The sequence below is a fragment of the Falco cherrug genome, chromosome 4 (assembly GCF_023634085.1).
Source record: "Falco cherrug isolate bFalChe1 chromosome 4, bFalChe1.pri, whole genome shotgun sequence".
Lineage (NCBI taxonomy): Eukaryota > Metazoa > Chordata > Aves > Falconiformes > Falconidae > Falco > Falco cherrug.
The window spans coordinates 98694320-98815823 of NC_073700.1; the positions used below are offsets into that span (position 1 = coordinate 98694320).

The 121504-nt window shown below is 44.0% G+C and overlaps 6 protein-coding genes and 1 long non-coding RNA gene across 15 annotated transcripts; 3 read left to right on the top strand and 4 right to left on the bottom strand.

The window, feature by feature from the left end:
- Positions 1-1886: 1886 nt before the first annotated feature.
- SLC25A38 (solute carrier family 25 member 38) lies at positions 1887-13436 on the bottom strand. Of its 3 annotated transcripts, none has more exons than XM_055707347.1 (7): positions 11918-13436; positions 10509-10630; positions 9200-9284; positions 8491-8670; positions 7865-8033; positions 7066-7232; positions 1887-5652 (listed from the first exon to the last, which is right to left on the bottom strand). In XM_055707347.1, the coding sequence occupies exons 1-7, from the start codon at positions 11987-11989 to the stop codon at positions 5530-5532; spliced, it is 918 nt and encodes a 305-aa protein (XP_055563322.1). In that variant the 5' UTR covers positions 11990-13436; the 3' UTR covers positions 1887-5529. The 3 variants fall into 3 exon arrangements, with proteins under 3 accessions (XP_055563322.1, XP_055563323.1, XP_055563324.1); XM_055707348.1 differs by lacking the exon at positions 11918-13436 and adding an exon at positions 11542-11623; XM_055707349.1 differs by lacking the exon at positions 11918-13436 and adding an exon at positions 11367-11447.
- A 3879-nt stretch (positions 13437-17315) lies between these two features.
- Positions 17316-21415, top strand: LOC102059260 (C-C chemokine receptor type 8-like). The gene is made up of 3 exons (XM_055710199.1): positions 17316-17467; positions 17553-17621; positions 18844-21415. The coding sequence occupies exons 2-3, from the start codon at positions 17568-17570 to the stop codon at positions 19918-19920; spliced, it is 1131 nt and encodes a 376-aa protein (XP_055566174.1). The 5' UTR covers positions 17316-17467; positions 17553-17567; the 3' UTR covers positions 19921-21415.
- Positions 21416-28433: 7018 nt separating this feature from the next.
- On the top strand, positions 28434-40633 carry CX3CR1 (C-X3-C motif chemokine receptor 1). 4 transcript variants are annotated; one of them, XM_027814825.2, is made up of 3 exons: positions 28434-28659; positions 29607-29660; positions 38978-40633. In XM_027814825.2, exon 3 carries the CDS (start codon positions 38992-38994, stop codon positions 40054-40056), a length of 1065 nt encoding a protein of 354 aa, XP_027670626.1. In that variant the 5' UTR covers positions 28434-28659; positions 29607-29660; positions 38978-38991; the 3' UTR covers positions 40057-40633. The 4 variants fall into 4 exon arrangements, with proteins under 4 accessions (XP_027670626.1, XP_055566178.1, XP_027670623.1 ...); XM_055710203.1 differs by lacking the exon at positions 29607-29660 and adding an exon at positions 31068-31304 and having other exon boundaries at positions 28435-28659; XM_027814822.2 differs by lacking the exon at positions 29607-29660 and adding an exon at positions 35050-35232 and having other exon boundaries at positions 28435-28659.
- On the bottom strand, positions 31311-53795 carry LOC129736069 (uncharacterized). The gene is made up of 3 exons (XR_008732246.1): positions 51335-53795; positions 48618-48711; positions 31311-32387 (listed from the first exon to the last, which is right to left on the bottom strand). It is a non-coding gene; the product is annotated as an uncharacterized LOC129736069 (long non-coding RNA).
- Positions 51084-57068, top strand: LOC102058923 (C-C chemokine receptor type 4). Of its 3 annotated transcripts, none has more exons than XM_055710200.1 (3): positions 51084-51355; positions 54287-54405; positions 55585-57068. In XM_055710200.1, exon 3 carries the CDS (start codon positions 55600-55602, stop codon positions 56674-56676), a length of 1077 nt encoding a protein of 358 aa, XP_055566175.1. In that variant the 5' UTR covers positions 51084-51355; positions 54287-54405; positions 55585-55599; the 3' UTR covers positions 56677-57068. The 3 variants fall into 3 exon arrangements, with proteins under 3 accessions (XP_055566175.1, XP_055566177.1, XP_055566176.1); XM_055710202.1 differs by lacking the exon at positions 51084-51355 and adding an exon at positions 53982-54006; XM_055710201.1 differs by lacking the exon at positions 51084-51355 and adding an exon at positions 53986-54034.
- A 15172-nt stretch (positions 57069-72240) lies between these two features.
- On the bottom strand, positions 72241-118826 carry GLB1 (galactosidase beta 1). The gene is made up of 16 exons (XM_055710196.1): positions 118692-118826; positions 107195-107364; positions 99122-99272; positions 98773-98833; positions 97849-97943; positions 96384-96564; positions 95160-95218; positions 94175-94296; positions 94058-94098; positions 93499-93611; positions 90476-90550; positions 87163-87252; positions 84419-84532; positions 83167-83298; positions 77798-78121; positions 72241-73743 (listed from the first exon to the last, which is right to left on the bottom strand). Exons 1-16 carry the CDS (start codon positions 118743-118745, stop codon positions 73483-73485), a joined length of 2043 nt encoding a protein of 680 aa, XP_055566171.1. The 5' UTR covers positions 118746-118826; the 3' UTR covers positions 72241-73482.
- On the bottom strand, positions 111549-118813 carry TMPPE (transmembrane protein with metallophosphoesterase domain). Of its 2 annotated transcripts, none has more exons than XM_055710197.1 (2): positions 118692-118813; positions 111549-116125 (listed from the first exon to the last, which is right to left on the bottom strand). In XM_055710197.1, exon 2 carries the CDS (start codon positions 116034-116036, stop codon positions 114720-114722), a length of 1317 nt encoding a protein of 438 aa, XP_055566172.1. In that variant the 5' UTR covers positions 116037-116125; positions 118692-118813; the 3' UTR covers positions 111549-114719. The 2 variants fall into 2 exon arrangements, with proteins under 2 accessions (XP_055566172.1, XP_055566173.1); XM_055710198.1 differs by lacking the exon at positions 118692-118813 and adding an exon at positions 116946-118259.
- Positions 118827-121504: the final 2678 nt, after the last annotated feature.

The window sequence follows — 121504 nt, forward strand, 5'->3', positions numbered from 1 at the left end:
CAAGTGCAGGGAGAAGCATCACGGAGTTGCTACCAGCCTTTGGATGGTGCATTGAGAACCTTGAGCAGGTTCCTGGTCACAAAGCCCCAGAGAGAGGATTCTACTGACAGCCAGCCCAAGAGAAGCCTCTGAGTAGGGGCTGTAACAGGACCCCCGCAGTGGTGGGACAGCACTACTGGGCTGCTGTGGAGGTGTCCTCGGCTGCCAGGACAGGTCCCGTGATGAATGGATTGGACAGTGCCTCTTGGAAAGCAGCTCAGGCAGAAAGGTGTTTGGGCAATATCTTCCCCACCAAATGTGCCAACAGGTGTTGTCCAAGAGATGACATGGCACCCCTGGAGCTGGACCCTCCAGAAGACAAAAAGGAACCCATGGAGATCGACACATCTCCAGTGAAGCTGCACAATACCGTGCTTCTTTGTCAATCCCATCTTGGCTTGTGTTTTAAAGGTTTGGTATTCTTTCATGTTTTGGGACAACAAATTCTGGCAAATTTATTCCCTTCTTGTTTCTAGTTCTACAAAGCTAGAATTGCCTAATACAAAATCTATGGAGGTCTTATTTTAACCTCTTACTGTTGGGGTTTTTTTGTCATTTTTACTGAAATTCTTTAATGCATTACAATAAAATCTCCCAAAGCGTTTTATAGTGACAATAAAAGAGAGTGCAATGTGGAAAACCAGCTTGATACTATGAAGCCAGAAGCAATGCCAGAAGGGATAAGCATATTCAAGGACTCCACACTGAGTTTGCAAAAGTGCACATACATAACATGTGTGAGATGAGAAATACTTTCTGCTCAGTTCTGGTGTCACTGATTATGCATGACATAATGTATCAAAATCAAAAAGGCAAGCAAAGCGTTTGCCATTTTTAGGTGAAAGGAAAATCCATAATTCAATGTTTTATTACAAGGACAGTACCTTTAAACTGTTCCAACTTTCCCACCCTCCACTACCCAAGAGTAGTAGCTCGGGAGCTTGTCTGCTATCTCTTATCACAGCTAGGCAGCTGTCAGCAGTACGAGCAGAAACACCCTCTACACCAGAAGTGGTTCTCCAAGGCAGGAGGAGAGCTCTGGGGAGCCCTGCATGTAAGAGCAGGCACTACTGCCGGCCTAACTTGCTATCAGGTACCTGCACAAGCAGCTCAGGTCCAGCTGGCGCAAGGCTGCACACCAGGACTGCCTGGCAAGTCTGTTACACACAGGTAACTCTCTGAAAACTGCTTCATGTAAGAATGTATCATACAGGCAACATCTGAAAGTTGAAGAGGTTTGGGACCTTCATCTTTGGAAGGCGTACATCTCTGTAACAGCAACAATGTTTTGCTTAGCATAACCTGCCTGCTGCTGGATCCCAGGACCACGCTGTGACAGCAAGAGGAGATCCCAGCAACCCTGCGTCACCTTGCACTGCGCCTTGCAGCAGAGGATCACGTCCCAGGCACAATTTCTGGTCCCCTGCTGAGATCAGACTGCCAACTGACTTGGTTGGCAGGAGATTAAAGTCTCACCCCAGAGTGCTCAAACCCCACTGTCCTAAAGGCAGATATTTCATGAGCTAGTATGGAGATTCGATTTCCATCAGGCTTTACCACAGCAGGCAGAGGAAGCTGTGAAAAAGGCAAGATTCTCCACTGCTACATGTTTTTTCCATTTAAGTAAAGCTGATTTAGGTTGTACTAGCACAGCCTGTGTACATTATACCCCATAGAAAAAGAGAATATGCATTGCCTTGTATGGGCTCTGAACTCATCCAACAGTCCTGTTCTCTTGGGAAACTTCATCTGCTCTCTTTAGCCTCTATTCTCTCCCATCCCTTGCAGGTTTGATTGGTTCAGGGGGGGTTGCTTTTTTTCCAAGAAACACTGAAGAGATGACAAGGTTCATTTTGGCAACCAGTTTTTAATAGAAACATAGAATACACCTTCTTAAATAAATATTTTATATAGACACATAAACACTCAAAATACTCAAACCTATTTAATGTTCCAAAGCTCCAGTTCTGTTTAAACAGTACAGGGTGGAAATCATCAGCACAGGAAAAAAAGAAACATGAAATTTCTAAAATCATAAATAATCAGACTATTTCTCTTGTGGTCTTACAACTCAAATACTGCCTGCCTCAACATGTTAACCAGTTGTGTTCTTACACCACAGCTGCAGGGGCAAGCAGAGAGAATGCACATTTGCTAACTGTATTGCCAGCGACAGAGGTCATTCTGAGAGGGAACTGATTGCAACCCTGCCATATACAGAAGGGACTGCACCATCTTCTCTGGAATCTAAGCTAAAATGGCTTTGAAGATGATAATCTGATAGGATCGGTAGTGTTGGATTGCCAGCATGATGCAGGTAGGTGATTAAGCAGCTGTGTCCAGATCTTTAATTTACTTTGCATTTAGGTTGTACAGTGACCATTTGTTGTTAATTAGAAGCATACAGCCTCAAGGGCAATATATCTAAACTTCAAGTCTGCACACTTCTTGACTTGCTATAGCTATCAAGAAGTAACTTCAATAAATCACTTTAGAAACAGAATGTTTTTGAAAAGGGGAAAAGGGTGAAGGATGGTAAGGATCACAGCTGAGAAGAGTCTTATGCCTGCCTATGTGATACAGCTTTCAGCAGACAGTGAAACAGAACTTCAGGCTTTCCCTTCCCCCATATATGACACCTGACAAGAGAAATAGAAATAATAAAAGAAAAACAAACAACAGAATTGCACTACAAAACTCACTCTGCCCAGCTCACATACAGAGAGGTTTTTGGATTTGCAGCACCAAGGGTTGATAAAACACAGTGCAGTTTAGATTCTCTATTTCTTAAATTCAAAGGAGCCTAGGCTAATTCACAAGTCAAAAGCATACACTTTTTCACTCTACTGCAAAGGACTTTCCCAAAGGAAAAGTTAATACTGCTTTATGCCTGAATCCAGATATAAAACAAAACAAAAAAACCCCACCAATAGACTTTAAAACACCAGCACACCAGAATAAATTCTGTAGTTCCTCCTTTGTTACTTGACCAGGCAGGAGCATAGCGCATAAAAGCCACTGAAGTGTTCCTGCATTTCAGGTTTCTGATAAGGACATTACTCAAGTCAAGATTTACCACCTGACATTCTTTGCTTGCCTCATTTTTAAAAGCCTAAGTTTCTGTCCGCACAAGTTGCACACTGCTTTGCCATTGCTAAATCAGGAACTAAAACATTCATGAAGCACTTTGCAGGTGTCACCATACACAGCCCTTGACTGCCATAGCCCAGGATGATCAACATATCCAGCTCACACACCAGACTAAGCAAGCCCCAGATAACTCATTTGTCTTATTTCCCCTATGCATGGGATCAAACCAACATGGTACTGGTAAGCCTGAATTTAAGTCATGTAACTGCCACCTTACTCTGTCAGGTCAGCACCCCTAGACTTGGTTCTCCAGCTCTCTGTGCTAGTAGTGCTTAGGATAACAAACAGCAGGATGTGCAGTTACCACTGTTTCATTCTCGCATGAGTTCAGGTCACTAAGGGTAAGAGGGGCAGCAAAAGGAACAGTTCTTCATGTTTAGGATTTGGCAAATCATGAGTCCACATGCCTCATAGTGAGAAGCAGCAGAGGGAATCTAACAGCTTGTCAGTCACAACGTGGAATGATTTGATACAGTGCTCTATGTGCACCTGGGACCTTCAACCACCATTCTTGGAGACTCCCGCACTGTGTAGTGCCCATCTCCCCTCACAAACGGGCTGAAGCTAAAAACAGGCAGCACCTTCCAAGCCTCCAACCCTGTTCCCTTACATTTTACTCAGACTTAACTCTCTCATCGGTTATCAAACCTTCTTGGAGTTGGAATCTGGTACAGAACATCTTTTACAACCCACATCCCCTCTACTCTTGTGTTCAGGCGGTTGCCAGGGTAGGCAGTGATTTTGCAGATTATACTCTAAGTTTTATGAGCCACAGGTAGGTAGTACTGGTTGCTCATAAGCTACAGTGTCATGTCTTCATATTTAGAGACATCTGCTCTTTTTCTAAAGTGAACTGCGATATCCCTAGATACTTAAAAAATAAAAGCCAAAGCTATGTTTTCTGCAAGGCACGCTACAGAACAGGATGTACATTTCCACAACCAGCTTTTGTGGCAACGCCGACAGAGCTGCAAGTCCCGACCCAGCCAGCCACTACAGAGGCACAAGTGAAGAGGGGAGCAGGCTGTACCTAAGTTTGGACAGCACATGCTATGAGGTCTGTGTAACAGAGTAGGAATGAGGAAGAAGGCACAGTGGATGAAAAAAGTGTATTTATCTTTAAGCCTAAACTCAGGAATTCTGCAATACAGACTACCTGCTAAGAGAAAATGATCAGCCAAGACACTGTGAAGGATCTGTGTGGAGCCCAAAGAGAATACAAGTCCCCAACCGAACACTCACAGGTCTTAAACTTTGGAGAAAACTTACAGAAAAGAGCAGTCTTGTCTTTCCAAATCCAAAGATACACCACATGTGATCAGCAGCAGCTTTTAAGGGAAATTTGAAGTGTATCTGTATCTGCTTCCATTATACATTTATACATTATGTACGAGCTATGACCCTAAAAGCTACATCTAAGGACAAGCTCACACTGAGGCTGTTGATGAGGGATTAACAAATGAATAATAGAGAGCAAATAACGCTTTAGTACAACAGAATTAGAAAACCAAACCAAACAACCTTGAGAACTCGAATGTTCCTGATATAGTCAGACCAGCAGGTAAAATGTTTTTCAGAGAACAAGTAGAACTTTGGTAGCAATCAACTCTAAAGTGCCTTATGCTTCTTAATTCCTGTGCAAACAGTGCTGTGGAGGCAGAAGCACGTTTCAAGAGTGTTAAGATGCTCAATTACATAGTAACACATGACACAGCAAGGAGATTCCAGTTACCTTCTCTGCTATCATGCACAGTACAAAGCTGATGACAGAGACTGTGTTCCTAGCTTTCCTTCAGTACTTCAATTTCTCTGCCACCCACTCCTGCAATATAAGCATTAAGAGACACATCCAGCCTCCCACTGTGGTCTGCAACGTTCCCCTGTAAGAACAAAGCATATGAAGGAGGAGGATCTACATCACACAGTGGGTCCTTGCAGCTTTCCTAGCCAGACCAGCAAGGAACAGGCTGGCAGTTCTGCAATCACTGTTTTTCTTGAATACATTTGCTCAGCAATGTCTCATTGCATAAAGGTGGTGAGCACAGCACTATTTTAAAAAAGGGGCTTCTTAGCATCGTTGTCACCAGTCTGTGGAAACCCTGGCATTTCCCGTGGCAGTCTGCAAGTGCAGTCCTTCTGGAATGCATTGATCAAATGATGCAAAGATCCAATCCCTCCTTTCCTCTACTTGCCGAAAGGCCTAATTCCCTGTCGCAGAAAGGCTTTTTTCCTCCTGCCTGAGCAAGGCTTATTCCTCTGTGGAACTGGGAACCTCCTAGTGCCAGTTGATCACAGCAAGCAGGAAAAGGAGTGAAGCTGGTCATTTCTTGTGCAAGCCAGTCAGGATTTCAAGCCCATTTTTTCCATCATCTGTTCATACACCGTCCATGCCATTGCTGCCATCAGAGTGCGCCTGAGGGCACGGGGCACACCACCTCGGAAAAAGCCAACCAACCCAAAGTCCTGCAACAGGAGATAAACAGAAGTCCATCACATTCTGCCTCTACTGTTTTAATTTCTCATCATCTATTACATGGAACAACACAGGATATATTTCAGCTCAGACCCAGATCAGTTTCTGAAAGATCTAGGCTTAAATAGCATTTAATGTTTAGGAAGAACCTGTAGTACTGCGCAATTGCAGGGCTACCCAAGAAAGCAGGAAGAGCAGTGAGTGCAGAAGAGAATGCCAGGATGGGGACAATGGATGGAGAAAGCCACACTCAAGCCCAACAAAGAGAAGGCGAGGATGTAACAGTTTCAAGACACTTCAGGAACATGCCCTTTGTAAAGACCTTTGTTGTTTACAAAAGTCACTTAAGCTATTCTGTAAAAACTGAAATTTGTAAGTACTGAAGTAAAAAAATCATTCTGATTTGAGAAAAATGTACCATGCACAAAAAAATCCATGCATAAATAAACAGATTCCTGTTTAGGAATAGATTTCAATATGGAAACGAAGCAAACCTGACAAGATCTGCCCTTCTGAGGGCCGGAAGAGAAAGAAGGGCTTTGAGTACATTCTCCATCCCATTTGTGGGATACCGATCTGGGCATTTATTTCTTTTTTAGTGTCCAAAGGGCAATTGTTTTGTAGCTGGTTTGTATCTGAAACTGGCATTTCACAGCATATACTAAAGAAACCCTTTGCCTCATTAGTGGTCATCACAGATGCACCTACGCTGACAAACCAGAGGCAGCAACACCTGTAAGCACAGCCCCTCCAAGCCCCTACATACTAAACTGAAATGAAGTTAAGATGAAATAAGCTAAGCACTTTCCATCACTACCAGTGTAAGAATCAATATGCACCAGACAAAACTCAAGTAAAATCATTCACCAGCCTGAAACACGATACAGGTCTGTGTGGAGAGGCGCTTGCTGGAATATGCCCACCTTTGTGCTCCAGTACTCTGAGCTCGCTCTCCAACTCCCCATCATCCGTAATTTTGTGAGAACAGAGGACCAAGGAATGGCAAGAACAATCAGGGAGCAAGTTCACTGCCTTGTAATCCATTCAAGAGGAGCCAGAAACACATCTGAGTAATGACAATGGCCCCTCTGATTACCAGGAAAAGCAAGGAATGGACTGAAGCTTCCAACTGCTTTCAGACCATCAACCAAAGTACTTCCCAGTTACTACTGAACAGGTCTGCACAGTGACAAGAGATTCAGCCTTACTCTCCCACAGCATGACCCACTTCAGCTTCTGAAAATGCTGACACTGATTAGCTTGACTGCAAGAGCGTATCAAGCAGTCACGTTTGATCACCTCCTTTAAAAGGCAACAACTTTCTTAGCATAGCTGTGCTTTGTTCGGGCAAGGAAATCTGAAGTAAGGCTGTGATCGCATGTATTAGAAAGGATTCACCTCACCTTGTAGATGAAGGCAATGGCCTGGCTTGTCCTGTGGTACTTTTGGGGCGATAGCTGCATGTGTGTTTTGACGACATCAGCAGGCTGCGTTGCTAGTGAGGCCAAGATTCCCGCAAAGATCCCACAGCCAAAATTCAGCAAGGGCATGAGCATTGGATCCAGCTGGTCTGCAAGAGAGCAAAGGGACACTTAGACACAAAACAGGCCAGGAACATTCACGCTGCGTGACAAAGTGAAAAGCTACTGAATTATTAAATCAACATCGAAGTCTAGAAGAAGTTAAAACCCATGCAGGGTAAGAAACCTTTCAAGGGAAAAAGCGGCTATTAGTCAAAAGTTAGCACTTATAAAAAGCCTCACTTGCTGGTGAACTGAATTTGACAGGAACTCAGAAAAGGAAAGACTGTGCAAGTGTTGCCTGTGCCAGTTCTAAGATCAGAGAAATGCTGGTTTAGGGGAAGCTGATCAGTATACAAGACAGCCAGCAGCAGAAAGCACTGCTGAAGACATCCTCTCTTTCAGCTGGTCACTAATCCACCTTATGCATCAGTCTTCATGAAGACAATTAATCAATTTAGGACCAATTTCCATTTCTACACTGACCTGAGCTATAGGTCTACAGTTTTCCACAGGAAAATGTCAATGTCCCACATAAAGCCCTACAAAGACTTTTTTTAAAAGAGACTAATTTAACTACTGAGGTAGAAGGCAAGAAGCAGAGCATGCAGGCAGTCAATTGCAGGGCAAGATGTGAGATGAGAAACAGTCTTCGATTACCGCCTCTGATGTTCAGCCTTACCCTGAGGCACGAGTTTTTTGGTCTGTGTGTAGAACATCAGGTAGATGCCAGAGAAGGGTGCGTCCCGCAGCAGTGTTGCTGTGAGCCCGCTGAACATGCCACGAGTCCCTTCCGTCTGATAGATACTCTTCAGAGCTCCATATACACTCCCATAGCCAAATCTCCCACTCTGCAAGGGTAGACAACAGTCAGTCACCCATGTGCCAGGCACAGACAAAGCCGCCCTACACATACCCTGAGGCCATAGCGTGCAAAGAAACGGTAGCATGCCCAATGTGATGCCCAAGATGACAGCACAGAGAACAGCTCAAGGCAAAAAGCGAGTTTCACCTACATCAGCCTTTAATACAGTCCTTCAGAAAGGTAAAATATGAAAGATGCTACACAAACGTTGCATACAACAAACTTAAAAATCTCAGGATGAATTCTGTTTCACCTTATACTTCTTGCCTAAATATTAGTGCATGATATTTCCTGCACAATGCATGAACCTGGATGAAATCAGGACCACGTCCCTGGCTGTACGCAAGTGTCAGAAACCTTCTCCAGACAGAAGAATTTATTTTTCATCACGAGGAAGGCATGTGACATCATTAACAAGGAACTAATTAGAAAGTCATACTCACCTCGTATCGGGTCTTCACTACAGTCACTGGCAACATGCAAATCCCAGAAACTGCGCGGGCAGTGGCACCCAGAAAGACAGACTCCAGGGCCGTGGGTGAACGGTCCACTAGAAACTTTTGCTTCATCATGTACAAAGTGCTGAAGTAAATCCCAACCCCAGGAATACATCTTGCAAAGGACTTCAAAAGAAACAGAGGCAGATGAAGAAAGAAAAAGCATATATAAGACAAAATGCACTGCAGAACATTTCAGAGACTACTAAACTTGAAAGGAAGCTTTGTAGAAAACAAGCAAAATAAATAAATCACTAAAGCTAATGTGCTGAGCAAAGACAAGGTAGAAATCATATACAGCCCTGAGAGACCATCGATTCAAATGATGCCAGGATTTAACGCATTCCTCAATGGCAGTTTTCTAGGAACAAGACATTCCACAACAAAATTAAGTTGGTGCAGCAGCCACACCACATTTGCAAAAGTATTAAAGTGTTCAGCTGCTCAGGACTGGAAAGCCACAGGGACTGCCATGACCAAATCAGTGGAATTCACAACATTAACTCCTTAAAATAGGACTTAATCTAAATCACATGGTTTCATTAACAATTGTACAAGAGTTGGCTATTTAAATCCAAGCAGCCATAGTTATTAATAAACAATAGGTTTATTTATCTACTTATTTTTAGAAGTCAGGGTTAAAACAGCCACTTACTGGAGAGACACCTTTCCAGAGCCCCAGAAGACTCTCAGTACGAACAACCCTGAAGAGCAGCGTTACCATCCCAGCACGACCAGGCCTGAAAGGAAGACAAGACAGTAACTGAAGAGATGACCTGCTCCCGCTCTCTGGCAGATGTACTCGACGACCATCCCCTTTCACTAATATCTCTGTGCATTACCCCAGCACCTCTGAAGTATTCTTTCTCGACTCAGCCTGCTCTTCTTGGTGTATGGGGTCTGGCTGAGCCCCATAGCAGCCCTCCCAGTGCTGTGCTTGTATCGGTACCTAGAAAGGTGGCGATAACACACCAGTGTTTTGACTACTGCTGATCAGTGCTCACACAGCATCAAGGATGTCTCTCCAGTAGGTTGGTGGTGAGCAAGATTTTGGGAGGGGACACAGCTAGGACAGCTGACCCAAAGCGACCAACAGGATATTCCATACCATGTAATGTCTGTTCAGATATAAAAGCTAAGAGAAAGGAGGAGGAAGGTGGGGGGTGTTTGTTATTTACAATGTTTTGACTTCTGGAGCAACTGCTTCACATACTGAAGCCCTGCTTCGCAGGAAGTAGCCAAACATTGCCTGCTGATGGGAAGTAGAGAATAACATCTTTTGGTTTTCCTCCGCTTACGCATGCCAAGTTATTTGCTGCTGTTTCATTAAGATGCCTTTATCTCGACCCACAATTTTTTTTCCCCATCTTATTTTCTCCCCCTGTTCTGATGAGGAGAGGAATGAGAGAGCGGCTTGGTGGGCACATGGCATCCAGCCAAGGTCAACCCACCATGCTAGGTGACTTTCCAGGGCTTCCGCATCACCTTCTGCTTTCCCATCACTGCAGCACATGTTAGAAGCCTCTTTCATTAGCACTTTTAGTTGCTCACTCCCTTTTTTAGCAGCAGCAGATGTCATGGTTGACTACACTGAGCAAACCAGAGCAGTTGAACACATGGAAAAGTTACTCCACCACTACACAGGATTTTTCAGGCAGAGGACACCCCATGAAACTGCACAGCAGCCACTCCAGCAAGCACCAGTCTCAGATGAGTACAGACAAATGCTTAAGTTGCATGTTATTAAAGCAGTGTTCACAAGAACAGCCATTTTCTCTCTTCTGGAGCAAAATATCAATCCTTCTCCACGCTATAAAAACACATCTCCTATTTCAGAATCCGAATTATATATTTTGGTATCCAAATTACAACTCTGAACTCCAAGCCCCAGCCTGCAAATCAGGCAGAAGCCTATAGTGCAGCACCTCCACACCGCCCATGCATACACATCCCCAGTCTCTCACCCATTCACAGCAGGCTGCAGAGTTTGCAGGCGGGTTTTCAGCAGGTCAAGGGGTTGGAAAAGGAGCGTGGAGCAAGTCCCACTGATGGAACCACACACAAAGGCCTTTAGGACTGGATGCATCTGGAAGAGGAAAAAGAGGACTTTAAATGGCCATTTAATTAAGAATGGCACAAGAGGAAATACAGCAGCTGGTATGTCGCATGTTACAGGAAAGGAAGACAAGCTGACCCCAGACACTAAGGACTACTGCTCAGGGCACAGAAAACTTTTCCAGACATTTTCAGAGCCTGATCAAGTTTTATTTGCCGGTTTTGGTCCCTCTGGCTTTGCTGGGAGATTGTTCAGAATCTCTTTGCAATTAGGTGGTTAGAAAGTGTTTTCTGAACATCAAATTTATTAGCAGCCGTCTGGTAACCATTTGCAATGTCAAAGGAAACGAGTGCTCCCGTCCCACCTGCCCCGCCACGGGCACTAGCAGGGCTCTCCTGGAGACTACCTGCCGCCAAACCTGCCCCAAACACACCCAAGGCACCGCACGGCCTGCTCAGCCAAGGCCCGCGCCGGCTGCCACCTCCTGCACTTCTCAAGCGATAAAGCAGGAGGCACAAACCACACAGCACGGTGGAACGGTTTTGTTGGTCTTTTTGGTTTTGTTTTTAAACATTAGCGGTGCTTTGTTAAATGACGAACGAGTTTCCACGCCACTTGGCGCAGAAGCACGGCAGAGATTCCTGCAGCACGGCGCGCTTCGGAGAGCACGCAGCGAGCTGCACACGGCTGCCCTCCGCCGCCGGCTGCCCGGCCCCTCACCAAACCCGTTACGATCCCCGGCCCCCTGCACCGAGCCCGGGCCTACCGCTACGGGGCACGACCCGCGCGCCCCCCGCCCCTCAGGCTGCCCTGGGGCCCGCCTCCCCAGCAGCCGCGGGACACGGTGGGGGAGAGCCGGAGTGGCAGCCAGCCCCCCGCCGCCCCGCTCCCGGCCGCCGCCCCCGGGCTCCCCTCAGCGGCACCCCTCAGCCCACCCCTACCTCCGCCTCTCGCCCCGGCATCCCCGCGCCGCCGCGCACCCGCCCCGCGCGGCAGGCGGCAGTGACGTGCCTCCCCCGCCGGCCAATCCGAGCCGCCAGCGCCGACCCGCCCTGGGGAGGGGGAGGGGAGCGCGGGCCCGGCCGGCGCAGGCGCCTCCCCCTGACCCCCGGCGCGCCGGGCGCGGGCACCGTGGGGCCGCCTCCACGTCGCCCCGCTCGGTGTCTGTCGCCCCGCTCGGTGTCTGTCACCCCGCTGGGCTGCTGGCTGCCCGGCCGCGCGCCGCCGGCGGCGGGAAGGGGCGGTCTGCGCGGGCAGCCCCTCGCGCGCTCCCTCAGCCCGCCGCCCCGGCCGCGGCGTCCCCCGGCGCGTTGTTACCTCTGGCCGGTGCCTCCGCCTGGGCGCCGCGTCCCGGGCCGGCAGCGGCGGAGGGCTGGGCTCCCAGGGCATGAAGCGGTGAGGGGCCGCGCCTCCGCTCCCCACCGGCACCGGCCGCTGCGCCGGGGTCCCCGCAGGGCCGCTGTCGGGGACGGGGCGGGGCGGGGCGCCCCGGTACACCGCGCCCCAGCCGAGGCGGGCCGTGCCCGGCAGGAACGTCCCGGGGGCAGCGGCAGCCGCACGCACACACCGGTCCGTTTGGCCGCTTTGCCGCCGCAGCCCCGCGGGCAGGGAATGGAGCTCTCCGGGGCGAATGTAAAGCACGGGCCGGCAAAAGCTCCTCGACAGCGGCTCCCCTGCTCCCTCCTGCGCGCTCCCAGCTGTTCCCTCCTCGGGGGTGACTCGGTTGCGTGGGATTAACTGGCTGCCCGCTCAGGGAACCGGCTCACCCCCGTCCCTCCCGGCGAGCCGCTCCGCAGCGCACCCCGCGCCCCGCTGTGCGCCCCCGCGGGGCTCTGCCCGCCCCGCCGTGGCTCCCCATGGGCCGCCGGGGAGCGGCTGCTGCGGCGCCGAGACCCCCCTGCCCCTCCTGCCCCGGCCCGGGGCTGCAGGGCCGCCGCCCCCATCTACTCCCACTCCTCTCGCACAGCTGCTGTCGTGCACCTTTCTCACATGTGTCCCCACAGAGGTGCTGGCGGTGTCGCTGATGGGCTCAGCTTTGGTCAGCAGTGGGTCTGTTTTGGAGCTGGCTTTGACCAGCATGGGGGCAGCAGCTCACAGAAGCCACCTCTGCAGCCCCCTGCTACCAAAACCTTGCCATGTAAACCCAATATATCATCATGGGTTATATAAGGAAGCGGGGGGGGAGGTATATGTAATTTCGAAAAAGCTCCTTTGGCCCGTTTCCTTTGGCATGTTTCTGGTGGGATGGGCAGGTACCCGAGCGCTTGGGGGATGTTTTGTTCTCAGAACTAATTCTGACTTCAACCATCGCAGTTTGCATCTTGTTTGACTTCCGCTTTGAAGACACAATAAAAACATGTTACAATGATTTCTCAGAGGAGTGAGTGTAACAGCTCTAACAAGGCTGACAAACCCAAGTGATGTGTTTGACATGTTTCTGTGTGGAGCTGAGCTTTTGTATGGAGCAGAGAGCGTGGTGCGGCTGGATCCTCTCCCTCCGTGTCTTGGGTGGAGCTGCAACGGACACTTTGTTCTCCACAGCAAAGCAGGGATAGCAACAGCAGTGGCTAAATGGCTTGCATCCCAAGAAAGAGCTCTTTCAGCATGAAACCCAGGCAGCAACAGCAGTCGCCAGGTTCTTGGCTTGCTGTGGACCTGGAAGAGTTTTTCAGGCTTTAAATAAGCCTCATGATGAACGAGGTGAAGCAGCACCACTGATCACACGCATCTCTGCAGGGATGATTTCTGTGCCTCACTTCTGCAGGAAAACCCAGCAGAGGGAGCCTCATCCCTTCATGTCCCTGCCCTGGAGACGCGCAAGGAGACAACCCAGGTCTCCTTTCCAGCCACCAGTGGGACACATTTTTTCTTCATTAAAAAGCTAGGGAGGCAAAAATTACCTACATGATCTGTATCCAGATTGGTCCCTGCTCAGGGCGTGGCTGCAGCTGGAGTACCCAGGCAGAGTTGGCTTTAGGTGTAGGATGACCCTGTCTGAAGTCCCTTCTGCCCCTGTGCTGAGAACTATGGTCTCATCACGGTCCCAGATTTTCCAGTTGCTGAGAGACAGGAACTGACAGGCAAAATGTTGCTGGCTCTGCTGAAAGACACAAGCCTCTTGGCAGAGCCACCCCCACCTCCCCACCTCACCCCCTGCAAGATCATTGCCAGTGACAACACTGGTCAGCCAGCCCACCACCATGTCAGAGCCAACAGGGCTGGGGACGTGGAGTGGACACCTCTCCACAGCAGGTCCAAATGGCAGTCTGGTGGGCATCACACCCAGGGTGATGCCAACACAATCAGTCTTGCTGTGACCAGGGAGGTACACCACATGTGCTGCATGTGTCGTGCCGTGAGGACATCTTCCACAGGAGGATCTCACAGGGCTGTACAGGGAACTGCAGGTCACTGTGGCCACGCTGCAGTAGGGATCAGCCTCACCCCATTACAAACAGGGAGACCCCAGCACACTGCGCCCATGCGCTTGCATGTGGTGGAGGCTTGGATGTGGCTCGTGGTGCACAGTGATATGGGCACACCAGAGTACATGGGCAAGGTAATGTCCTGACGTAAGTTGGGCAGATTAGCAAATGGCCTTGACATCTGTCCTGGTTTCAGCTGGGATAGAGTTAATTTTCTTCTTAGTAGCTGGTACAGTGCTGCATTTTGGATGTAGTATGAGAATAATGTTGATAACACGCTGATGGTTTAGTTGTTGCTGAGTAGTGCTTGCTTCAAATCACGGACTTTTCCAGTTTCCCAAGCTCTGCCAGTGAGCAGGTGCTCAACATGCCAGGAGGGAGCGTGGCCAGGACAGCTCACCCAGACTAGCCAAAGGAGTATTCCATACCAAAGAACATTACACTCAGTATATAAACTGGTCGGGAGGTGCTGACTGCTGCTCAGAGACTGGCTGGGCATCGGTCAGTGGGGGGTGAGCACCTGTATTGTGCATCACTTCGTTTTTTTCCTTTGGGTTTTATTCCTCTCCCTCTCCACTCTTCATTATTATTATTACCATTGTTGTTATTACTACTATTTTTACTTTATTTCAATTATTAAACTGTTATTATCTCAACCTATGAGTTTTACCTTTTCCTGATTCTCCTCCCCACCCCACCAGGGAGGGTGAGGGGAGAGTGACTGAGCAGCTGTGTGGTACTTAGCTGCTGACTGTGGTTAAGCCACCACAACATCACCGCAGGGAAGGTGCTGCTGTCGAGCTTCAAGAGGCAAAGCTGAAGCTGGCGGGTGTGTTTGCACCCAGCACCACCTCTCTGCACCGCTGCGGCCGAGCACCCCTTGGGTGCTGAAGGTGCCAAATTTGTGGTTATGAGTTAAGAAAGGCATTTTCCAGCTCTCAGCCTAAGGCAAAAGGATCCCCAGGGGCCATGTACGGCCCTGCTGTAACCGGGAGGGTTTTGTTCTGCAGTGCCTGCAGACCCTTTCAGCTGAGGGTCTGTCCAGAAGCAGCAGGTTATGTTTATCTCATGCCGCTACTCACCTGCTCACATTTTCCCTCCGCCATAACGGCATAAGAGCACCTGCGAGGCCGAGGAGTGAGCAGGCAAAGTGGGGCATCCCCTCCAGGCTGGGGCATGCTGCCAGCAGGAGCGGCACCAGCACCCAGGCACTGTCCTGCCTGCAGTGTGGCTACCCAGGGGCAGCTGCAGCCCTCTGCTCCCCGTGGGCTCCTGCCTTCTCCTCCTCCTGCTCCTCCTCCTCTCCCACTGACACCACTCCTCCAAAGAGGGGGACACTGGCCACCTTCCCACCAGGGCTGGTGGAACATTGGCACGGCTCCTGGGCTCCCCTCAGGCAGGGCTTCCCGCTGTCCCGCAGGACACGGCCAGTGCTGTGACAGACTGCTGACACCACCAGTGTCCCCTGACAGTGGCATTTGGCCTTGTCCCTCTCCTGGCACCTCAGCAGCCTGTGCTGCTGCTGTCATCGGTGCCCACTGACATCTCGTCTCCTCAGGCCAGTGCTTCCCCTCTACGGAGAGCCTGGTGTGGAGCTCGGGGCGCTGCCAGCAGAGGTGCCCTGTGGCTGGGGACAAACCTGACCCCACGAGAGCTTGCGAAGCCACCCGTGCCATGGGTGCAGGGGGCCGTGGTGGCTCCGAGGGGCTTTGTGCTGCTGTGTGCACCAGCCAGCGCAGGCAGCAGGGGATGTGCTGCCACGGGCTCTATGCAAACACCATGGGCAGCCCGCTCTGTTCTCGCTCGGGCTGGCTGAAATGCCTGGCCTGAGCATGGCGGCTGCGGTGTGAGCATCCCCGGTGCCACCCGCAGTCCCAGCTACCACGCAGGGTGGCCTGTGGGCCTCTGCCCCTGTGCTTTGGGAGATGCCTGGGCACTTCACAGCTCCGTGGCAGTCTCAGTGCTGCTGGGGCTGCTTGTGCCTTGTGCTCGGGCAGCCTGCCGTCTCTAGGAGATGAGGGGTACAGAACTGCCCAAGGGGCCAAATGCCTGTTTGGTTGCCACTTCTTTCCACATTGTGTAATTCCTGGGTATCTTCTCTGCCACCAACAGTGACAAAGGTGTGAGTGCTTTTTAAACCTGAAAATGCATAACGGAGAGCCCACTTCAACACTGCCAGTAACTCCTATGACAAAGGAATTTGCTTCTGGTTTTGGTTTCTTGTTTCAGCTCTTGCAGCAGTTAATACCCAGCAGACCTTGGGTATTATCATATACATATAGCTTGACTCTGACCCAGTATCACACCATGCACCACAGCCAAAGAAAGCCACCCACTGCCGCATGTGGAATAGTTGCAGATTTTCTCCATCCATAGAGATTTTTCCCTCTGCCTTTGGAGCGATGGTGAATGAAGGTGAGCATTCAGAGGGTTTGAGGGAGACGACAGACCATTCCACATGGGAATCTCTAGAGCACATGTATGGACTGACGCCCAGTGAGGTACTGTTTGCTCAAAAAGAAAAACAAAACCAAGGTGATGTGACTTGCCTGAATTACAGCGTAGCACCAGGCTATAGTGAGGAGCAGCAGTATTTAAGGAGATAACACACACTTCAAATGCTGCCCATTGCTCAGTAGTGCTGCTCTTTGCCATATATCTGTCTGAAGGCAGCTGTGGGATGAAAGCCTTGTTGGGTCAGGTTGAGGCCCCAGCAGGTACTTGGCAGAGTTGGTAGAAATCCAGTCCTGTTCAGGGTTCTACTTCAGTGTTAAAGTCTGCAAGAGTGTTGTGCAGGGTGCATGTTTGGGGAAGTAAGGGTGATACGGACTTGACAGTGCTGGGTTTATGGCTGGACTTGATGACCTTAAAGGTCTTTTCCAACCTAAATGATTCTACAATCAGTTCCCTTGGGTGCTTCTTTCCAGGCATGGGTGTGGAGGGAGGCACCTTCCAAAGGAAAATGTTAAAGGTGGTACCCTTTGCCATTGCTGGCTATGTGCTGGGCCATCCCCTACAGGCATCTTCACCAAAACTCCTTGGTGCAGAGGAGAGGCAGCACTGCTTTCTCTCTCCCAGCCATGGGGGCTGCAGAGGAGGGGTAGTAGGTGGGATGGGGGCACCGAGGTGAGGGATGGGGGCACTTCACGTATGCATGGGGAAAATCACAGAATCACGGAATTGTTTGGGTTGGATTGCAAATTTCTTCCACTGACGTTCATCTAAATGCTCAAAGTGAAAAAAAAAAAAAAATGACTGATTATTCAGAAGATAAACCTGACATGTTTCCGTTTCTCTGTCAAGTACAGAGGCTGGAACTCATACGCTTGGGGTTTTAGACACCTTTAATGTAACATACCACACAGAGGAAAAGGTATTTTGGGACTGTACACTACTACGGTGAGGACCTTGCCTGTGACTTGGCATTGCAACATAAACTAAGGTAAATACTGCCAGCATACACGTGCGAAGGTATGCCTGCTTCTTAAAAGCCTGTGATATAAAGACATTTTTTGGCACTCTTTCAGACCCAGTGTTGGATTATGGAGGGGAACCTGACACACCTGCCGGGCAGAGGTGGCTCCGAGGATGTGTTGGTGAGTGATTCCCTGCTGGGCTGCTGCCTTCCAAGCCAAGGCCAGTAGCACACCTGAGGGCTCTGGTTTCGCCTACAGGGGCACACGGTACGGGTAGGGATGACAGGGGTTTAGAAGAGATCAGTGTGATTTTTGTTCTCTGAAAAAAACCCATTGAGTGACAATATCTTTGGCTGCTGAGACTGCTTGTGGAAGAATGCTGTCCTTGAGCGTAGGGGTAGTGTCTGTGGAGGACATCCTGACTGGGAACTGTGCTGCCACTCATCTTCTTTAGCTATTTGCTGTCACAGGTGTCACCCAGGGATGCGGTGATTGCTGCTGGGGGGCTGCGAGGGGCCAGGGAGCAGGGAAGGGGCACATCGCCACTGCTGGTGCATCCTGACAGGTGCCAGGAGAGCAGAGCTGCTGGTGTTGAAAAGAAAATCAGCCACCTCTGTTAGCAGAGTAAAGTCTTGGTGGGCACGGGCTGCTGGCAGCAGCAGTTTGTGCTGGTACAGACCAAGAGGGCAAAGCTCCTGCTGGGGAGGGAGGAAGGGGCAGAAAGCCATGTCTGCTCTTTGGGAAGTCACCTCTTGGGCCAGAGCTGCCACCACCAATCTCATCTGGAGTGGAGAGAGCGTGCTGGTGACCTGTACGTGCTGGTGCCTTTACAGCTGAAAACTTGCTTGAACTGTGCAGGAATCCTCTGCAAAAGTACCTTGTTTCATGAAGGGCTATTTCTGCCACCCAGCTAACTGGAAATGCAGCTTTTAGATGAGCCATGCCAGTTCCTCCCTGAGCCCCACCACCTTTCTCCTTTCTGAAGGAAATGTGGAATAGGGCCGCAAAACCTATGCCGGTGGCTCTCAGCCCTTGGCCATGCCCATTTAGTTGCTGGTTTGGGGGTGCTCCCTGTCTCTGGCCTTGGTGCCCTGCCTGGGCTGCAGGCATGGGGCTGGGCACCCGACCTGGAGCTGGGAGGGGGATGCCAGTAACCTCTGTTTTACCACCATAGCTGCATGTTCCTTCATCTCCTCTGCCCCTCTGGTACAAGAACCTCATCCCAGATCTTGCAGGGTAGGATTGGTCACTCATGCTCCTTCCTCCTTGGCATCCTCCAAGACAGCTGAGGCATGGCTGTTTTGTCCTCATGCAGCTTGGTGTGAGTTGACTTGTGCCTAATGTATTTACTAAGAGGGTAATTTGCGATCTGGGCTTTATGAACTTCATTGCCTTTGAACAGGTGGATTACATGTCACCAACATCCAACTCCTCTGCAGACTATGAATATCCCTTCTTCTACACAGAACTGGACATCAGCTGTGATCTCGAAAATATTCCAGCATTTGCATCTACCTTTTTTCCAGTGCTGTACTCCCTACTGTTTGTGACTGGCCTCGTGGGAAATGCTTTGGTCGTTTTGGTCCTAACAGTCTTCAAGAAAGTCAGGGCCATGACTGATGTGTATCTGCTGAACCTCGCCATCTCTGACCTCCTCTTTGTTTTCTCCCTCCCCTTCTTGGTTCAGTACTCCATCGTGGGCCAGTGGACTTTTGGAAATGCAATGTGTAAAATCATCAGCTCAGCTTACTTCATTGGTTTCTACAGCAGTGCCTTCTTAATAACTATCATGAGTGTTGACAGGTACTTGGCCATTGTCCAGTCTGTCTACGCTCTGCGGGTTCGAACAACTGTCCATGGGGTTATCACCAGCCTGGCCCTTTGGGTAGTTGCCATTTTAGCGTCAATGCCAGACCTAATTTTTTTCCAGGAAATAAATGACGATAACCAGACTAAGTGCACCCCTCACTATCCCGACAGCAACGTCTGGAAGACTGTCAGTAATTTTGAAGTCAATGTACTGGGGTGGCTGATCCCTGCTTGTGTCCTCATTTTCTGCTACTACAACATCTTGAAAAACCTGCAGAAGTGCCATACTCAGAACAAGTACAAAGCAATGAAACTGGTTTTTATCGTCGTCATTGTGTTCTTCCTCTTCTGGACCCCCATCAACATTGTGCTTTTTCTGGACTCTCTGAGATACATGTACATCATCGATGACTGCCAGACAAGCCAAAGGCTAGACCTAGCCATGGAGCTGGCTGAGGCCCTCTCCTTCGTCCACTGCTGCCTCAACCCAGTCATCTATGCTTTTGTGGGTGAGAAATTCAAGAAGCACCTCCACGAAGCTTTCGGAAAATATGCACGTTTTCTGTTGATCTGCAAAGACTACAGTGCCGTCGATGGGCGCAGGCCAGACAAGCAGTCCTCTCTGCACATGACATCTTCAAAGTCATCTTCTGTTGCCACTGTCCTGTAGAGCTATAAGTCAAAAACTTTCATCCTGAACAGGTGACCTGAAGTTGAGAAGTCCTCCCAGCCGGGCATCCACAGGGATGCAGTGTTTGGGCAGCCTTTTAGGACAGGAAAAATGGGAACAGCTGCTTGAGCTTGCTTTGATCATAGTTGCCTCTGGGGTTTTTAACTTTTTAGTGTCGTTTTTTAGCATCTTCCTCCCTTTCCCTTGGCATGTCCTGCTCTGCCTGCTTTGTGAAAGAGAGGCCAAAATCACCAGCAGACTCCTGCACTGCCTGAGCAGCGTGGAGGGGTGCCTTAGAAACATTCCTCCCCACCCCCCCAGCCCCTCACCCCCCACCCCCCCAGTCAGTGCTGAAAGGAACTGATTTTGTTTCCAAAGTCGGGACACTTGACTTCTCCTTCCCTCATTTCAGCAGAGTGGATTGGCTTTGTAGGCAGGGACCAGGCTCTCAGCAGGAGTGGGAACCCACTCTTCGGAGTGAAACGGTGCCCAAGTTTGAGGCATCATGCCAGGGCATGGCTCCCGGCTGACAGGTCTGAACAAGGCTTCTAGCCCAGCGAGAGCTTAGTGAGTGAACAATTAGATAAGCAACACAGAAATAAATGCTGTGCATGTGTTTTGTTGAAGTCAATGTGGAGGGATATCTAGGTATTATCCTATCTTCTCATCTGCTACCAGAGCCTGTGCCTCCTGGGCTGGAAGGGTTTGGAAGTGGTAGCCTAGAAATGACACTGTGGGTGTCAAGGAAATACCCTTAGGGGAATGAACGAGTGCCCTAGGTATGAGTGTAGAAATAGTTACTAGGAAAAAAAGGCTGAAGAATGGAAAAAGTACTGAGTGTGAGCTGAGAGTGCGGTAAGTCCTATGTCAAAGCTTCTTGCTGGCTGGTTAGCCACCGGCCAGGGTGGTGGCTGCTCTCAGCAAAGCCCTGACCTGCTGGCCAAGGGGCTAGTTTTTCTGTGGAAGCCCTAAAAACAGGGGTAATACACCAAGCATCCTGTAACTCAGGTGGTATCTAAAGTGGATGGCACCGGCTGGTTTGAGGCCAGAGGCTCCAGAGATGCCTAAAACCCAGATGACACTCACACTTCCCCATGAGGGAACTTTTTACACACTTTTAGCAACCAATGTGCCAGTATAGTCGCTGCTCTTGAGCGTACGGCTGGGGTTGACCTCCCAGTTACTGTTCCAACTCGGTAAGTGTGAATGATTGATTTATATATGAATGGTTACCCATGCATATATGTATAGATGTACACATAAATACATGTATATACATGGACATGTGTGTATATATACACAAATATATACACAAGCATGTATGTGCATCTATATTTTTTTCATATATATACACATATACATATACATATATATACACAAAAATATTGATAGATAAATGCAATGGTGTTCTAAAGCTTTTACTCCTGATCTATTTCTCCCTACAAGTTATCATTATGTCTGAAGTTTTATAATAAAGTTACTGCATGCAGTGTAATTGGACAATCCTTGCACCTGAGGAACCTATTTAATCGTTGATTCTTCCAGCTTGTGCATTTTCTTCTGTCCTGGGCAGTTCTACAACTGTGCAGGCGTAGAACAGGGCAGGACAACCCCTCCAGCTGCCTCTTCTCTCCCTCTTCTCCCCCCCTCCCTCTTATTCCTCCCCTGGGAAAATAAAGCGGAGAGTAGATTATCTTTTTATTCTAGGAATTTAATTTCCTGTAAAAGTCTGCCCTTGTAGAGTTTCAACACATACTGAGTAGCCTTGGATTTACTTCCTAGAGTACAGCAGAACAAAACACAAAATACAATTCTTTTAAACCAATGATCTTCTTGAGCTAGGATTTACAATTTTAATGTGCACTCATACTTGCAATCTGCAAGGTACAATCTTTTGCAAGAACAGGCCAGTAACAGAAGGTGTGTAAGACAGACATGCTGCCTCATATGGGCCATGATACATGTTCTCCAGGTTGTAAAGCAAAGACTGTGACCAGAGGAGAACGTTCAGCTGCTGCCTAGGTCCTGCAGCAGGATCAGAGCCAGGCACAGCAGCACAGCTCCTGCCCTTCAGGTGCCTTACCACCCTTGGGTCACCAGGCTTTTTTTGTATATGCACTCAGGTGCTCTATAAGGGTATTCACAAAAATTCAGGACTAAGCCAAAGGGTGCTGGGCGAGGGGACAGCACTAGCTATCTCCTCTGCAGAGTCACAGCGTGAGCCCTCTGTAATCAGACCTCGCTCAGCTGAGGTCCAAGAGATGGGAATGATTTCTGCAGCCCCACAGCCCCATCCTGCAGCCCTTGTGTGCAATGCTTTGGGACAGGTGCTGGAGCCCATTTGCCCAAGCTGGCAGGAGGATGGCCTTCCCTGGTGCTGCTGAGCATCTCTGCTAGGGGATAGCTCCCTCTTTTCAGAGGTCTCATAGCTTGGCATTACGTAGCTGTGGAGTGAGGCTGTGACCCAGGACTTCCCCACAAGGGCTGCAACCCTGTGGCACGAGGGCAGCATAAACGTGCAGAGCCTTCTGTGCAAAGTCTTTCACTTCTCTAGTTCTCACTAGAGTCTAAAGGGCATCTTCTCCCTCCTTGCTGCCTCAGCACCTCTTGCAAACCCTTCCAGCAGGGAGACAGGAGATGCTTTCTGCAGCTCAAAGGATTTGCTGCCAGAGGCAGCTGTCTTCCTCCATCACAGCAGTAACATCAGGAGCCCCAAGGTGGACCTGACCTCAACTTCTTCTCATGGGCCAACTGCTCTGAGCTGTTACTGCTGCCTTCCTGTGCAAAGCAAGAAGGTGAAACCCACATCCGGAGGATCACAGCTGGCAGGACCTGTCCTGTGTCGCTGTGGGTGGCTAGGAGCATCCCTGCAGGTCTCAGAGCTCCTCTCCTTTCTGAAGGGACAAGCCTGGGTGCAATCTGCTGCCTTGCCACTGTCTGTGAAGGCACTGAGAGTACAGGAGAGCAGGAGGCATCTTCCTGTGTCTGTGAAAGCTGCCAGGCAGCTTGAAGGTAACGCCAAATTTTAGGGTCAACCCAAGAGCTGGGAGCAAAAGAAGCACCCAGCTGCTAAGGCTAGACCATTCTGCAGAGGCTCCGTGCCTGCTCACTTGCTTGCATAAAAAGTACCCACCACAGCTGTTATATCGGTCCTGCTCATATCTGCACTTAGCCTTATATCCTGATCTTGATTTTTCTTTTTGCTGAGACGATGCAGGTTAAAGAGGACTCAGGATGATGTTGGCACATTAAATAGTCAGATACTCTCTTGTTCTGGCTTGAGCGTGACATCTTAAAACAGAGACCAGAGTAACAGTTACCCACATTTAAAGTTAAACCTAAAATACATGTTTCCTTTTGGTTTATTAGTGCTGTTTGCACCAGAAGGTGCCTTCTACAGAGGGTCTCTGTTAGAAAGATGGAGTCTTTTTCTGATGCCAGGCATGATGCCCTGCACGTTTGGATGGAAAGGTTTTGACAGGCTGGAGCGTTGCAGTGGCATCAATGGGGCTCTTCTTGCACAAATGTCACGCTGCACTGTGCAAACCTGTGCAGCACTTGTAGAGAGCAAAAAGGTATGTTTAAGGACACACACTGTTGAACTACACCAGAAGAAAGTGGGATATATGAGGACATGTTAGCTCACAGTGTTGCTAGATCCCTTGGGAAACAGTGTAAAGTGGGACCTGGCGGATTCTTCTACATGTCTCAGCTCTGAGCTGCAGGACTGCCACTTTAGCACAGGGAATGAGTGTCTCAGCATCTTGTTCCAAAATGGGATCAAGGAGTATGAAACTAGTCCGTGTCTGGCTTTTTCTGGCATTATACTGAAGCCTCCTTCCCAAGGCAATGCTAATTAAATCTTCGGCAGAATCTCTGGCTTTCAAATCACTCATGCAGTCTGGGGATGAGGATGGGAGCTTCTGACTTGATCCTTGATCCCAACCAGCAGCACAGCTCTGGCTCTTTCTGCTGTGGTAACATCTGGCTACGCCTGGAGATCAGAACCAGTCAAAAGTTTTAGGGGTGGGGGGGTGGGGGAAGAAAGGTTAATGAAGGGTATTTGTGTGCCATTCCTCTCTTAGCTGGAAGCTGTGCAGGGATGGGCCTGAATTAGCACGCACAAAACTCCTCAAACCACTAGTAACTGTATTGTGTCCAGGATAATCCTGTTTTATTTTCAGCCTCTTGAAAACACTGATTTAGTATACCAGTAATGAAGTCCCATGGGAATTACTGACTCTGCCAGGAGAGGATCCAGAAAGGATCATGACAGAAAAAAATAATCATTACTTCAGGTCTGTCCAGATGTAAAAGAAGTTTGCGAAATTGAAAGAGAATTATATCCTTAGTCCGAATACACCAATTTCGACTGTAACATCTGGGCTGGCATGCATTTTTGGTTAATATTAGTACCTCAAAGGCACTGAGTAATGCTGTGCAATGCAAAGCTCCTTCTGTACTACACCAGTTTTGCTGCATGGCTTCTGAACAGTGTGCTTCTGTGTGTCTGTGCGCTTCTGCATAAATCTGTATTTCTGCTGAGTTGGCTGAAATGTCAAAATGTACAGAGCCAGGGCACAGAAATCCCCACCTCAGAATAGCAGTAGTGTGATTTGGGTTCCCACAGCCTCTGCTGACAAGTGCATCTGCTGGGGCCTCATCCTGACCCAACGCCACGCTTGTCTCATGGCTGGCTGGGACCGTCCATCAGGTCCTGTGTGCTTTCCAGCAGCCAGTGCAGCCAGTGTAACCCTGGCACCAGCAGCGGGGTCAGACTTACTGTGAAGGAGGAGATATATGCAAGAGAAGAGTATTACCAAGATAACAGCAATGTCTGCTGTGTTACCCCAGTAAACACTGGTTTTCCTCACTGTACTCTGGTATCCAGGCCAACTAACTAATGTTTCCCACTAACATTAACGAACGCGTGACATATGCATGCACACCTGCATCACCAAGATGTTTATCCCTTTCTTCACCTGGCACTCCCTGAGGATGTTCAGCCTCCATAAACCTCCATATGCTTGGGTTTAGAGAAGGTAAAGCACACAAGTTTTGAAAGAAAGGGTATTCAAGCATCGTAACCAGCTGAGGTCTTCGCATCACATCTGTCCACCATTAGCCACACGGATAACCCTGTCTGCCCTAGAGGATCCTGCTGCACAGGTTCAGGAGCGACTTGAGAACAAGGCTACCATGCCTTCAGCAGTCCATTTTTTCTCCTTTTCTACAGAAAAAAACCCACCCAAACCAGGCTGTTAATTGATGAAGTGCAGCAAAGCAATCATTCCTCAAAGCCTAACTGAGCCATACTTGGAGATAAATGTGATCTTTCCAGAAAATGTGAGCATAGTGCCCAGGGCGGTGTTGCACATGTGAAATGATCTGCAGGAGTAAAGCCTTGCCAAGCTTCAGCTCTGCCAAAGGGAGCAAGCACACCAAGAAACAGTGGACCAGAGCATCCCTGCCCATCTCTCCATTTCTAACAATAAAAAGAAAAGGGGTTTTTCCCCCTCTTTACCCACTATATCCCTGCACAGCACATCCTTTACTCTTGATTTTCTCCTCTGAAACCCTCCTGTGCCTTGCAGTTGGGAAGGCAGCAAACTCTACCTAGCCCTTCCCAGGAAAAGTCTCTGGTTACAAGGGGTGAAATGTCTCTTTCTTTTTAGCTTGAAGAAACCAAAAGATGCTTTTACTCCTCATTTATGGACGAGAATGGAAGTCTTTTCACTGCTGAAGGTCACTTCCTCAGCTTCCTTGCCCCTGAGCTGTCCCCGAATACCAGAGCGTGAACAGAAGTCAAAGATGGAAAGCAGAGAAATTTCTTCATGTTGCAATTGTCTTTCAGGCAGTGTTCCTTTCATACTACAAGGGCACACCATGCTAATGAGCAGCACTCTTATTTAGGGTTACTGCTAACAGCAGAGTACAACAGAAAGCCTTTTCTGTCTCCCGGGGAGACGTGTTGAGGATGTCTGTGAGTCAGCCTGACTTGATTTCTCTTTATTTGAAGTCCTCCAGTTAAAAACAGCATGGGTACTCCTTTGGCAATCCTCATTTCTTCATGAGGGCGACGGCCTGCTCTGTGTTTGGTTCTGGCTGAATTCTGGGCAGCGCAGGAGGGACAGGGTTGATGGCTGCCTTCAGGGAAACTCCGCTGTAAGGAGGTTCTTTCTACCCAGAGGCAAGCAGTGGCTGGGGACTGCCTCTACTGCTGTTACATGGGCAGTCCTGGCCCTTATTTGCAAGGTTTTTGATGGCAGAGGAACACCAGAGGTGCTGAGGATTGGTGACCCAGGGGCAGGTGCCCGGCGGCACAAGGGTGGCCACGTCTGCCTGGGCTCCGGCAACACATGTTTTACACATCAGCAGCAAACCAGCCTGGCGTGTGCAGGTCTCCAGTGGGAAGATCCTACTAGATTATCCACACATTTTAGGGCTGGGGAGGATGCAGTCCTTCATCACCCCCATGAGGACATGGGAGACAGGTTTAGATTTGGGTGTCCTCTGAACCACAGCACACCTTCTGCAGGACCCGCGGCCAGGGCAGTGCTGCAGGGATAACGTCAGACTATCGCTGGCATGGAGGAAGCTTTCATTTGCTTTTCTGAATCTTACAGTTCTCACACAATGAGAATGTTTCCTTAGTGCCATATACCAGACATTACCTTTCTGAAAGCTGAAACTTCGTAATTTTGGCAGTCATAGCTTCTACTTTCAGTGTGTGGGGAGAACCTGGCCATCAGCCTTTTGATGTTTTTCTGAAAAAAGTGCAGGGTTCTTTACATTTGCTTTAAAAAAAGAGGTAGGATGGGGCTGTAGCACTTGTCAGAGAAAAAGGCAAGTTTTGAAAACTTGCTGCTCTGGCCCTTTACTGTTCCCTAACCTTCAAACTTTATTTTCAGCAGTGCATCTTTGTGGTTCCTGGCTAACACCTAACCAGGTATCAGCCCCCTGATTATTTCCATGGGTGCTTGTCCTGGCCCACGTGGCTGACATTGCTTGCATAATTCAGCTAATCCTGGAGACCCACAGTTTGACCCTTGCTATATTGCTGCGCAGCTGTTGGGGATGTAACCTTTGCTAGATAGAGCTAATGTCACAAAAAAACATGCAATTGGCACAAATACCAGAACAAAACTTACACAAGAATATTTGCCTGGCAGCTGGCCACATCAAATAATGAACAACAGCTCAGATAACCTGGAGGATGCTCTCCACCCCAAAAACCCCATCCAGCTCAGCCTGCATGAAGCCAGCACAACTCTGAAGTTGTGCCTGAGAAGGGGTTTTAATTTCCCTTGGCATCTGAAGCAGGGACAGCACCTGGAGATGTTTCCATGACTGTATTCCTGTGTGTGCCAGAGGACCTTGGTACTGGTACAGCTCCCATCCAGGTGCGGTGTCTCGGATCCCTACAACAATGCACCCCATTGCACAGCCTCCTGCCTGGTTTCACCCCAGATGAACTGCTTTGCATGCCCCAGTGGTGCCTGAAAATGTGCTATGCAGCATCCTAGTTGTGGGTGCACTCGTAACACTACCCTGAGCATGAAACTCGGGGCAGGGGCCAAGAAGGCTCCTTGATTAATAAACATGCCAGTGCTTTAAACCCTCAGACAGGTCCACTGGCAGCCCCGGGCAGCAGAGAGATGTTATGCTCAAAATCTTGTTTACAGGCAAAGAAGGCACAACCTATGTATCAGTAAAGCCAAGAATTTATTGTTAGTGCAATGGCAATCTCAAGGTTCCAATCTTATCACTATAGTACTGCTGGTGGCAGAAAAAAAAATACTACTAATGAGGTTAAAATTTTTTTGCACATCCATAGTTTCTAGCCCTTTTCCTGGTGGTATGCTCACCCTTCCCCTGCTCCTTTGGGTCCTAAGGCTGGTGGCTTCACCCAGGTGGTGGTGGTGGTGTGGTGTGTTAGAGCAAGCTGTCAGCACCTCCAGCCCTTCCCTTGGACAAATGCCACGTTCATGGTGATGTTTTGTTCTGCCTCCCTCTAGGATGTGCTTGGGGTCATTTATATATTTTCTAACATGCTTCTATACTTTCTTCTGTCTTCACTGATCTTCAGCCTCATGTTATACCAAATTTACTGTGTACAGTGTCCTTCATGTATGTTAGATACTATTTGTTCTGTCTGTTACCTTTATCGCAGTTTTGCCAGCTCTAGGTCTGTATTTTTTTTAACTGACCTTCAGTGAGTTGTGTATAGCTGTGGAGGTCCCCAGTGCCAGCCTGTGCCCCATCTTTTACCATCTCATTCCTGTACTCCTCTGTGCTGCATCCCACATCCCCACAGCTCAAGGCCCCTGCTATCATACCAGACATATTTCTATACACTGTACCATTGTGTCTGAGTCAATAATATTCGATTCTGTGTAAGACAGGGGGAAACAAATGGGGTGAGAGCTTTTACACGCTGAGTATGAAGCTTCCTCAGGCATTTCTGTCTCCCTGTGCAAATCCTGCTTTCTGTAAGCACTTCTGCCCCACTGAGTGGCTGCATCCTGCTTCACAGTTTCACAAGGCGCCAGAGGGACCAGAGCAGAACACATTAATACTTTGTCAGCTCAGCCCTGAAGCTCAGCCCAGGAAGCTGCCCTGCCAAAGTTCACGTTTCACAGGGTAGGCACAAGCATTAGAGAAGAGGAAATATACATTTAAACCCAAACAGGCTCAGCTTGAAGAAAAAGTTGGTTTTCAACACAGCTATGATTTAAGGTAAGAGACAATTACATTTTACCTACAGTTTGACAGAACAGGATGACAAGAATAGTGTGTCCAGAACTTAAGGAAACTGTTAACTGCTTAGTGCTTGGAACTAAAATTATACTTAATTTGGGTAAAGATGATGTGGGTAATATTTTAAAATTATAAAAGTAGAAAGGGGACTTTGATTATCAATCAAAGTGGATGAGGGCAGAGAAATTTTACTTGGTGACTATTTGTGGCATCTTGTGGCAAGAGAAATATTCACCCTGGCTAGAAGTCCTCAAGGGTAAAGCAAAATGCTGATAGATGACTAGTGTGCAGCATTAACCCAGAAGAACAGACCAAGAAAAGATACAAGCCCTTCTACTTCATTAGAGGTTTTTGTTAGATGTTTGCAGGGATTTCACAACTCATGAGCACTGCTTTGCTTTTAGTTTTGGTCAGTGAACCATTATCAAAAACATCACTGACACTGAAAGACAGACCAATACAGAAAATTTGGTACAGACCATAGAAAGTGTCTGATGCAGAAAAAAACAGCAAAAGATGGCAGAAATTCAAAAAGTGTGAAAACCCAACTATGATCATATTACATAATTTCCCTATGACTCGGCTTTCTATAGGAAAGATGCTGCACAAAGAAGTCTGCTGGTCTGGGTGAGACATTTGGGTAATACAGTGGTGGGCAGCCCCTTAAGTACCTGTATGATATAAACACAGATCCAGAAAAGGTGGTTCCCAAAATCGGGTCTGTTGGGGCAAACCCTGCATGGAGGCAGTGCAGCCGGAGGCAGTGAACTGGGTGACAGGATAAAAGACAGCAACAGCAATGAACTACAAGGGTTCGGGCAGCATAGAAGAAGTCCAAAAGGGAGAGCAGAAGGCTGAAGTTTGACAAAGGACAACACACAGTAGTAAACTACGAGTAAATGACATAGTAAATGTGATCTTCCCAGGAAGGGGCTGGCAACTCCAGAACTTCAATCTCATCTGAACACAGTCAAGAAAGGGTATGTAATATGTGCTGATCTGTAAACCAACAGAGAAGTTTATTTAAGAGATCTCCAATTTCTAGAAAGCCTTCTCAGATTTCTTGAGGATGCCAAGGCAATGTGAGCTTGTTAATAACAAAAAAGGAGGGGCAGGAAGTAAATAGGCACTATGATACAGGTGCTGAGAGGACAGAGTGAATGGTAATCATAAACAAGTACAAACAATGTACATAGCTAAATAATCCATTTCTACTATCCCTTTAACAGAAAATACAAAAGAAATTTGAATTCCACTTAAGAAGGGAAGGTCTGAGAAAAAGAAATACTGAGGAAAAGCATGTAAAACACTGGCAAAATGCTCAGCTGTACATACAACAAAATATACAGTGTCACGAGCAACTGTGCAAGCAGAAGGGGCAAACAGGGCAACTAACAGCCTAGAGGAAATACCTGTGAAACAAATTTTCCGAGAAAATCCTGATCCTGGCAATCACCATGCAGTCAGATGAGACCCCCGAACACCCAGTGCCCTGCAGGCAGCTCTTGGGAGGGCACCTGGTCCCTCCCCAGCTCTGCCACGGCCCCCCTGGCAGCTGAGTTAAAGCGCTCCCCAGGCTCCCTGAGGGCAAAACCAAATACTGCTCTTCAACAGGATTCTCACACCATTTACCTCATTTCCCATCCCCTGGCCAGGCCCTGGGGTCAGGACACTGTGTGGAAAGCATCTCAGGTTGCCGAGGCTCTGCAGAGGACCCTTGGATCTGGTCATAGTACTGAGACCACAAAATCATGACCCTCAGGGTCACAGATGAAAATTTCAGGACCATTTCAGTGGGTTTTGAACCTCAATTTTAAGATCCAGGGGAGATGCAGGAATCTGAATCATAGCGTCAGGTCATATTTCCTAAATGTGTAAGTCATTTCTGAAATAGATGTTTAAGGCTCTGACCTCCTTAAGGCCAGATTTCTAAAGGTACTCTGCCAGAGGTTCAGACCATAGCCTTGCAGGATTTTTCAGAAGCCCTCCAGTGCTTAGCTCCCATTCAGAAGAATGATTGAATCAACAAATGGAAATTGCTGGAAATTCCCCTGACATGACTATCTGCATCTCTACTTCCTTAACAGCCTTGGTCATGCCCTGCTCCCGAGAGTCTACTCCTTGCTCCATTAAGGAGCAGGTGGGACCCCCAGTGTGCAGGCACCAAGTCTCCTGCATCACGCTGTCAGCCTCAGAGGGGCTTTGTCCTCACCAGTTTAAGGAAGGAGCTGACACCACTGAAAGCTTCAGCTTACAGCTTTTGCTATAAATACATCAGCAACCACAGGGGTGAGCTGCCAGGGGCTTGGCAGGGTTTGCCGTGGCCCCAGCAAACCACACACTGCTGCTGTCCCTTCTGCATGGCTCACAGCAAGTCTTCCTGGCAGGGCAACAACACCAGCAAGGGAAGGGTTGTCACGTGGGGCAGGATTCGCCCACAGCATCTGGTTTCAGTCCCCTGTGCCCGCTTTGATGTGACGGTAGCACAACCAGTATGAGTGAGGGCACTGGCCTGCCCAGCTGGACCATGCATTTGCGGGGCAAGAGCAAGATCTTGTTCAAAATACCATGGTGGCTGCTCTGAAGCACAGACGGTGAAGACTTCACTGCTGACAAAAACTGTAGTAAGTCCATGTTTTCTTTGTAAATCAGAGTACACCTAATTTTGATGTGATGAGTTACGCTGAAACTTGTGCCCTGGCTACTTGCTGCCCTGCAGTTACCTCCAGGTTTGCATAGAGCATCTTTGAGAAAGCACTTTCCAATGTTATAAAGCCTTAGATGAAGGTGATCCTGGGGATTCTGGACTCCATACTACCCCTCCTGCCCTCCATGATCCAAGCCTAGTCTTTTCAACTGTATTTTTTTACACAAAACTTTTGGTTTAAGTTTTTAGATTTACATGCTGCTCATCTCCAGCTAGTGGTGTCTACTTCTAATTTAGTTTGTGATGTTGATGTAAAAACTGCAGAACTGGTTCAGGGAAAGGGCATTTTTTTTCATCACTTTGACCTAAATGCCTTTGTAAAGGGATCGCAGGCTTCTGCAGTATTCAGGCTTGTATTTATCTTAATCAGCAGTGATTTGATCGGCTTCCATTTCTGGGTCCTTTATTTAGGACACCTTAAATGCCCTAATTTTTTGAAAGCTTCAGCATCATGCTTCTGCTCCTTGAACTCCATCTTGAGCTGGAAAATCCACTAATGAAGCTCCCCAGATCACTACTTGCTTTTAAAAAACTTATCCTCTAAGTCTTGGGGGGAGCCTCCATAAATTAAATGACCCAAATTGACAAGCAATTATTAAGCTTGTTGAACATTGCTGGGCCACAGAAATGGCCCAGCTGATCTGAGAATAAATGACAGAAGGAAGAAGAAACACCAAAGAAAGGAATCTCCTCACCTTAAAGTCATCAGGGAAGGACCGGGGGACCAGGGAGCAAGGATGCATCTGGGGAATTACACCACAGCCACTCGGAAGTGATGGAGGAATCATAAAAGAACTGCTTAGCAGTAGGGAAAACATTCAGGGTTTAACAAAGGCAGTACAGACTGGCTGTTTGGTAACAACATCCCCAAACTCTGCTGCTTTCTTCCTGACTCCCCTTTAATCCAAACCCAGCAGCTGTTCCATGCTCTTCACAGGACTCCACTTCCTTCCAGGGGATCCCATCCCAGGATTTGGGCTAGCTGGTGCTGGTGAAGTACCTGGGGAGAGGACAGTTTAGCTTTTAGCTTTTTCAGTCATTTATTACCAAAACAGAGCCATGGTTGTTAAGAGGAGCGTGCCCCACTCGCCCGTTTGCTCTGCCTCCCTGCCTGCCAGGGGCTGTAGAGTTTTACCCAGCGCCCCCCGGCTGAGCCTCTCCACTGTGTCTGGCCTAAACCAGTTTCCCAGGCTGATGTCTTCTCTTGATGTGGAGACGCTCAGACATGCAAAAATCTCCATTTCCTAATTGAAGTTTGTTCCAGTCATTAGCCTTTCACTGTTAAAAATGTGTATCTGATTTCTAGCTTGCATGTTTCTGGTTTGAATTTCCACACATTGGTTTATAGTATGACTAATTGCAGTAAATTAGCAAGATTGTTAACATGAGCAAAAGTGAAATCAAGTGTTATCAAAGTATGCCTACAGTATCATGCTCTGCAATGGTAAAGTCTTCCTGCTTTTGTTCCTTCCCGTTTATCACCTCTTTAAACACCCGAGGGTTGCATCAGCTTTTCTTATTGCAACATCTGGCTGGGAGCTCAGTTTCAGAGTCTGCCCGTACCGTACCAGCAGCCAGGGTTCCCAGCAGATGGGCGCCCACTCTTGAGACATGGCCTGTATTGTTTAACTCCCAAGCGTGTCTCTTCGGCTGCATTAAAGTCAATGTGAATCATCCCAAAAGCCCCAGATGACTCAAGATTTGTCTGAATCACTATCCAATTCTCCAAGTCTTTTATCACTTCCCCCTGCCAATCTCCAATCTGCTTTCAGACCAGTGATGAAAATACTGAAGAGTTTTTTGGCTTTCAACTTGTCATTCCCACAGACCTTTTACAAACAATATTCCTAGTGTGGTCCTTCACAGACCTTAGCTTCCTCCATGGATGGCTGCCTTTTGAGATCTGACTGCTAACCAGCCCAAATCTCATTGTAATACTTTGTTGGGCTTGTGTTGCTTTGGGCTGGAGAGATGCGTCAATCAAATAAGCAGGCAGTGCAAGCCAAAGCGCCACCTCTTCTGAGCAGTACCCTTTATCAACCTTGCAATCTCATCAGATGTTCAAACTAAAACTTTTCTTCTGTAAACCCATGCAGACTGGCATCAGCTACGCTCCTCCCTTTACTGTTTAAATTGCATGCTGCCGAGGTTAAAGGTTAGCTTACACGAGCTGTTTCACATTGCTTCCCGCTTTTGAGGGTCGGCATTGTGTCAGCTGCTTCCAGCATCTCTAGAGATGGAATGGGGGGAACATCTCCCCACTTCAGAATTGAATAAAAGACTAAGATTTAAGATTTATAGTAACTGCACCTGCTGGGCTGGGCCTGCTTTTGACCCCCAGTACCTAACATGATCCCTAACAACTGCAGAGACGGCACCCTAAGAATAGAGCCACCCCACTCTGAAAGATAAGCTAAGTGAATCACAGGAACGAGTTGGTTGTAGGACTAAAAACTGGCTGGTGTATAGACCATAAGTCTTAAGTTTTGTTTTAGGTATCATCCAAACTGTGGTTACAGGTGTCCACGGCAGTCTGGCGATTGCACAGTAGCTGCCTGGCACGAGGCTGGTTAAGAGTTTCACCCAGAGTGCTATTAAAACTTGCATCTCTCCTGCTAATTTCCACCCAGTTCTGGTTAATTCCATTAAACGTCTTTTTCGGTGTGTTAGAAGTGCCATCAGCGGCTATGACTTTTCATTTGCAGGTACCCGAGGACATCCCTGCAGTCTTGCCAAGAATCACCAGCCAGCAAGATTCAGATGGGTGTAGTCACAAATACGCAAAAGCAATGGCATATATATTTGGGTAGGGTGGTGGCAGCTCAGATCTAATGGTGAGAAAGGCATATGCACCTGTAGGGTTTCACAGGGATTCCCACAAAGCCTACAGCTTCCCTGGGCCAGCTGAATTGTTGGCTTGCAGCTCCAGACCACTCAGCGTGCATGGAAAACTTAATTTGCTTGCATGAGAAAATTGTGTAAGTCAGCCTCACCCAGAAATGCTGACTAAGGTGTGAAGATCTTTCTGAGGTTTAAATACTTTTATCAGCATGTTGTGCAAATCTGAAGTGTGACCCTCTGGCAGAGGTCTGGGTTTATTTTTTTTTTACTTCTTTTCATTCGGTGATGGCAAAGGCATCACAGAGAGGCGAAGTGCTTGCAGACCCCTCTTCTTGGCAGTAAAGCTTGCAATGTTGCACTTGGCTGAAGTGCCAGGGGTGATAACTGGGAGGATCAGATGCATAAACAGGATTTAGCTCTTGTGTCACCCAGCCTGATGCTAGTGGTATTCGAAGGCTGAAATGCAATTTCTGTTGCTTAGAGGAGTTTGTGGATCTCTCATAATTTCACTTCCCTATGTATTACACGTACCGCACATGCTGGGAATAGCTGTGCTGAGAAGCAGGGGTTTTGGTCCTGCAGACTACTGTCTTTGAGATAGCAATAAATGTGATTAAGGGCAGAAGTTTGTGGGGAGAAGGGTGTAAAACTGCTGGAGAACTCTGGAGAGAGAGCAAAGCGGTTGAGCAGTTCCATGAGAAGCAGAAGTGAATCTACTATTTCCTGCACTCAGCAAGGGAAAACAGCTAGTGGAGGGACCTCACAGCCCTGCGGTCCTTCTTCAGTGCCCTCTATTGTCTTCAGTTCGCTTTGTCCCTTAGGTGAACATTCATTGTAAGCACAAGAGAGAAAACTGGGTTGAAGCAGACAGTGAGAAGAGCATGTGTTGCAGTGGCCTTTGCGAAGCTGACGGAGAATACCTGGCAGGGAAGGATGGAGGATGGGCAGAGCCAAGTTCCTTCACTTTAGAGTACAATAACATTTCATCATATTATGCATATCTGGTAAGGGCTGGGTTTGGGTTTCCCTTTGGAGTTTGTAGTCCAGCTGTTGAGTAACATCAGCTTAAACTGAGTGAAGTGGTATCAGAGGAGCTAAATATTCAATCAGAACTAAGAGCATTGCATATGCAGGATGAGAAGCGGTGGGAGGATAAGAGGATGTGGCTGGTGAAATATGAAATCCAGGAGCTAGAGAGTGAACAAGCCACAGACTGTGCCAGCAGTTTCAGATGCCAATGTCATTTTGGTAAGTGCAGTTCTTGCTTGCCCCTGGACATGCTATGCAGCATCACACCCTTCCCGTTGGTGTAGGTACCACAGGCATTGCAACCACCCATCCAGGGGCAAAGGAAATAATTTGCTACTGCAGAAATAAATTATCCCTATCAGTGAGCTAGAGGAGATTACCTGATTGAAAAGGTACTTCAGAAAAAATCCCAGCCTGACTGATGCTCCTTTTTACTTCAGAGCACAGCGGTTTGTACAGACATATAGAAACTCTCCAGAGGAACAAGCTGCCTTTCCAGACATGAACTGAGTGAGCGAGCATGGGAAAGACCAGCACAACTAGAGGCTTTCAGAGAAGGGAGTAAACCAATGTGTGCTCCCTCTCTCCAGATCAGGGATTTCACACAGCGCATACAGTCTAGATAAGCACCACTCAGCAGCCCTCTCTGGATGCCTGCGCAGTTAGCAAAGATGCTAATGGGATATGAGCAGGCATCAATCATTTTTTTCCTCTGTGGATGATGGGAATTCTGCCTGTCACACCAAGAAAGACATATCAGAAACAGGAGCTTACAGGGCAGAGAAGCTGGGGCACTTTGCAGAGACATCATGGACTCTGTCCAGCTTTGTCAGTCATGAAGTTAAGGATGCAACTTCAGGAGGTCTCTTGTCCAAACTCATGCTCAGAGGAAGGCCAACCAACTTTCAAGTATCTCCATGGACGGAGATCCCACAACCTCCCTGAAGCCCTGTCCTGGTGTCTGACCACCCTCACAGTGACTTTTTTTTCCATACAATGAGTAACAATTTCCCACGGCCATTGCCTTATTCCTCTGAGGAAAGTCATCTGCTTCACCTTTACACCTTCTCACTAGATGCCCCCTGAGATGTCTCTTGTTGAGGCTGATCAAACCCAGTTCTCAGCATCTTTGCACACAGCAGGTGCTCCAGCCCCAATCATTGTGGTAGCCCTCAGCTACCACACAGCAGTGCATTGGTGAAGAACCAGCTGTGGAGCACATCAGCTCACAGTCAGACAGAGGTCCTGGTACTGTGCAGATGGGTGCAGTAACAGCTCAGTGGCAAGGATCTGGGTGGGCAGTGTAGTGACTCATATTCAGCGCAAGAGACTTGATGTATCATGACCCTTCTTTTCATTTTTAAGGCACCTGCTGCTTACATTTTGTATCAGAGAGGAGAAAGAAAACGTCAGGATGGGAAGACAGAAAATGGCAGGCTATGGGGATTAGTACGATGTCTCCTGCTTATTTCTGTATTCCTCAACAGGGTAGATATAGTAAAGAGATGAGGAACCAGTCACATATCTCTGTAGGCAACTCCAGTTATCTCATCAGTAGAAAATCAGTATCTTGTTTGCAACCACTGTCAGCTTCTGCCCCAGCACCTTGCCATTTCCTATTCGTCCGCTTTAATTTTGCTGGTGTCAGATACCCTGTCTCCAGAAGCTGGAGGATTAAACCGGGCTGGAAGCAAGGGGCTGCACAGATTCTGCAGGCAGTCTCAGCTCCCAGTTCAAGTGGAAAGGCACTGCAAGAGCTGCTCAGCCCATGCGTGTGCCCACCTGCAGCAAACAGCCTTCCCCGTGCTGTGCCCATGCCTTGGAACTACCAGCACTGAGCTGGTCTTCTTCTAGACCTTCTTCTAGCCCACTTTTCCTGTGCAAAACCACAGACTGTTTTCTAATGACTGTGGGCACTTTTTATTTAAATGTTTTGGGGGCAACTAGGCTTTGAACGTTCAGAACAAGAAGGTATTTTAAAACAGAGAGCCTGCATTTCCAACTAGCACACAAAAACCCAACTCTTTGAGAAATGACTACAAAATAAGAGGGCAGAACTTCATGGCCCACACCACAAACAGCACTGAAGCAATAAGGCATTAGGAGAAAATGTCAATATGATCACGGTAGCCACCTATGGAGGAGTTTATTGTAGTTACCACTACGTCATATGAAACTTCTTGGGTAAGGACTGACTCACACCTCAGGACATCTTTATTTCATGCTTACTCTTGCAAGGCTTATTTTAAACAAAGTCTATACAAACTATTGCCATCAGTGAAACGCTGACATGTAGGCTGGGATTCCAACCCCTCCACTCTGAGAGTCAGGAGTGGGAATAGCTATATATCACTGGCATCTACCACTGAGTAGTGTGCCCATGCTCTCCTTCTAGTCAAAAGGAGTTTCATCAACGTGGTCAGCAGAGTCTAGAAAGCAGTCTGTCTTGTCTTAAAGCAGATTTGGCCTGCCCTGCGCCAGCTCAGTTGCATTGCTCTTCATTGGCTCTATTGACTACATGTCCCACTAACACGAGATGCAAACATCTGTGTTAGAGACAGCCAAGACCCTTCTTTAGAGTCAGCGGGGGCTCCCGTATGAAGATTGTGACACTGTGACCAAGGGGTAGTGATTATTTGCAGTTTTATTATCACTGACCTTTCCTTTCAGTCTCAGCTTTAACAGGTTAGTTTGGACATGTCATCTCCCTGGGCTTCCGCACAGCCTGTCACACTCAATTTCCTTCATTTCCTACAGTGAGAGCAAGTAACAGATACTTACAAGCTCTTTACCCCAACCAGGGAGCAGACTGAATGCAGTAACACCTGCAACCCCTCTAGGATTTTTAGTTCCCTGCAAATGGAAATCTTTGTGGAGACTTGAATGCCACATCCTAAGGAAGTGTGGATGAACTGATGGGTACCCCGAGTTATTCGATGTGCAGACCAGTGAGCCCAGAGGTCACACACCTGCACCCCACACTCTCTTTGGATGCAGCCTCCAAGCTAGCAAGCCCAGGCTCCAACCTGACTGCCTCACAGCCAAGGCAGGAGCAGTCACGAGACACTTTGGTGCTTGAGGAAAAGGGTCAGTATAGTTTCCCTCTTCTTTTGACCTTAGCGATTAAAAAAAACCCACAAAACACCTCATCAAAGATATGCTTGCTCCCAGAGGATGTCCCACTGTAGACTTTGCTCCTTCCATGTCAGCAAGCATCAGCTCAGACCTGGTCAAACTGGGCGTCTTACTACACTTCCAGCCTGGGGTTAAGGTGTGGGGCCAGGCTGGGCTCTTGGTGGTGTTGACAGGCACCACACACTGATCAGCAGTGACACGTGAGGTATCGTTTCCTGCCCAGCACTGCCCAGCAGACTGGGGGAACGCCTGCATTTCTCACATTGCGACGCACCACCTGCAGAGCTCAGGCAATGTTGGCTTGCTGCCGCTTCTGCTGCCCCTCTGATAAGCTTATGCAACTGCCTTTGAAATTCTCATTTGTTCTTATCCTAAAGAGCTAACATACAGTGACGTACATGTAACGGCAGAGTCTGGGCTTTTGTTAGTAACTGCCATCACCGCTGCAGTAATACAGCTTTCGCTAACCCAAACAGTGACAAAACCCCAAAGTGTGTGTTAGTGAGGTCTCTCAGTATTTGACCATAGCAGATACTGGATGTCTCTCTAACATTATTCTCTTTTCCCTTTTCATGTTGTCTTTAGCCAGGAAGTTCAGCATGACGGAAGCATTCACAGAAACGACAGCTGAATATGCTTATGACGAACATGCTTTTTCCTGCAATAAGACTGACATCCAAGAATTTGGGAAAATATTTCTGCCAATATTTTACATTGCAGTGTTTGCTCTTGGCCTCACAGGCAATCTAATGGTGCTTTTTGCCATTGTGAAAAAAGGCAGTAAAAAAAGCATCACTGACATGTATCTCCTGAACTTGGCTATCTCAGACCTTCTCTTTGTGGTCTCCCTCCCCTTCTGGGCTTCCAACACAGTGCGTGGATGGACCCTCGGGACTATTTCATGCACAGCTATTTCCTCGCTGTATTACATTGGTTTCTTTGGGGGCATGTTCTTTATCACTGTTATCAGTATCGACAGATACTTGGCCATTGTCCGGGCAACATATTCTCTGAAATCCAGAACAGTGAAACACGGCTTTCTTATAACCTGCGGAGTATGGGCAATAGCGGTTTTATTTTCAGTGCCGCATTTTGTGTTCTCCCAGCTGGTAGAAAATGACTGCATGTCTGTCTTCCCCCAGGAGCTGGAGAACATCTGGCCGGTGTTCTGCAATGTGGAGCTGAACACCATTGGCTTTTTCATCCCAGTCTGTATAATATGCTATTGCTACTGTGGGATCATCAAAACCCTGCTGTCCTGCAAAAATCAGAAAAAAACACGAGCCATAAAACTGGTCTTGGCTGTGGTAGTCGTGTTTTTTCTGTTTTGGTCCCCCTACAATGTACTGATTTTTCTCGAGACTTTAAAGCACTATGAGTTATTCACAAGTTGTGATCAAATTAAATCACTGGACTACGCAATGCATCTGACCGAAACCATTGCATTCAGTCACTGTTGTCTCAATCCTCTTATCTACGCTTTTGCTGGGGAAAAATTCAGGAAATACCTTCACCATATCTGCTTAAAGTATTGTCCATTCCTGTGTTTCTGTGGTCCCTGCAGTCACTACCAGGTCACCTCTTCAGCTAGCTACACAGAAAGCGTCATGCACAGCAACATGACCCTGAACACCAGTGACCAGGATGGTTCTGTCTTCGTCTAAAAGGCTCTGTGAAGAAGAAATGTATGTAAATATGACTTCTGTGAGGCTAGCCACCACCAAGATTGCCATTGCCCACATGAAGAGACTTAACGGCTGCACTGAGTTACTGACATGCCTCTTGTTAAGCATAAGGTATTCTGAAATGGTAAAGATTTTTAAAATAAAAGCAGTACAGTATGTCAGGTCTGGATGCAGAATTGAATCAAGAGGGAAGAAGAGGGAAAGTAGAAGCAAAAGCAGTGCTCTGTGCCTAGAACAGGAGATGGAGAAGAATTCAAGGACAGAGAAGTCATTAAAGTTTCATCATTGAAACTTGTGTGTGTGTCAGTGTATGCACACGTAGTACAAATGTACATAGACATAAACTCATTTTTTAAGGGAAGAGAGATCTCTAACGAATGGTAGCTGACTTTGCAAAGGGCAATATTTTTGATAGTAAAAGGGTATATTTTTGATGCTATATATCAGCCCTATGGAAGTGATTTGGGGGTTACTGATGGCAACAAATGTTTTACTTGTGCTTTCGAACCTAATAAAATCCTACTGTTAATAAAAAAGATTGTCATTTAAAAAAATATTTCTGAATATGTGTTTAGTGCCAACAGTGCACTCAGTGTTTACAGCATACAAAAATCAGAGCAAGGACCATCCTTAAAGATTTGGGACCTGACTTGGAGCTGACCCAAGCCAGTAGGTGTATCTCCTGATTTCCACGGGCTGTGGCCTGAGCTAAAGGCCCGAGTTTGGTGGAGCCCTTCAGGCAGTACATCCCCATGCGCACTGCTGAGCGAGGGGCTGCCAGCTCCATCAACAGACACCAGCACACACTTGGGACAATGGGAACGGGAGATACAGGTTTGGGTATCCCCGTGCTTGGTCTAAATATGGCACAACCAAGCTGGGAATTCCTTGCAGAGCATGGTAAGTATGTGATTCACACCTGTGCTCTGCTTGCTACACTTTGTAAACACCAACTGTATCCACACCATCATAGACAATGGCTTTTGGGACAAAATAACCACTTGCCCATGCTGCTTAACGCAACCCTTCCCAACCTTTGTGGCCTCCCCTACCACAGCGGATTTCATCAGGGAAACCTGTAGGTGTACCGATATTTAACGTGCCCTGGAGGACACATTTACCATGTGCACTCCACAGCCTCCAAATAGCCTTTTTACTCTTGCAATGACAACGCACTGTGGGTGGAAAACATCAGACAATTGAGTCGCTCCCCAGGGCCCTCCCTGGGAAGTTCCTGCCGTCATCTGCTGCAAGAGCAAAAGATATTTTTGTTGGCACTGTGGATGACAGTTAGGTGAATGGAAAAAGGACTGTTGCCATCTATGAAGCTGAGATCAGCTTACAAGGGAAAAACAAGGACCAATCTTACAAAACTACTCCACGCCAGTGGGACCCTATTTCTATGCATTGATGGAACTGGCAATATGTCAAAACTGAAGAAGCACTCTCACTTTCCAACTAACACAGAAGAGTTGTTCTAGAGTATCAGTGGGAGGAGTAGGCCCTTTCTTTGTGGACCTTAGTACCCCCTTGTTTCTAAGAAAGCCTGGAGGAGAGCCCCTCCATTGAGCAGTTTTCCATATGCAATAATTCCACAAATACTAAATATTCCATTTTTTGCTGCTGAACATTCAGCACAATTTACAGTATAATAGCCTTTTCATAAAATGGCTTGTATTTGGGTATAAATATATTCTATATTCTCAACTTTTAAATTTTCAGCTATAAGTGGACTTCCAGACTCTAAATACCTAAGTTTAAGTGTAGTATGAGTGTCACTCAAAATTAAATTACTTTTCAAAATTCAGTCTGCCTAAGCAAGTGAGATAAGACAGCTCGCTTTGTCCCCACCCCCAAGCAAGTGGTATTTTTAAGAAATGGTGTTTTTACAATGTTTTTTTAAAGAAATGCTAAGATGTGCAGAAAGAAAGAGGAAGATACGGTGAGACTAAACAAGAAGTCATCTGCATGAAACTGGTCTGAAGAGGGTGGATTGCCAGGCTGAGCAATGTAATCTCACTTGGTTCATTTAACTTCCCTTTTATTTTTCAGATAATGGTGCGATACTGAGTAGGGAAGAGTAAAAGATGCTTTTAAATATAACCCATGTGCTGTCTCCAGAATGAAAGGTGCAAGCCCAGAGCCTTCTGTCAGCTTTCTAGGAAAAAAGAGCATTTTCCTGCCTACCCCAGTGGTTTCCCAGGAACCCTACCCATCACCAGCACAGTGCATCACAGCACACACCCCTTCCAGATGCATCTCCCTCTGGCAGTGCAGACTTGCTACTGTGAGTCAAACTGCCTTAACAGGCCTGTGTCCTCTGCAAGCTGAAATGTGTGAAACTGCACCTGCAAAAATCCGTCACTTCCACAGGTCAAGGGCCCCTCCTGACAACCTGCACTTTTTCTGTCTTCTTTGCCACACTGTGCAATGGAAGACTTCAAGGTTTGTCAGCATAATATTTTCAGTGTTTATGCCACGAATTTGCAAGTTATTACATAGAATTTGCTATTTATGTGCAAGGTCTTATTGCTCAATATTTGAGCATTTGTACGAAATTAAAAGCTTCAGGCGTTTCTAGGCATGGGGCTCCGTAACAAATAGCTAGTTTATGCAGATGCCTCCTCATAGCAGAAGTGGTAAATCTTTGAAAACCAAAATCAACATTTTTGTTTTGTTTTGCATTAGCAGGAAGAATTTTGTTGCAATTGTCCTTAAAAAACTTCAGCCTCCATGAAACATACAGTGCTCTGAGGACAACTGGTAACAAACTTTACCAAGACTGGGTTCAACTGCAGCTGAGACAGGCATTGCTGCTCTTCACTGTACTGCACCATGTCAGCATGCATGGAGAGCTGCAGCCCCGCAGCTTCTGCCCACTCCATGCCTCTGTTGTGACTTGTGACACCTAATATTGTGTAGCTTCCTGGGTTTCTGCTGATTTTATACATTACACTCCTTGAGGTATCCTTTGCCTGACTGAAAGCCCACTGATGTCTCTTTAAGTCCCTCCACTGGACTTTCAGTTAATCATAGCCTTTATCTGAAGATACTACTTCTCTTTCAAAACCTCTGCAGCAGGAAACTGGTGCTTTCTAACTGCCCAGCTAGTTTACAACATACGCTTTTCTATGTACAGCAGTAATAATGCATACATCCTTAGCCTGGATCAACACATCCCTGAGGACCAGCAACATCCAGTCCCTACCCATTACACCTAAGAAAGTAAATCAGTCTCTCAGCATGGGATAAAACCTTTTCTTCTGCCATAAATTAAGGACAGACTCTTGCTAACATGAAAATGCACGCGCACGCACGCATGCATACACACACACTCTCTCTCTCTCTCTCGTTAAATCTATCTATTGAATAGTACTTGGTTGTGAAAAAAGGAGGTCAAGAGATCTCTGGGTTTGGTGGGGGGACTGGGCTTTGGGGTTTTCAGAGGTGGTGAGCTATCTTTGCATCTTGTTTTTTCATCATGAAACCTTTTTTCCTGTTTGAGAATCACTCTGACACTTAACATAAATCTTTTCCCAGCTGGGCTATGTTTTGAGGAACTAATAAAACCTGAATCCAAATTTTCTCTGCAGGCTCACTACTATATTTCATGTTCAATTTATAAATAGAATGAACAAGACACATATTTAGCCAAACTGCTTGTAGTGAGATACGTGGAAATCAGTATCTTTTTTAGGTGCTACAGCAAATCCCTCTCATTCAAATATCACATCACAGTCCCAAAATCATAGAATTGATGTTTCTTCATTTTTAAGTTGAGCATGGTCACTTTGAATTCTTTTCATTGACTCTTGTAGTTTTTAACTTGTACAGAAAATTTAGAAATGCAGCCAGTCAGAGCATCATATTGACCTAGGAAATCGCTCAGTGGTGAAAGCCACTATTTTCACTAGTGGCATCAGAAGGAGTCACTACCCACGTATTTCCTTTGGGTTTAGAATTTGGTGGGAGTGGATCTGAAGTCCTGGTCCAGGGTAGTTCAAAGTTTTAAGGCTGTATTTCACAGAGAACAACTTATAAACACACTGGGTACGGGTTCAGTCCTGTCATTTTCATTTTGTCTCTACCACCTTTGCAAGTCCCTCACTGAGATCTCATAGGTAATACAAAAGTGTTGTCCTAGAAGGACACCCTGTTGTCAATGAGGGGACAAGACCCAACCGTGCAAGTCCCACATCCTGCTTTCACTAAAAAACAGAGGAGAGTTTTCCAAATAAAATCTTACTTATAAGCTTTATTCTCCCCACATCTGAATTCTAGAAGTTGCACTAATTCTACCCACCGCTGCTTTTGCAGCTCCTAGTAGGTAGCATTTTTCCTCTGTAGCTACTGCCCAAGCATAGCGCAGTGCTTTGCCAATGGCCATTTACACACCACTTCTAAAATGGCTACGTTTTAGTAGTGAATTAAATATTTTCTGTGTTAAGGACTTACCCAGTCCTGCTCAAAGATTTACTGTTTGCGCTTCAGCTTCTTAACTCTGTAAGACATCAGGAACTCTAACGAAAACCTGTGAATTCCAGAGTTCCTATTTGGAAATTTAAATCTGGTAATTGAAGATAAAATTGAGAACAATTTGTAAGTATTAAAGGATGTTTTTTGACACTTGTCACATACATACAGCTTCTGTTGAAGCTGGTAATAATTCTGTTGCCATTGTTAATAAGAACTTCCTAATTCAATCGCTAACTACTGCAAGAGCTTGGTTTTCAACATATACACACCCAAACCTCAAGCCCTGGGTTTTGCAGTGTCAGTGTTGACACGTTGGTTTCAACGCAGAAAAGAATACACACCAACTGTTTCTGTATAATTATGTTTGTTACACTAATATTCAATACACAAATGTCTGTAGTTAATATGTTGCATTTGTCATTCCCCTTCTAAAAGAAATACTGTAAAATAGCTCCCATTGGACATGGGGGAAATGGTTTGCTTGTGAAGAACAGTTTGCATTTACCAAACTTCCAAGTGTGAGCACATTAACTTTATATCGCTGAAGGCAGAGGTTAGTGAATGGGACAGAGAATGCAAGCAAAGACTCTGCCACAGCTTTTTCACTATACAGGGTATATTATCTACTTACCAACTGAAGCTGTAACTAGGACAGTCTGTTCTCCGCCCCACTCAGATTTTAAGTCTCTGATAAGTTATACTCATTTGTCACTGCTCCATATTCAGCTGCAGCCCAACAGTTCAGCTGTATATAGGTCCATATGCTGGGATAATGCAGACAACAGAAAGAAGCTGCATTTCTCCCACAAGAAGTTTGCATGTAGCCCATAAATGTTGCAATTGCTACATTAAAGTTAAACCCAGCAGCATGTGTAGTGGATTTGCATGGCAAGGTTTTGGTAGCAATGGGCTCCAGGGGTGGCTTCTGTGAGACAATGCCAGAAGCTACCCCCACAACCACAGAGCCAGTGCCAGCTGCTCCAAGGTGGACCCACCGCTGGCCAAAGCTGAGCCCAGCAGTGACAGTGGTAGTGCCTCTGAGAGAACATATTTAAGAAGCGGGGTCGGGGAATCTGTGAAAAAAAACCTGCAGCTGTGTAAAAGGAGTGAGAATGCATGAGAGCAGCATCCTTGCAGACCCCCAGGTCAGTGCAGGGGGCGGCAGGAGGGGCTCCAGGTGCCAGAGCAGAGGTTCCCCTGCAGCCCGTGGTGAAGCCCATGGTGAGGCAGGCTGTGCCCTGCAGCCCATGGAGGTCCATGGCGGAGCAGGTATCCACCTGCAGCCCGTGGAGGAACCCATGATAGAACAGGGGCATGCCCAAAGGGGGCTGTGATCTGTGCAAAGCCTGTGCTGCAGCAGGCTCCTGGCAGGACCTGTGGAGAGAGGAGCCCAGGCTGGAGCAGGGTTGCTGGCCGGGCTTGTGACCTGTGGGGGACCCACGCTGGAGCAGCCTGCGCCTGAGGGGCTGCACCCCGTGGGAGGGACCCACGCTGGAGCAGGGGAAGAGTGTGAGGAGGAAGAAGTGGCAGAAACAACATGTGTTGTAACCTCCATTCCTGGTCCTCCATTCCCAGTCCCCCTGTGCCACTCGGGGGGAGGAGGTAGAGAAATCAGGAATTAAGTTAAGCCCAGGAAGAAGAGAGGGGTGGGGGGAAAGTGTTTTTTTTGTCATTTTGATAGTAATAAATTAAGCTAACTTTCCCCAAGTCAAGTCTGTTTTGCCTGTGACTGTAACTGCTGAGTGATCTCCCTGTCCTTATCTCGACCCACAAGACTTTCGTTATATTTTTTCTCCCGTCCGTTGAGGAGGAGAGTGATAGGGCAGCTTTGGTGGGCACCAGCCCACCACACTATGTCACAAAGAAACAGCAGCACAGTTTGCAATGGCCATGATTTGCAGGGCACATTCAAAGACAATGAGGAAGCTGAGGAAGCAGAACAGTAGCTCGTTCTACACATCTGCTGACAAGACAGTTCCCTCTAGTGCCAGACATGTGCTGCTATTTCTATGTGCAATTTCCTACACACTTAACCAGCACAGTTCCTTACATGTAAGGACTGCTTGAAACTCTGAGCTGCAGCTTCAATTATTTTTCCAGGTTCTAACCAGGTAGGAGCAAACTAGAAGGACATGGTATGTCTAAAAGGCACCTGGAGCAGGTTGTTGCACCACTCTTGTCCCCAGCCCACTGACATCTCGTTTGTCCAGAGCAATTGCTGAGCAATATAGACCCTAACTTGGCTATAGCAGGAGCACACAGCAACAGGGAGCATTTCCCACTGGGAGGGCCTCAAGCATTAGTGCTAATGGCCTAAAAACACTCAGGGGTAGGGAACTGGCTAAGCATGCACAGGAATTGCTCTTCCAGCCCTTCCTAGGGACATCTCCCTAGGACATCTCTAGGGACATGACGGAAAGACAGGCCAGGTAGACGAGAGAGCAGTGGATGTTGTCTACTTGACCTCAGCAAGGCTTCTGACATTATCTCCCATAACATCCTCATAGGTAAGCTCAGAAGTGTGGGTTAGATGAGCGGACAACGAGGTGGACTGAGAGCTGACTGATGGCAGAGCTCTGAGGGTTGTGATCAATGGCACGGAGTCCAGCTGGGGGCCTGTAGCTAATGGTGTTCCCCAGGGGTCAGTACTGGGTCCAGTCCTGGTCAACTTGACTCATCAGTGACCTGGATGAAGGGATGGAGTGTGCCCTCAGCAAGTTTGCGGGTGATACAGAACTGGGAGGAGGGGCTGATTCACCAGAGGCTGCACTGCCATTCAGTGAGACCTGGACAGGCTGGAGCTGGGTGGAGAAGAAGCTAATGAAGATCAATAAAGGCAAATGTAGGGTCCTGCACCTGGGGAGGAACAAGCCCACACACCAGTGCAGGCTGGGACAGACTTGCCAGAGGGCAGCCCTGCAGAGAAGGACCTGGGAGTGCTGGTGGATGGCAGGTTGCCCATGGGCCAGCAGCGAGCCCTGTGGCCAACGGGGTCCTGGGCTGCATCAGGAGCACGGCCAGCAGGTCGAGGGAGGGGATCCTCCCCCTCTGCCCTGCCCTGGTGAGGCACATCTGGGGTGCTGTGTCCAGTGCTGGGCTCACCAGTTCCAGAGAGACAGAGAACTACTGGAGAGGGTCCAGTGGAGGGCTACAAAGAGGATGAGGGGACTGGAGCATCTCCCCAGTGAGGAAAGGCTGAGGGAGCTGGGCCTGTTCAGCCTGGAGAAGAGAGGACTGACGGGGGATCCTACTGATGCATACAAATATCTTAGGGGCAGGTGTCAAGACGACGGGGCCGGGCTCTTTTCAGTGCTGCCCAGCGACAGCAAAGGGGCAACGGGCACAAACTGCAACACAGGCAGCTCCTTCTGAATGTGAGCAAAACCCTCTGCACTCTGAGGGTGACAGAGCCCTGGCACAGGCTGCCCAGAGAGGTTGTGGAGTCTCCTTCGCTGGAGACATTCAGAACCTGCCTGGACGTGATTCTGTGCAGCCTGCTCTAGGACAGGGGTCCTCAAACTACGGCCCGTGGGCCGGATACAGCCCCCCAGGGTCCTCAATCCGGCCCCCGGTATTTACAGACCCCCCAGCTGGGGGCTGGGGGGGGAAACCAAGCAGCCGCAGATGACTGCCTGCCACTTCATCCGCGCGCCGGCCCCCTGGTTAAAAAGTTTGAGGACCCCTGCTCTAGAAGAACCTGCTTTAGCAGGGGCTTGGACTAGATGATCTCCAGAGATCCCTTCCAGCCCTGAGCATTCTGTGAGTCTCACCAGACCTTCTAGTAAGATGAAAGACCTTCACCAGCACATTTTCTTTAGCCTGGAAGGAAGGGGTCTGAGGCAGCTCAAAGCTGGGTTTGTCTATTTTGTAAATGGTAGTATTAAAGCTGACTAAAATTTGACCAGGTTATCACCCCTGAGTGGTTCAGAGCCCCTCTTCAGTGAGTCTTTGCTTTGTTGTAGCCCCTCTCCTCCTTATGGTCCTGTCTTAGAAAATATGTACCCTTGTACTGCTGTTAGCCGATTTTTTCTAAGGGAACTCTCATTTGAATCATTAAGGCTCACCACCACTTGGTCTCTTGTTAAGTTCCTTCTTCTTGGTCTCATTGCTGGTCCCTGCTCTCCAGATCCTCCAGGTAGCTCAGGTTTCAGAAGGCTTCTGTGCAAGGGATGGACAAAATACCAGATACCATAAAGACAGTGAATGCACAGGCCAGAGTTTAAGGTAAGTCAGATCCAGAAAAGGCAGCTATAGGCAGTGGCATACATCTTTTTACACAAGGCTAACAGCACCTGGAGCCAAGTATTTCCAGAGTCACCATAACCTCTCACTACCCCTGTAATAACCCTTGCTCATGCAGGACCCTCTGTCCTAAGCTTGCTCTGCCATTGCTTCTGCCCTTCTTTAGTGTCAATGGTTTCTTTGCATTTCCACCAGAGGGTGGTATTATTAAACACTGGGCTATTTAAAAAGTCATTTAAGGAGGACACCCCAGGCCAGCAACTGGAGTCACTGATGAACAAACACAGTGCGAACATATGTTTATGGAAAGTAAGAAGAAATTAGTCACTACATTCTGCTGCTGGAAGAAATATCAATTTCTCTTGAGTTTTTTTTTTTTTAAATTTGCCTGCTATAGAGCAAATCTAATATCCACAGAGTCTGTGGATGTTACATTTGCTACAAGCAGTTTCATCAATGATTCACAGAACACATCAGAATATCTTGCAAATCGCAAGACGAGAGAGAAATTCCAATGAAAACCTTTTATTGTTGCTATCACAGTTTTATTTCAGTGCCCTGAATGGTATCCCTTGCTACTAAAAGCGAAATGAGTACTATGGAAGTTGGCTGTACAGCTTGTCTTGAAGAGGACTTGCAGCAAAACGGCTTTTACTGTGTGATGGCAGTTCCTGGGTCTCAGCAAACATAGAAAGAAGACTAACTTATAAGAGCAATTATTGGTTCTTTCTCAGTCTTGATCCTCTGCAAATACTTTGTTTTTTCTAACCAGCTTGCATTGTGTTACAACTGCTGTGTAAGGACCATGGCAGGAGAGACTGCAAAGATACTTGTTGTGCAAATGTTTAGGATAAGGCCAGTCATTTAATAAGCTTTTTAAGACGACCAACAACTACAGTGTTAGAGACCACCACAAAGCAAACAGAAACCAAAGCCTGTATGCCAGAATGCCATCATTCCTCTGTATCTAAACTCACTGCAATAAGCACCAAACAGACTGGCCTGAGCAGACCTCTGTTACTCACTGCTGCCCTGTCTTTTTTTTTTTTTTTTTTCCTTAGGAGAGACCAGCCTTTAACGGGGACAACGTAGTGATGGTTAGATACTAGCTGAGATGTTTAAAAAAGAAAAAAAAATTATTTCAGGTATCAACTGCTCCTCAGAGTGGAAACAGCCCAAATCTCTCATCTTACTATAGAAACATCTTGGGAATATTTGATAGATCACTGAACAAGACAAAGACAGTTCCTCATGGTCTCATTTCACACTTAGGAAGAATACAACTCATGTTTTTTGCAGCAGTGATTCTGTAAAAAAAACAAAACACAACAAAGTAAAATTCAGCGTTTGTAAAATACAAATTGTTTCTGTGATGTTTGAGGTTTGAAGTTTCAGTTCTTTTTTATGAGGAATTCTGAATACAGCAGCTTTATGAGCACAGCACATGGAAAAAAAGCAAATCACATTGAGGAAAACCACGGCAAATACCATTCACAGAATTGCCAGTGGACACAAACAACGGAATTCCTAGGACTGGACCACTGAACGAAAAAAACGCAGGGAATTGCAACTTAACAGTATTGAGAAAGGAAAAGACATTTTGGGTTTAAATCTCTCACTTGTCAGCACAAACAGCTGTCTCAGCCAAAGGGAATTTGTATGTTCAAAAAGATTTGAGGTAAATTATGAGTGAATCACCTGGGACAACGTGTAGACAGGAAATTAATTCATTTTCCTTTTTTTTTTTAGTTCTCTCTCAGATTGCTGCAGTTTTAGTCATGCACAGGAAATATGGAATAAAGCAAAGATTACAAAGAAAGGAACTGCACAACGAAGAGGTGGCACAAACACTTTGCTAATGAGCAAGGGTGGGAACTACACATATGCAAACTGTGATTCAAATTCACTGGAATTGCAAAAGAACTGCACAAACCCTGACCACACAAGAAGGGGTTGGCCACCTGACGAAGACAACAGTTTATTGAGAAAGGTAATTGTTTATCCAGCTGTGACTCTGGTGGCCTGGATCCTGCGCCGATCCACACAATCAGTCAAAATACTGATTCATGCAATAGTTGGCTATCTTTAGTTACCATCACCTGCTTCTCTCCTGAGGCAGTTTCTTCTGGATGAGAACTTCTCTAATAAACACTTCCGAACCCTCATCTATGGCCAACACTGATATCAGAGGGAATGGATGGTGCACTGGCGTATCAGTGGTATCTTACAGCCTAACTAGCAGATTAGATAAACATCCATCTCTAGTTCTTCCCTGGGCAAGACTCTTAAGCATCCTGTAAAATGGCAAGTTAATGCTAAGACTTTCCGTAAAAGTGGGAGTGGCTGAAATATCTTTTGTTGAGAAGCAAGGTTTTCATGGTGTGGGTTGTTCTGCTTTTGCTTTTATTAAGTTCCCTTCTGTTGGTTTTAACGTGCCTCTCTCCATCCCATAAAAAAGGTTAATCTCCTCCCAGTCAGGCAAATCAGGTTTGGTCCACTTCTCCACACTCTCATGATTTATTTGGTCAGTGCCACATACCTGATACCATCTAGCAAAGAGGTAAGACGACTTCTTTCTTCTCACCTTCCCCTGCCAATCTGTCAGTTTTACAGCAACATCCTCTACATCTCACCGAGATCCTTTTCCCCCTTTCCTCATAGCCTTGCTGCCTCCTGCTATTCCCCCTTTGTTAGTCTGTGCCAGGTTCTTCTTCACCAAATAGGAGATGAAAAAAAGACATGCTGCCACGTTAGAAGGGAACTCAGAGCTCCTCTACTATGGACTACAGTTATGCTTAGTCCCTTTCACTCCTCTTTCTCTCCAAGCCATTGCAGGATCTTCACTCACAACACCTCTCATCCATTTTCTGCATCATCTCATTTGCTTAGAGATTTCCTTTATGTTTGTCTTCTCTGTAGTTTTCCTCACGGGCTCTCCCAGGGGCTCTTTTCATCTGTAAACTATCAGGTGTTTCAGGCTTCATTTTTATCTTCTTGATTTGCATGACTAGCAGGTATTTTTTTAGCTTCATTTTCTGGAGTTCACACATCCGAAGTTTTCACCATCTGTAGCCACAACCATTCTCCTCTTTTTGTGGCAGAGCATTCCTCTTTCTGCAGACACCCCCTCTTGCCGAGTCTCCTTACAAAGACAGACCTTCTCATTTGCTTATGCAGGATGAAATGCATTGGTATGGCAGGCTTCTCCAACACAGCCGCTGCTTTGCAAGACAGTGTGGTCCAGCCATTCGTCTCCACCTCACCACAGTCGCACAGGTGTGCGAGAAGGAGCCTTTGTTGCCCTACTCCTCCGGTGGTAGCAGCCCAGCTTTCACCACAAGGCAGCAAGCAGATACAAAGAGCTGCTTAGAAAGCATTCTCTGCTGGGAATTCTAGTACTAAGCAAAAGGCAGTATGTCAGATAGGTCCTTTCTTCAGGCCACTGTCGTATGAATAGTGCCAAACTGGCATTCATAAGGATGCAGACTTTGGTCCCTGCTACCAGTATGACTGAAAGATCAGAAGCATATCTGAAGTATGGCATGTGTGCTATGGACAGGTCACCAGATCTCAAGAGGTAGCTGATGATGGGAAATCATCCCTTAACTAAGAAGTGTTCTTACAGGCTAGAAAAGAGATCGTATCTGGATTCACTTATATTCACTACTTCATCTGGAAATCAAGAAAAAACTACCATTGATGAAATTCAAAGGAGATGCCTAGTTTGATGGAGTAGAAAATACTGAGCGGGACAAGATAAGCACACAGATGCATAGTGGTTTACCGAGCCAAAAACATTACAGCACAAACTAAGAAAGAACAATGCCTGCAGAGCAAAAGGTGGTTTTTTTCCTGAAAAGCAGATGCTTAAAGAAAGATTTGGTCATTGTAATTGTGGGTGAAGAGCTGAACTTGTGCCCCTAGTACGAGAACACATCAAAGAAGAGATTAGTGAGGCCCCTGGACAGACACAACAGCAGCAACAGGAACAGCTTCTAGTTTCTCTGAGCAGAGCTGATGAAAATGGTACCACAGCATTGCCTGCTCACGCGATGTTGACATCTTTAAAGGTCTGCCAGCAAACTGAAGAGAAGACATATATGATCTGCAGAGCAATACCCTGCAGTGGAGGAACATCTCGCAGCGACAGACTTAAATACAGATACAACCTGTGAAAGATGACTGAGAAGCTACTTCCCATACAATTGTTTTATTCTGGTGAAACATGAAACCAATATGTCCCACATCTCATGCTGTCCTTACATCAAGCTTTTCTGGAAGAAACACTTCAGCCAAATGGAAGTCATTGGGCAGAGTAACAACGTCAGAGGCATACGGAATAGCAACACAGCATAACTGAACAAAAGCTATACCCGTGTGCAGAGTAACACCGGAGGTCAAACTACAAGACATACAGCCTCTCCCGGACTGAGATCTATGATGCTTTCTACCCTCCCAGCCACCTCCTGTAGCTTTCATGTTTCTGCTTCTCATTGTGTCTCTTCAGGTTCCCCTGTGAACAAGCAAGCAGCCTCCCCTGTTGAGAAATGGCTTTTACTTCCTCTTGACTGGCCTCTACTGTAACATAAAGGAGAGCAGCACTTGCCAGCTACTAGCACAGCTGTTCTGCTGGCAGGACCCTAAATCATCCCATTTCGCTAGCACATGTCCTCTGTGCTCCCTTCTCGTTTTCCAGGATCCCCCAAAAGACAGACAGGGCCCACTGCACTTTCAGGAGAAGTTCATAAAAGCTGCTGAGCTTCCCCCTGTGACAAGCACTATGGCAAACCTCAGCACCCTCTGCCCTTACACTGTCATGCACACACATGCTATTTCTTATATGGTATTCTGACCACTACGACCATTTGTGCCAGGCCAGCGATAGGAAGTACATTTGCTGTACATAAAACCTGCTACAGGAGACATCAAGCAAAAAGTTAGCATGAATTTAACATGCCTTCATTTCTTTTTTTAGCAAGGTAAATAGGAGTTAGGAAAATCAAACAACAATGAATAAAAGGAGCCTTCCCTACTAAATCTATACAGCTCATTTCTTCTACAGGTACACAGCATAATTTGCAAAATCAGTTATCTGAAGGAGGGGGACTAGAAACACCCCTTCCACATACGCACAAAGTGCCTTCCTCCTCTTGCTCACTACAGGTAATTGCAGAATAGAATAATCAAACGTCAAGATGCATTTTACAACCCGTAAGAAAGAATAAGGCTTCTGGGGAATGTGAGCTGCTTAGTGACATCTATTTTAACGATTATTGCATACAATGAAGCTGTTTTAACTCAGTAATCAGGCTCTCAGTGGGAACTTCGCATTTTCTTACACATTAAGACGTATTTAAATTTATTTCTGAATTTAAGGGACCAGCTCTTATGAGCACTGGGGAGAAAAGCACTTGTGATACAATCTGTAAGGAAGTACAAAGTTTCCGTTAAGAGAGACAGGCAGCTATTTAGTGACATCTGCTTTTTGCAGCTGCTGGATATCACTGTGTGGGCAGCACCTGCCTCTCAGAGCTACCCGGTGAGAAGCAAATGATTCTGCACACTTAGAGCAAAGAAGCTTCTTCACATCATCTGAGAAGGAAGGAAAAGGTAAAATTAAAAAACTGCAGTTGCTGAAACAGTTGTGTATCGTATACTCATCATGTGCGTGAATGTAATGCTTTTTCATTTACCTTTTGCTGCTGCTAAGGTAACCAGTTTTAAAGAATCCTGCATCATCAGAAGTGGGTGTATGTGTGTTCTGTGAGCATGTTTTCAGTTTTAAATATTTAAGTATATTATGCTGAATCTAGATTAAATTCAGGTATGTCTAGGTGCAGCTGTTGGGAAACTGTCATGTCTAGACCATTGGTGTCAAACAGTTTTGACCCTGTGACTCGTAATTCAGATAAAATTCTTCTCTGTGTATAACAGAACGGAACTGGAGGCCAGAGAGGTGTCATGCCTGGAACTACCTACACACAGAAGGGGTCAGGTTAATGATAGTTAATGTTTGTTACAACATACGGCGCAAAGACAACTAAAGCGACTATACTCAACTCTTCTGTTTTCTATTAAAAAAAATAAAGGGGAAGAACATAACTCAGACTTAGAAAAATTTTGGTACAGTAGGCTAAAAAAAATGACGCTGTTATGGGAATAACACACAGAGTAATACATAAGCAATATAGTCGCACTGTGTCCAAGTTAGTTACTTCAAACTAACATCACTTAAAACTCTGTCTCTGCCTATTAGAAAAGTACATATGAAAATGACACATTTCTGTTAGCCACAGAAAACAGCACTGACTGAAAACTCACATCAGCTTTCAGTAAGCTTAATTTCATTAGAAGGGTCAACTTATGAAGACAAACTTCTTACAGTGATGTTTGTCTGATTAGGAAAGCGGGTGAAATCCTGAACTGCTGTGAATAGTGCCTTTGCTTTTTACTTTATCCCACAAAGGATTCCTCCCTCTCTGATTTGATATCTGTGGCCTGTACCTTTCCTTATTATTTGCTTTCCTCTCCACCACTTGAACAGTGTGCTCTGTGTGCTTGACATCCAAGTTGCAGTGTTCCAAGGACTATGCACATGCACGTTAAGGACAGTATATTTTGCAAGTGTGCCTATGCATCCCATAATGCTTAAATAGCATTTGAGAACCTGTAATGAGAAGCGTGCTGGAACTGGCAGTCAGTCTCTGCTAGTGATGCAGGCTTGCAGAGTAAGCACACGGTCTTCAGGCACTGAAAGTCACTAGCATTTTTATATTCTTTCTTTCTCAGGACCTGGGGGAAAACATGAGTTCTTCAAGTACAGAGTCCTTTGAAGTTGAAATCTCAACCTTCTATGACTACTACGATAATTACAATGATGCTCCAAAACCATGCAGTAAGGAAAGCGTCAAGAGGTTTGCAGCCTCCTTCCTACCTGTTCTGTATACCCTAGTATTCCTGGTCGGGCTCACAGGAAACGTTCTGGTCATTGTGGTCCTCTTCAAATACAAGAGGCTGAAGAGCATGACTGACGTGTACCTGCTAAACCTTGCCATCTCCGATTTGCTCTTTGTTTTATCCTTGCCCTTCTGGTCTTATTTCACGATAGACCAATGGGTTTTTGGAACTCCCTGGTGTAAAATCATTTCATGGATCTACCTGGTTGGGTTTTACAGTGGGATATTTTTTATTACGCTTATGAGCATAGACAGATACCTAGCAATTGTTCGTGCAGTGTTTTCTTTGAAAGCAAGGACTGCTTTCCATGGCTTGATTACTAGCCTTGTTGTATGGCTAGTAGCTCTTTCGGCCTCAGTTCCAGAACTTGTATTTAGAGAATCTTTTAATGAACACAATTATACTACCTGCAAGCTGAGATATCCAGGTAATTTCACAACGTGGAAACTTTTTTCCACTTTGGAAATCAACATTCTAGGGCTCCTAATCCCTTTTATAGTTATGACATTCTGCTACTCCATGATTATTAAAACATTAGTTCACTGTAAAAATGAGAAAAAGAATAAGGCTGTGAAGATGATCTTTGCTGTCATGATCATGTTCTTCTTCTTTTGGACCCCTTACAACATTGTTATTTTTTTACAAGTGCTGGAAACTGTGGGAGTCATTAGAGACTGTCAAGCGAGCAGGAATCTGGACTATGCTTTCCAGGTAACAGAAATCCTCGGCCTTTTTCACTGTTGCCTCAATCCGGTCATCTACTTCTTCATGGGAGAAAAATTTAAGAAGTACCTGAAGATGCTCTTTAAGAACTGGCGGTTACCTGGAGTTATTTGCAAGTGGTGCGGAGTTCACATCACTTACCACACTGAATCTACTAATTCATTCCACACGCAATCTACAGGGGATCAAGATGCTCTGTAATGTGTTTCAGATCAGCCACTGAACTCACCACCAAACAAACTGACAAAAGCAGGAACTTTGAAAAGCTAAACAAATGCACATGCATTTCACAATAAGCTACTGCCAGATAATTAATTACTTCAGCTTTGATTTCTGCTTCTAGATTTTCTGAATGTTATGACAGAAGGTGTCCTAGATGTGCAATGTGGGAGATAGACATGCAGGTTTTATCTGCTGCAATTACAGATCACTGCTCAGACGTAACAGCAGCCTCAGCTTTCAGCAAAGCACTATATGCTGTGCTGCTTCTTCACAAGCATCAAGACAGAGATTGGCCTACACAGAGGGGCAGAGGAGAGAGAGCTGCTTGTTATCAGTATGTGCATTTGGAAAATATATTTGTTTGAATAGGATGGTTATTACCATATCTTTATTCTACAGTTGATTTGTGTAGGACTTGTTCGCTCTGACTATTAGCAAGCTATTAACAATACCTCTTACCATTAAACGTTTCATCTCAGGGGAGGATACACCCTCAATCATTAAGAAAAAGGACAGAAAAATTCTTTATGTGCACAAAGACGCAAAGCAAATGCATTACATAGTCTTATAGACACGTTTTCTCTTAGGTGTCCAAGTCACCACATATGCCTATGTGTACGTGTATATATGGGCATTCTGAATTACTTTATCACTGTAATTAAAATACAGAATTGCTATCCAAAATTAACATAGAAAATGTGTAACATTTTTGAATAAAAAAGCATTAAAAAAATTATTTTCCAGCATGTGTGAGTAAGTTGGAAGCATCTAGGTTAAAAGTGTTTCTTTTAAAGTCAATGTTCTTTGTTCCAAAAGTACTTAACCCCAAGACTCAATCTTCATTCACTGGTTTTGTAGAAATCGTCTGTCATAACTTAGAAAACACACAATGAATCCTAGCGTTTGATAACAGCAAAAGGTTTAGAGCGTGACGCCCCAAGCAGCCACTCACAGATCTACATGACATTCATCAGAGATCTGGAACAGGAAGGAAACTCACATAACAATGTTTAGATTTTGGCACAAAAATAATTAAGAGTAATGTGGTAGCAGACAAAGTAAGAGCTGAAAAACAGGTATCTCAAGATATTTCTAGTGTGTCTTTTTGCTGGACAACCACCATTCAGCAGGAAGCCTTATTTTTCTTAGGCTATCAATAACAAAGCACTCAGCTATGGCTGCAAAGACCAGACAAGACATTCAAATGCATCAGGAAAGGGCTGGAGAAGAAAAGTAAAAATGTTGCAGTGCCACTGTTCTCATCACCCTAATAAGAAATGTAAGTGGAAGCTCACCTTCATGTGACCTCACTCATGACACAAGACTGAAAATAAAAAGCAGCACACTTAAATACTCATGCACACACACACATCCATCATAATTAAGTTTGGGAATGCATTGCCATTAGCAGTTCTTCACTGACAAGTAAAGATCTGCATTAATGCAGATAATGAGAATAGCCGTGGAACATGTTCCTTGTGGCAAGAAGTGTCTTCCCAAGAAAATAAAATACTACTACTCAAAACCTTACAAGCCACTGAGTAAGCCAGTTGGGAAAAACTGTTGTAAGGGGTGGGCAAAGCCATCCGTTACCTATTTTGAAAAGGAAGAGGATGACAAATTGCAAGTGTTAGGTGCTTCAAAGTTTCACAGATGTCACTGAACCCAACAGCACGTCACTCCCAAGCTGGCACATTGTCCTCACAGATGTGATACTGAGAGCACAGGTACTGTGAACTGTTGAGCTATTCATCACTCAAGTGCATAGACTAACCTGGAAGGCAGACAGCGCACCGCAGTTACTTTTTTCTTGGTCCTACTCTGTGATTCCTCTAGTCAATAAGAATAAACAGGTCCTTTTGAGAAATCTTTGCAGACCAGGGGAAGGGCTGCCTGTGCTGGCCTGGCAAAACGATGGTCAGCAAGCAAAAAGGAAGCCATAGGCCCTTGATGAGAAAACCGTGAGATAAGAGAGAGCCAGAGCTAAGAGCAGTGTTGAGGAATGGCACTGAGATGGCCAACAGCTTGCAGGCTGGTCCGGCTCTGGGCACACACCCTTTGGTGGGGAAGGGTGCTGAATCTGCTCATGTGTGGAATTCACAGGCCGCACCCAGCAGCATCGCCATAAACAGAGCTAGCGTAAAGCCCCTTTTCCACGCAGAACTCAAAGATGCTGCACATCCTTGCGTCGCTTTGTGCCCCCGCTGCCTGCGCACACGTGCCTTTGGTGCAGAGGGTGCCTGGCACCATCAGATCTCCCTCTGGGTGAATGCAGTCTTTGCATCTCTGTCCAGAAAACCTCTTCCACTCCTCCCAGTTATCACTACAATGCGCGTGCTGGACAAGCAATCATTCTGAAAACTGTGCTCTGAGCAGGTCTGCTGAACTGGGTGCAAGGGGGAGCTCACCTTTAAGTGATTTGCTCAGGAACCCACACCCTGGGAGATCATCAAACCTTGGTGGCATTCTCCTCTGTTACCTGGAACAAATCCTCCTCCCCCATGCCCCGAGCTACAGTGGATATTGCCACTCCTCTTTTGAGAGAGGGCTTTGAAATAAGAAAGGACGAGATAGTAGTATTAATACAGACAAAAATAAAGCTGGGATTTTCAAAGTGTCAGTTGACCAAAAGTGTCATTTTAGCTGAACACGAGTTTCCAAGCAATGAATGATGGTATGATGAGACCTGCTGAACCATGAAAGGCAATGGACAGACATTTGAGTGAAGCAAAGCTGACTCATTCTTAAACCCACAATTTTACATTAGGGTTCCTCGGAAGGCCAGCCTGCGTCCTCTCTTCAGTTGTGCTAAGCCATCACAGAAAGACAGATGAGGGGAAAAATCAGCTTAATTATATTAAATACAAATTATGATGAAACGGTGAAAAACAAGTTGGTTGGTTTGTTTTCATACAGTGTTTAGGCCACCACAGTAACTCCCTAAACATTACATGCTTATCTTTTATTCTGAAAAATGGCTTCATCCCTTTTAATTGTGCAGAAGCAGCATCATGGTCAGCAGCTTCCTCCCAGTCTGCTCCTCTGAGAGCCTGTGAGGAACTGCTATTCTCCTTCCTGTACTATTACTACTTTCCACTGTCCCAGCACCAGCTCTGCACACCTAGTCTGAAGGAGAGTACAGTTCAATAGGCACTACAGTGCTCATCTGTTACCAGGATGCTTCCAGTCTAAAACTGCCAGCAGGGATCTACACTCACACCTTTTCCTCCAGGAGCTCCAGTTTTATCCAATACCTCTCTCAACACAGCCATATTAATTCCCATCCCTTACGCAAACATTTCCATTTTACTTGATTTACAGGTAGAAATCAAGGGCCGTATCATCAAAACGGAGCTTAAGGCAATGCTGACAAAGAACCCAACAGGACTCCACTACTCCAGGCATGAGAGAAACTTTTGATTAGGAGACTGGAAATGAACAGTCAATATAACCGCGGTGAGATTTCTAGCATTCGCATAACTGATAAGACCATTCAAAGGTCATATAGTGCTGGTCATATCTGCAGTCATCTTACTGTAACACAGCAATAACATATGCAGGGGATAGTGGCAGTCATGGAGAAATCACTCCTGATGGAGCAGGCATTATCAAGGAGGAGACACCGGGATCAATCCTTCCAGGATGATTTCCTTTTTCACAGTCATTCAGCAGCAGCAATACCCATCAGAAAAGTCAACAAAATCCCATCTTATGGGACAGTCACTGAGTCAAAGACACTTCTCACAGAAATGAGGCTCAAGAGTAGAAAAGCCCTTCATCTGTTCCAGACCATCAAAATCCAAGTCTCCTGCCAAGTCCCACTGGCATGACCAACCAATGATGCTGTTCTCTTACTCTTGGCAGAGCATATCTCTCCACACAACCCTCACATGCTCACCTCAAAAGAATATTGCTCACAGGCCACAGTCAGGCTTTCCTCTTTATTTCTGATCCTCCTTTGAACTCTCAGAAATGGCAGCATGTATATGGTATATCTCTACTGAAAAGAATAATTAATGTCTTCGCTTCTGCATCACTGGCCACTTGGCCTTATTTTTTTAAAAGCTGCTATCTTCCAGCTAGGGGAGGTGAGGCACAGAACAAGAGCTCAGATATTATGAGCAAAAAGCACATTTTTGTCAGAATCTCGGGGCCCTCCTAGCTCTCACTGGGGAAGATTCACATTTCAGGTTGGGTAGGGGCATTCCAGGTAAGAGCTGCCCATACTGTGCCTTTTCTGGTAGTCAAATTTGAGATGACCCAGCCAGGCAAGTCCCTGTCTGGATCCAGATTCTGCAAGGAAGACCACAGGTTAATATGAAGGGTATCTGAAGGTAAGTGGATGAAGACGAAGCTAACGCCATCTTCCAGTAAAAGATGTTCTTTGCTGGCACAGATGGTGTTGTCTGTCTTAGAACATCAGAAAGCAAGGATCCCTGTTTGCATGTGACAAAAAAAAAAAATCGCCCTCTGGGTAAATGCAGCCCAAATAAGTGATTAATCAATGCATCAGACTCCTTTAGTTTTTGTGCCAGTTGTTTTTTTCATTTTGTTTTTTTGTTTCAGGTCATCTTCGACGGGTTGAAGTTTCTCTGCGCTTTGGTTTCTTGTTTCAAAACAAGTACCAGCATGCATTCAGTATACATACCTCGGTAACTGCATATTGCACGCCTTTTGTTATTTCAGGTGTTGCAAAATAAGAACTACTAAAGCATTACAAATTTTTTGAAATTCCAGGAAGTTTGTTTCCTTGCTTTTGCTTTTAACAACTACAGCAAGTAATCAAGAATCTGATCTGCAAGAATCTGATATTTCCACAGATATGAAACCCTCATAAAAGGTACACTCGGTGCTGCCAGCAACCTGTAAGACAACAAAGACTGAAGGAAGATTGACATTATCAGATCTACTCTTCTGCTCAAAAAAGGCCAGTGGCATTTGATCAGCATTTTCTGAGAAACCCCAAGCATCCAAGTTCAGGAAGAGACTTTTGCACCTGGGACAGTGATTGAAACAACGGATGGACATCCCTGCAGGAAAAGCGTATTTCTCTCGAAGCACTGTGGTTTGGGCAGGTAGATCAAAGAAAGGGTCCCTCCCTGACTTTTAACCTGTCGCCATCACACACAAATAAGAGCAGTACCAGCTAGTAGTAACACAAAAGTGTCTTAAAGTGAAGACAGACCACAATTGATCTCTGTACTTGCTCATAACTGGTAAACTGAAATTTGACCACAAGTAAGACTGAATGACTTGTCTTTTCCACTACCAAAGTATGTGGGAAAGCTGTAAAAAACATGTAGAGAACAAAGAGAAGCATGGGTTTTCCTGTTGCTTATGCCCTTGCTGCTCATTCACAAGCACCAGGAATGGAAAGAAAATAAAGCTGTGTGATTGCAAGGTCCTGCAGACAAAGAGTGCTAAGAAGTTGCAGAGCACAGGTCTACCCTTGCTATCAAAAAAATCTTGTTTACACTTTCCAGAAAAGTGAAACCCGTAGCATGAGGTGTCATACAAAAACCTGCAATGCTACAGAGAAGGGGCTGAAGAGTCCACAAAAGGAAAGAAAAAGGAAGTTTGGATTTAGGCTGCTTCCTCCTCAGTTCTGCTTCACCAACCCATCCTTGCATAACACAGGTCAGTATTCGCTTCCTTTCCTCAGAAATATTAGGGAAACCCCAACACCCCCCCCACCCCCACCCCCTGGGGAGGCTGGCTCCCATCTGCTCCTGCTCTGGCTTTTTGCATGAATGTGCACACCACAACCTCCTCTCCCACAGTCACATGGAGTAAACCTATTAACTTGCTCTCCAGCTTAAGCTCACATTCTCCAACGAAGTGGTCACCCAAGTAGGATGCCCATCTTCTTGTGTCTACACTGGCAGAACATTTTGCATTTGAAAAGGCAGTTTGATGAAGATGTCCCTGCTCAGTACAGGGGGGCTGGACTAAATGATCTTTAAAAGGTCCTTTCCAACCCAAACCATTCTATGGTTTGGTTGCTTCCATGAAAATCTGAACACTGGAAAGAATAGATTTTTAGCAGCAGCTGCATTAGCTAACAATCTACACCTTTTAACCAATGCTATTGTTTGCATCATGATTCCACTTCATATTAAAACTATTTTAGAGTAAGCACAGAGTTTTTTCAATGTTATTGACATACATTTCATTACTTCTACTCTGAACTCTTACTAATTTGATTCTGATGGGGGAAATAATTTCAAAGTTCTCATGTAAACAAAAATTGTAGAAAGAACTCATGGATTTGTCTTGTTTAACACACTAGTCTTTATTAAAACTAACAGAATAAATCCACTGCACTGCTCAATCAGTACCTTATCCCACATAACCATAGGAATATGCCAGAATTTAGAAAAAAGCTAGCACTGGAAGCAAAATTTCAGTAATGAGTGTTACTGTGGAAGATTAACAGACAGAAAAAGGGGGTTTTATTGTTTTCTTTTTTTTGAAATCTACGGACTTTGCTCATGAGAATTTGCCTTGCAAATGAACTTTTGTTGCTTCTGTAGTGTAAAAAACTACACCACTTTGTAGACTCTAACAAAATGGGATTATGTAAATAAAATTTAAACAATAAAACATCAAATTAGCGTTCATGAAAGGGCACCTCTTAAGTGATAGTTACTTAACAATTTGTGTCAGAGACTGAGAAAGCAAGGTCAGCACCAAATATCCAAGGTTCTGCAGAATATATACTTTTTTTTTCTCTAAACTTTCAAGAACAGGTTTGTACATACACAGGGGAACTACTAATTGTGTCAGAAAAATAACGCCCACCTTTTCTGTAAGGTAATTCACAATAAAGACTTCAGTCATAATATGATGTGACTGAAGGTGGCTTGGATTTTCAAGAGGTCACTTGCCCAAATTTATGAACTGTCATGCCAACATAAACCACTGTGTATGTATAGGCTTCCATGTTCCTGAAAAAATGTAAAAAAAGCTCTAGAAACGTTAACCACTTCTAAAGAAATAGCTGTTGAAAAGCTGATACTACCTAACAATGGAGCAAATAGGTAGCTAGTATCAATATTCATTTTGGTGACACCTCCTAAAAAAATCTGCTATGTTTTCTAGACCTGAAGCCACAAGACCGCAAAATTACTGCTTTAGGAAAAGTGAAACAACACAACAGTGAAAAAAAAAATAGATCAGTGAGATCCTTCACAGAAAAAGCCATATCTGCATGGGCAGTGACTTGCACAAGCTAGATGGGTGTACTCCAACAAGAGCAGCGGCTGAGGATCCAGTACATGAGACCTTGTACAGACCCATCAGCCAGACATGCCCTTGTGACAGTAAAAATGCAGAGGGTCCCACACAGACAGGCTGCGGTGTATGGGGGCAGAACACAACTGGCCCCAGCAGTGTTCACGCAGACAATGGTTCTGTTTAGAAAAATCCCATGTTTTATTACCTGTAGCTTAGTAGACAGCTTCCACCGTCTGCACTGGCTTCCTTACCATATTGGGCTGCAGACTTAAACCGGGTAGTAGTAGCCCAACCACTATCAACCAGAGCAGATATCCCCAAAAGAGACTGTAGCACCCTTATCCTTCTCCATTAAAAAAAAAAAAAAAAAAAAAAGAAGCTGTTTTTAAAGCCTTCAGCTTTGTCAGAGATCTTGGCGAATCCAACTGTTGCATCTGCTACACAGAAATCAAGACTGCCCTCCTTTAAAACAAGGCACTTTGCAGATAAAAAATACTACAATGAAACTGTGTATTCATTATTATAGACACAAAAATGTGTGTATTCATTGCTACGTTTCTTGCATTGTCACAAGACATCACGAACCATACACACTCTTTTACTCACAGCCCAGAAAGTTTCATCTCTTTCCACAGAAGAGGAAAACAGCTTTGCAATGCATTACTCTAAAAACAAGCCTTTGGTTTTGAGCAATTTCTTCCTAACATTTCTCAGGCAATGGGCAATTGTTGTCCTGAATCATGAAGGTTTGCAAACAAAACCCCTACCCCTTTTAGACTTGCTTACCTCATTTACTTCACATTTTGACACTTGCAATCAGCAGGGGGTTTCGCCAATTTGCATGAACACACTAAAACAGGTAGCAGAAAAAACCTAAGTATTTCATAAGAACAGGAACATTCTTTCCAAGTCAAACTACCATCACATTTTTGCACCAAAAGGCATACAGCCTGACAATAAGTAAGTAGCCCCCTAAATCAAAATATGCTGTGGAGTACAGGCCAAGATTGTTCAAAGAGAGCTGATGCTTTTAAATAATCTCAACTGCTGTACAACAGTTTGCACTGCAGAGTAAGAGATTTAGAGTTTTAGGTGTGTTTTTTTTCCAAACCAAGTCATGGTGAGCAAGCAGGGAGCAGCTGAATCTGCAGTCAAAGCTGAGTCTCTTCTACTAGAAAGAGTTTAAAAGCACTGAAATTTCAGCTCAACTTGGTAAGAACAAAATACTTCACCTGAGAGTTTTAGGTGCTTAAACCCAGAAAGAGATGATCAGATATGCTTGCCTTCAAAAGATGATACAAGGCTAGATGGAGCTTAGTCAAACTCAGTACCATTATTCTTATATGAAAAAATACATTTTCATTAAATGAGAAAAAGAAAACAAAGACAAATAATATGACCTGAGCCTCAGCCCCTAAGATAAAAGCATTCTTGTGTTCTGTGCCACCAGGGCAGACCCTTCACAAACTCATTACTCAGAGACAGAAGAAATGGTGGGATCCCTGAACGTTCTTTTGATCACCTTGCAGGACAAGTACAACAGCATGGTGGTATTTCTGAAGAAGGTACCTGCTCACCAGAAACCGTAGTGAAACTAAACCACATATCATCTAGCATTATTATTTTATGAACAACTGAAAGTACATGATGCATATCAAGGACTCAGAAAAAACATGGTTTCTACGTTGAATTACAAAGATAAAATGGAAGACAAGACTACGATAAGCAGTTGGGCAGCAAGTACCAGCAGTTACAGGTACTCACAGCGCTGCTACTAGGCAGATTTTTGTTAGGATTTGGATATATTTTCCCTACCCTGCACATCCAGCCAGGGGAGCTGAATCTTCACCCCAGTTCACCTCCTTTCTTTCATGTAAAATTTTCCTCTTGTAGCTATGAAAATCTGAAAACTACAGAGCCCAGCATCATTCACCTTTACCAGTAAGGCCACAGTCTGTAGCTGGTTGGTGGTAGCTGGAGGTACCAAAAGGAAAATTTTCTTTCCCCTCTCCACTGCAAACCTGCTTGGGTTTGAAAACAGAAAAATTTTTTTAAAAAGCCCAGAAAACAATGAACAACCCACTATTTACCTGACACATTACCATACTTTTCCCTCTGTCTTTACCAGCCTTCTCACCCAGATCATATTTTGTAACACTGAATATTCTTGTTTGCTTGTATCTCTATACTGCTTAAACATCCCGTTTCAGCCCTTTGTACTGTACCTACAGGAACAGGATAAACAAACTTCATGCAAGTATGTTACTACTGTAATCTCATTTCAGTATCTTTGCACAGGCTGGGTTTTTCAGAATTACAAAGAGAAAAAACATCTTTTGAGGCAATTTCAGCATAGCTGGTTTCTACTCTTGCATCTGAACTACTGGCAACTTCTGTCCAAGTTCTCTTTATTTCCCAGGATAGGCAAACAAGCTTAACTTTGGGGTGGTATCCCTTTTTTTCCAATAAAATACATTAAGAGGAGTCCAAAATTTCACTAATACTAAAACACCAACTGTCTTGGTATCAGACAGTCAAAATTAGAAAGAACCCATAGAAGCTCTAGGTTTTCTTCAACACCTCCGAAGCCTTTGAGTCAATGCCAACAGACCTGAGAGGTTAGACTTGAAAAAGTAAAAAAAGAGCTACTTCAGTAGATACCAACCAGCGGCAAATTTCTTCTATTTCAACACAAGCTAGGTGGATGCAGAACTTTATGAAGTCACGTCTGCAAGTGTCTATGCTTGGCTGTAGTCAAAAGACTCACATTGTTTTAACTTTGGCTTTTGAAGTAGAAACTGCTCTGGATCAAAGAACCATAGGAATGCGTGGTAGCAGAAGTCACTACTTTGACAAAATTTTGCAGGAAACCATGCTAACCTGTGAGTTCAGTACTAGATTCTCAGGTTCTTCAGCACACCGGATCCACCTATTCATGATCAGTAGAAACCACATCCGCGGCGGCAAGTCGAAAAGCTTGCAAGAAAGTATGTAGAGTGTGCGCAGTATCCAGATCCACCCCTCAGAGCCTGAAGTCTTCCAGGAAGCCTCACTGGTACAGCAGAATATTTCAACATCCAGAAATAAGGTTTAACATGAAAGAGGCAAGCAAGGAGTGCAAATTTTCTTCTGCAGTTTCTTTCTTATCCCTTATGTGCCTGCAGTGAAAACAGTGACTAACATTTTTGGTAAACAAGAGAAAGGTTACAGTCTAAACCTCAGCAACAGACAGGGCATGAGGAAGGTTAATAGTAAGCTATCAGTTTCTTTTCCTCCTCCTCAACAATTCTACCTATGCTGCAGAAGGCCCCTTCACCTGTAGCGCAGGAACATGTCCAGATCCTGCAGCTGGCACACAGAACATGCAGCCATTTACCTTGTCTCAAGGCAAGTGCTTTGGAGAGTGCTGTTGCCAAGGTCCACAGCGAGGGGATGCTTCAGTTTAGACTACAAATCTAGTGTCACTCTGTGCACCTGACCAAAATTTGAGGGACTTGTGAAAAGGAACCTCTCTGAGTGGGATTTGGAAGAAAGGAGAAAGGCATAAGCAAGCTGAAAGCAAAGGCATCTTCATCCAGCTTGCAAACTTAACACTGGTTGGATGAAGGGGTGGAGATTAACTCTTCAGTCAGACAGACTGAAGGAAATGTTTTTAGTTTCTCTACACATAAGACTTGCCTAGTGTAAGAGGAAGAACCAGCAAGACTTAAGGAAGAATGAAACAGGAAAGAGAGAAGAATTTCTTAGCTATAGCATTAGAGGGATGACCCTCAATTTCCCCACACTGTGCTCAGATCTGTGCTCTGGCCCGCAACCACAGACAACACTGAAAATGCTCAGTTAGTATTGGCATAGTGCATACACTTTCAATGAATAAGGAAACTTTACAGAAAAATCCTTTCAAACTGCAAATATTGGCTGCATTTCCCTACTAGATTTGCACCAGTATTCCACAGATCCACTCTACTTAACATTAAGACCCTTTCCGTTGGAGTTTCAAACTCAATTCCCAGTTCCATTAAGGAGTCTTTTTTTCCAACCCTTGCCTATCAAAAAAAAAATTTAAAAGGCTAAATTTTGATCATGCAGCTGTAAGCACATTGCCAAAGGGCAAGACAGCAACCTTACCATGATGTTTGCACAGTGTGCTATGAATGTGTGCTGGGGGGAGTTTCATTAGCAAGACTGTGCTTCCCATTACAACACTACAGAGTTAAAAGCGGGACCTTCCTAAGACCCTGACTTTGGAGTCCTATGTATATACTTGGCTCCTGAGGAACAGGAGCTAAATATGTGCACTAAAGCCCAAACCAAGAATTTTTAAGTACACCCCCAGTTCCTTGGCCACAAAGATCACATATCCTACATAAAGGGGACCGTATTACCGAGGGCCTGAAACAAGCACTGATTCTGTGAAATCTCTTGTAGGGAACACATGCTTTCAAGAGTTCCCCCAAAGCTGGGACTCTGGTTCATTACTCCCATCTTTTATAACATAACAAGCAACAGAAATTACCTTCTAAAAAGATTTTTAAACATACACAGTTTATTCAGCAAAACCACAAAGATCCCTGTGTCATCTTTTCCCAGCATTTTTCTATTCAGCTCTTTGCATCAAGTCCCAAGATCATCTCTTCCTGACCAGTTTTTTGCCTTATCACTGAAGGAGAACCATTAAAGCAGACCACATTTTTCTGTAGCTTCCAGCTCCTTTTGTCACGTGATCTTCCAGCCAGCACCTCAAGGCTGGCTACCACGCTTTCAAGTCCTGGCCTGCAAGACAGCTTTCTTGCAATTCTGTCACTTCTTTAAAAAAAAAACCTGCCGTAGCACCTAGACCAGATCATTCAGGACGTGGTCACCCTTTCACATCCTTGTCGAGTCCTCTGTATGTTGCTCTGAACCTCTTAAGATTTCTGTAAACCACCAGGGAGGTAAGAATATAACAGAGAGAGCACAAACCAGTCTCAGAGCACTAAGACATACTTTGTGCTGGCTATGGACAGTAAAAGTGGTAACTGGCTTACATACAGCAATGAAGACTTCAGCCAGCTGTTGACAAGTTTCCTAACAGCAAACACTAGAATAGCTTGCCTAGGGAAGGCTGGAATCCCCATCACAAGAAATTTTGAAGAACAGTTTAAACAAACACACTGGAAATACTTCAAATACAGATATCGTTGGCTTAGGGTAGAGAGGCATAGGGCTAGATCATCTCAAACCTTTCGTCTTGTATTATCTGTTAAAATGGTGTTTGCAGTCTTGAAAAAATACAACAGATTAAAAAGAAAATGTAGGGACTGCACATCAATCAGCTGTTGTTTTAGGAAGCATTTGCAAGCAAAAAGGGGAAGAAGATGAGTGATTGCAAAGACATGTAACAGAAAAACCATTCTCAAGCAGCTTCCTTCTGGTACAGAGACAACAGCCAGTAAATAACCAAGCTGCTGGCAGAGGCTCAGATTAGGATCTGTCAACACTGTGAGCTATTTGCTCAAATATGGATGGATTTCCAGGGAGAGCATCCTAGGAAAAGCGTCAGAATATCCATTTTACACATACAGAGATGCTGTTGCCCCCAGTGATTTGAATACATCCAAAATGAGAACACAAGGAGACTACAATAGTTTAGTCAGCCATCTAATTATATCAAAGTGACCAAGTCCATCCGAAGAGAGTAGATTCCTTCCCCTTGCAATCCAAACTTAAAGAGATTTGTTAGCAGATTGCCTTCTCAGCCTGGACAATACAGTATCACGTCCTTCACAGCACACTGTTAAACACAGGATTCTACTTCTGTAATTGCCATTTCTGAACACCTGGCACATATCTGTCAGGTAGATAGTGTTTGCTGTCCCGTCAGGAGAATTATTTCTAGAGTCATACTCCTGTAAACATTCCAACTGTGCAAACAAATTAGTATTTAATTAAAAAATTGCAAAAGAAAACTAGGCACTGTGGAGCCCCCAAAGAGATGGGAGAGCAGGAAGACAAGGAGAGCTGCCTGCACAGAATTACAAAGGGCAGGGAGAGTCTAAAGAGGTATGGACAAGGTCAAGTCTCAACCCTGTGATTGATTCAGGAACCATGAAGTTTCATTCAACGCTTAGGAAGACAGTTATTATATGAATATAGGAGAAAGAGTATTCTTGTACGCAAGTTAAAAAAGAAAATTCAACTATATAGTGCACACTATTCACCAGTTTCATGTTCACCTACTTGCTCATTCATCCCAGGTAATCACATTTAAAGGCCTTCATTCACGCACAGGCAGGATTACAGTCTAAGCTTACAAACCCCACTCCAGGGCTGGAAAAAATACCTGTGCTAAGCTGAGCCCCTACAGCTATACTCTACAGGCAGATTTCAAATGGCAGCTCCTTACAGAACTTCAAAAATCACACCCACCTTCCATATAGGACCAATGTGAAATCTACACTTCTAAAACTGACTAAATCCAGGTTTGCACTGGCCTGCTGAAATCAGAGAACATTGTGCCCAATATTCAGCTGCTGTGCCAGCAAAGCACTTGCAAATTCCCAAGGACAGGCAGCAGGGAGGATCTGAGGAGCCACAACGTTAGCATTGGGAACGTTCCCTCTTGCCATGCCTTCAGGAGGGAAGTGGCTACGCCAGACAGCCCATCCCACTGAGCTTCAGCATCTGGAACAGATCACACAACTACACCACACATACTAGCTAGGGGTCTGACAATGTTTTCACACTATGCCCTTCAAATTGAAGCTAGACCCACCAGTGCGTTGACCACTGCGTCAAGGTGAGCCAGCTGACTCCTCACAGCCCCTCTTCTATGCATCTGCCCTCAGTCAGAAGGTTTCATTCAGATTTCATTTCTACCCCTGGACACAGCTGACAGAACTGCATTTGAGGATAGATTAAAGTAACTGATGTGCTTGAGACTGCAAAGGAGTAAATGCCATGCTGCCCCATTTTGTATGACATACTCAGTCCTAGCAGGACTGTATGCCAAGGCTAGGAAACCTAGGATAAGTCCCAGCCATGCAGTAGCAGCAGCGGTGTGGGCGCAGTGACCCAGTGTGTGGCATGGGCAGGGCAGAACACTCTGCTACAGCACCTACAGACACATCCTTGGGTAAAGCAGCAGCAAATGACAACAGGTTCTTCTTGGTAGTGCTGTACTCTGAAGGCTCCTTGTCACAGAGACCTCCCTTCTGCACACTCAAATACATACCACACTGCTTGGCAACCTCCAGCAGCGTTTTCATGTAGGTAAATCGGGATTAGGAATCAGGGCCCCAACTTTCAGTTCCTTTCTGTAGACAAGAGATAACTTCACTGAAAGCAGTAAGTAGGCAGGTGTGTTAATGAAGCTATTTAAGAGCCCTACTTGAAAAACTTTAAGCCCATTTTTCCCCATATTTGTTGTTCTTATTCTTGTATCTAACCAGATGCATGTTTGCAATCCTCAATGGAAAACCCTTCTGCTTGTAATATGATAGAGAATTATGGTAAGAAGTGAAATCTCATGTATTACACTACATTTTCACAAGTACACTGTAAAACAAAACAAAGTTAGAATGAGAGCCAGGCGTTCCATTCCCCTCACAGCACTAACTGCCAGGAAAATAAAAATACTCTTGGCTGTTAAAAGCACTGAACTGTTGTAGGAGTAATATCTAAATAGTACTTTTACTCTGCACACTTCAAGCCACAAACCCCACAACTGGTATGAAACTAATTCTGTTTGATTCTTTACTTCCAAGACATGGCTCTGAGGTAAATAATACTTCATAATAAACTGCTTGGAACACATTCTGGTGTCTGCATAGGGACGGTGCCACAAAAAAAAATATCTTGGGTTAAGGCAGACCACATTATTCCAAGAATGAAGTGTGTCTGGTACTGAACACACAGCACACAGCTATTAGACTTTGCATTTGGGGTGAGAATTTAAGAGAAGCTCTCTGGCTCAGGTGAAGTACACATGTCTGGTTCAAAACCCAATCAAACCTGTCAAACACATAGCAGAGATGTAGATACTCAAGTAAGCAGTGCTCCTTTTCACACTTTCCTCAAGTGACAGTATCATCCTCACCAGCTGAGAAGAAATAGGCAGGTTTTGGCATTGGCCATCTCAGAAAAGGGTGGCACCTCTGGGGTCCACACAGCCCATTACAGCCTCTTCATAACACAGAAACAAATAAGAAATCAACAAGAATAACTTTGTCTTTACAGAGACTTTACAATCCCATTTCTCTCTTAATACTGTTATCTGCTCATAACTTCCTCCTCTCATTTTTCCTTCTCAAGCAAACAGAGAAAAGATTTCGTATCTAAAGAACCATTTTAATAATGTCAAATACAAATCAAAGGAACAAACCACAGATTATGAAAATAATTGATTCCATCGTCTTAATCTTGTGTTGTTCAAATCTCACCAAGGAGTTTGCATGACTGACATCAAAACCGTAAGAATTGGAAAGAAGATTCTGTTTGGTGTAGACATTCAACTTGAGTAACAGAAATTGTGCATTTTTGCAAATCAGGCGCTTACAAAGATCATCAGTTTACTTGAACAAACAGAAGATGTGGATTAATGAGTAAAACAGAATAAGAATTCTTTAACTTAAAGCCCTCCACATCCAAGGTGCTGGCCCATGAAAAAAAGATACTCCAGGCCCATTAGGGGGAAACAAAAAAAAAACCCCACCAAAAAAACCTACCATGAGAAAAAGAATACATTAAGGTTAAAATGTCTCATTTTAAGCTACATTCTGCAGGAAGTTAATTGGAGGCTACGGTCCAACCAAAACAGCCTAAATTCTGCATATGTCCTTTTACTTATCAATTGACTTTAAGACTTTGGAGATAGCAGAAGGAAAGCAGTAAACAGGCTTTCCAAGAGGGAACAGATGGAGGCTAGAAAGTCCCTCTCCATGTTACTGCTGTTTGGACCAGCTTGCATTTAAGTGTTCTCTTCCACGGTTCTTCTCACTGTTCCCATAAGAAACCAACTTAAATTTTTCCAAGGTTACTTGCATAAACATGAAAAAAAGATATGAGGTCTGCTCAATGAAAGCCTGTTCAGACTAAAATGATATTGATACTAACCAGGTGATAAAATCAGCTGAAATTGTCTGGTCTGTTGGCAGCTCTGACCTGCCAGTCCACATGAATAAAACCAGCATGCTAGCAGGACCGTGCACCCCTTTTGTAAGCTCCTCTCCAGTTGCAAAACATGGTAAAAAAAAAGTCTAAGAGGGTTCCTGTAATGTAAACAGCATACAAGGACTAATTTCTACTAGGCTGAGACAAATATTATCTTCTAGTTGAGTTCAATTTCACAGTCCAAGGTAAATACTAAAGTTACAGCTTTTCTTTAAGAGAATTTCAGTATTTACCTCTGGGAGATTTTTTTTTTTTAAAAAAAAAAAAAAGTCTTTGAAGATTTTAAAAAGTTGCCTCAGCTAAACAATTCACTTACTAACACTTAGGTCTTTAAAAACGTGAACTATGGTTTGGGAAAGGGAAGCAAAGTAGGGGGAAGATAAGAAAATACTCAAATCATTATAGATGGTTCAGCCATATGTCTCTAACAAACAGATGTGGGTCGTAACTTTCATACTGTGTGGTTGCATTGATATTAGGCTTGTCTACAAATTCTATCTCACACGCCTGAGTGCTGCAAGGAGAATGCTCCAGCTCCAACACTGTTATGTTGTTTGGCACCGATGAAAAAAGTATATTCCTTGGAACAAAAAGGGTCAACTGAGGACCACGGGCCGGCCAGTAGCGACCAAGATTAAAGCCATTGATCCAAATTTGCCCCTGTTAAGAAAGAGAAGAAAAAACCACAACATTTTAATAATTTGACAAATTACAAGACAGCTTTAAGCATAACACTCTTTACATAGTAACTGAACTTCCTCCATTTTTCAGTTTGATACAACACAAGGATAGAGAAATCTGTTCAAGAAAATGCTAAAGACAGTCAAAAGAATCTAAATTCCCTGATGAGTTAAAGCCATTTTAATATTTAAAGAGTGGTCAAATACTGCAGGAATTCCAAATATGACAACACCTAGGAAATCAGAATTGCAGGTTCCTAGCACTGAATTTTGCACCAAGTTTAAGACCAAAGCAAACCTGAAAATTGTATTTGCATGAAGCTGATTGTTAAAAGGAGACTGAACTCACAAAAGAAAAAAGCAGATCCTAATTCTGTTGTGGCTCTCTGTACAAATATAAGACTACACTACCTTGGTACTCCCTTCCTTTTGCATGATTTCATTAAAAAGATATAGCTTTCCTAAACACATGAAATTCAGATGTATATTATACTTGTAAGCACTTAGTCAAGAAAAGAACTTATGAAATCACACTGCAACCGAGTATTTTGTTGTAGTTACCTACGACCATTAAAATCTTTGGGGGTCTGCTAGCATTAATTTAAGTTCAATGAAATTGTGGTTATATATGTGTATATATATATATATATTGGCATATAAACACTTTAAATTACTTTTTATAGTGAAGGTGGCCAGAACCCGTATTTCAAAATACTGTTCTAACATTATAAATACCTTAAGTTCAAAAGATAAAACAAAATTGGCAAGGGGAAAAAGAAGAAAGTCAAGAGTCATTTGTACACCACAAAATACACACGCTGGAGTGACACAAATGCAGATTTTTCCAGAAGTCTACAAACTGGTGACCTGCAGAATGTTTAATAAAACTGTAAATAGACTCCTACTAATTTGAGCTGAAGTTTGGCTCATTAAGCGAGGCAGAAGGGGAGAGACACAGCTGTTTTGGACAAATAATTTGCTTTTGCTCCTCCTAAGCATCCTGTCACCATGTCAGACGAGTTCAGTGAACATGAAAAGGGATGGGAACAGATAACTGTGTCTGTGTTTTTGCTTTTGGTAATCAGAATATAGAGATTAAAAACTAAGTGATGTACACTGATAAAAATAATAAAATAGTCTGAATCAGTGGAAAGTAATGACTTTTACTGCACTGAGTGATTTCTAAAATTGTCTAGGATAGCTGAAATTAGTATAATGATTTTAAAGCATTTACTGAAGCACAATTGTAATATAGTGAGTACTGCTATTCAACCTGGTTTAGATATATTTTTCTTATGCTTTCTTTTTCAAGTATTTATGAAACTGAATTTTATGAAACACTCACAAGATAAATTTTATAAGGAGTTGGTGCATTTGCAAATGCAGGTGAGTTATTATTTCAGCTCTGTATCTACTTCCGTGGTATGAGATCCTATCTTGCACAGCTCTGCCAAGGTGTTAATAAGCTTTGACCTCAAACTTTTTTTTTCTTCTTTTTAATCAAGTTTATCTTGCTTTGTGGCTTGTTTTTGCTGTATTAAAAGGCAAGAAAAGAGCAATTTCTGCATGCTCACTAGTTTGCTTCTGTAGTAGTTTTAGAAGAAAACACTGCATTAATACAAACTCCCCACACAAGATGAATTAGTGAGTGTACCCACTAAGACAGCAGCCTACCTACTATAGAGTTTGGCTGTAACTCTGTGGGAAGTAGGAGTTTACCGTAGGAATCAACTGCATTAGGGTTCTACTGCAGGAGGAGTGATCAGACAGGTCTCTGCTCCTGATCTTAATCAGTCACTGGTTGTAACTTATTTTTCCGGTAAAGCTATAAACTTAATTTCTCAATTCCAAACTGTCGTTATTAAAATTGAAGTTTCTAAAGACTACGCACTTAGGAGTTTATATGCCTGGAACCAACAAATCATGACACTATACACACTATCAACAAATATGCCCTAGACAAAATAAAGGAGGGGGGATCCCTATCTTCAGTAACAAGATTTCCTTTGGCAGGGTCTGCAACTACAAACCCATGATTCCACTGAAAGCAAGACCAGCCCTGACTCCAAATCCTCTCCTCTGAAGCAAAAAACCCAACCAAAGTCCAATAAATCTAACCATACATGCAGGGGCATTGTATGGTTAAGGGCATCATGCTTCCTCAAGTGAGGGTGAAGGAAGTTTTATTAATAGTGAAGGATTTAAAAACCACTAAAGGCAAACAAGCTACTACATAGGTCACGACTGTTAATGCTGCACCCTCCCTTCAGGCTGTCCAGCACACCATATTCCCTGCCTTAATATGCAAAGGCAGGACTATCATTAGAACTATTGTGTTTTCTTGGAAAATGTTGTTTCCCTGGTTTTCCAATTACTCAAATAGGTGAATTTAAACCCCTATTAAGAGTCCCTCTCTACATCTTGACATCAGCAATTTATGCAGTATCACTCAAGGAACTTGAGGCCCAGATACAGCGGGACCCAAGTGGAATTTACACCCTTAAAACCCTCTGCCTTAAAGGCATTTGCTCATTTGTAAAGTTATTTGGAAGTCTCTGTTTCCACACCCTGTATCACCTCAATCTTATTACTCCTATGTATTGTATTTAAAACTTTGGTCCAATCCATATAAAGCTTGAAGGATCAATTCAATAGTCCTACTTACAGTTCACTGGGATCATTTCACCACGACTGCATTAGAGGGTATACAAACTACGTAAAACAGAGGCTTCTATAGATCAGAAGAAAAGACTTCCACCAACACGTAAGAATTCTTAGAAGTCATTTATCATTTCACAGATGAGTTTGCCAACAGGCAGGTATGATCACCTTGCTTCCTTAAGAAGACTGGTGATTCATGGGGTCACAGACTTTACTGCAAAAGTCTCAGATTCCAGTTTCTGTGCAAAGAGCTATTTTTGGGTTTTATTCAGTGATTGTGTAAGACACGCACATATACAGGAACAGGGGCTAAGTTAGACTTCCTCATCCAAGCTCAGTGCCAGCAATGCAAAGTGCCTGCAATGAATCACAGTCCTGCATATTGGGAAGTGCTTTAACCACTACAATACTGTAGATGGATAACCAGCAACTCCTTCTCATACTCTCTTTTAATGGCAGTAAATTAATTATTTCAGAAAGAAATAATTTTGCTACCTAAGACTATCACAGGCACTTCCCTGAAGCCTGGACTTAAATGCTTAGGCCTCCAAGAGGAGTGGTACTTCAGTGCACACATTCTGCTCTCTGTGCCTCTCACCAGCTAGTTGAGCTGGTCCTTACCCATCCTGCATGCTAGCAGTTTCAAACACGGCACTGTGAAAACACACTCTTTGCTGCTCTACCTATGCTTCAGCTCTATGATAAGTACCCATTAAGAGACCTGCCCACAAGCTTCCATGGCAGTGCTCTCTGATCTGTTCAGTCTGGTTACAGGTAACTTCCAGAAGACAAGCAGTAATATCTTCCATGCATTGGATTAATTACCTATGGGCACAACACCAGCAGTTGTGTCCAGTGCTCTCTATGCTTTGTAACAGGATCTGTTGTTCCTCACACAGCACCACAAATATGTTCTTAGTCACTTTTAATCAATTAATATAACCAGGAAAGTGTACTGTAGCACCTCACTTTCTCCAGAATAAAAACCTGTTTTATCTCAAGACATGTATTCACTCCCTCCCTCCAAAAAGCTGTTTCTGCTCCACATCAAGACAAAACCTCCCCAGAATTAAATGCAGCATTTCTAAATAGCCTGATAGCTCATCTTTCTCACTGTTGAAAAACTAGTTTGGCTTTTTTTTTTTTTTTGTGATACTCTACTTTCTAGACCAATACCATGATCTTTTGAATATGTTTCCCTTCTCTTAATGGTTTATCTCTAAGATTTGCTTAAAGCAAGGAATCCATTTCCTAATCGTTTAAATATATTTTAGACACCCCACCAGTACAACCAACTTCTACCTATCCAAGAGAGGTGGACTTTCAGTAGCTTTCTGAATGGACTTCCAAGTTTTCACAGCAAAAAGTTGTACCTTTGTCCAGCCAGGAAACTTGACATAGGTGTCTTGAGGCAAGTCTGGAATCCCTCCAGGAATTGAAAGTCTACCGGTGTAAAAAGTAGGTGCTTCATAACTAAGTGGATTGCCAATAAATCTCCTTGGTTGATCAAGGTGGCCATTAATGTCATGGTTCATTGCTCCATCTATGTATAGAGGATAGATTTCCCATTCAACAGATCTCCTTGGTTGATCAAGGTGGCCATTAATGTCATGGTTCACTGCTCCATCTATGTCTAGAGGATAGATTTCCCATTCAACAAGTGTATCTTCATCAAGAGTTAGATTTGAAACTAGACCCTAGGAGGAAGAAAAAAAATACACAAACCCAAAATATAACATAATTAGCTTAATGTTGTTGGAAGTTATTTGGCTGCAACTATAAATCAGTCAGGAATAAAAGCTAAATCAAAGTACTTGCAACAGCTGCCAATCTGTGTATGAAAAAAACCACTAATGTGGTCTTCAACAAGTTATAAGCTTTGCTTAAGAATAAAGGGTTTCATTCATTCTCTGTGAAAGGCCTGTTCCTCTTCAAAGTTTTGAAGTTTTTCACTGATGCCCAAGGGGTTTTTTTCAAGCTTTTTCCCTGTAACTGAAAATTTCTGTTTTTCTTTAACATGAACACAATTCCAAAACCTGGGGCTTAACAAAAAGCAGAAGCAGCATTAAATATCATAAGTCTGAGATACCATCAAGAGATTTGGTAACAGTGAGTCACTAACACCAGACATTAACCTGCACGACAGCAGAGAAGGCAGTAGTTTACCTCCTACAAGTCATCTACAGCTAGCATACAGTATCACAGAATCAAGGCACATGCTTTGTGACCCCAATTCAGTGAAATACTTTAAGCTTAGAGTCAGCTTCAAGCCCACGGAGTCCTGTTTCACTTCCATGGTACAACATGTGCAGCACACTAAGGTGCTCACACAAAGAATGCAAAAAGCAAGGTAAGGTCATGATTTAAGAAGAATGAAAGGAACATTAAGTGACCCTTGCACACACCCTAATTGTGTTATAATAATAGTTTTTAAAGTGGTGTTTCAGTGCAATGCAAGAGGTTGATTTTAAACCGATGCTGCTACATCCATATAATTGCTTAAATAGACCCTGCATAGAAGATGTTTTTCTGTGCAACAATTTCTGTTGCAAACACCCCATGTCAAACAGGAACAAGCAAAACCACATTTTCTATGGCCTTGGAGAGCTGACACTATGTCATGTGTCTGTTCCGATATCTAATAAACATTGCACTGACTCCACAAGCCTAGTCACCAGTATGAGCACTAACTGGTTTTCTCTTCCTTTACCTAGATGCCCACTTTACAGAACAGGAACTTATTTTTCTTATATCAAAATAAAATATCCGTCCAGAGTTAAGTAGCAAAACTTTTCTGTACAACCTAGACTTTACTCTGTCTAGCAATCAATAGAAGTAATGCAATATAACTTCAGCCCAAACTTTCTAACCTGCCTCCCTAGTTCCATCTTTATATACTATGAACACTGTGATTTTTCAAATGAGATGAAGTGCCTACTAAGCAGTCTTACTTCGGTCTGCATAAGAATGCATATTCAACAGTCCAGATATGGATATAAGTTTTCCAAGTAAAAGAAAGGTAAGTGTCAGTGAGCATGTGAAAAAATATAGAAAAAACAGAACACACACTCTTCCTTCGTGTCCTTCAACAAGAAGACTTAGATCAGCAGAATGTTTTAAAACCAAAATCCTTTTAAGATTCCTTCCCAAAGCTAGATGTCTAGTTCCATTTCAAGCTCAAAAAAAGTGATTAAAAAATACAGCCAAACAAAACCCAGAGAAGCTACCCTATTTACTTTAAAACGTGTGGCTTCACAAGGTAGGAACCTCTTCCCCTAAAGTTATTTTTGAAAGCACAAAGTATTTGAAACCCAAGGTATAATTATTCCCAGTTTTCACAATCAACATAAAGAAGAGAGTGCGGGAGTAACTCTATGGGAAGCAGCAGTGCACAAAAGCCAAAGCTACCCGAGAAAGGCTGCCTCTTGTACATGGAAGGATCCTGCTTTTAGAGGATTATTCTCATAGTGCATATCTACTAAAATTGCTTTTACTCTTACATCTTTAAAAGGTTGGAACTCTGTAGTGTGAACTTCAGTTCAACCACAACACTACAGAGCACCCCTCTAACCCTCCACTGTGCTACCTTAGTTTAGCACAAGGCACATAGCTTTCCTTATCACCTGGCTTGCTATTAAGTAAATAAATAAATGCAATCTTCCTGCTGCTTCAACATTAAGGTAAAACACTGGGATACTAGCTGCCCTCTCTTGCCACTCTGAAAAAGGCAAGGTACCAAAGACAGTATGAACAGAGTTGGCACTACTGCTACCCTCTGAACTTACATGCCACAAACACAGAAAAGCCCTCAGTTGCTGATGCTTCTAATTCAGAGGCTTTCATACATCCTAAAAGTTCCCACATATATTTAGCTGGTTCTGATTAGGATTTAAAGAACTGCATGCTTTCCAAAAGGTAAGACAGCAAAACTGCTTTTCAGCAGAGTGAAAGCAAGCTTAGCAAATGCTGAGAGTTATACTTTGCCTTGACTTATGAGTCTGAGCATAATTGGCAATGCAGCTAGAAATCCTCATCACAAAACACTAACTGGCCAATTAGACTCTTTTAAACCAAGTCTCAGCTTTGATTCTTCTATGCTGCTTAACCATAACTGATATATCCTTCTTCAACAATGTAAATGGGCCCACCTTACTCATGGCAGCAGAACACAAGTGTGAGAACAGTAGTTTCTGCCTACTGGTGATCTTGTAAGTCTCTTCCCAGTCCATGTTTTATGACTAAACCGGATTCCTTAACAGGTCCAAACTTGACCAGAGTTTGTGGTCTCATCCACTAGGCTAGTCAAGATGCCTCCACTCTTGGGTTTACTTTTTTCCCTACTTATAACCTTAAAAATCCTACTTCCTCACAGCATACGTGCATCTGCTTGATAACTAAATGGTACTGTTCAGGCACATGTCTTTCCTGTGATGTTTATCTTTCTTCTGCTCTTGCATCTAAACAAACCAAGAAACACTGAACAAGACTTTATTGTGCTCTGAGACACCTATCATAGACAGAATTCAGATCAAGAGAAAACAGGAGCTTTTAATTTACCTGATACCACCCTAGTACCAAAAAGCACCACAATCACCAGACATCTATTAATCTGGACAGTCATTAAACACTTTACACGATTTCTGAAGGAAAACTGCCAAATCAGTTTAGGCCAAGTCAAATCTAGCAGTTAGGGGGCTGCAAATACCTTCTTAATTGTAAAGTTTCATAATTACTTCATTATTACTTGTGGCCTAGTAATATCAAAAACTAAAATAGTAGCATGCTGTGGTACTGAACACAGCACAAACACAACACAAGACTGGCCTCTACAACACTCCCCTCTTCAGCAAATACCATACAGCACAGGGCAGGGGTCCTCAAACTTTTTAACCAGGGGGCCGGCGCGCGGATGAAGTGGCAGGCAGTCATCTGCGGCTGCTTGGTTTCCCCCCCCCCAAACCCTGGCAGGGGGGTCTGTAAATACCGGGGGCCGGATTGAGGACCCTGGGGGGCCGTATCCGGCCCATGGGCCGTAGTTTGAGGACCCCTGGCGCAGGGGATCCCATCAAGCCTAAAACCAGAAAAGTTTCCTTTTTGGCCCTGCTCTTCGTAGTGTTACATTAGCAGTACCTCCCCTGCATTGGGTTTACATGGCAAGGTTTTGGTAGCAGGGGGCTGCAGAGGTGGCTTCTGTGAGCTGCTGCCCCCATGCTGGTCAAAGCCAGCTCCAAAACAGACCCACTGCTGACCAAAGCTGAGCCCATCAGCGACACTGCCAGCACCTCTGTGATAACATATTTAAGAAAAGGTAAAATACCCAAAACAACCCCCCAAAAATGTAGCTGCTGTTACAGAGGAGTGAGGAAAATGGGAAATAAACAGCCCTGAAGATACCAAGGTCACTGAAGGAGGGTGAGGAGGTGCTCCAGGCTTTGGAACAGAGATTCCCCGGCAACCCGTGGTGACACAGGTTGTCTCCCTGCAGCCCATGGAGGTCCAAGGTGGAGCAAATATCTACCCTGCAGTTTGTGGAGGATGGCACACCAGAGCAGGTGCATGTGCCCTGGACAAAGCAGGAGTCTGTGCAGAGCCCGCACTGGAGCAGGCTCCTGGCAGGACCTGTGAACCTGTGGGGAACCCACACTGGAGCAGCCTGTTTCTGAAGGACTGCACCCTGTGGATGGGACCCATGCTAAAGCCCATGCAGCCCATAAGAAGGACCCACATTGGAGAAATTTCATGGACTGTCTCCTGTGGGTGGGATCCACACTGGAGCAGCAGAAGAATGCGAGGAAGAAGGAGCATGGCACAAAATGCTATCAACTGACCACATCCCCATTCCCCATCCCACTGTGCTGCTTAGGGGAGAAGGTACAGGAGTGAGGGTTGAGCCTGGGAAGAAGGGAGGCATGGGGGAAGGTGTTAAGATTTGTTCTTATTTCTTACTATCCTACTCTGTTTAACTGGCAATAAATCAATTTCCCCAAGCTGTGCTCACGACAGTAATTGCTGGGTGATCTCCTTGTCCTTACCTTGAACCCTTCATTGTACTTCCTCTCCTGTCCTGTTGATGGAAGAGTGGTAGAGTGGCTTGGTGGGCCAGCCAAGGTCAACCCACCACAGGCACTCATGCAGGGAGGTGACAATCCCAAAGAAGCATTTGGAAACTTGCTGATAATTACCTGTAACACCTAACGGTCCAAATCTGAACTGGCAATTTTGCTTGGTAAAGCGCTCGTGAGACAGCCTTTCCTAGCCACACTGAAAACACTGCAAGGGTATGCTGCTGGCAAATGCAACGGGACATGGAGAGATACACAAAAGTGTATACATACACACATTGGTACATATACACACGCAACTCCAGGATTCACAAGCCTTGAAGTACGACCAAGATCTAGACTGATTTCCAATCCATTACTGGAGTTTACCCAAACAGCTTTGCACAATTTAAAATGTTAGCTACAGGCTCAACTCAACCTGAAAGTCTTGTGGGCGACAATCTGGCTGACAAAATAAGTGAACCACAAAAAAAAATTTAAGAGATGTCTGTCAGTTTTTAATTCCACATCGATTTTGGTGACTGGAAAAACTCAAATGAAAACTAGTGAGTAGTTATATTTTGTGGCAAAGTTACAGCTGTGTAATCCTGATCTTTTTGCTCTTTCTAACCCACCACTTTCTTTTTAACCTGTGGCAAAGAGGAAAAACCACCACAATCCACTAACTCAATTTTACTTACCTTAAAGTCATTATTGTATCTACCAAAGTTGACTCTGCCCATATTCTCTACCAAGACATCCAGATTTGCTCCAGCCTTCCCAGTTATATTTATCATAAGTGACTTCTCCCTCTCAAGGACACCTTGAGGAACCTATATGAAATACACCAAGAGGAAGAAAACAATAACCATAAAAAACCAACAGAACTCTGTTATTTGTCTCTTCAACTTCCTTGAAGTAAAGAAAGAGGATAAAGGAAACAAAAAATGTAAAAACATTTATTTTCTTTTCCTCCTCTTGCATGCAAGCACACTCACACAGCTGCTATGTCAATATTCACATTTCAATATTTACATTTTACTACATCAACTGGATGTGCCAATAGGCAGCATTTGTCTAAATGACACCATCTCTTTCCTTATCTGATTTCAATTAACTCAATCAACTGTTAGAATCCTAGTGGGTTTTTATGCACCTGATTCACAAAAAGCAAGTTCTCAAATTTAGTCTAATGACTGAAAAGACTTGGGCAGTATCAGTGATTAAAAGGATCTTCATCTTCCAGCTAAGCTCACAACAATATTTAGTTTTATTTATTGACATGCCTACAACATAAGAAAAGGAGAGCTTGGCCTGGACACAGGTGATGACAGTAAGCAAAGGTCAAAGATAAATTAAAAAATAGCCTATCAAAGTCTGTGAATTGATATTAATTCTCATTAAGTAGGAACAAAACCCTGCTTAAGGGAAGAAAGGTAAAATTCACATCCTGTACAAAAAGCTGGTTTGGTTTTTTTTTAAACTTGTGGTCAGAAGCCAGTTTCATAAGGTAAGACACAGGTTCAAGCTTCCACTTCCCCCACCCTCAAAGGAGAGAAAAAAAAAGAAAAAAAAAAAATCTATGAAAAGACTGTAGAAAGCCACCAAGTACATATATCATTAACGTATTTCATAAACCTGCAAGTAAATCTAGGGTTTTATGGGGTTTTTTTCGCTTAAGTCATGAATGCGTATCAACATTCAAATATCTCAAAAATGGAAACAATTACAATTTCCTTAGAAATAACAGATAGTCATATTTTCTGAAATACAAATATGAACATTTAGAATGATCAACTGTATACTTCCTTACTTCCTTCACCTGATTAAATAAGATTATCTAATAAAGTTCATTTGGTAAACCGGTGAAAGGAGAAAAGGCGGCAGACTATAACCGTGACTTTTTGTGAAGGTAATTCATGACAGAAAAGAATTCCAGCAAACAATGTTTACCCCATCAACAGAGACATAGGCACGATCATGGACTCCGTTTAAAGGTGAAGACAGCTGTGTTGGCTCCGTACAGTTTTTTGGAAGCGTAGTTCTGTACAGCACAAACCCAAAATACTAAGAAAAGAAAAGAAATAAAAAAGCCCCAAACAGATTAATGAATGAAGTCATTCCGTGGCTTCAGTTCAGGTAATGAATTAGAAATATCCCACATTCCTGCCTGCACGCTGAGGCTGAAATGTTAACTTTCATTCACTTCAGATAGCATCTATCACTCATAACAGCTTCAGATGAGAATTCACTTTGACCTTTAAGCAATGGGTGTAAATTCCACAAAGTTTCCGTTTTAAAATCTTTCATTAGAACATTTAAGTAACTTTAAAAGATAAGGGCCTTGGATATGAAGATATTTCCTCAATAAAAGCAAAGCAGTTAATGACCAACGCTATTATTTCTTCATTAAAATCAATAAGAAGATAGCTGGAAGATCCCCTCATTACTGAGTTTATGTATCAAACTTGAAAGTGCACTTGTCACCCAGTGCCCATAAATTGACATATTCATCAAATCGACATTATCTATTTTTAAAACTACCTGATTTACGTCAGGAACATTTCAGAATACTTTTTCATTAAGTTCCCCATCAGGAAAGGAAAAAAAAAGTCATAGTCATTGAATCTGTTCACATCACAAAGTGAAACACAAATTTAAAAAGTCAGAAAATGCATTCGTTGCCTCTTTTGCTCAGTAGCCACAAAACCATTTATCTTCTAGACTTTGATTAGAACATAACCCTGTGCTCTGGTTTCAGCTAGGATAGAGTAGCTGGTGTAGTGCTGTGTTTTAGATTTCTGATGAGAACAACATTGATAACACACTGATGCTTTAGTTGTTGCTGAACAGCTGACCCCTTATTCTATACCATCTACGCCATGCCCAGGTCCCACACTTTCCAATAATAAGGGGTGGATATAGGCAAAAGGGACTGTCGTGGTTTAATCCAGCAGGCAGTCAAACACCACATGTTTCTTTGCTCACTCCCCCCCAGTGGGATGGGGGAGAGAACTGAAAGAAAGGTGAAACTCGTGCATTGAGATAAAAACAGTTTAATAGGACAGAAAATGAAGAGAAAATAATAATAATGATATAAACATATACAAAACAAGTGATGCACAACACAATTGGTCACCACCTGCTGACCGATGCCGAGCCAGTCCCCGAGCATCAGCTGACACTCCCCAGCCAAATCCCCCCAGTTTCACTGTTCAGCCTGGCATCATAGAGTATGGAACATCCCTTTGGACAGTTTGGGTCAGCTGTCCTGGCTGTGTCCCCTTCCAGCTTTTTGGGCACCCCCAGCCTCCTCACTGGCAGGGCGGCATGAGAAGCTGAAAAGCCCTTGACTCAGTGTAAGCACTGTCCAGCAACAACTAAAACATCAGTGCGTAAATGTTATTTTCATCCTAATTCCAAATGACACAGCTACTAGGAAGAAAATTATCCCAGCCAAAACCAGAACACCCTGGCAGGAATAAGTGAGAGTAAACCATTTCTATTCTGCTGTAATTATTATATTTGCATTAAATTTGCAACAAGGTGCCCAGAAAAGTGGCAGAGGGCAGGGCAAGGGAGGGAAAGAAAAAAAAAATGCTAGGAAGCTTTGCTGGCTGCCCTGTTCTTTCAGAAGCTTTCTTAAGCAGACTACTAAGGGTAGGAAGGCCAGATGACAAAAGAAAGACCACTAGAAATTACATCCAGCCACAACATACTACCTGCAGCTTCTCTCATACCTCTCTAGTAGTGACTTGGAAAGGAGAAATGTGAGCTTTGAACCCCTACTTGACTAACACCATATCCCAGGCATCTGCTAATCTGCCTCTTCCTCTTCCCCATCCCCCAGCTGCATCACATTCTCTCAGAGTAGTAAATAGCACCCATGCTCCAGTCTCTTCTAAATTCAGCACAAAAGCTATCAAGGAACCATGCAACCTTAACAGAAAGGCAGAGCCCCTCAGCAGCAAGGGAAAGAACTTTGTGAAGGAAAATGAAGTCACCAAAATTGACCGGGGAACTGATGCATAGACTGACAGAGAGGGAAAATGGGAGAGCAGAAGTCAGCAGATGCCACAGGAAAATGAAGAGAAAGGTATTTTTCCTATCTCAGCCAGTGGGGTGAATGACCTTGACAGTGGGCTGCAGCAACTCCAAGAGGTTGCTTCTTAAGGGTTTCTCTCAATGCATTCTCTTGCTTTGCCATGCATGTAGTTAAAAAAAGGGAATACAAATAAGTAGGAGGCCCACAGAAGTGTCAAATAGCTTGCATTTCCCAATCTCCAGGCCCTATGACTTGTATGAGAAAGCAGCATCTCAGCCACTGTGCTCACTCTAATAGCAGGTGGAGAGAGGCAAAGAAAAAACAGAATAAAGAAAATCAATAGTGAAGAAAAAGATGGATTAAAAATGTCTCTTATGAACCTGAAAATCAAGACTTCAGAGAGATAAAGGTGAAAGCCTGGACAGCACAGATATCAACATTTATGGAAAGAGGAAAACCTCGGGTGTAAAATAGAAGCACTGTAGAATAGGAAAGGTCTCCAGTGCAAAATTCCCGGACACATTTATAATACTATTACTTCTGTGCTGAGATAAGGTGTAAGACACTGGACATAAGAAAAGTAATATCACAGAGGGTCATTCGAACAAACTTTAAAAAATTACTGCCAAGTGCCTACTGAAGGAATCCTCACCTGCTTTAGCTCAACGAAGGTTAATGGGTAAGTGCTTTTCACTGGCCCAGCAGATGACAGCCTGTCAAGAACCTCCACCACTGTACCCACCTGCAGCATAGAAAAAGCAGATATGTGAAGGTCAGTAAATTTCAATCCAAATATAACAGCTTGCCTAGCCAGCTAGCTGTGTCAGTCCAGAAAGCAAAGAAATCTTAAGCCTTTACACCATCCTTACGTACAAGTTATTAATACAATACAGTACAGAGAACTGATGAACACTGGAAGAAACATGCTACATGTGGAGCAACGTTTTAAAAATCCAGATGTGCTAAATTTGCTATGCATTCCTAAAAATAAAGTGACCCTTTATTAATGGGAATAAACCCAGGAGTTTCTCACGTAAGTTCTATAAACACACACAACTGCTCTGGACAAATATCACAAAACTTCTATGTTATCTAAATTTTGCCATTGATTTCCAGTGAGTTACTCTGGAATCCTTCTGAGCTAAATAGGGATACAACTTGATTCCATCAAGAACTATCCAAAACAAATTTACCCTATTCAGTCTCAAATTATTTTAGAAACCCTAAGGCTGTAATTCAGTGTCACAAATAAGTAGCTGAACTGACTTCGGTGAGACTGGGAGCAAGGTTTAGGCTAAGCGCATGCGCAAGTATCTTGCTGAATATGGACTTACATGTGTACAATTAAATTGTCTTTTGTTGCCACCTGCTATTTCCTGCTGTGATTATAGTTTTATAGTCATCTACAGTTCTTTCTCAAATTCCACTGTCAATTTCAAGTTAGTCAAGATGCACACAATATGCCTAGTGTGTTACAAGTTCAAAAAAATTAATTGCACTCATATTATTCATGCAAAATGTCGGTCTGTTTCACCAGAATTGTTGTCGCTGTTCAGTGGTTATTACATATCAGACATTCAAAATATTTCTCAAATGCAGATTTACTTCCAAATGCTTGAGAAAAAAACCAGTAAAAAAATAATCAGGCATTCAATATAATCTAAAACCGATAAAAGCATTCACAGCAATATAAACTGCTGAGGCTGCTTCAGTAACAGAAGTACAGAATTTTTGCAAAACATACGTGAAAGTCAGCAGTGCTGAAATATTAAGATGTAAATCACTGTGCCAAATGCCATATGTGACAGAAGTCAGCATGAATCTTCTACACACATGCAGTTCCCTCAGTATAGTATTGGTTTAGGCTGGGATAGAGCTAAATTTCTTCATAGTACCTTGTATGGACTACAGTTTGGAATTGTGCCAAAAACAGCGTTGATAACACAGGGACATTTTAGCTACTGCTGAGCAGTGCTCACACAGAGTCAAGGCCTTTTCTGCTCCCCAGACCGCTCCACCAGCAATTAGGCTGGGGGTGCACAAGAAGTTGGGAGGGGACACAGCTGGGACAGCTGATCACCCCCAACTGACCAAAGGGATATTCCATACCACATGATGTCATGCTCAGCAATAAAAGCTTGGGGAAAAAGCAGGAAGAGAGGCAGATGTCCAGACTCATGGCATTTGTCTTGCCAAATAACCATTACACATGATGGAGCTCTGCTTTCCTGCAAATGGCTGAACACCTGCATGCTGACGGGAAGCAACGAATTAATTCCTTATTTTGCTTTACTTGTGCATGCAGGTTTTCCTTTATCTATTAAACCGTCCTTATCTCAACCCACCAGGTTTTGCACTTGTACCTTTCCAGTTCTCTCCCCCATTCCACTGGTGGAGAGTGAGCAAGCAGCTGTGTGGTGCTTCGCTGCCTACCAGGACTAAACCACAAGAAGCATGCAGCTATAGATCTAAAGGGACTTTCAAAATAAGCTTATGTCAACTCTAGCCAAGAACAAGAAAGCAAAAGGAGGCCATAAGTATACAAAGGGTAACGCCATCACTGCCTGGAGGCTGGGTCACTAGTCCATAGCTAAGCACATTCACCAGGCACCCTGTAGCTTTCATCTCTTCAAGGCATGAAAGAGAAAGTTCATAGTTCTACTGATATTGGACAGCTTTATCTGAGAGCCATGAACCATGAGACTATGGAAGAGTCAAAATCTAATTGCTAGGTTCCCAAATGCTGGCAACCTGTGACAGCAGCAGAAGTGGCAGGCATACTGATAACTGTATATAATTAGTCAGTACCAAATATGAGGTTTCTGTGAACTGGCTTGTATGGCAAAACCTGCCCGAAAAGGTCTGAAGATACTCAAAGGTTGTGGAAAATGATATAGATCTGTTTCACCTTCACTGGCGAATCACTTTTATACAAAAAGTATTTCTGCCCACTTGAGTGGGATGACTTGAAAACACCTGTAAAGGCTTATCACTACCAAATTTTGCAATGCTTCAGCTGCAGTGCGTAACAGATCAGATACATCACTGATGGGAAAGATGGCTGTGAAATTAAAATTACAAAACATAAAATAAAAGCATTATGAGCTACAGTAACCAGTACACCAACTACGGTAATCCTTCATCTCAAAACAACATGTCTCCGCCCAGAAGAATTAATATAGCCAAGTTCATACCTGTTGTCTCTTCCATCCCCACTTAAATCATCCTGTACACTCACTGAAAGATCCCAGTTCTCAAGCATATTTCACAGAAGATTGTCCCTGGTCCTAAAACAATGGTGCCACAGACAAACCCCAACTACTCATGTGCATACCACTGTTGTCAGACAGGATATAGCAAAGTTGGGTTCTGCATGCTAGGTTCTGCATGCTCTTCTCTCCACAGGAGACTTATTAAATTTCTCTCATCAGCTACAGATTTTCACAAAACTTGTAAGAAACTTTATCAATAAGACTTTCAAATTTATTGATAATGTCCCATATTCGGAACTGAAACACCCAGAAGTATTTAAAAGGTATGTATAGCCTACCGGCTGCTTCTACTTCAGAGGCATCACTAGCTACAAAAATACTCTTTGTTCATAGCTGTCATGCTAGCAGTCCCCCATCTATGTTACTCATACATGAGTTATCCTGGACAATCATGATTCTATTGTGTTAATAATAATTCAATTTCAGTTTAGTAAAACTTCAGGCATATACTACATATTGTAAAAATTATCTTCTTATATTGAGATTACAAACATTTTCTCATTTTCCACCACGGGCATGATTCTTAACTCTCAAGCTCTGCTCCTTCCTTCCTGAAAGTTTGCTTTCAAGGTTTCCCTCTTTATTTTGTATGATATCCAGATACTGTCATGACACCCTCATGAACATTTTTTGGAAAAAGCAAACATATAGCATTATGGAAAGATACCCAGCATATTATAGATGTTAATTTACCTTCTGCAAGCGAACCTTCCCATATGCAAATTTGGGTGTTGTTGGAGGGATAAGACCTTCTGGTAACTGCTTATACTAGAAAGGGAAGGAGGAGAAAAAAAAACCAAAACAAAAACACATGAAAGAAATACAAGCATGCTTTAATTGAATTCTCACTTTTAACTTCATAACTTACAAAAGCAGAACTTTGGTTAAAAGCAGGTAATATGACTGTGCTAAAGGATTAGTGCTGCATCTAGTCTGAGGGGGGGGGTTTAAAAAAAAAACAAAAACAAACCTGACTTGATCACATATGATAACAATTTTAATGACCATTCAACTTGTAACCATAAAAAGCATATCGAATAAACAAGCTGCCGAAGAATCACAGTGCCCTTGGAGCCCTCCTGTGGCTAAGAGCTTGTGTTACTGTCTTTAACAACCCTCTTGCAGCCAGCTCCCCAGCCCACGGGAGCTCAACTTAATGTTTCCAAGTCTGTAGGGCAGTATTTCCACCTGACCCTTCGTTAGCAGCACTTCTACATGGGAATTATTAGCCTCTTGTGCCTTTCCTTTCAGTTTTACTATACTCCACCACCACCTGCTAATCTATTACTGCCTGGGATGGTTTCTTTGAGGACAGGCCTTGAGACCTCCACAGCCTTCTCCACAGCTCCACAAACCCTTGAGGTCCACTGGTTAGCTTCCCTCTGGTCCTGGTCTAGACCACTTCCCCACCAGTCACAGGGAAGCATGACAAGGAAACACTCTGACTGCCAGGCTATTTCTGTTTACTTCTTTACTTCTAGGAGAAACCACCAGAGATCAGCAGGGAGAAGAGGTAAAGGATGTCCACCACCTTCTTGGACACCTTTGAGGAGTGGCAAGTCTAGACAGTGGCTTTCTGCCCCATACCCTAACCGCCTCCTGAGCCTACAACCTTATTTTGTCCCTGCCATCATCCCCCTTCTCCCTTTCCTGCCATTACTTGTTTCCTGTAACGTCCACTCTTCTCATCTGTTTCATTTACCGAACATGGCCTTAACTGCATGCTACAGAGAAAAAACTGCAGACTAGATACCCATGTGATCAAACAATCTAAGCCTACATTTTAATACACTTGCACAAATGACCACCATTGTGAAGGCTAACTTAATCTGCACATTCGATGACTTCTGAGTGCTTACTTTGGCAGCTCCTAGGTTTTCTTTAAAATAAATTTGGTGAGGGGCTGAAAGGGCATTTTTCTTAAAGAGATTTTACTTTGATTTCAGCTTGAAAGTTTTAGCACAAGGCATGATTTTCTGGGCTTACACATAGTATATCCAGCATAAAACTCACTCTCAAAAGCTCAACTCTGCATTAAGGAGGTGTGGGTGGGGAGTGTATAGTTGGTCTTTTAAAAAAAAACCCACAACAGATCAGAGCAGTATAATTGCCTTCCTGTCAAATGTCAACTATGGACTGATGAAAGCCTGATTTATATTCCCAGTAACAAGTTCATTTCTTTCTGTGTTTGAAAATAAGAAAGATATTCAGGCTTAAAGAAAAGAAAAACTATATTCCCCCAAGACAAGAAGTCAAAAGTAAGAAGTTTCAGGCTAAACAGGAAAAATTAGAGAATGCTGTCACCAACTGAAAAAAGTTGTAGACTGAAACCCTTCTTTATTACATTAACTGTAAGAAACAGTAAAGGAAGATTATAATGTGTTAGCTTTGTAGCACAGCAACTTAATTGCCTTTCATCTGTTCCACCTCAAACTGCAACTGAGTAGATAAAATGTTACAGGTTTAGAACCCACAGCAGAGACAGGAAAACTTAACTGAGATCCTATGGATATGGAAGGTATGAGATAAACAAACCACACCAAAAAAAGCTGTACCATGACCCAAAACACCTTAGGTTATACTGAACACGTCAGATCTTATCAAGGCTCTCTCACTGCACTACAAACTACTTACATTTCAGATAGTGATCTTGCCTTGAAGAAAACCACTCAAAACAAGGACATCTGGGAATTTCTCTGTTGAGTAAAGCTGTATCAAGACAGGAGGCTTGCCTTGAAAGGCTATCAAAATTATGCCACCAACCGAAAGCTTAGGGATAGCAGAGAAACTGAAGAAAATAATCCACAGCAGGCCTTCCACAGGTACAGAGATAAAAGCGTGCTCAACCCTAGAGAAAGCATAATACACTTCTGGGAGATCTACTCCCATTAAAAAAAATGTCTTCTAGTGAATAGGAATGTTGCTGGCATGCAACAGGAGAGCACATACAATCCTGAGCCTAGGGATTCCTATGGGATCTGTTTTAAGCCTCATATAAACAGCCTCCAATGTAAGGCTATTCAAAATCCAGATACAGGTTCCATGTTTCACTTTGATCTCCAGTGTGCAAAGCAAAGCTGGTCCCACCCATTAGCTACAGTTTGTGGCATCACAAAACCAAGATGTGTTCATTTGGATAAGCACGCTCCTTCTCAGAGGCCCAAAACCGCAACATGAAGCTTGTGACACAGCCAGCCAAAGCATTAAGCTACAGTGCATATCAGGTTGATATCAAGCGATGAGCCAGAACTGACTAAACAGCTGATTGATGCTGCAAGGGAAAAGCTCTGCCCACTCCTCCATCTCTACTCCCAGCCAAAACCTGCCTGCGTCCTTCTGCTCCCCTTGTGCCAGCACTGCCTCTCAGCTGACCAAGCGAGCCGATTCAGCTTACTAACCTTCAGCTGAAAGAAAACACACACAGGAAAAAAGCAGAGCTGAATCATTTCAGTGTCAGACCTGCACCTGTATCCCCTCTCTAAAAGGAAGGCGTGAGCCCTTGGGACAGAAAGGATAGCCAGAGAGGTGCAAGATCTTTCCCCTTTTGTAACAACAAGCAGATAGGCTGGCCTTAATGCCTTGTTCGACTTCATTTCCTTTACCTGCAGAAAATGGTAAATTCACAAGTAACTTATGCCAACACAAGAACAAGAGAGTTTGCAGCACACCAGGGATGTTCCAAAGAACCATTCTAAACATGTCCTGGGGACACTCACCATTCCAATTACTTCCCTCAAGGCAAAATATTTTTCTGTCAGATCCCCCGCTTCACTCAGTGGAGCATCATAGTCATAACTAGTGGGCTGTGGCATATAGGGCATATTAGCACCTAAGGGAGGGGAAAAAACAGAAACAGTAGAACAGTTGTTTTTTTTCCAAAGGTATCAACTTTCAGAACTCTTTCCAATCACAGTCAGACTTCGCTAATTTTAGATTCAATGTAGGCCTTGGTATTTGGCATAAAGAAACCCATTCCTGATGGAAGACAATGCCCTGAGCTCATACCACTCCGTTATACAGTCTTCAGAAATATTCTGAAGAGAAACAAATATATCCATGTTTCCACTGTTTCACAGTACTGAGTGAAACAGAAGTACCCTTTGAAAAGATAAATACCATATGTATTTAGTACAACATGGGGGCAACAGACAGAACAGCTAGCCAGTCACTTCTGTCAGGTGAAAGCAAGCATAGCTTATTCTTTTACAGGATACATTACTACCTAATTCATAAAGAGCTCCCCTACATCATTATATCATCTAAACAATTTCTTACCATTCCAATAGGCAAAGTTAGTTCCACCTACAAACATGTACCTAAAAAGGAAAAAAAGCCATCCACTTAAATCAGGTTTTGCTGAATCGGGAAACAAAAAATAAAAATAACACTTACAGGTTAACGTTAGCACCACGTGCCAGGATTTCATTAAGTGTTTTAGCTATAGTTTGTGCAGGCACAACAGAATGATGGTGCCCCCAGTGATCCAACCATCCAGTATAAAACTCAGAATTAACCTGAAAGGAGGAAGCACAAAAGAGGAAGGGAAAACATGAAGAGGGAACAAAAACAGAACACGATGTGATTTAAGGTTACTAACTTTAGAAGGAAAGGAAAAAAGGCACCTTGACTCATTTGAGCCATACGCTAAGTCAGTCCTTTTCAGCAGATTTCTTGTCAAAGGAATTAAAGGATTGTTTCAACAGTTTTATAAGGACACTGAAAATAATTGCCTAAGCACCAAAGAGCATGGATTTCCTTGGAACTTGTCAACACATACGTGTTCCACCCGCTTGGGATTCAAGTAAATGGTGGAACCAACACATTCGCTGCAGAATAGCATATGTAGACTAGATGTAATGAAAAATAAACCTTTCAAATACTCAAATTGCATTCTAAATAATTTCATAGCACAGAGGTAATCTTGTACCCTACACCGGCCTTCTCCCTTTGTCAAAATAGCTTCCAGTGATCTCACATCCCATTATAGCTTGTGTAAAACCTCTAGGGTAGCTGAAAACAGGAAGCAACTTCGAACCTGCCCTTTTAATTTTGCTTCTAACTTCCACCTACACATGCACCTCACTAACTCATCTAATCATACTTGCTGTTTCCGCTGCTTTGTAAACATTTGTCTTCACAAGGAAAAATACTGAAACAAAATTAATACCTTCTCAGACTGAAACAGTATTTGCAGAACAGCAGTTAATGTGGATTTGCCAAACACACACAGAAGCACCTCTCTGCAGTTTTTCTGACTTGTAAATTATGCCTTCGTAAACATGTCCCTAAAATTGTCCAACACCCTGTTGTTAACTCCCCTCTTATTAACCATTGCAAGATTACAAATGATAGAAGAAATTTAAGTGAAAAGACATACCAAAGGGCCCATAGGTTCGCTGCCTCTTTGAGCTAAAAATGCTGCTGTGACATTGCCACCTATAAGCAGACAGAAATAAGACTGAGTTGCTACATCCATGACTTTTTCGGTCCTTCATTTTACTGAAATAGGTGTCTTATCTCCCTTCCAACACTTAACAAAAATGCAGACAAACACTGTTTTCTTTGATTCCAGTGTTCAAGTTGCAGAACTTATTTGAAATATATACATACATGTATGTATGCATGTCTTTGCTTTTGAGATACATCTTCTGAAAACCTGACTCTTCTCAGGAATGACAGCTTGGCACCATAAAGTTTGAGATTTTTCAGAACTCCTACTTGATCATTGGACAGTACAGGTCTGGGGATTCGGCACCAAGACTATGGGGAAGACAGAAGCCAGGGAATCTCAGAGAAGCTTCACTTCTGATCACTCCTAATGGCTTAAGCCATAGGGCTGGAAATAACTACATTCAAGAGCAGCTCACCATCTCATAAATGGTACACATGACCGAGTTCACAATTTCGATCTACTGTTAAGAAAATAGATTCCTGCTAAGAACACGTATTTGACTGTAGAGAAAATAACATACAAAAAAATATGGAAAGATTATCTTGGAGTTTGTTTTTTGTGCCTTAAGCCTATTATGCCAAGCCCATGCAGTGTATGAACATCATTAACTCTCCTATCAAAACAGCACTTTCTGTACACATTACAGTTGCTTAGCCATTCTTCAGGCCTGTATCACTGCAAATTGTGGCAGTGTGCACACTTCTAATGATGATCTTCAACAGTAAATTTTTTTCCAGTAAACCACTGGCTTAAAAAGAAATGAACTGAGAGCTGGATTCTGGGACAGACAAGAGGACACTAAAAAACCCAAAAAACATCAAACCCCCAAACCAAAAAACTCAACATCAAAAAATATATTAAAAAAAATAATCAATGGAATCAATGGCAACTATTACTGAGAATTTTTAGGAGATACGCACTATGAGCAGTGTAAATTGTTAATTCACCATTTCATGATGTGATGAAGTGATTACCGTTCTCTAACTGGGTACCTGTGGGTGATTCTTGTACATTTAAGAGTACATCAAATATACATAAGTGCCTACTACAGCATTTAAATGAAGCTGTCAGGTTTGTCAAGCAGCCAAAGTCAGTTTGTCATGCCACAAACACAACAGAATTATTTGGTAACAAACAATGGTCTCTAACCTGGGCCAAAGTCCACTGTTGCATAAAGACCCTGAAGAGCTCCACATTTCAAGTAAAATTGGCTTGCACCATCAGTTGTGAACAGCACCACCTCATCCCCAAGATGCTGGCGAAAGAGCTTCAGAAGGGAACGCAGATAGTCATAGTCACAAGTGAAGTAGCTTCCATACTCATTCTCTACCTGTACAGTAGAAGCAAGTCAGTAAAACAGTAGCCAACTTCAGTCTGCATCTGATACCAAAAATGGAAAGCCCAAATCCAACCCTCACCTTCCTTTGACAGCAATGCTGAAAATGTCATTTTAACTCCAGATCTGAGGACTAAGAGAAAACACTTCTAGGCACTCATTCCTCTCACCTGTACCTTACAGAACAACCATTGTGTGGAGGCAAATCATTTTCCCACAAAATCACCCTCCACATAAAAATCCCTAACCTAGCTACTTCACAACAGTGATAAAAACACAGAAGCTTCTATTAATAAATGGAGAGCTATGACCCACATCTCAAGCAGAACAATAAAACTATAGAACAGGTTGTGACATGATCAAAACAGCAGCAAAATTAAGAGTGCCAGAACAGAGACACCTACAAGGGGCTCACATGAGCAGCGAAGCCCTGCAATAGACTCAAAGGACTGAGAGGAAGACAACTCCATTACCACCAATAGGTACACATCTTGCCCCTTTCCCAAGGGGATGGACTTTCAAGCTCTAGATCCAATGCCAAACACATCTGAAGGTCACTTCTGAAAATTCTGTTATAAGCATCTTATTTTGGTCAAAGAATTTCTGCCCAGTGCTTTTGCTCGATAGACATAATACATTATTCAAGAAAAATTATCTTGGGCATATTATAAGAAGGGTCTCCTATCCCATCCTGTGCCAACCGGCAGTTTTAAAAAAATTAAAACAAAGCTTGTATTATGGTCCAATACTAAGAATATGGAACAATCACCACTGCACATCTAGAAGGCGCTTAAGAGAGCAGGTACTCACCATGAACACACAATGTTGTGTCCTGAAACATTCACAACTTAATGTAGGTGTTAAGAACTTAAATGTCTAAATTTTGATGCCATTTTCATCACAAGTTTTAGGCTTACTCCATACTGCTTTTGCTTCTATTTGCAAGTATCCTTATTCCTCTTTTTCCTGTCAGAAGATTTCAAGCAGTTCTAGTTTTGTATTTATTTATGTGAGAACTGGCATGAAACTCAGATCTAAAAAGTTCCACAAGTTTCCTCTATTGCTTACTATAGTTGTGGGAAACAACTTTGATAGAGAAGACAAGTACACTCTGAATTCTGGAAACAGTGCATTCTGTTCTTTAGGATACGGGATTTTATCAGAAACTTGCAGCTACCTGAAACTGTTAAGGAACACCTGTGACATTACCACCCAACACCCATGGAGTGTCTGCAAGAGCAATATAAGCTCAGGTCCGTTTGATTTTCAGGAAGTTACCTGCACCATGATGATTGGACCCCCATTTTGATAGAGGTGAGGCCTCATCTTTGGCAAAAGGACACCCATCCATTTCTCTACTGCTGCCAGGTAATCTGAGATACACAAAGTATAAATCTTTCACAACTGTTTCTGTTTTTTTCTACTTTTTTTGTTTTAAATTATGTATGGGTAGTTTTTACCTACTGTTCTAAATATGTGAAGTATAAGAGAACAGCATTTAATGAACTGATGTGTTCTTATATTTGTTTTAAAATGTCAGCTTCCAGTACAGTTTACTAAAAAATAAAATATTTAAGTACTGATGAACTTTGAAAATCATCAGAGACACTTCAATATGTCTCACACATGTTGTCCTAATACATTTAAACAGAAAAATAAATGTGAATGTTGCTATATGTAGTATTTTTTTAAATAGATAATTTATCTCACAAAAAGCAGAACTGAAGTCAGATATGATATATAACTTTGTTCCCTAATATGCACTCCAATAACCACATTATTCTCCTGTCTCATCTCACCCCTCCATGTCTGGTCCATGACCAGGTAGCACATAAGAATGCTACAACTAGTTCTGGAATTACATGTACACTGACCAGTCAAGAGGGACCCCCACAATGAGTGGCCAGTTGGCTGTTGCAAAACCAAAAACCTCAAAGCTGAGCGCTACCTTCTTTTCCATCAGTGGTGATAATGACTTCTTTCTTGGCACCAATTTTCATGAAATTTGTCAATACTCTGGAAACTTTCTACCCTACTTTGTTCATTCTGTATACTTCGAATGCACACTTTTAATTAAAAGTACTGAAAATTCTACTCACAAGATAACTTAAGCTGAAATACGAATTATCTAGTAATGGCTTCAAACAGCAAGTTGCCTTGCTGCTAAAGTGCATTTTTGCTAGTCTTTCTTGATGCCTCTACCTGGATCAGAAGACCTGAGAACGATAGATTTCTTCTCCAACAGCCATGCAGGAAGGCCTCCCTGGGAAAAGAAAGGGAATCATTTCAGTGACCATTTCCATGGAACATAAGAAAAATTTAGCCTTTTATCAAAACATACACTGAGACCTTAAGACTGGTTTTCTACAAGTAACAATTCCCAATGAAAAAAGAATACCAAATAACCAAATGTTACAAGAAGTCACTTAGGAGGCATGGAATTTAATAAGTTAAACCAAGAGCCTTGTTCAAATATATACCAAGTATGTGTGTCTACTTTAAGACAAAAATACTTGCATTCCCTAGAAATAACTGTTACAAAAGGGTGTACCATGTCCCATTCTGCACAGATGTAAGGCCCAGCTCTCAGGATAACCAGCAAACCAGTGTCTTTAGCAAGTTGCAGGAAATACTCCAGATCTTTGTCACCAGAAAAGTCATACACGCCCAGCTGGGGTTCGTGGTAGTTCCATGGCACATACCTATGAAGAGAGAAGATCACCTTCCATTAGGAAACTGAGACTAACCCAGAACTCCAAATAACAGCTGTTTGCACTACATGGCCCAGAGACTGTAATGCTGAACTGGTCTTCAGATCAGTAAAAAAGCAGAATAACTCCAGAGCCTTTCTTCTGTGAGGTACTACTTATGACAGAAGGTGTTAAAATTAATACTGAAATAAGGCTTAGTACTTTGCAGCTATGTCTGCACGAGTACATATCAATGCAAGAACAGGTGTTGTTAGTGCCATTTTGAACCCATGATGTCTGTTCCAAAATTTAAATAGTTAACAGTTTTGATGTTAGCAAGTCAGCTGCCAGTTGTATAGTGGTGGGAGGTTTGTGAAAAGGTGGATACTGTAAACCACTCATAAAAGAGGTGGTCAGGAATGAATTTGCCCAAAACAGCACGCGACCCTTTGCAAATGGATCATCCAGCTTGCACAAGGAATGCCAACCAGGCTGACAGGTCCACAGCGCTGCTGCCGCTAACAAAGAACTTAAAAACGTCCAAGCCTCAAATGATATTGCATCTAGGTCCTGAAAGTTTTTACTGACCGGGAGCAATGCAGGTTCTGGAACTGTGAAGTTAAAAGATGCTAAGTTGCCCAAGAGCCTGGACAAAGGAAAACTTCATTTCAACCAAGTAAACAAAGCTGCCAAACAAGCAGATAACCATTTAAAAGAACACCTCTGTCCTACTTCCAGGACTTAGGAAACCACAGCCCCAACACAGAACATCTCACAAAAGATAAAAATAATTTGCTTGGTTGCAAGACAACAAAGAAACATGTTACCTACCAACTGCCAGGCGTAGGTGTTGTAGCTTAAGGCCCCTGCTTGACAACCCTGAGAGTTTTGGCTTGGTATAGTACTAAGTGGCGGCCGTAGCACAGACAGACATTAAAATTAGGGATGAGTACAGCCTGAGCAAGGATTCAAAAGAATGGGAAACTCATTCTCCATGCATTTATTTTTTTGCACATGGGTTTGTAATCCCTCTTAGAGAACTGTTGCCACTGTTCCAGGGAGAACAAATTTGAGAAAAAAAATTTTAAAACCAAAACTGTGGTTAGTCAAGCAAAGATCCTCTCAGGCAACACTATTCTTACCGTCTGCATTTGTTTACATGCTCCAGAGTTAATTTTGTAATAACTACCCAAGAGGGAAAGAAAGTGCAGAAAACACTGCTTTTAATAAGCAAGAAAAACAGGAACCTTCACATGAGCACACTACTGAAATGGCCATGTTCACATGTACGCATGTCTGAGATTCAAATACAAAAATTACAATCTTTCAGCAACTTTAGTTAATATTATAGCCTCACAAAGGCCAAAATCTTAAGCCTCTGTTTGAAAATATGAAGCTTAAAATTCGTATGCCAGGATGGAGTCAAAGGAACACACTTAGGCATCAAAATGCACATTTCCCATTTACATAGTGTATTTTATTTCTTTCTCAACCTGCTCTAATGTTTCCAAAGCACACAACTGACTCATTTGTAAATCAAACTAAAGTTGAATTTAATGAATATATGAAATGTGCATTTAATGAATATATGAACAATGTGAAAATACATTCAACGTTCATTTGGTTTTGTGCATTTGTCTAAATTTCAAGCAGAGCAGTAAAGTGATCGCTGACAACTAAGATGAAAGTAGATAAAGTAGAAAAATATTTTAAATGAATGAATGACCAACCTACCCCAAATAAACTAATACCAGAGTATCATATTGTGCTTGCTTTCCTTGTTTCATATACCATTACCCAAGTTATCACTGCAGAATAATTTTAGTTTTCTCTAAGCTGTAACAACTACGTTGTTTCCAAAACTATTGCTTAGACAAAGAGAATTACTTCAAGTTTTTTATATATATGTGAGTATGGACTTGTCAAGGACAGATAAACCTAACTCCATTTGTTCACAGGAAAATTTGCCTAAAGGATTAAAGAAAAGGAAAAAAGGTTATGTATCCTGACTTAGCAGGGGGTTTGGTACTTTGCTCATAGGAGCACTGTACAGCAGAAAAGGGAAAAAAAAGAGAGGCTAGTTGGTATAACATTAACACAGAATAAAAATTAACCATCAAAGAACAACCCACTATTTGCTGGGAAAGCAGTGGGATATTTTGAGGATTATCCCAAGTGTCTTTGGTAGATGTAACTATATCCCAAGCTTTTACTGACATTTGGGTGATGTAATACACAGCATGCTTTGCAAATGGGGAGCAGTTGCAAATCTGTCAGTGAACATGACGAGGATTCTAAGTGCTCCTTACTAATGAGCAATATGGTCTGACATCAACAAGGAATGACAAGTTAGCACTTTTTAATTCTCTCTTACAAAGGAAAAGGCAAAATACAAAATGAGAAATAAGACATACAGAAGTGGTATTAATAGGAAAAGGATCTGCAGGTTCCACTGAAAAGTACCATCTGACATTGAATCACCAACATGACATTGCAATAACAGACACAGCTCTTTCTGGGAGGAATTACCAGGCATGTTGATGTAGCAACTCATTCACTGAAAAAATGTTTCTAGCAGAGAGCTGCACCTGTTTGAGCTAAATAAAGATGACTAGATATTAACTTCATAACTGTTTCTCGCTGTTTAAAATACTACTACAGAAAAACAGAAACAGCTTATGTTCCTTTCTCTTCAGGCAACGAAACAAATTACAAATAACTGATAAGTAAGTTACAGGTTAATCTGGGAAAAGACTTCTAGCTGAAATTTAACTACACCTTGTAACCTGTTAGTTACAAATATATACTCATTGGAGAGTTTTACAAACTTGTTCTAGAAACAAGTCTGAAGGTCTAATATTGTCTGAGGTAAGGACAAAAGGGTTTATCCAGCTCCCTTATGTTCAGGATGGAAGAAGATAGAAAAATTCTTCCAGAAACAGTTTTAAACTATGTCCCATGCTTCCCCACAAGGCCAGGAAAAAAAGCAGGTTTCTGTGGAGAAGGGAAAAAACTGAAGGAAAAAAAAAAAAAAAAAAAAATCACACTAAATGCTTTCTTACAGAATGATTCATGATATAAATTTGTTACTAATACACTTTAATCCCCCAGTATATTTTGTACAGCTAGCAATGGCCTTAAATAATTTGAGGCCATTAATTAAATAATAAATTAAATAATTTTACTTCAAAATTGTTATTATTAGCAAGCATAATTTCTATATACCATTATATAAATTTGTAGTCAGTTGTTAATTCTGTACTGCTTTAGCTACAGAATAGTTAATTTATAAAGGAATGCCACATTTCTTTTTTCAACCTGAAATGTGGTATTTCTTCTGTATTTGAGTAATAGCATTTACTTTCCATTTACACACAATTTCCAAGGTTCATCCTATACCCTTCCTTTTCCTTAAAAGTCACAGCTTTCCTATTTCAGTGATGTCAAATGGCAAAAAAAACCACTTTAACAACCTTAATACACAGCATAACTCTCTCTGTAATACCAGGTGGGGTTTTTTTAGTAGTGTAAATTTAAATAGCTTGTACTAATTTCATAAATAATAGAGTAGCATTTTATACACACTAGTTAAATCACACATTTATGAGTCCTTAGAAAAAATGTAAATTGTGCTTATTTTTTAATTAATATTTTAACAGCAGCTCTTTCTCAGAGGGACTTTCTACAGGTTTATCTGCTCATTAGTCAACAAATACAGTAAAACAAATAAAAGGTCGACATTCTCTAACTTTCTATGGATTTGTAAGGTAACTGCCAGTTCTTACAGGAAGCTTCTCCACTGATCTGTAAATATTTAGCCCCATCTAGTGGTTAATTGTTTATCTTCTCCATACCAAAAAACCCAAAGCACTAATTTCCAGTCCTTTCCAGATGTCTTTGATAGCATGCATTTCTCCTTGGCAGACAGTACAGAAACTGAAAACAAGGACAGTTACCCCTGTATGACCAGTGCCTCTGTGTGCTACTTGCTGAGGTCGGGAGTGAAGCTCCCCGGTGGTACTCCATCATCTTCTGGCATGTCACACCAACCACATCAAATTTCAACCTACTATTTGAAAGATTTAAGCCTTGATATCTTAAGCTTTAATGCAAGATCAAGCTTCCTGTCACCTGTTTTCTCATATTCTGTTATTGCTTAAGATGTTTTCAGGTGCAGATGGTTATATACATATACTGACTTCACCCGTTCAAGAGTCCCAGTTGAGGTGCTGACTCAGTCATTAGTTGAATGATGCATCAAAGCATAGCAAGTCTTTTGGAAATGAGGCTGCAGAGAACAGGAAGAGCAGCAGGTCTGGCTTGCTTTGACCATAAGGTATTTATGAGGACAATCCTATAATAAAAGGATCCTGTTTCCCTTGAAGTAGCAAACCTCATTGAGAGCACCCTGAAAAGAACAAGGAAGGCTCCCATATTTCAAATTATAGCAAGACCCTTCCTTGTCTCATGGGAAAAACCCCAAGCAGCAAAATCACAGTCTCCAAGGTTGGGAGTCCAGCTACCATATTCTGCCAAAAGGTCTGGCAGTGCTGCTGCCCATTCCAGAAGGACTTCACATAACTGTTATCTCAGTCCCTTGATAATGTTACTGATCTAGGAAAGAGTAGGCAGAAGACAACAAAACAAAAACACAACTACTCATCTAGAGCAATTTCCATTTTTATCAAAATCACAGCAGAATTGTTGGGGTAACATGAAAATTTATTGTTTCATCTTAATAATCAAGAGCAGTAAGACTGGATTATCTGCAAACTTTAAAGAAAAACAAAAGGGGGTTTGGCGGGTGGGTTGGTGGGTGGGTTTTTTTATTGTCAAGAGAGAAAGAGAGAGATCAGTGTCAAATGGGAAGATGCATGTATTTGATCCTTGTAGAAAATGCAAGGGCACAGGGATACTTGCTGCTTATAAGATACACATTTCAGAGCTATCTCTTACCATTGTAGAAAAAAATCCAAAGGTAAGCAGTGATGGGGGAGAAAGTTAAAGAATGCCAGTCTGCTCTACAAAAAGAAAAGGATGTTGTAAAAAACCTGTTTTCTGCCATTGGTGATCCAGCAACACCACCTAAGCCCACAGGCCACATAACCACAGGGCAACACTTGCTAGCTGCACTGTGCCTTCCGTGCCAAAACAGAAACAACTCAGCTCTTCCAAAACTGACAGAGACCAGTTGAACCTGCAACCCAAGACAATCCCCACGCCATCCTGCACAGTGGTAGGACACTACTGTAAAACAGGAAAGCACAGAGGAGATCTCAATAAGGCGGGGGGGGGGGGGGGGGAAGCCCTACTTATTGGGAAATTACAAAGAAGGACAAAGCAACAGGGGGAAAAAAAACACAGCCCTGAGGCAATTTTGCCATTAAACAACAGTCATGGGGTGAATGGGAAAGAAAACATACCTATCCCAAAAGACCAGTGATGCAACAGAGACATGAACAGGCAATTAAAGAAAAAAGGAAGAAACAAGTTGAAGAAGCTGGAAATGAACAGAGGGCACCAAAAATATATGGGTGTTGGGAGAAGAAGGAAAATAAATCAAGAGACATAAGGGAAGTATGAGACACTATGGATCATATGTGTCGCAGAGCCACTGTCAGGACCCAGGCTGATCTTCAAGCCAGACATCAAAAAGTATAATTTTCAGGGCCATTTGAAATTATTTTTTTGCTGCAATAGAAGTAATTACATGGGCAATTCCAGCAACTCTGTCCTGAACAAGTGTGTTACTTAATCCCATTGTTCTTATGTGATGTGAGGTAAGACAGAACTTGCTTGATTAGAAAACAACAAAAACCACCCCAAAAGACACACACCAAACAAAAAGTCACTGCATCATCACAACACTGGGAAGGGTTTTAAGACATACCAAAAAATTGAGGTAAATTTGGGGGGGTGGTGGAAAAAAGGCAACTCCTTTTCTTTCCCTGCCATCTGTTCTTCACAGTCTAACCCTCACTAATCACACCCAGAAGTACACAAGGCAACCGTGCAATCTGCAGGTCAAACAAAACACTGATTTCAAGGCAGGAGAAGGAGAAATAGTGCAACACTCCTGCTGAGCAAAGTAACCTGGCTTACAGAGCCAACACTGCCTGGCAGTCCATAGCACACAGGCAGGCTGTTTTGAAGAGAAGCTCTAAGCCTTCTAATGCTTTAGGAAAGAAAAACAAACATGCTTGGGAATTAGAATCATTGCTTGAAAAGACTATGCCTTACACTTCTTCACCACTCTTCCCTTTTTTTTTTTAATCTGTGCCTCACCTGTTGTAATTATGTATACAACCAGGTAGGAAAGACAAGAAAAATGGACTAAAGGTTCAGTACACACAACTGAAAGCTGTTTAAACAGTATTATTTTTTTACAGAGAAGTACATCTAGTTCCCAACCATTTTTCTAACTTTAAACACTCCTGGTGAAATAACATTACTGCAGCTTTTGCCAGTATCTCCAAGACTTTAGAGTGATACAACTTAGGCTGTATTAAGAGGTCATTGTCCCCTCTCACCTCGTCTGCCTTTTGAACAGAGATTACAATGCCCTTGGCAGAAGCAAAGCACATATGTACTAGGTTTGCATGGCCAGGGTTTGATAGCAGGGGGGCTACAGGGGTGGCTTCTGTGAGTAACTACCAGAAGCTTCCCCCATGTCCGATAGAGCCAATGCCAGACGGCTCCAAGACAGACCTGCTGCTGGCCAAGGCCAAGCCCATCAGCAATTATGGTAGTGCCTCTGACACCTGTGCAATTGCAGCTGGAGAGGAGTGAGACTATGTGAGAGCAACAGCTCTGCAGACACCAGGTCAGTGCAGAAGGAGGGGAGGAGGTGCTCCAGGCACCAGCAGATATCCGCCTGCAGCCCACGGAGGTTAACAGTGGAGCAGATATCCACCTGCAGCCCATGGAGGAACCCATGCTGGAAGCAGGGGATGCCTGAAGGAAGCTGTGACTGTGTGGGCAGCCCATGCTGGAGCAGCTCCTGGCAGGAACCATGGAGTGAGAAGCCCGAGGCTAGAGCAGGGTTGCTGGCCGGGCTTGTGACCCTGTGGAGACGCACACTGGAGCAGCCTGTTCCTGAGGGGCTGCACCCCGTGGAAGGGACCCATGCTGGAGCAGTTTGCTAAGAACAGTAGCCAGTGGGAAAGACACATATTGGAGAAGTTGTGGGGGGCTGTCTCCCGTGGGAGGGACCCCATGCTAGAGTATGGGAAGAGTGAGAGGAGCCGTCCCCCTGAAGGAAGGAGTGGCAGAGACAATGTGTAATAAACTGACCACAGCTCCCCATCTCCCTGCACCACTTAGGGGGAGGAGGCAGGGAATTCAGGAATAAAGCTGTGCCTGGGAAGAAGGGAGGTATAAGGGGGAAGGTGTTTTAAAATCAGTTTTTATTTTCTTATTATCTTACTCTGATCTGATTGGTAATAAATTAATTTTTCCCCAAGTCAAGTCTGTTTTGCGTGTGACAGTAACTGGTGAGTGATCTCCCTGTCCTTATCTTGACCCACAAGCCCTTTGTTGTATTTTCGCTCCCTCGTCCAGTTGAGGAGGGGGAGTGATACAGCAGCTTTAGTGGGCACCTGGTGTCCTGCCACGGTCAACCCAACACAATATAAAACTGTTTTTCAGTTGCCAAAGTTTACAGTCCAACAACTTATTTCAGGTCACATTTGCATCCTGGGTTGTGAAGCAAGAGGTGTTGCTTATCGGCAGGGAAGTGGACTGCTAGCTATGACCTGCCCAGTTGTCCATCTATGCTGTTAAGAGGTCACCCTATCCACCCTTCACTTCTCCAGAGCTTTCTCACCTATTACTTAAAAATTAATAAACCAAGTCACAATGGTAGCATTCCACTTAACTACTACTCATACATCTCCCAGGACTACAAATCACTTTGAAAGTCAACAGCTACTTACGTTTGAATGGCATCAAGTCCTGCCATCTTCATCTTCAACAGGCGGTCTTTCCAGTAATACTGGGGCACCCGTGAGTAGTGAATGCTACCTGAGATGTAACGGAAAGGCCTCCCATCCTTGACAAAGCAGTTGCAGCCATAATCAATCCCAAAACTCCTTTGGGGTATATTCTGTGTACAAAAAAAAAAATTTAAAAAATTACACAATATAATCTCTTTCTGCCTTGAAAGACATGGAGAACAGTCTACACAAGTCTCTGGATTGTCACAATAGAAAGTACAATGGCATTAAAATTAAAATGGTGAAGTGCTCTCCATTAGCTATACATATAGCCTGCCTGAGCCCAACACCAAAGGACTACAATACATCTGCCAACCACACAACAATAACAGGATTCACTACTACACCAAAATATGCCACATGCATTCTGCACTTTCAACAAGTACGTAGTACCATCTCTCTACAGTGATACATTTTGCAGCTGCTTACACCAGTACAAATGGTGAGGAATCCATAAGGGGAGACTGGGTGAATGCCAACACTTTGCACCCAATGCTTCAACTTACTAAACTGTTGGAAAATACGATCCTAATTCCAACGCTTACTGCCATGCTCAAGTCTGGAAGCAAAAGCCAGCTGGGAGCTTTTAAGGAACAAAATGCACATTCTAAATACTCCAGAGCACAAATCCATACATGTTTGAAAGCTTAGTTTCTAGTAAGTATATAACTTTGATAGATCAGTCTGGCAAACCGCATACATTTATGTAAGTCATTAAAAAATAGTCATTTTTTGAGGAAGTCCTACTTTCAATACTTTTACAGCAAAGCACACCCAAACCCAGTGGACTTAAAAAAAAAAAAAGCAGGCAAATTAGGAATAAGAGTCCACACTTCCTAGCCATAAGAAAAATACCTTAATTTCAAGAGCATGGGATTACTCCTCAAGCGAGCCTAGTGAGCCTATGATCTTAGCAAAATTTAAGCTACTATGACCAACAGCAGTACTTCCTTTGCTTGTCAAAAAAAAACAAAGGAAAAGCAGAAGACCTTTTAAGTGCCTGGCCCTATGTCTTTAAGCACTTTTAACTTTAATTTTTTTATTATTTTTTAAACAAGAGCTTTAACATTTCATATCTTCCATCTCTCATTTATCTTTGGCATCCCTGTCACCAGTACTACTGTTGTCCTCCACACATCACTGAATAGTTGGTTGTTTGTCTTCATGTTCTCTAACTTGGCATTTGCATTTTATCAGATTCATTACTGAGCACATAAAAAAAAAATCCCTTCAATGAAAGTTCAGTACGGATCTAGGAAGTAACATCACTTGACAGCAAATGTAATCAGTTAGTTCTTCATACCTACCAGAAAATAAATCAGAAGTCAGCCAAACAAACCTCAGCATTTATTGGACATTGTAATAGTCCAAATAAAACACATCTTAGAATAGTGTAAATTAAAAGCTGATGAAGCTGGCCTTGCTCCTGAAAAGATAGGCCTTGGTCTGTCCCTTATTGAGAATGGGGCTTAGCAATTAGCAAGTTGATTACATGAAACAAAAGTGATGACATTAGAAAGGCAAGAGAGATACAGACCACCATACAACCCCAGGTGACACATACATACCCCTCCTTACATGAGAGCCATCCACCTTTGGAGGAAATCTGCCCAAAGATTAAGTAGGGATTAACAGACCACACTGTTTTGAAGAATATTCTCACGTAACCACTTCTGTTAACTAGTGAAAAATTTTGTTACAGTACTGTGTGCAACTACAGGAAGAATAAAAGGAAAGGAATGGAAAAACTGAAATACAGCAGGCATGTATAACCATATAACAGCAAGCACTGAGACTCCCGGCCAACAACTGGACACAACTGCCAACCAAGAGCATACTCTTAGTGCAACAAGACAGCAAAAAGGAGCCAGTGCAATGTGTCAGAGGCCAAAAGAACAAGAGTATAAACTACTAGATGGAGTAAAAAGAAAAAGCTCTCCTGAAAAATTGAGGATGAAATTGAGTCAACATGCCTATCCCTAGACTGTCATTAAATGAAGCGACTGAGCGAGGTAACACTCCACAAACATTTGAAGACTACAAACTCCAAGGAGAAGGAAGACTATATGAAGTTGCAACTGTGATAAAGGCATTTATTCACAGAAAACCTAAAATAAAGTTGTGGAAAATGTCTTCAGTGCACACAGCAATCCAAAACAATCTGCCAACAGTGAACAAGTGAAACTGTCTCCGTGGTGGACATGTAACAACAGATGTGAGAAGATGCAGCCCTGAGCTGGCACGGAAACAAGAACTCAAGGGATTGCCAAGTATTGCATAGCGGAAGCTTTTTAAGCCCTGATTCCACAAACACAGACCCATTCTTAACATTTAACAAAGAGTTCCATCAAAGTTGAAATAAATCTTGACTCAAAAGTATGGACATGCCAGATCTGCACAAAATCAGAACCTTACAGAGCTGAAAAATACAAACCAACTGCTACGGAACAAAAGTAACTTGAAGGTTGGAATTCTCCCTGGGAAATCATGTTGTATAAATCCAGGCTGTTAAACCTCAAATAAATTACCACTGCAGAGGATGCACAGGTATGCCCCATCTGCTTACTTCCCTTTCAATTCAAATATATGTGCCTTTTTGCTGACCTTTAATTTATAACCTGCATCTTCATTCTTGGGCATGCTGCACCAGGATGGAATTATACTGTGTGTATCTCCAAAGGAAACCACTCACCCATAGGAACACCAAGCAGATGCTTCACATCCTTCAGATTTTTCTACTCCAGGGCACTGTGACAAGTCACACTTGTTCAGCACTTCAAAATGATCATGACCACATGAAACTCAGAACTCAGGTGCAGCAAAGCCACACTGAAAGACCATTATCCCCGGAAATAAAGAAGGAGAGTCAAAATAAATTGCTGTTATTTCCCTCTGAAAGAGCATTTTAGCCCCGCCTTTAAACTAACCACATCAAAAGGCCTATGGAAAAGACACAATCCATTTATGGCAGGTAACTGTTGAGAGATGATGAAAGTTCAATCAACTGTTTACATAGCTCTACCCTCAGGGTACAGACACCTCTGGCAGAGAAACAACGCTTTCTTAGAACAATAAAACAATAAAAAGCAGGTATTAATTACGGAAATAGTCATCATTGAACTGGTTACCATTTAGAAGCCACACTTCTAAAGCTGTGACCATAACTGTAAATCACCTTCCTTACACATACATTTTCTGATACGGTATTACTATAGGTGTGAGAAGGAGGAAGCTTCCAGAGTACTTTGTCTGATTCACCTTATTCACTTCCCGCTGTAAATAGACTTCCCTTCATGACCAATTATTCAACATTCCTTTATTGCCAGTGCATGACACTACCCACTGCTCGCAGACCAGGGCTTGCAACAAACCCAAAACAATTCTTATGAATTTGTGTCTGGCTCTATCGCTATCATATACTCATGGTTGTGAATATGTGCAGGAATGAATTCCCTGCATCTTGCAGAAGATGGGGTAGTGGGTCTGCTAGTTTGGTAAGTAGATTCAACAGACTAACTGCAACACATCCTAGAGGATGCCAGTTAATTCATACCACATTGTATTAATGCCCAGCTGAAAACTCAGACCCTTAGAGGCAATGGTATAGTGTTGCATCTTACATGCTCAGAATATACTCACACGAAAAAGGGAAGAGCTACAAAATTTGTCCTTTCTTAAATCAAGTAAGAATTTACTTTTACAACCTTAATGCTCTTTCAACATATTGTAACATGCATGTATTTCAACAGAGGAAAAAAATCATAGCTTCAGCACAAAAAACTATTTAACAGTGGCTAGAATATCTCATTCTCCAAATTCACAGGGCAGGTTTTTTTCTTATTTGGAAGGCAAAGAAATACAGATACAAATCCTCAATGAACTCCTCCACCTAGCATCTTTTATGTGGACCATTCAAGCATAGAACACCCCTTTCTCTACCCCAAAACCTAAGTACCAAAATTCATTTTCTCTTGTTCCTTCTTAGTATCCTTCCTCTGCCCTTGCATTGGTCCTTTTCACTGTATCACATCCTCATCTCCTTAGCCTACACTTCTTCCCCCTAGTAGGCATTAGGCAAATTTAACAGTGGCCTGACCTTTCCCACTTTCCACCATGCCTCACTTAGCAGTGTAAGACCAAGATTTTTCCAACAAAACTAGTCAGATTTATTGTCAGTAGCTTTCTGTGGATAAATAGAATTAGTGTGTTAAAACTATTCAGCTTCTATATATATATATATATATGAACTTCTATAATAAATACTGGTACAAAATAAAAGGTCATTAGAGGCATCTTTCTTGATAAGCAAATAAAGTTTTATTAAATCCCAACATTTAAAGCATTTGTTATACCACAATTTACATACTTTCAAATCCACTCTATACTGATTATATAATGTAAGAAATACAACTTTCACAAAGTGATGATACTATTCTATTTTGATATTATTCTGACAGTGATTAATTCCCCTCCGCAAAGAACCAGCCTTCTATAGGAAGAAATATAAATTAATTTAGTTAAGTTCTCCAGATCAAATACATTACACACACAAAATAAAAGATTTACAAAAAAATATTTTAGATAATTAAGTAGCACAGCAATTTTTTTTTTTTCATCTGGAGTACCAAACACAGGTCTATATCAGGCAAATTCAAGTCAAACTGGACGAAGTATAGAAAAAGCCTTGAAGGACAATTAGGGATTGCTGTCTGACAGAGATTTTAGAAAAGGTAGGTTAATTCCTCCGTTTACCAAAAAGAAAGTCAATCTAGGATACTTTCCATTCATAATTCAAAAAAAAGTGAAATAGGAAAAGGCTTTGAAGTGTTTTGGCACAGGAGGAAAATATTTCAAGTCACAACTAATTACCAAGCAAACAAGCTTTCAGAGGGAGACTTAAAGAAAAAAATTACCAAGAACTAAATTGCACTGGGAGAACTCAAATTTATGAAATGATAATATGACCATGTCTAAAAGGATGTGTATGTGCTCCTGAAAGGATACACAAAGATCTTTCAAAACGGGTACATACAATGTAATGAAGAAGTTATCTATGCACCCCTGGGATGGAAGGACCACTTCAGCCAGGTTTTGCACAATTTGGGCAGAACGAAAAGAGAAATAAAAAGGGTACGGGGAAAAAAAAAGAAAAAATTAATACTAGCAACTCACTGGGAAACTAACACCAGCTAAAATTAGTCCCACAAAAGCCTCCTGATACGGAAATTCACTTAATGTCTTCTTAACACAGTAATAACCCTCATCATAACAAAGGAAAAGCTATCCTCCTGGACCCCTGGCCTAGAGGAAACCCTCTGCACTACTAAACCCAGAACAAGGCTTTTAAATGAAGGCATGTTGGTAAATAAACAGAGGGCAACGGGCTATCAAAATTCTCTCTGCAGCAGACAATTTGACACTACACTACACCACGGATGGGCAAGAACCACAGAAGGACCCCATGCAAGTGGTGGACAGTGTTTAATACATGTGGAAACTTTAAAATACTTAAAGAGATACTATTGCACAAGCATGAAAAGAAAGTATACCAAATTATAGGTGCTGGGAAACAGAAATTATCTAGTCTGACTGGTCTGAAAGACTTCTCCGGCTCTTCCACCAACCTTCCAGTGCACGACACATTTACAGCATTTCTCAGCATTCCTGCGAGCAAAACCACAAGATGTTTGTACAGAGGAACATGACACAAAGCCAACTTAGCAGTTCAAAGCTCTGCCCTGGGCAGGGGCTGAAGGGACTGGATGAAACAAAACTTCAAAATTTCACTTGGAGAAAAACTCAACTTTACAAAGCCTATGGTACTCTTCAAATACACCTCCACACACCTCCCGCAAAACTACAACAGGAGTTGCAGACTAAAATATAAGTGTGTCTTGTTCAGCGTCACACAGGAAGGCAGGAAAAGACTGAACACCACAGTTCTGGCCCTGGCACCCTTGGTCTCCCATGTAAGCACTGATCTCTTTGGCCCCACGCTATGTGGGTTTGCCTGAGAGGAACCCGGTACTGGTGAGCAGAAAGGCTGAGCAACAGAAACCCTGTGGCTACAGCTGCAGACTTCAGAGTCAGAATTCCCTGACAAATGTATTGTTCATGGCGTTTCATACAGCAACACTGAGTGGAAGGGGGGGAAGAGAGGAAGACATACAGAGGTAACTTTCATCAGCCTGGACAATATACACACATTAATTTACATCCTGACTTTCTTATATGAACACAAAGATACGGAAGCAAGAATGTTATTAATATCTTCTAACTTGTCAAATTTTCCAGAATGATATTAATTTGTGCTAAGTCTTTCTAGCAAAGACAGAGAAATTCTCCATCCTTCATTATCCTGTAGCAGTTATTCTGCTATGTGCCTATCAGACAACCAGGACATTGATATGCAAATGCTATTAAGAAGAGTCACCTGCTGCAGAATTGGGGTGTTTTCTTCCTAAAAAGCACACCATTTATTTGAAATATTAACACTTTACACAATTCCAAGCATTAACCTATTTGCATCATTTTCAAATAGTATCGCCTTACTCTTACATGAGAGAAATTACAGAAGAGAAATTAAGCATAAAAAAATTTACAGAATTAAGAGAAAATACACTATTTCAGCTTTGGATTTTGTGCTTTACATCAGGAGGTATTGTATGCTCAGACATCATGCTCAGAACAACAGAAGTTATGTTAATGATGCATCTTCTTTCTCATTTGCTTTGATTACAGCTATTTTCAATAATTACTAGATGCCCAGTTATTCTAGGGAAAATGCTTTCAGAAAGACAGATACTTTCACTCTTTGATATCTGTCTCTCCAGCTTTTTAACCCAAAAAACTGAATTTCAGGAACTGATGCCTGGCAACTTACTGTACTGGTAAGCAGCACAGACTGGAAGCCCTAGCGCATGCTGCGGACAGCTAGCAGGATAGATATCCAGTCTCAATAAACAAAACTTTCTCCTTCCCATAACCCTTGTAGCATAAGGCTTCTACAGTTTACATATACTCAGTGGGCACTCTGTAGTCCCTTTTGCAAGACACGCATGAGTGATTGCACTGCAAGAGATCAGAACTTGACCTGCCTGAGATTTGATAAGGCAGCTGCCTGATGGATAATAAACAGTGGAACATGGAGTAAATGCAGGACACAGATATAATTACTAAACATGCACAGGCCACATTATCTCCATGACATCAGTGTTATCTTTAAATGCAGAACCTCATTAATAATGAACCCAAAGAATTCATTTCTTCAGCATTTTAACATGCCCCTGATTTGTTTCATAGGCCCAAAATCAGTTAGTGTTTTCTGCTCAAACTTAACAGAACCTGCTGAAGTCCACCCCAACACATCTTCTCCAACTTCCCTGAAAATGGATTTGCTTTCAAAGCAGTACAGCTAATATACTGACCAAAAAGGATGGCAGAAGTCTTTCAAACTGATAACTCCTCAAGGAGAACGCAGAATTATCTCTGTTATTTCAGCTCTGCTGCCCAGCCTCATGGGTATTCCAAAGTACATCGTCCCCGGGCTCACATAGACAAAGGTGTTCTGCCCAACTTTGTACAAACCAACAAAGAATGGATTCAGAAGATAAGCTCCAGCATTTAGTGGGAAGATCTGCCCTCCATGAGTATGACCAGAGAGAATTAAATTTATGTCTGGTCTCTCTTGAAGGGCCCACTTTGCTGCAATTGGCTGATGAGCTAACAGCACTATTGCATGCTCACTGCTACAGCCTGTGAGAGCTTTTTTTAAATCCATGCCATGTCCTGAGTAGCATAACACATCTGCTTCAATATCATCAACACCAGCCAAGCAGAACCAGTCATCAGTGCTCTTTGGTGAAACAATCTTCACATTCTCATTATGGAGTGGATGAATGTTAAATGATTTTAACAGCTCAAACCAGTTGCTAACATCTGATGTGTAGTATTCATGGTTTCCTGTGACAAAGTAAGTCCCAAGAGGGGAGTTAAGCTCTCCAAGAGGCTCAACAGCAGGTCGTATGATCTCTGCCTCAGCGTCAGTCAGATCCCCGACAATCACAGTGATATCTGGTTTTAAAGCCTTAACCATTCTCACAATCATGGCAAGCTTGGTCTTCCCAACTGTAGGCCCGAGATGGATATCTGAAAGCAACACCACTTTCAGATTATTCATTGTTGAGGGCAGCTTGTGAACTGGAACCTCCACTGAATTCACAGTAGGAGGCTGGGAAGCGTTTAACAGCCCGACAACAGTCAGCACAACAGTCAGTATGACTGCCAAAACTGGTTTCATTGCTGTTCTGTTCTTGTTGCTAGTGCCTGCCTTAGCGCCTCTCCCAGCCAAGAACCTGTAAGCCTGCTCTACAGAGCCTAGAGTGAAGAGGAAGAAGATAAGAATGATATAAGCCCCCAGGCAAGTGTAGGCAGCTAAAGAAAAGAAATAGGGCTCTTCCGCAACAAGAAATAGCAATGTAAAGAAGCTTGAATGAGCCAAAGCTAGAAACATGAACACAGCTATTTTCCATGGCATGAAACAGAAGGAGCTGGAAGCTGAAGACCTGGAGAACGTGGTGACTGTGCTTCTCCAAACATGAAGAGATCCTATTAACATGAGTGCATTAGCAAAAAGTGCCATCTGCAGCCTTAGAAGCCAACGCCGTGTCCCAAGATCAAGTTTTTCCGCCAGATAACTGCGTGATAGCATCATGGAGAAGAAAACCACTCCTGCAGCCACTGCAGCCTTTGCTTCAAGGGGCAGTTGCTTGAAGGAGATCATCTTTGCTTCCTGACAGTTTCCTTCTGTTCTGCAGAAGCCTCCAGTAGGCAATAATGTGGTTATGAAGGGATGCCTTGGGTCAACAAAGCCTGCAACCAGGAACCAGTATCAGCCGTTTTAAAATATTACACACATTCCCTTTTTCCCAGACTGCAGCAAAGGACACTTACTTTGCACATACTACCCAAGACACAGGGTCATGCAGAATCACTATCACAAAGACAGAGAGGAGATTTCCTGACGTGGAATAATCACACAACTGAAAACACTGCATACCGGCAGCCCCCCCTTCCAAGCTCCCTGCTTGCCTCCCTCAGTAATTCCCCCTCCACCGCCCTACTAGCACATGCTACAGCAGCAGTGAAATCCCCACTGGAATGGGAGCTACCAGTTGCCACTGTGGTCCCAGAAACTGCAGATGATGTACGGGCAGATATCCTTGTCTCCAGTTGCGAGTAAAACTTCCCCAAAGCCTCAAAATCAGTACAGCCAGTGAAACCCACATTGTGTTTTGCTACTTGCCTCCTGCTCACTTCTACATCTACAGTTCCCAAGACTCAACACCTGTTTCAGCATATCCAGGTCTAACAGGATGCAATTAAGTTGAAAAGGAATTAAAAAAAAAAATCACATGCTGTGCTCCTTTAAAAGTAAAGGGAGCACTAAGTCTCATGTAGCTCTGTTCCCAGACTGAAAATAAAAAAAGCAAGCATCAGTTCTGTTTGAATTGTACCAGAAATCCCCATTTTGCTCTGTATTTTGCTTAGAGTTCATAGTGTTTCTGTTAATGCCCATTTTTCATATTTCTATTTAAAATAAACCTACTGTTTTATTTTGAACAAAGATGAAAAAGGTTTAGATGGTCTTTCACAACATACAACAGAGAACAAGTTTGAGGTAACAGACTACCTTATTTAAAGCCACGCAGCAGCATATGCTTACTTTCAAAACAGTTCTTGTCTCTCAGTCCACACTTAGCTAGAGAAAAAGTAAGCAACCATTACAGCCAAAAATACCTCAGAACTAGGGCACAAAAGCAACCTTACAGGGCTCTGCAGTGAGCCTGAGCCAAGAAGCCTACAAACCCAAGTTTCCCAGGCTGCTTTATCTGCAGCATTTATTTTCCCAAGCTAATTTAAAAGAATATTAGCACTTCTGTGATGATAGGACCCCATTATATTTTGAGGACTAGACCAAGTTTTTAAAAGATTCCTTCCCACCCACTGCTTGGTCAGGGAACTGTGAGTTCACAGAGAAATCATGCCTGCCAGCCTCTGTTCCTCAAGCCCTCTCAGCTGTTACAAAACTGTTCTTGAAAAACAGTGCTATTTCACACACGTCTCTACAGAAAATAAAGCCAGGAAGATAAGAGGATAAGAAATGCCCTACTGGTTCAAGTCCACAGTTCCTCTAGACACCAGGCCATATTTTGTCTGGACAACAGCAATAAAAACATGCTGTTTAAAGAAACGACACAACCCTGGCCACTGTCTGTGGTCTCCTCCCCACGCAGTCCTCCAGCTGATAAAGCTGCTACATTAGGGATGCCAGAAGGCAAATCCTTGCCCAGTCATTTTCGGATGTCGTTTATAAACCTAACATATTCTAATTAGGCTAATACTTTTTAAAAATCTGTTAAATACCGTCTACTTCTACAATCCCTCATAGCAGCAACTTCCTGAAATTTGCTACATAAAGTATTTCATGTGTTTTAAACTACTAAATCCACCAAGTGTCCCTCTTCTAATACTGCCAGCTTTGGTGAGTATAGACTCTCTGCTCCTCTCACCCACCACCTTCAGAATTTAGTAAGGTGCAGCCCTTAAGCCGCCACCGCCCAGAGACCATACCTACGGTGGCGACCCAACCTTCCCTTTGATAAAGGTCTCCCATGAGGCTGCACTGCTTTTTGCACAGCTTTAACCACCTCTGCACTATTCAGCTGCAACAGCAATCGAGATAACACTAACACTGCTTCAAACCCAAGCCGCTGGCGACAAGGCGCGGCTCCACAACAACTGTGAAGACTGTGAAGGATTTGCCCAGGCCGCTGGCTCGGCAGCGGTGCGGCGTCACACTGGACAAGCAGCAAGAGAGTCGCTGCCGAACCTGGGCAGAACAGGAAAAACTCCTCTCCCTCCTCTCGCACACCACAGGAAGAACAAGCTTTCCCGTGGGATCTACTAATGGAGTGACGGCATAAGGTAACTGCAGCTCGATTCGCCCCCCACCGCCGCCACGGGTGGCTTTGCGAGGCCTTGCAGCGTTTCTCAGAGCGGAGCCTGAAGGGCGGAGGGCGCAGAGCCGGCAGCCGGCCTCAGCCCGCACCTCCGCAGGCAGCGAGCCCTCGGTCACCCCCCGACGGCGGCGGCCCCCTCAGCGCGGCCCGGCGCGGCGGGAGCGGGCAGCCCGCTGAGGGGAGGGAGCCTCCTCCGCCGCCACCGGCCCCGCACGGCGCCCCCGAGCCGCCGCCGCATTAAAAACGCACCGAAGTGACTCGCCTTGCCCCGGGGACGAGAGGAGGCCCCTGCCCCCCGCAGCCGTGCCCGCCCGGCGGCCCCCCGCGCCCCTCAGGGCTCGGGGCCGCCCCCCGCAGCCCCCCGGAGCCGCCGCCGCCGCCGCGCGGGTACCCTCCGAGGGGGGGAGGGGACTCACCGCCGCCCGGAGGAGCCCCGCCAAGCCGGCCAGCGGGAGCAGGAGCCGCAGCATGACGGACGGCGGCGGCCAGCCAGGAAGCGGCGGAGCGGGCGCTCCTCAGCCCGCCGGCCCGCGACACGGCGGCGTCACCTGACTGGCCCGGCCCGGCCCGGCCCGCCCCCCGCTGCCTGGGAACCGCCGCGCGCAGCGCGCGCACCGCCCCTTCCCGCCGGCGCCCGCGGCCCCGCACCGGAGCTCTGCCCGCCCCGCCTCGCTCCGCCCCCCCAGGGCACCACACGGCTCCGGCCGGCCCCGCGCGGGGACTCGCCCCGGCTCCCCAGAGGGGACGAGGGAGGCCCCCCGCCACCCGGGCGGGCAGAAGGGGCCGTACGGCCCCGCCGGCCCCAGGGGCTGGAGGACGCGCCTCCAGCGCTCCGGGCCGGCAGCAGCGGCGCGGCCACCGCGGACCACGACGCCGGCAGGACGGGGTGGAGGTGGGAGGCGGTGCCACGGCCAGTCCGGCCCCGGGCGCCGGCGGGCTTTGGGAGGGGGGCGGCGGAGCCCAGGGCGAGAGAGGAAGGGGCAAAGCCCCGAACGGGAAGGGGCCCGTTCACCCTCCTGGCCGCCAGGGGGCGCTGCTGGCTGACACTGAGCCTGCTGCTGCCTGCCAGCACCCACAGACCCCCTCCTGCAGGGGCGCTCGCCCCCCCCCCCCCCCCCGCTCCCAGTTCCTACCTGCACCCAGCACTGCTCCATCCCCGCTGCAAACTCGGCATTTGTTCAATTTCACGCCAGTGACGATTGCCCACTGCTCCGGTCTATCTAGATCCCTCTGCAAGGTGTCCTGTCCCTCAAGAGAGTCAACAGCACCTCCCGGTTCGGTAGCATAAGCAAACTTGCTAATGGGGCGTTCAACTCTTGCTTGAGTTTTTACACTAACAGATTGTTAATAAAAATACTCAGCAGAGCTGGCCCTAGGATTGAGTCCTGAGGACCACCACTGGTGGCTTGTCTCTAGCCAGATGTAGCCCCAATTCACTGCAACCCTCTGAGCCCTGCCCTTCAGCAGCTCTCTACCCAGCATACCATGAACCTGCTAATCCCACGGCTGGACAATTTGTCCGGGAGGATGCTGTGAGGGACACAAGTATCACAAGCTTTACTAAAACCCAGAAAAAGAACACCCACCACCTTCCCTTCATCCACTAGCCAGGTGAAATGTCAAAACTTATAAACTTACTGAAATGTCAAAAGCATTTAAGAGGGAAATAAATTTTAAAAATGTGAGATAAGAATCCACATTAGTATATTTCTGATGTACTTTCTCCCCACTCTTCCTGACTTGTTTAACACAGTGAGGCAGAGACATAATATAGAGCTTTTCTTTTAACACGTTCACTAAGGATTACAAAGTAAGAATAGACATTTGACAGTTAAATTAGGGAACATTTGCAAAGGACATGCCTGTGATCCTTTAAGGTGACTCAGCTGAGTAGCTGGATTCTGCTGACTACCAATGTGAAATCAGTTTCTGCTGTCACAACTGTCATTCAGCATTACCACGTTACCAATCTCTTCAGCAAAAACAGTGATAATATTGTGTGTGCTGACATCATTTACTGAATGAAATATTAATCCTCCTTACTGGAAATTAGGTTTGGTCCTGTAAAACATTTCAATAAATAAAGTTATTAAAACATATGTCTAACTAGGATGGTCTGATGCAGTTTAAAGTGGTGAAGCCAAAATACATTCTCTTGAGTAAATGAAGGACTGGAACAACTGTGCAAAATTGATTTTGAAAAACTTGTGGCTAGACTGTTCTTTGAGAATTTGAGAAAATGAGAATGCATCACATTCAGAAAAACATATTCTAGCCCAAAAAGAACACCTAAGCCATCTGTCATGGTTTAACCCCAGCCAGCAACTAAGTACCACACAGCTGCTTCCTCACCCCCCACCCCTGGTGAGATGGGGAGGAGAACTGAAAAAGGTAAAAGTCATGGGTTGAGATAAGAACAGTTTAATAATTGAAATAAAGTAAAAATAATAATAACAGCAACAACAATAACAATTGTAAGGAAGAGGAGAGGGAGAGAGAGGAGTAAAACCTAAGGGGAAAAAAAAAAGTGATGCACAGTACAGTTGCTCACCCCCTGCTGACCGATGCCCAGCCAGTCCCCCCAGCAGTGATCGGTGGCTCCCAGCCACCTCCCCCCAGTTTATATACTGTGCACAACATTCTATGGTATGGAATATCCCTTTGGCTAGTTCGGGTCAGCTGTCCTGGCCACGCTCCCTCCTGGCTTCTTGCGCACCTGCTCACTGGCAGAGCTTGGGAAACTGAAAAGTCCTTGATTTAGAGCAAGCACTACTCAGCAACAACTCAACCATCAGCGTGTTATCAACATTATTCTCATACTACATCCAAAACACAGCACTGTACCAGCTACTAAGACGAAAATTAAGTCTATCCCAGCCGAAACCAGGACACCATCTAAACTGAGAGTTCTGTAATTCACAGATTTCAGCATCATTAAAAAGGTCAAATATGTCTTTCTCAAAATACCAAGTCAGAGAGACAAGGCTTCGTGACCAAGGTAGCCTGGTTCCCTGCAGGGGCATCTAACCCTGTGTCTGCCATGGCGAACTTGTGTGACAGCAGGGAGGGAGTCAGACCTGTGTCATTGCAGGTGGCTTCTGGTTGCTCATACCTCGCTTTCTGCAGACCCAGCATGTTATGCCTGGGATCGGATTCACAGGAGTGCTGCCTGCGCTTCCACCTGCAACCAGGTCCGTTGGGGGCACGTTATCAAAATAAATAAAAAAGA

Bases quoted from the DNA above. Each gene is read 5' to 3' on its own strand.
- SLC25A38 (XM_055707347.1), bottom strand. From the start codon at position 11,989: ATGCCCTGGGAGCCCAGCCCTCCGCCGCTGCCGGCCCGGGACGCGGCG. The intron at 8,671-9,199 runs GTAAGTGGCTGT...TTTCTTTTGAAG, and splicing joins TCTGGAAAGGTGTCTCTCCA to TCCTTTGCAAGATGTATTCC. The intron at 7,233-7,864 runs GTAAGGCTGAAC...GCTCTCTTGCAG, and splicing joins CAAAAAACTCGTGCCTCAGG to ACCAGCTGGATCCAATGCTC.
- GLB1 (XM_055710196.1), bottom strand. From the start codon at position 118,745: ATGCTGCGGCTCCTGCTCCCGCTGGCCGGCTTGGCGGGGCTCCTCCGG. The intron at 107,365-118,691 runs GTGAGTCCCCTC...TTTTGTACACAG, and splicing joins CGGGGCTCCTCCGGGCGGCG to AATATACCCCAAAGGAGTTT. The intron at 98,834-99,121 runs GTACACCCTTTT...TTCTTTTCCCAG, and splicing joins TCTGTGCAGAATGGGACATG to GGAGGCCTTCCTGCATGGCT.
- TMPPE (XM_055710197.1), bottom strand. From the start codon at position 116,036: ATGATCTCCTTCAAGCAACTGCCCCTTGAAGCAAAGGCTGCAGTGGCT.
- CX3CR1 (XM_027814825.2), top strand. From the start codon at position 38,992: ATGACGGAAGCATTCACAGAAACGACAGCTGAATATGCTTATGACGAA.
- LOC102059260 (XM_055710199.1), top strand. From the start codon at position 17,568: ATGGAGGGGAACCTGACACACCTGCCGGGCAGAGGTGGCTCCGAGGAT. The intron at 17,622-18,843 runs GTGAGTGATTCC...GCCTTTGAACAG, and splicing joins GTGGCTCCGAGGATGTGTTG to GTGGATTACATGTCACCAAC.
- LOC102058923 (XM_055710200.1), top strand. From the start codon at position 55,600: ATGAGTTCTTCAAGTACAGAGTCCTTTGAAGTTGAAATCTCAACCTTC.